Source organism: Myripristis murdjan, chromosome 1, assembly GCF_902150065.1.
Source record: "Myripristis murdjan chromosome 1, fMyrMur1.1, whole genome shotgun sequence".
Classification (NCBI taxonomy): Eukaryota; Metazoa; Chordata; class Actinopteri; order Holocentriformes; family Holocentridae; genus Myripristis; species Myripristis murdjan.
The window spans coordinates 34,119,332-34,263,510 of NC_043980.1; the positions used below are offsets into that span (position 1 = coordinate 34,119,332).

Here is a 144,179-nt window from a genome sequence, read left to right on the forward strand (position 1 = left end):
AGGAATGGTTCAAAATTTGGTGCACAAACCAGAACCAAACCTACTCTTTTTTGGTGTAAAGGAGAGAATGCATAAAGATGATGTATATATTTAGCTTTACTGATGATGTCTTCTTATTCTTGTGTATTTGATTTAACAGAGAAATCTGGGACTAAGACTGTCTTCTGTCCATGTAATTTGATGATGATGACCAGCACTTATGGCATAAATGTTTCCTAGATGATCCTTAGGATTTAATCTACTTTTTAATGACTGAGACTGTGAAATCCATTCAGATCCAGTTGACTGACCCATCTGGCTGTCCACCCTCCCTCTGTCAGGTGCTGTTTTGTCAGCAACTGTTTGGGGTCTTGTAGTCTTTGCATCTGAAGGCCTGCATCAGCTCCAGTCAGAAGGCCTCAGGTACCTGTAGGGGTCTGCTGCCTCCCCTCCTACAGAAGAACACTAGTGTAGCCATTATGTTAAAAGCTAAAATAGCCCGAGCCTATGTTACACCTTAACTGAGACATGTTTCAGCATTTGGGCTGCAGTATGATTTGAGTTTTTTATGACTGGCAAAATGTATTTCGCAGTTCCAGCTTTTATCAGTGTCTGTGGATATGAGGTCAGCCTCCAGGTAATGAAGGGCTCCTGGGGAAATCATGTATCAGCTGGAATCCCAACAATATGTATTAACAATAAGCATACATTAAATTCTAAATGTAAAATTATCCACTGATATGCATTTTCAATCAAGCTCAAAGGCCAGTAGGACCTGATCATCTTATCAATTCACCTACAATGACCTATTCACTTGACTTTTGAATATGCGTTTGGAATAGGGATAATACATTGCTTAGTGTGCACATTATGTATTATCATGAACTTGGCAGATTCATTGGCAGTTTTTTTTTTTTTTATATAAGAATTTGGATAATACATTCTACAAACACCTTTTTTTTTTGGGATATACCTGCATAGCCACGTATTAACTGCAGTCCAAGTCACTTGGAAGACATTAAAAAATTGACATGGCCTTTTCTCTTGAGCTATAGATAATCAGTTCTGTGTGACAAACAGGTCTATACACTGTAATCCAAGAACAACAGAAATTTGGTCTGCGCTCCCTTTTATTGAATGACTTCTGTGAAATGGAATGGAAACCACCCTTCTCCCAGTTGGCATAGGCTGTTTATGTTGTTTTCGTAACTCAGAGAAGATCAGTCAGGTGAACCAGGTACATTACCTTGGAGAGCAAAGTAGTAAACAAGTAATTTGTTTCAGACTGCAAGGTTTGCATTCCTAATATGGACATAGTCCTCCTGGCATTAAAGCTTCACCAGCTCAGTAATACCTAAAATATGTGACATCTGCATAACTGATGACAATGAGGTGTGAGGTGGATTCCTTCAGCATCCACCATGCTTTGATTTGTGTTGATGTTTGGTATTTTTCTGTGCGAGCAGTTTGATTGCAACACAAATCCTGCCTGTCCTCATAAAATTGTCTCATAATCAATCACCTGGTGCCGCCCTAGTTGTGACTACTCATCCTGTGTTTTGTTTTGCCCAAAAGGAGTGCCAGAGCTGCTGGCATGTACTTTTGCTAGTGCCCAGCCAGGTAACAAGCTTCCAAAATTCTACTGTGATGACAGTAACTGCAGAATTTCATGTGATGGTGTAAAATAGGGGTTTCCAACCTGGCAGTCTACTGCTCCCTGGTGGCTAATGAAGGCATTTCAGGTAGTCCCTGACAATATGTTCAATAATTTTGAATGCTGTTTGAATGTTGGAAACAAATTTTATTTTATTTCTTTTCACTAATTTTGATCTATTACTTCTTTTCTGTGAACAATGAAATTCATTCAAATATATAAAGAGTCAAGGTGTCCTCTCTAGGTGACGTTTACAAATAGTACCAATCCAGTCCTTGGCAGCCTTTACTAATGTTGGAATGTGTCATTTATGTACCTTGCATTCCTGGCCTGCCTATAGATACACACATTACCCAAAAATATTAGCCTACTGACCACCATCTAACAATAGCTAATTGATTATGTTAATTTTGCAAGTTTCAGTGAAAAGTAAAAGTGAGTTATTGTCTGTTGAGTGAGTCTGAATTTGGACTGGGGTATTGCTATTGCTAGGCTATATTAGACTAAAACTCAAGCAAACATTGTCATTCATTAACATATTCACTGCCACTAAACTAAAAACAAATACCTTGTGTGTGGGAGTGCTATGCTGGCCTGGTTCCCATCCAGCTCTGCAACGGCCCCAGCAACACCTTGTTCTTTACCCTGCGGCACCCTCCAAAGCAACTCCACCCAGAAGTCCAAAGCCGTGCCACGTACCTTCTCAGTGATTTCATCTGCAGCGGGCTGCTGGGGGCTTTCCTAGGAGCCATGCTCTACCCACTCAACATGATCAAGTCTTAAAGTGCTGCGAGAGCGAGCAGGGGGCAGTGTGGGGCACATAGCATTCCCATTGGTTCATCTCCAACAGTACATATGACAGAATATACACAATTCCTGTGATATAATAAGATTACATCCCTAATCCTTAGAACTCAGAATGCCCTAGGATGTACTTATGACTCATTACATTACTGCCTGCCAAAATTCATTATCTACACAAGAAATAAGGTCATTTCTTTTTGTCAGATGGTTTATTATTTATTAAACATTTCCATATAAATGCACTTTATACCAGGCTGAGGCAAGCCAAATACTACCTAATAAGCACCCAGCCACAGGGGTGAGAATCATTTTCCAACACAAGTGCAAATGCCCATGATGAGCGGAGTTATTACTCTGCAAACAGGTTGCACAGCTGATGATGCCGCAATCTCACCTCTCCAAAATGTTTTTTGCACGCAGGATGGAAACCATCAAAAAAGAGTGACTTCACATTTCTCAGTCACATTTCAGTCACCATTCCAGGCAGATTCTTTGAACCTGTTTGTAGACATTTCCACCACCCCTTCTACCAGACTCAGGGGACCAGGCAGGCAAATCATGAGTATGAGAGTTACTTTCCAGAACTGTGACTTGTTTTGCATCGACTAATAAACAGTGACAAATACAAAAATGACCTCATAAATGAAGAAATGCTAGAAACCAAAGACTAAAGATGTAAAGTTAGTATCATCATGTGATGCCTTAACTTTTCTGTTGTTAGTGTTCTGTTTACAGTGAATGAGATTTTGGTGGACCCGAGCTGGAACGGAGAAGACATTGGCTTGTTTTGTCAATGAGCTCATGTTCACAAAGCTGAATTGGAAAAGACATTTGTTATGTTTTGTAAGTGATGGTGATCACTGATGGTGTTCTACATTACTGTAATGTACTACATTATATCTGTACTACAGTATAGCTTTTCCCTTTCACTCTCTGTTTAAAACACTAACAACAGCCTCTTGCATAATACCAGTCCTCATGAAAAGGCATGCACATCATCATTCTTACACAGGAGGGCATGTGTGCGCCCCATATCAACCACAGAGCTGAGACTATTGATTGTCATTATTAAAAATAACAGTACTTATAAATATAGCAATATGTGGAAATTGACTGTTGTAAATAGTGTTATTCTTGCAAAATACATTGCACCCACTTATCTTGCCCTTGGCCACTGTTGGTGAGCTTAATTGCACGTAAGAGTGAGATGTTGATGAGAATATTATAAACAGGTGGGCAGGTCCATCAGAATTTAATGCTGACAGCGCAAAATGAAAAGGTCATATGCACATTCCTTACAAAGCGAAAGAGTTAATGTAGCTAGCAATAACACCATGAAGACATTAATACACTGTGCTGTGTGACTACAATTGTACAAGTTAAGAACAGTAGGCCTGATTGTTTCAGCTGTAGTGCACAAGTTGAGGAGAGGTCGATGCTGGCCTCCTTTCTGTTATCGCTTTTACCGCCCCACCCCCCTCTTCTGTTATACACCGGATCGTCTATGGTCCAAACAATATTTGAATTATAATAACTGAATATAATTGTACTGTATATGATGTTGTGTTGTAACTGTATTACAAAAGAACACAGCACTACCAGCTGCCCTCTTGTCTTGAAAGAAATTACCTCACCTCAACATCATGCAAACAAGATCTATTGTTCCTCAGTTTAAAAGCATAGTTCAGGCTTTAAATGATTAAGGCACTTTTTAAAGAGCATTCTTGACAATGTTACATATGCACCAAACTCCAACTGATAATTTAAACTAAGGCTCTGCAACACAAGGCAATACAGTGAGAGGACTTCCAGCCGTACATCGCTTTATCTTTCTCTCCAGCCTTACTGCTGCAGGTAAACACCGTGTTCACTCCAGACCTTTTATTTTCTTAGGAGGGAATAGGCCACACCTGACCATGAAACTGCCTTTTCGTCAAGTGTCCAATTACTTTTGAGACTCTGAAAATGGAGTGACAATGTATAAAACTGGCTGTGATTCCTAAAAGGTTAATGCCGTATTTTTGCTCAGCCCCTTAAATTAAAGCTGAAAGTCTGCATTTCAATCATGTCTTGATTACTTTCAAATCCACTGTGGTGGTATACAAGGACAAAATTATGCATATTGTATCACTGTCCAAATACTTATAGATCCAACTGAACATGTAACACAAATGTAAAAAGCAAATTCATTCCACACTTAATGTAATTATAAAACAACACCCAGGTAGGAAGAAAGGTAGATAGATAGATAGATACATAGAACGCTGAGAAGGGACACTGGTCAATATAATTCTTTAAACGTTTGAACATGTCGGTATGACCCTTATCAGTTATCTTGTATATAGTGGTAATGACGATTTCCTCTGTATGTATTAGAGAGGCCAGAACTTTGCCCAGGGGACACCTGACGTAAAAAAAAAAAAAAAAAAAAAAAAAAAAAAAAAAAAAAAAATCCCTTTTCATGCACTACACTGCCAGGGTTTCATACAACTTCATGTCCAAAAATGCAAACTATCCCTTTAATAATTAACCATTAACTGTTAATTAAAATGAATGAAATAAAAATGAATAAATATGCTTTTTTTTTGTTCAGAAAAGTTCTCTTAAGACTATTTATGTACTTAAGTCATTTTTACTGTTAGGCGGCTCCTTTTGTTCAGATTCTTTATCCACTGGAATGGACAGAAAAAAATAACACATTAAATTAAGTATTTTAATGTACTGTTTTTTGATTGCTAATGATTTGTGACTGCATTTAGAGTAGAGATCAACCATTACTATATTGTGTTTGGAAGATAACTGGGTCCTGAACAGGTTAAGAGGTTAAGAGGTGAGCTAAGTTCCTCAGGCAGGATGTTCCACAGTCTAGTGGGAACAAAAACGCTGTCACTTTTGGTTTTGAGTGAAGATGGCAGAAAAGAGGAACAGTCTATTTGTGAAAAACAAAGAAAATGTTGGCATTGGGTATACTTCATGATTTGTCTTTATTTAGGATGACAAATAATGCTACAAGTCAATGAGTTTCTCACAGACCCAGTAATGTGCTGTGGTACAAGCGTCATCATTCCAGCTGTCCAAGACTGTATACCAAAAAGCGTCAGCGCAGTCCTCCTTCACATTCCTTCCATGGGTGCCACTGGGCTCATTTTTTTGCCAGAACCTGTTTGAAGAGCAGACAGGAGTCAAATGTACTGGATGGAAAATAAGATACACAATCCACTGTTATTAAAAAGGACTGAGCGACGGATAACGTCTTACTTTGTACTGTTGAGAAATGTACCATCCACCCATCTCCAGGTCCCCTCCTCATCCCTGTCGCTCAGACCAATCCAGCTGACCTTGTTGAAGGAATTGATGAATTTCTGTTGGATTTATCAAAAGACAAATAAAGACAAAGTGTGAGAATGTGGATGTGGGAATGTGATAGTTTAAAGGACAGTTTGAAGTCAAACAGCAAGTTTTTCCTTCACCTGCTCTTCCTCGCTGTTGATGATGACGAGGTCTGCTCCTTTCGCTAAACAATCCTGTCTGCTGTCCTCCCAGCTTTTTTGTGTTGCAGAAAAGTAGTAAAAACTGCTGTTGAATGATTTACATCCAGCTTCACAGAAATGGTCTGGAACAATCAGTCAATCAAACGTTACTTATATAGCACCTTCCAGACAATGAAATGTGCTTTACAGTTAAGAGAGTAGAGGATATTAAGTGTGTGTGCCAAACTGAAGCACATTTGCATTTGTACACAAATATGCATGCATGTAAATGTAAATGTTGGCAAAGGCAAGGGCGTCACAATACACATCCTGATACACACATCATAATGTGATTTGTGTCACAATGCAAATATAGAATTGACAAAAAATGTCAAAAATAGAGGTTTAAATACAACTTACTATGTAACACCTGGATTGACAAATAAATAAACAGCATATCACATGATAATCTGGGTGACAAACAGACTCAAAACAGTGAAATTCAAAACTCCCGTTCCACAATTAGCTCTAAGTGCTTACTTCACACCACACACTAAAAAGTAGATATCATATATGAAAATGAAGTGCACAAACAATAAACAACAACAAAAAAAAACCTATCCCCTTAATAATTTACCATTAACTGTTAATTAAAATGAATGAAATAATAATAAATAAATATGTTGTTTTTTTTTTGTTAAGAAAAGTTCTCTTAAGACTATTTATTGTCATTTTTCCTATTAGGCGGTTCCTTTTGTTCAGATTCTTTATCCACTGGAATGGACAGAAAAAAATAACATTAAATTAAGTATTTTAAAGTACTGTTTTTTGATTGCTAATGATTTGTGACTGCATTTAGAGTGAAATCAACCATTACTATATTGTGTTTAGAAGATAATTGGGTCCTGAACAGGTTAAGAGGTTAAGAGGTGAGCTAGTTCCTCAGGCAGGAAGTTCCACAGTCTAGTGGGAACAAAAACGCTGTCACTTTTGGTTTTGAGTCAAGATGGCAGAAAAGAGGAACAGTCTATTTGTGAAAAACATTGGGTTTGGGTATACTTCATGATTCATGATTTGTCTCTCTCGTAAAAGTAATATTGTGATACTCAGCTGTATTGAATTTTGGCTAAAATACTCACTGAGCTCAACCAAAGTCTGCTTTCTCTTTTCATCCCAGGTCTTGTTGTGGCTCTGCAGTTTATCTCTGTCTGCAGACAAGGCTAAATGACACATCAGCAGCCTCTCCTCCAAGCTGGCTTCCACATTTTCATCTGCGCAGAAATCAACAAAAGCTGTGGACTTGAAGTAGAAATAAACATGTGAAATGGATGCTCAAAGTGGCACAGTGCACTGTTGCTGAGGGTTGATTTAAGTGAAAACTCTTTCGACCAGGGGCGGGGAAACTCAGCAGCCCACAAGACTGTGCGATCTGGCCTGGGAGACAATTCATAAACACAAAAACTACAATACTAGCGTAGACTAACACATCCTTCCAGGTGCTCCCTTCCAGCAGTGTGCTTGTCATGGAGAAAATAGTTTTTACAGAATTATTTTTGTTGAAGTAAAAGGCAAGCCAGTGTGCCCAGTTTGTGGAGATTTGTTGGAAGTGATGAAAAAGGCCAAGGAGTGCCTTGCTGAAGCTGTGGAGTTGCTAGTGCAGACAAAGCAAAAATTTTTCAAAGTGTCACTTTGTTTAAAAAAAAAAAACATCACATAGCAGATCACTGATACGGCACAAGATGTTGAAAGAAATCTCGCTGGCCTGCGAAGTAACAACGTCCTGAGGATTTTTCCATCCTGAGGAGCACTGAAGTCGATGACTATGGCTCTTGTAATTTGCCTGCTTCACTAAAAAACAACATTCTTACTCCATGTTTTTATCAGTGGAGGTGAAAGGCTCTCATTTAAATCAACCCTTGTAATTTTGCAAATCACAAAGTTCCTCACAGTGGACCACAAGGCCTGTAATGCCAGCCAAGAGGAGAACACACGGCAGCAGCACACACACTGTGACAACCCAGGAGCGACTCTTCACTGGACGGATGTTGCCTAAGAGCATGACAGGCAGTGTTAGCGGTGCATGTGGTTTTGTCCGTGGTGTTGATTTGTTGTGAGAGAGAACAGAGTATTTATGCCATAAATCACTTAGTGAAAAGTCAGACCAACCATATGTGTGTGTATGTGTGTGTGTGTGTGTATGTGTTACTCACCTGGCCACTGATCCGCTGTGTTCTGCAGCTCAGCCTGCTCAGGATTTGAGCTGCAGTGATGGACCCCACAGTTGTCTGCAGTGTCATAAATATCCACTATCCTCTCCTCCAGCTCATCGATGCCCCCGTTTGGGTTTGAGGCACTCTCCTCTGTCCCTCTGTGACGCTCCTCTGTTTCAAGAAGACTGTTGTCGTAGATATGAATGCACTCACTCATCTCCATCGTCTGCTTCAGTCATCTGGATTCAAGGCTACTTCACTTGTTTCTAGACTGGCACTGACTCCTTCATGCTAAAACACATAGCAAACAAGAAAACGGGCTTTCCAAATAAGGACCATGTTTCCTCGCTGCACAGAATGTCATGTATCTCTGTGTCGACGTTACACAGCAGTTTGTCCTCACTTCTCTATTAGGCTTTTTTTTGCCCATTGGTTGATCCTCCCACCCTACTTACAGGAAGATCCTTCCTCAGTAAAGCCATATTGTGGTTGTGGGCTAAAGTGAAAATATATATAAACCAGATAAGTAATTGCTGATTTGGGATTCCTCAACCACCTGTAAATCAGCAGCTGCTGTTTTGTCACAACCTGAGGATAAAGTCATGAGGAAATTTCAATTCTCAAATTGATTAGTCTGAGAGTCCTCATATTTTTTGCACAGTAACATGTGACTTCTTCTGGGGTTGCCCAATCTATGCACTTTTGGCACACTGCACTAAAACCTACTCTGCATCAAAGCATCCGGGCCTATATGCCGCATCATTTTGTGGTAAAAATCCACAAACTGAAAAAAAGAAAAAAGGCTTACATCAGTTTCATCCCAAATCAAACATCCATTTTGAAATGCACATATTTATTACTTCATTTCATATGGATGGTGCAAATTAACATAGTGTTATTTTAACACTGAAAAATGTTTGTGCCTGACAAAAACAGAAACTGTTTTGTTTGAGGAAGTTAGCCAAGTTTCAGGTTGACAGATCTTTGATGACTATGTTTTACAAATCTTTTATTGAGTCTGTTTTAACCTTTTCATTTATTTGTTGGTTTGCATCCCTCACTCTGAAACAGAAAAACTCATTATCCAGGATAACAAAGGTCAGCAGTAAAATTATTGGTTCCCAGCAAAAAACCCTCTCAGAACTGTACAATAATCAGCTTTCAAAGAAGGCCAGATCCATCATGTCCGACAGCACTCACCCCCTGCACTCAGAATTTAAGTTCCTGCCCTCTGGTTCCCGCCTCAGACAACCTTTAGCCAAAACTAACAGACACAAATTCTCCTTCATACCTTCCGCCATTTCACTGCTCAACTCTGTACAGTACAGGTAGCATCACCTTTAGTTCCCATTTTATTCAAGTATGCACTTTTTTATTTATTTTATTTACTTACTACTGATTTTTTTTTTTTTTTAATTTTACTACTGATTTATTTACTACTGTCTGCCTTCTGTGTCTCCTTGTAGTTGTTGTTGTGCTGTGTGTCTGACTCTGTTGTTGTCATTGTGGTTGTTGTCGATGTTGTTGTACTGTTTTTTTTTTTTTTTTACTACTGCGGCAGAATCAATTGCCCCTCAGGGACAAATAAAGGTCAAAAAAAAAAAAAAAAAAAGAAAAAAAAAGAAACAGAAACTAGCAAAGAGGATGTGCCAGTTCTACAGGTGTTTTATCATGACAATGACACCCATAGTATATACTGAGTTAATGATATGAATACTCTATTTTAAAACAAGAGCTGATTCCAATATCTAAGTAAAAAACCATTAAAATGGCAGCCCTGTTTGGACATGAAAATCTTTACATCCTCTGTACTGATCAGTGACCCAAAGACATCCATCAACCTGCATCAGATGTTGTTGCTGAAAATGTTAACTATAATAAATATGTGCCTCTTGTATCTGGGTCATTTTAGTGCTTCCTGGGTGGTTTGGCTCATTTGTCAGATCTTTACCTCTTGAGGAGCTGCTGTCCGTTTCTGCTCAGTGTCTTTGAACTTGTTCAACACTACAGCCTTTTCTTTGTCCCAGGAAACTTGTTGGAGAAGGATCTGAGCGTCCAGGTGTGTGGCCATCACAGCACTACTCTCCATGTATTGTTCTTGCGTCAGTGTGTCCAGGGCCAAGACAAAAGATTACAGAGGAACTGGAAGAGTGGATTAGACTGCAGTTCTCTGCAGTCTAAAAAAAAGCTCCTACAATCACAGCCATCATTTGCACAGGCTGTTGGGAAAACCTCTTCATAACACACTGTCCAAACTCAGGGAGGAACAGACAAGTTCATTCACTGACAGGAATATTATGGACCTGTCAGAGCTCTGTTTCCTTCTCATAGACAAATAAGGCCGAAAGAGTGCACACCGTGTGTATAAACCTGATCCCAAGGTATGGCAGCTGACGTCTTGGTAAAATCACAACATGCTACTTGGCCTCCGCAGACTGTCTCTATGCTCCACATACGGTGCTGCCTGTGCCTGACAAAGCAATCTGCTCTCACGCACACACACATCCACGCAGGTGATTACATACGTCACGTAATTGTGCTATGACGTCACAGCCAAAGAGTATATACTGTATAAGCTAGTCTCGTTCTTCTCTGCGGCGAAAGCTGGGATTCGTAACATGAACCTCGAGAACTGGCTTTGCTCACTCTTTCTCCTCCTGAGGAGTGTTGTGGAAAAATACAGCACATTCGTGATCATAAAGCTGGGGTTAACCTGAGGACACAGAAGATACCAGAGGGCAAACTGAGTGTGCAAACAGGCCGGAGGTCCAGCGTGGGGACACAGAGGTGCCGGCGTGGTCATTTACAACCATGGGTGTCGTTGCGAGATGTCTACAAACAACCAAAAATTTACTAACATGGGGTGTACATTAACTGGACGGGAAGGTCAGCAGGATGGAAAAACACCAGACAATGTGATGTATACTATAGGTGTCCAAACGACATTCCATGACTCTGTATAAAAGCAGGCTGCACCAACCAAACAGGGCGCTCTTGGTCCTCAGACATTGCTTGTCGTTGGCTAAGGCGCCCACTTGCAAGTGTCCCCAATAAAATCCAGAGTGTACTAGACTCTTGCTGCGTGTCCTCTGTTCCCAGAATTCCCACCACAGGAGAAACAACAAGGTCCATCTGGAGGTCCTTCCCAATGTGCCTCCAGCGACCACAACCCCCGAGCCGCAGAGGCTGTGCTCTGCCGGCCCAGACAGCACCCATCCAGGTGAAGACAGGGTGAAACACAAGGATGGCGTAGGAGAGGCCACAGCGGCCCCCAGCCAACCTCTCACCCCCCTGAGCTCATCCACAGCCCAGCTCCCACCACCACCGTGACCGAGGAGGCTGACCCTCTTCATGCATACATCGGAGGCGACGGGGCAGACAGTGACACACAGGTGGATATCCTTGAAGCGCTCATGACTGACATGTCAGGCAGGATATCCCAGATGAAGGCCACCCTCTCCTCTGGAAACACACCGCCCGCTGAGCCCAGCGCGGCGCCGGGCAGAGAGAAAAGAGCTGAAGAGCTTCAGGGTATCATCAGAAGTGTGACGAGACGTTGCTGTGAATTATCACTCCCGATATCACGGCTGCAGAGTGCAAAAAAGTCTCTGGAGCTGATGAGACGTCTGGATGTGATAATGAACATGGCAGCCGGCTGCGGCAGAGAGCTGTGTGAGTGCACATCGCAGGACGGAGACAAGCCCACACACCCTGGCCCCCGCTCCAAGATGGCTACATACTGGAGTCGGGTCAAAAAACACCTCAAGAAATCGCTGTGTTGGCTTGAGAAGAACCTGATATGGCTGGCTGCTTTTAACTTTGTGCTTGGTTTTCCCATTGGCTTTGGCATACCAATTCTGACTACAGTCCTGCTAGTTGTTCTCTCTGTTTCTGTTGACTAACACTTGCATTAGGCATCGTCACCTATGATGCTTATCTGCTGCTCACCTTTAAAGTGTGACATGGTTTGCTGAGGAGGAGAAAAACAACTTGTGAGGGTGCTGAGTTAGAAAGCTGGGCCACAGGCAGTCCACCATCCTGTTATCCTTAACCTTGATAACAGATGAAAACAATAAAATGCACTGCAGCATACTGCAAAGTCTGTTTATTTTTATTGTTTATTGTTTATTGTTGTTTTTATTTGATATGGACATCACAAATACATTGACACTGTCGCAGTGGACAGACCAGATGCTTTGCTTGGGTGATTATAGTACACGTGCTAATTTTCAACACCAGTCCATAGGCGGCTTTTCTAAAACACACAGAGCATATGATCAACAATAATAAAAACAGAATTCATGTTCGCAGCAGTGATATTAGTAACAATAATAAACTAAGTCTAATATTTATACGTGTGAACATTGTTGTTTTGCTTTTAACCATGCTTTTAGTCCTCTGTTAAAAACATTTGTATCAGTCTCCAGTTTCAGGTGAGTGGGTAGAGTGTTCCATAGGTTAACGCCTTTTACTGAGAAGGCAGACTGTCCAAATGATGTTGTACACCTAGAAACAATGCAGTCACCACTATAGGAGGCCTGTGTATTTATTTGGCTTGAGCTCTGACGTCTTTTTATCAGTGCAGAAAATTCTAGAAATGACTTTTATATATTTATTATTATTTTTTACAAAGTTGGTAGTATTTCCCTTTCAGTGCATAGAGACAGTCTGACGGCCAAGTAGCATGTTGTGATTTTACCAAGAGGCTGTCAGCTGCCATACTTTGGAACCAGGTTTATCAGCATTTCAGCGCAAATAAGTGCTGCTTCACAATGTAGGTTTATTAGAAAGAGCACATCTCAAAAATTTTTCTATACAGTTCACATATAGGTTTGCAGTCATTTCATTTGAACTCATGAGCTTCCAAATAGGGCTGGAGCGTGTTTCTCCGGTCTTTCCCTTCACCAGTTTTAGGTTGTATGCTAAATGTTAGCCCCCTGGCGGCGAGTGGCAGTCTAGACATGTCACAGTTTTGTCCACAGGAGGACTGAAGTTTTGTTGTGGGATATACCTCAGTAGTGCAGGAACAAGACAAGCCTGCAGAACTGAATTTGCCATGTCGACTGAAGACAGGTGAGGAAGTGGGTAACATCCTCAGTGGTGGGAGTGTGGGAAAAGGCAAGCTCAGGCCACTTGGAATAGTAATCAGATTGCGGAGGAGCAGGGTGGGTAAAGGCTGTTTTATCATTAGCCTGGCAGAGGATGCATGAAGCTATGCGAAATTGGACTTGTGAGTCCTTTTTTGGCCACCAGTAAAGGTCTCGTAGACGCTGCTTGATGTTAACAATCCCTTGATGACTCTCATGAGCAAGTGTGATCAGTGCGTGGCACAGAGAGCATGGTGCAATGAGTCTTGAGCCTCCAAGGACGTGGTTATCCTTGACTGAGGGTTCATCTCTGATTTTGTAATATGGAGCCAGTGTGTCACTCACTGATTGAATGGATTAAGGCAGGCCATCTTCCATTTGTGAGCATAGGGCTGACAGTTCAGGACAAGAGGAGCAGGCAGAGTCAAAGTCAGCCACTGGCAGGGAGCTCAGGGTAGCAGAGATTTGTGCCACCATTTCAGGTTCAGCATCCAGGGTGGAGTCATGGATGCAGCCAGGGGAAGGTGGGAGAGGCAATCAGCCGTGTAGTTCTGGGAGCCTGGTCAGCAGATGACATTGTAATGCAAACAGAAGGCACGCAGACCAATGGGCTACGTGCATGCAAGCCTGACCCTTTTGTGTTGAGAAGTGTGATCAGTGCCTGGTGGTCTGGTGGTCTGTACGAGGGTAAAGCGACATTCCCACAGGTATGTTTGCCATTTTTCTGCAGCCCACACACAGGCAAGTACTTCTTTTTCAACAGTGGAATATTTTTGCTCAGTCTCAGTCAGTGTGCGGGAAGCAAAAGCCACAGGTTTTTCTGTACTACCAGGCTTTATTTGTGCAAAGACAGCACCAAGTCCATAATCACTTGCATCAGTGGATATCACAGAGCACAGAGCAGGGTCGAATAGAACAAGTGCAGGGCTGTCCACAAGGAGTCGCTTAACGTCCTCAAAGCTGGTTTGTTATATATGCTGGCTGGCTAATGAATCTCTGTGTGACTATCTCTATGGGGTGTCGGTCAGGACACGGTAGGCAGGTCTCTCTTTCTTTTATTGGAGAAAGGCAGGCGTAAGGTAACAGGTGCATCCTTGTTATGTGTGGCTGTAAAACAAGTTGGAACAGTAAATTTACCTCTGAATATTTGCAGTGTAAGACCACTCAAATGTACTGATAATAACTATAGAATAATAATAATGACTATACAATAAGGATACTGAAGTAATGCTAATACTAATTCCACCCATGCCTTGCCAAACCAACACAGCCCTTTGACACCTCCCCGGCCAGGCTGTGTGAAGAAAGAGGAGTAGTCCAGGAGGCAAGATTGGCCTCAGCTCCAGGGCCAAATGTGTCATGGGTGAGAATGAAGACTAAGCCCTCCGCGTCTAGAAGCCTTTCAATCCAAGCCTTTCACCAATGGATAGTTTTTCAGTGTTAAGCGTCAAGGAATTCATTTTAATAACTTTAATGGCACACAGACACACCTCCTCAAGGTTAGCCAATGCACAACGGTCATTTTACTTGATGGGGATGAAGACTAATGTCAACATAACAATGGAAGCTAATGTTAATGCTAATGAATAATATCACCCAGAGGGAGCATGTAGGTAGGGACTAGAACGAGGAACACCATAGTTAAGCTCTTCGTACTCAGTATTGTAGCTGACACACTGTTTTCTCTTTAAGAGATAGGATTTAAGTCCAGAGACTGCCAGTCTATCAATACCAAGTGTTTTAACAATACGGTGTGATTGACCTTTGCCCCTGCACCAACATCCATGGCTAGTAAGAGATCATTGGTCACTCTAGTAAGTGTGGTTTTAGTTGAACGAAACTATCTGACTGAAACGCTTCAAACAGATTGTCGGAAGACATATGATCAAGAAACTGAGCAGCTACAATTTTTTCAAGTATTTCTGAGAGAATCGGCCAATAATTATTTAAGGCTTTAGGGTCAAGGATAGTTTTTAAATAGATCACCAGACACCAGCCATCCTAAAAATGAAGGCTAAAGTGCCAGTTTTAAGTGACATATTCAGAAGTTTGAGCAATGTGTGGTCGAGAATCCAAAGAAGCTCTTTGTAAAGTTTAACAGGTAGGAGGGCAAGGGGCTCATCCAGCAGAGTGCGCCAATTTAGAAAGTGTGTCTAAAGGGATAGCATCAAATTGAGTTGAACAGTACACTGATTAATCTCTGGAGCAATGATGGAAAATGTATGAGTGAGCTGATTTGGCAGGCTATGGGTTGAGTCTATTTTTTGTGTGAAAAAAAAAGTTTCCTGTAGAGCCAAAACAAGTAGATACAGCACCAAAAAGAAACTTGGGGTAATGTTTGTTAAGGTTAATGATTTTTGAATAGTAAGTGGATGTGGCTGTGGAAAGGCTGTGTTTATAATCTGGCTATCATGCCAGGCGAGACAGAAGACAGAGTTTAATGGTGCGCCAGTTATGTTCTAATTATCTACACGCGTGCTTTATAATTAGTGGTGCTACCATATCCACTGCATCAGGTAGGGCAGGCTTTACACTGTCCATGAGGTCATTCAGAGACTGTTGCTGATTTGAGAAAGAGGTGAGAGCAGTAGGAAGAAGCTCAGTAAGCAAAACTGTGCTGGAGGCATTAATGTGCCGACAATGTCTGCCTCCCAGCTTCATGTTTTGTATAGTTTTAACTTCAATTGTTGTCACAAAATTGCACTTAAAAGACAAGAAATTAAAATGAATTCCATCTTTAATCAGAATTCTGGCTTTATTCTCAGAATTCAGATTTTTCCCCCTCAGGATTCTGTCTTTAGTCTCAATTCTGACTTAGCTTTTTTAGATTTCAGCTTTAATCTTATAATTCTCATTTTACTCAGAATTCTAACATGAATCCCAGAACTTAATTTTTGCCCATTTTTCTGGAAAGATAAGGACTTAAATCGGAATTGTGAGGATAAAGTTAGAATTCTGACTTTAATTTCAGAAATCCAAAACAAAAAGTCAGAATTCTGAGATAAAAGTCAGAATTCTTATATTTAAGTTAGAATTCTGACTTCATTCTCAGAACTCTCATTTCTTTGCTCAGAAAGCTGAGGCTAATGTCAGAACTATTTATTTATTTATTTATGTGGCCTAATCCCCTTTGTACATATTCCTCAGCTTTGCTCAAAGATCATGACTTGCTTTATCAGTTTTTTTTTTTTTAATTCCATACATTTCATTTGCAAAATCCTTCCATTTAGAGTTAGTTAGGTTATTATCTTTTACCCAATTCCTTGTAATTTGTTTAATTAGAAACAAGTGAGAATATTTCTGGTGTTTTCCCAAGTTGTCGTACTATTCAGAGAAATAACAAAATTGTTTGACAGTTCTCTAATATTTCCCATGATTAAACTGTATACTGCATCCTATTTATTATTATTATTATTATTATTATTATTATTATTACACATTAATTCAAATTTGCTTTTCTGGATGGTTAGCTTGTATTATGTTTACTATCATAGTTCTGCCCCACAGGCTCATATTATAAGCATATATTTTATTAATGCATTTATATCTTGAATCAGTCTCTTTTTGAAACATCAAAAGAAATGGGACTAGGTAGACCATATTGTCATGATAGGGTGTTAAAACAAAACAAAACAAAACAAAACAAAACAAAACAAAACAAAAAAACTCATTTCTCTGTTCCCAAACATTTGTCCAAGTTTACGGAAACCTTTAGAAGCTCACATTCTAAAGGTTTGATCACCTTTGTTAAAAGAGATCACTTCCGGAGGATCACTTCCAATGTCTTTTAAACAACTTAAATCTTGAGAAAATTAATTGTTACAGTGGTTTAGGGATGTCGGTATGGACTGGGTATGGACTCTCCAGAACTTTGGATCAGGTGAATCCAACTTTGATCGCATAGTTCTTATAGTAATAGTGTAGTAAAAGACACCAGAAACGCAACTCTAACTGTATCCAGCAAAATCACATCAGACAGCGTTCAAACGAGGGCGTAGGTTTCCTTCCCAGCATCGGGGGAGCCAGGGGACAGGTCGTGCAGAGGATTTGTCATATCGTGGTCTTTACTGAGTTAGTACTAGTTAGTAGAAAAACAATCACAGGTAAAACAATCACACGTATTTACGACTTAGGCAGTGGGAAGTTGGAGCTTAGGAAGAGCACTTGAAGGCAACAGATGGTCTGCCCAATGGAGGTGAAGCCACACTTGGACACCCAAGTGTGGGCTTGGCCTGGTCGACTGGCCCATAACGCGGAACACGTGTGGTAGGTCTAACTTTGTCCTCTGTGTTGTGTGCCGGTGGTTGGACAGCAGACATCACCCTGGGTGTGTGTGTATGTGTGTGTATGAAGCCTGCTCTGTGCACGGACATAGTTTGGATGACTTTTCAGGACTGCCTGTCCGGTGTCTCTGCTGGCATGGACGGCTCTGTAACACCACCAGCTCCTACCAACACACTGAATGGACACTCCAAAACAGAAGAAGCGCCCGTTACGCAGGACACCAGTGGCGGCTGCGGCGCCTGCTTGAGGCGCATCCAGGGCTTGATACGTGCAGACTACAGGAATGAGATCGCCTACATCATAAAAATAGCGGGACCAGTGGTAAGCATGACTCTGGACTCCTCACAGGGCCTTGGTGTTTTTTTTTCTTATAATACAGTGCTGTTATCTCTAATAAAACCGCTTTGCCCATAAACTCTCTCTCTCTCTCTCTCTCTCTCTCTCTCTCTCTCTCTCTGCTATTGATCCTTATAAGGTTAAGCTATGCCTCCATATAGATTGCAAAGAGGAAGTAGAAATATAATATAAACGGGTCCGTTTTTTTTTTAAACAGCATCCTATATTGTACACTAGTGTTTTTTTGTTTTTTTCATATTGTCCACCTGTTCTAGGCTGTATAGTCCAAGAGTTTGTAATTTAAGTGAGAGTTGCTGATTTGTGTGAACAGTAATAAAGTGATATACTCAAGAAAAATTAATCCAGACAAAATATCATGATTGAATTCTGTGCTCACAAATATTCTGTGCAGTTTTTGGTCAGTCAGAATCAGAATCAGAAATACTTCACTGATTCCCAAGGGGACAATGGGTCAGTTGCAGTTGCTCAAATTCTCAAGAGAGTCATAAGAGGCAGAAAAAGAAATCAAACAACTGCATTAACAGTTTCCTGATCACAAGCCAGCTTGCCTGCAGGTTTCCACTCTAGTATCCACTCACAGTACTTTGTTGCCCTGAAAACTGCCTATAAAGCGGCGCCTCCTGACCCTCATCTTAACCCCTGCCATGACCAAAACCAAAACCACAGCACTGCCTCACGGTGGGGGCAAAAAACGAGGAAAGCAGCTGCCAGTATCCAGGCTCCTAACTTGTCTTCTGAACGCCATGTGCTCTATGAATAAGAAAATGAGGGAAGATAATTGTGTTTGTTTTTGTGCTGCAGGTCATTTCGCAGTTGATGATCTACATGATCAGTTTCACCAGCACTGTGTTCTGCGGTCACATGGGGAAAACAGAGCTTTCAGGGGTAGCATTAGCAACTGCGGTGAGAAACGTCCATTGATTCCTGTTTGCATTGGCACCCCACCGCATCCCACCCCATAGTGTCTCATGATGTTGTGTTTTTCCACTCTAGGTTATTAATGTCACTGGCATATCCATTGGCATGGGTTTGGCTTCCGCCTGTGATACCCTCATATCTCAGGTAGCGTCCTCAACAAAGGTTCTTGTTTCTTTTTATTTTTCTAACCAGGATCCCAACCATTACTGCTGGGTTCCCAGGTAGTCCTAGGGTGTCTGTGAAAACTCGTCGACTGTGCTTTCAGATCAAGTTTGTTTTCTTGTCCCAATCATACTCTTGGTTAGTCGTGTAACAAGTGTTTTCTAAGTCTCCTTATTTATGCATCTCACTCCCGCTCTCTGCCTGTTCCTTTTAGACGTATGGGAGTGGAAACTTGAAGCGTGTGGGAGTGATTCTCCAGAGAGGGATTCTGATTCTGCTGTTGGCCTGTTTTCCATGCTGGGCCGTCCTCATCAACACTGAGCCAATCCTCCTGGCTGTCAGACAGAGCCCAGAGGTTGCCAGGTCAGCCCCGATCTAGAACACCTACTACACCTTGAGCATGTCATACAGTGCAGGCGGCAGAGCCCTCTCCTATCTAGAGCCCTTCACAGTGCCCATGTTTTACAAAGGCAGGCATTTCTAGTCTTGATCCCATTGCTCAGGTCATCCAGTTTTGTTCTGATACGTGTAAATGTTATCATATGGTTAGAATAATGAACAATGTCTGGCTTATATGTGAACAGCCAAGCTCAGGGGAAAGTAGTTGGACCAATGATCTTTCAGTCATGGGCATATGAACACAATACTTCATTTTTCATTGATGTTCAGAATTAGAATCAGGCAGATACGATAAATACAAGCATGTCTATGGGACATTTGGGAGAGAGACACCCAGACAGTTCAGTGAGCCAGGTCAAGTTGAGAAGTATCATTTTACTGATCACATGGTGGTCTCATAATATTTGAGATGTAACTTCATTCATTATATAGCTATCTTCAGTGCTCTTGTGATTAGATGCCACAAGTTCACATGGTGACTTACAATTTCTGTGTGTTTCTTTCTGTCACAAAGCCTCTCTCAGCTGTATGTGATGATCTTCATGCCTGCTCTGCCAGTGAGTTAGATGGACTGTGTCCTCAAAACACAATTCAGGCCGTTGTGCTATGATCTTTGCATTCCATCATAATGACCAGAACTACAAGCTCAAATTTGCACTGCCTTAGGGTGCGGTGTTGTCACACTTGGCCTTAACCAGCTGCTGCCATTGACATTTTGCTTACTCGTATTCACATTCTTTCTGCAGGCTGCTTTCATGTACCAGCTGCAAGCGAGGTATCTGCAGAATCAGGTGCAGTCTGTTGTGAATATAATAATAGCTGAGGCATAATCGTTAAACATGTTTTTTGAGATGGTAACAGATACCAAGGTGTTGTTTTAGGCAGGAGACAATATTAGATCTTACCTCCACATATGAATTCATATTTTTCTTTGGATGTTTAAGGCACCTACTGCCTATTTTAAAATACTCTGCTAATCTACTAACTTTGTAGGATCTCCGTTCCATTGGACTTTGTGTAATCACAGTGATTTGAATATTTTTAGATTATTGCAGTAAGCAGACTGGAACTGAAACTAGGCTTACTGCCAGTATTATATCAATAGCAATATTATATCATTATTGACACAAATGTGTGCTGTGGCTTACAGGAAGTTATCTGGCCTCAAGTAATAACTGGAGCATTAGGGAATGTTCTCAACGCAGTAATCAACTACATTTTCGTCTTTCATCTGGATCTGGGTGTCGCGTGAGTTTACCCACCACTGCCATTACTTGTTGTAAATTAGTAACCATCACACTTTGACTACAGTGGTCCCTCGTTAATCGCGGGAGTTATGTTCTAAAAATAACCTGCAATAGGCGAAATCCGCGAAGTAGTCAGCTTTATTTTTTACAATTATTATAGATGTTTTAAGGCTGTAAAACCCCTCACTACACACTTTAGGCAAGCTGAACGCATTCTGTACTGTACAGGAGACACGGCACGGAGGAGATTGATTGACAATGGTCTACAGTCCCTTAGCCAATCAGGACACAGAACACAATGCGTTGTTAAAAAAAAAAAAAGCATGCAAAATTGCACTAAAAAAAATCCGCGAAACTGCGAGGCCGCGAAAGGTAAACCGTGTTATAGCGAGGGACCATTGTATTTAGTAACGTGAGTTTACCCACCACCGCCATTACTTGTTGTAAATTAGTAACCATCACACTTTGACTATTTAGTAACAATCTGAATAACCATCTGGATACAAAATGTGTAGACCTAATTTCATATGTGTGGACAGTTGACAGCACATGGAGGTTTATCAGTGAATAAACATGGTTTTCACTGTTTCTGTTTTTCTACCCCTGCTCTGAAACCTGCTTGTTTCTCTTGATACCAAATGAAGAGGATCTGCAGCAGCTAATGCGATCTCACAGTATTCCCTGTCTCTGATCTTATTTACTTACATCAGTTGGAAGGGGCTGTACAAGGCCACATGGGGAGGTCAGTACTTCTCTCCTTTTGAGGAGATTTTGACTGCTGATCATATAAATCATCATCAGATCACAATATGAATTTGATAATATTTTGCTGAATGTATTCTGAGCCTGACTACAGTCATGCTTTTACCGTCCTGTGACTCAGTCCTCTTTCATCATTAAAAATCTCTGGCCTTAACAACGTGTTAATTAGTTGCTCATGCTGAGCATTCCAGTGTGTAATCTGTGACACATTTAGCTCCACTCTACAACTGTTTAATGCGGCGTCGAGGAAAAGTTAAAGGGATGAGACGTTATTCCACGTTTTTCCAACAAAAACTGTGACCAAACTCTTTAGTGCACTTGACTCTGGTCTTTTTCTTCAACTGCAGTACAACAACAAACAAAGTCCACACACTGGAACTCTGCTTTTTGCAGATTTTATTGTACGTCCCTGCGTTGGAGTGAGGCTGACAGTCTTCCTCACATTCAAAAATAAATAGAAAGTCACCATCTTCAATACATGCTGTAGGTCACATGACAGGAGGCTACTGTTTACAATAGTAACAAAATATGAAGGAAAAAATAATAACAGGTGTGAATCTATACAATCCATATTTACATATTTATAAATATGAACACAGATAAATCTCTCTTTGTCTTTCTCTCTTTCTCTCTCTCTCTCTCTCTCTCACACACACACACACATGCACATTACAGACCTGCAAAGATTAGCCAAATAGTTTGCTGACATGTAACACAGCGATGGCTGTTTGCTTGACATTTTTTACAGTGATGAAATGTCAGGCTGTTGTCACGGGTGAAACTCAAACGCACAATGAGATTTTTGCACCCGTGACCGGAGTGAACACAATCACACTAGAATAAAAAAAACAAAAACAAAAAAAAAAACAAGCGAGCAACACACAGCATCTACACTATATGACGAGGAGTGTTTGATTAGTTGTATTGCATTTGCTAAAGAATTTAGTTTGCTTTTTTTGATAAAAACGTTAAAGTGCCAATGGAGTGAAATTGTGACGGTGAATTAAGAGAGAGAGCAGAAGTAGCAAAAGGATTTGAATCACCGCAACCATGAGAGGTTCTTCATGGGACAGGCATAACAGCACCACAAATTTTTAATATAAAATAATTAATTATATAAATAATTTTATATTAGTTTTTACCTGTTTTTTGGGGCCCCTGTCAGGCAAGGGCCCTTGGAATTGTCCTAACTTTTCCCCATACACGGCGCCCCTGGATATTATTTCCACTCCTTTTCCACTCCTAACCCTAAACCAAAAACATCAGGCTCAGAATCTAGCAGATTAGATTGCTGTTCACAGTTCAGCACCTGCCCAGGTGGTTTTGGATGTGTGCAACTACTTTACTTCATGATTTTCGCAGATATATTTTAACATATTTTGTACAGCATGAGCTTCATATCATCAAATGTCCATCCTTAATATTCTTATCCACTTGGTTATAAACCAGCTTGATTCTATTCAGATTAACAATCTCTGTCACGATTAAATAAAATGAAAACGTAAACGTAACATTGTATACATTTGCTTGACTTAAAAACCTCTGACTCCTAGGTTGGTCACTTGACTGCCTGCAGGAGTGGGGTCCCTTCATCAAGGTGGCTGTCCCCAGTATGCTGATGCTCTGTCTGGAGTGGTGGATGTTTGAACTGGGAGGATTCCTGGCCGGTTTGATTGGTGAAGTTGAGCTGGGAGCTCAGTCGGTTGTATACGGGCTGGCCACCATAGCTTACATGGTAATTCCATTTCCTTCCTTGTAATTACAGTTGCTGGCCGTCAGCTAGTATGTTGATGAGTGCACCCAAAAATACTCCAGAACTAAATGTTTGTGAACTATGGACGGGTTGACTGTAGAAATCAATTGCCCTTCTGGGACTAATAAAGTATTTTTAATCTGAATCTGAATCTGAGAATTAAATGTTTGTGTCAATGCGATGTTGAGAGTAAGTTTGTAAAAAAGAAAGATCATTATTTAATTCCAATGAAGATGCAGAATGTACACTGAAACATGTCAATGTTGTATCAAAGAGATCAATCACTTAGATAGTGTGTTTACATAATACACAATAATACACACGACAACAATAATTTTATTTAGTTTAATAATTTTATTTTACATATATGTATATACATATATATATATATATGTGTGTGTGTGTGTATATATATATATTTGTATGTGTGTGTATATATATATATGTATGTGTGTGTGTATATATATATATATATATATATATATATATATATTTTTTTTTATTTATTTTATTTATTAATTTTTTTTAATTTTTTTTTTTTTTTTACCTTATCCTCCTCCACAGTTCCCATTAGGATTCGCTGTTGCAGCCAGTGTGCGGGTCGGGAATGCTCTTGGTTCGGGCAACACAGAGCAGGCCAAGCTCTCGGGGAAGGTCTCTGTCATCTGTGCAAGTATGAGCCAGTGAATAAATGCAGTCAGCATGGTCTCTGCAGAAAAGGGCAACCATTATGTGAATGAAGTCATATGAACAACCAGAGCCAGCTGGAAATGTTTGGACTCAGTCATGATAATAATAGAAACCAAACACGCATGTCTTGTATCCATACCTTACGCTGAATTCATGACACAATTAGAATTATCTTTTAGAAAATCAATAGAAAAGGTGCCACAGTTAGTCAGCTTATTCCAACAATTAGAGCAACATTCAAAAGAACCTTGTTAGTTCCTGGTTCTTCCATTTTCATTGGTGATTTTAGTATGGACTTTGTTCTAAATTACATTTTCAGACACTGTTAAACTTCATTAACATGCTATATTTCTTCCCAACACAGTCACCATGTCATGTTTTGTTGGAGCTTCTCTTGGAATCCCTAAAGACGTCATTGGATACATTTTTACCACCGAGCCGTGAGTGTAGACAAAACATTCAGTTTGTTGTAGACACTTGTTTTCCTGTAATCACGTTCCTGAAGAGACCCGCACGGAACGGAGGGCCATGTGGCCATTTCACAACGTCATCGTGCCTCTCAGTCATTAACCAAGATCATCACCTTCACCCTGAGCCAGAAACACTGAACCATGAACCAAATACTGAACCATGTCAGCAGACTGATATTTTATCTTTGCTTTGGTCACGTGTTACAGGACTGCCAGTTAATTTGTGGCCACAATGACCATGACGACACAGAAATTATGATAGATTTGTGTTTTGTTCCAGTTTTGTAAAAATGTGAAAAATAAATATTAATCTCATTCATAACTTGGCTCGAGACCGTTTTGATGCAGTTACATCATCATAAAAGTAGAAAATAGAGGTCATGCCTTTCCCTTAACCTTGTATTTCAGTTACACTTGACAGTATTTTGTACCTAAGAAGAATCTCTATCTGCATGTCCTCTAGAGAAATTATTCAGAGGGTTGCTGATGTCATGATCTTATACGGCTTCTTCCATATCGCTGATGCCACTGCGGTGAGGGGCATTGCTGCACAAACTAATTTCATGTCATTGCTTAGCAAAACAGTGCAGACTTGATTGTGGCACACGCCGAAGACTTGACCAAGTCTGTGCTTGATCTCCACAGGGTGTGATGGGGGGTGTTATCAGAGGAGCAGGAAAGCAGATGATGGGTGCTCTGGGCAACATGGTGGGATACTACTTCATTGGTTTCCCCATCGGTGTGTCCCTGATGTTCGCAGCCAATATGGGAATTTTAGGTGAGAACAGATACACTATTTTCACCAACTGCAATTCTGTAATCCTGTGTGATGCTAGTCAGATATCATTCAGGCAAGCCAATAACAACCTCCTTCCATCTCTGTTATAGGCCTGTGGTCAGGATTCATCATATGTGTGTCATTACAGTCCATATTCTTTTTAGTTTTCCTGTGTAAACTTAACTGGAAGAAAGCCACTGAAGAGGTGTGTACTTTAATCACTTGTCCAAGCCCAGCAGTTTCTCTTTTGCTTTGCATTTAACATGGCATATAAACAACCATCCCCCATGTCTCTGATCAGGCTCTTCAGAGAGCAGGAGTCCAGAGCACACAACAAAATGAGATGGTCGGGATGGAAAATAGTGGTAAGTGAAGGCACCTTCCTCCTTTTCGATTCCTTCTGTAATTCCATGAAAGATACCTGCTATAGGGACACTCTGTCTGTCAGCTTTTGATACCACAGATGACACAGATCGGAGCAAGACCCGGGTCAGGACTAGACCTGTTCCATCCAGTTGTGTGGGCTCTGAGGACAGCAACGTGAACATGGAGGTGCTTGGTTCAGGCCAGGCTGCATCCACCACGGTGGGAGTCATTCTGTCAGTCAGACAGCTGGTTTTACGGCGTGGCCTGTCTGTGGTGATCATGGTCCTCATCCTTGTTGCTGGCATCTTCATCAGTGACCTGCTCTCCAAGCTGCTAAAATGACTCTCTGTGGCTTAACAGTGGCAAACAGACTGTTGGCTGTTTGCATTAGGTCTGACAGCATCTTAATGTGCATCCTCTCTGTTCTAGCTGTGGGGCAGCAGTGCCTCTGGCCTACACACACATACAGACACTGCCCTGTTTGCATCATTGTATTCTAACACTATGTCCCAATTAACATGTCAACATACCACCTGCATTAACATGCCATCTATATACAGATATGTTATCGAGAGAGGGAAGCATGCATGTTAAAACGAGGTGTGAATGCAAGTCCCAACATCAGATCTAATAATCCCAATAATGTATCTGGATGCAGAGATCATGTGTTAATGCAGGGTGTAAATGAAGCAAACTCCTGCAGCTCCATACTGAGCGCTGACAGCCAGTTTGAGAGCAAACTACAACTTCATGTGTTGTAGTAGAAAATGCTTTAGTAACATAGCACATGTACATGTAAACAGATAAGCATAAAGAGTTAGGAGTCATACAGAATGAATTCCATTTTTTTTTTTTTTTTGGAAAAGTGAAAAATGTGGGATATTTTGGTGGGAGGGATAAGAGTACATGGGAAATTGTAACCCAAACACCACTTTGGTGTTTGACAGATTCAATCAAATAATTTTCACAGAGTTAAATGGAGACACTAAAGATGAACATTTAGTTTCAATTAAAAAATATATAGAGTCAGTCCACATTAGTTTAGTATTTCAGCCTCACTGACATTAATGTAATGAACTACATTATTTTTGAGTCTCTTGCTGTAATTGTATCAACTGTATGTGGTAGAATTAAATCTTTTTAATTTGATGGAAAATTGTTGTTTTAAATGCATTGGCATAAAAAGCACAATCTGCACACATTTAACTGGATATAGTATAGTTTATTTATATTTGAATCAACTTTCCAAACTACAAATCACTGAGGTGCCACTGCACATGAACAAGAGGTTTTATTGCCTATTCTGTGTTGTTCTATCTATCTATAAATTGGAGAAATCTCTGTGTGTGTGTGTGTGTGTGTATGTGTGTGTGTGTGTGTGTGTGTGTGTGTGTGTCTCAATTGTCTGTGGCTCAATTATCTCTGCCACTGTATGTCCAATCGACTTCAAACTTGGCAGGTGTGTTGCTGAGGACCCTCTGCAGTGCAGCATGGAGTATTTATGGCTCAAAAGCAGCAAAAATTGATTTCATATTGTTATTTGTAATGTTATGTTGACAGACCACAAATGGCACGACTCCAGTGTGAGGGCAGTGCAGCACCTGGAACGTCTATGGTGTGCAGACGCTGCAGTTTTCAAATGCTCACAAGACACACAAGTGTATTTCTGCACTGTCACACACACAATACACAAGGCTGTGTGGCTCTTTATACGGTCTACATAATTAATTCAGCACATGGACCGAAACAGTCGATTATATCTTTATGTTTGAAAGATTAGTTTGTAATGTTCATATCTAAACTGACATTACAAGGTGTGTTACAACAAATAAAATAAAAACAATATTAACAACTAAATTAAATGTCACCTGTGACTTGTAAATCAAAAGAATGATACAAAGAAATCACACAAAGGTAATTAATCATTGTTACCAACAATGTGCAACAACTGAGTCAGTGTTGCACACTGGGCTTTCTGCTGTTAGCTGGATGCTGTAGCTAACTAATTGTTACTACCAGCAGTGATAAGGACTTACTTTCTTGAAAAATTTGCATATATCCCTGCTTCAAGTTCTCCTAACGCTGCTCTCAGTTGGCTGTGTGTAGCATGTATGCTGCAGGTACCAGCAGGTAGCGCTGCCGGCGGAGTGTAAGGTAGCAGTGAAAACGAGTGGATTTTCAGTAATCTGGGTGTTGTCTATATAAACAAATGGAACGGATTGGATAACAAAGCACTGACGAGGCTCTCTACCTTACACAATTTGGATGCACAGGCTTCAGCCCCCCTAAAATAGGCCTAACGACGCCACTGATGCTGGCGGGAGAGTGGAAACCTTTAATATGAACTCACTGTCAAAAAAGAAGCAGGATGGACTGCACAAAAAGTGGAGAGAATCCAAGAAAAGATGCAGGGCAAGAGAAAAGGCACTCGGTGCTATTCTAAACACAACCCCCCAGTCTCCTGAAAGCTTACTGGAGGAGGCAGTGGCTGAAGTACCAGCAGAATCTCCGGTGGAGCTTCCTCAAGCAGTGTTATCGCAACAAGTGTTTCAACAAGTGGAAAGGCACCACCATCACCAGAGGCCACACCTACAAGAGCCAAACAAAAAGAATGAAAGAAAAACTAGCAAGACTGCGGAGGGAAAATACAATACTACAAGAACGCATCAAAACTGAAGAACGAAAAACAACGTGAATTAGGAAAAAAATGCAAGTTAGTAAGTTAAAAACAAGTTAGTGAGAAATTCAGTGTGCCAGCAGAGAAAAAAAAACAGCAACTGAGAAGAGACTGGAAGTTGTTTTCTTCTTGTCAAGTGATCAAAACAGTAGACGTCTGGCTGGAAAGAAAGACAATGTTGGGCAGGCAATCAAGAGGCAGTGACGGGTTCTCAGATATAGGCTGTTTTATATCACAGAGGCTAAAGCAACTGACCGCAACACGTGTGCGTGTTATCAGCATGACAAATATGTGACTCCTCATTGATAGCATGGCATACAGGGGCATAATTCAAACACAAAGCTTGTCATTGCTGCTCAAAGGCATTACATGCAATGTTGAAAACAAAAAATGCATGTACAGGGAATGCACAAAGTGTTGTTATGATGAGACTCAGCTGGCTGAACACAACCCTCTTGATGCTGCGAGGTGGGAACACTGGCAAAGAGAGGATGTGACTGTTGGTGATAAAGTGTACAAGAATCAGATCAAGGAAACAAAGTGTGGCACTGCTGAAAAACTGGTTGAGGAGTATAGGCATGAGCTGGAATCAGTTGGAAGCCACCAATACAACTGGCTACACGAGTGGCGAGCGGTGACGTTTTTGTGGTCATGCTGTGGTCCCAATTTCATGCGAGTGCCCACGAGGGCGCGAGCTCTAAAATTTTTGGGCATTTATTTATTAATAAAAACGCACAATATGGATTTTAACTATACTATATCAACTTGACAACTCGATTTTGATAGACACGCGTGCACATTTTGCCCCAATGTTACTAACACAATGTGTTGCAATTTACAGTGTAAATGAAAGCGGAAATTATTAGAACAGACGGATGATGCAGTAATAACCAGTTACAGAGTCAAGCAAATGACACATGAACATGCTCACAATGTTACCAACAAAATGTTGGAATTCACCGTGAGATGGGAACTATTGGGACGTGCCACGGGGTGATGCAAACACACAGCAATGTCACCAGCTAGCCTACATGGTCAGTGAAATGACACACAAACATGCCCAACTGCCCATCAGGCTACGCACCAAAGTGATAAACGTCAGAGAACACCTCTTTTTCATAACACCTACAATAGCCTAAATCGCTGAAACATGCCAGGTTACTCAATTGAAGTTGTATTTTCACCCATTTTGATTGGCACGATGCAGATGAAAGAACAAACTAATGTTAACGTTCCCGTACTAGCTAGCCAGCTCACGACGTTAACGGTAGCTAGCTGTCAAGTGAATGACTTGTAGTTGCTGCTGAAAATTTCAAGCGAGCTTGCTATGTAGCTACTCGTGTTGTGTATGCGTCTTCTGAAAAGCTGGTTCGCAGACAGCTTATTTTCCATTCAAAACGCCCACATACAGAAACACCGGCTACAAAACTACTGTACATACTCTGTATCACAGAGCGCATGCGCGCGTCAAGCTGTCAACTTTCCAGCATTTCGCTAACAAATTGAGATAGATACGTGTATATAGGCAGCAGTTTGCAACCACAATGATAGAAATAAGGTATATTATAAAAGGACACACTAGGAGACCAACATTTTAAAGATTTTGATTGAAGGGCTTGGGCATGCGTTGCATTTATAGCTTATTATGACTGCTCGCCCCTGGGCTACACCACACCAGAAAATTTAGGGAAAGTAAAGAAAAGGTTGCTGAAAATAAAATTGTCTTAGACATAGACTTTTCAGAGAACTAGGGATGCAAGCTTAATTCAGAAATCCAGGCCTCTCATTTTGGGGGAAATCGACAACAAGTTACTATCCATACTGCAGTTGCATACACATCACAAGGGTCCCAGAGCTATGCCACTCTGTCACCATCATTGAAGCATGATGAGAGAGCTGTCTGGGCACACATCAAGCCTTTTATAGAAGATGTAAAATCAGAACATGTCCGAGACATTGACACCCTGCGTGTCATCAGTGAGGGGCCGGTAACTCAATATCAAAATAAAACCAACTGTTACCTGATGAGCACAGTTCCCTTCACAATTCCCTTCACCTGGAATTTCTCAGAAAGGTCACATGGAAAGGGAGCACCGAACGGTGTTGGAGGTGCAGTCAAACGAATGGCCGTCATGCACGTACACAGTGGCAATGATTCGCAATCTCCCAGAGATTTCTACAAGTTTCTGTCCCCCAAAACGCAGACAAGCGTGAAATTCAAATGGACTGAAGAGTCAGACATTGAAACTTTGGACAACGTGCTTCCCCCATCTGTTCAACTGGTCAAAGGAATCCTCAATACACACCAAGTGTTGTCATCATCTCTAGGAGTGATCCTGTACAACAACAAAACAACGGATTTTTGGAAATGCTCCACAGATTGGAGACAATTCTGCTACTCAGCAACAATTTGATTTGGATGAGTCCTCTAAGTAAGAAGATCAGTGCACAGAAGGGAAATCTGTGATTGTGCAATATGATGGGAAGCCATATGTTGGCCAGATCATGGTGATTCATGGAGATGAGATCCAAATCAGTTGCATGATTCAAAAAGGAGAGAAGAATTTTTGGAGGAAAATTATTAGGCCAGGCCAGGCCATCCCAAAGTATGGAGTAAGGTCACAGAGCCTGACTCCCTTATCTAGCATTCTGGTACATAGGCTACAGCAGAGGCGTCAGCTTGGCGTATCTTCCAAGGCTAGGATAGCTGTTTTGACTATTACAAAGATTCACTGTCTCCGGAATGTCTCCATGATAAGTCCCAATCTATGTTCAGTGTCCTTCAGAGACCTCTAACGTTCTTAGCATGTGGAAGAGCCGTCAGAACTGATTGTGGTGCCGCCCGTCCGAGACTGCAATCATTTCTTTTCTCCTTTGTGTTACCAGTAACTTGTTGCTTCCCACCTTTGTTTACTATCGATATTTTGATCCACTCTCAGTCCAAGGGTCATAGTTTTATTTTACCCTGTCAGTGAGCTAGCCCCATAACTGTTGAGTACCATGGCTTTGAACATCCCTGGTCTGGTTGTGGTGGTGCTGTTCTACCTCCTGGTTTTGGGGACGGGGATTTGGGCTTCCAAGAAGTCTAAGAGGGTTGAGAGGGCGAACCAGGGAAACAGGTCAGAAGTGATGCTTCTTGGAGGCAGGAGTATCAACTTGATGGTGGGAGTTTTCACCATGACTGGTAAGTGGCTCAGTGTTGCAGATAGGCTGATCATGGCTCACCTCAGTATGGACAGTGTAGCTAGTTAGAGTAAGCAGCTAACAAATTCTCTCAGTGCTTGGTAAAGTTATTTGATACAATTCAGAACTGCTCCGTGGATTTCAAGACTCTTTTCTGTCTGTGTGTGTATCTGCCTGTGCGTGTGTGTACTTGTGTAAATGTATGTATGTATTTTTCTTCTGCAGCTACGTGGGTTGGAGGTGGTTTCATCCTCGGTGTGGCTGAAGCAGTGTACTCTCCGAAAATGGGCTTAATATGGGCACTTATGCCTGTGCAGTACTCCGTGTCCTTTGTAATTGGTAACACTTCACACAGTACTTGGTAATGTCTTCATAGCATACAAGGCTATGCCAGAAGTTGTTTGCAGCAGTGCTAGTGTATACTTAGAAAACTCTTTAACATCACCCAAGCAGAGATGGATAGTTATAAAAAGAAATAGCACAAAGTAAATGCTGCAGTAGCATTGTGATCACTAACACCTGAACCTTATCTCTTTGAATGTGTCTAGAGTTCAGGTGTATGTATTATCATTTGCTTTCCACTTTTAGGGATACTGTCAAACTGTAAACAGCATAGAGTTATATATTTTTTCTGAATGATGTCAGTGTCAGAGAAAAGCAACATTTCCCACCTACTGACACTTGTATGCATGCATTATCCATACAGCAAGATTACAACATTGTCATGTAATTGTTATGTCATTACCACCATGTTAACTGTAAACAGTCATATTAAGCAATGGAATTGGACTCGATATGCAGAGCAATAGGCAAACCCAACATTTTATGGCCCAATCCCCCATTTGCCCTGCTTCAAAAAAATGCAGTTGCACCTGGAAAGAACCACTGAAGATGACGCAATGAAGTTTAAAAAAAAAAAAAAAAAAAAGTAGTTCCATTGTGGCCCTTGATTAGAGTCTGGCAGTGGCTATGATGAATAATATAGTTATCCAGCAGGCCTAGCAGGCCTTCCTCCTGCGTCACCTGGAAGGTCAAACCACAGAGCTGAGACAGACAACTGACTTCTCCCTCTGCATGATAACATGTCGCACAGGACAGCAGGAAGATTACAGGTTTCTCAGTTGTGACCAAATACCACCTCTGGCTAAGCCTCAGGTCTGTTTGATCCAGTGATACAGGGTGTTGCCAACAAAAGGCAACAAGAGGACTCAGATGCCTTCAAAATTCTTTTTTTTGTGTGTGTGTGTGTGTGTGTGTGTGTGTGTGTGTGTGTGGCAATTTGCATGTGTATCTCCCAGTATACCATAAAGATGGTATACTGTATATCTTTTTTTTTTTTTTTTTTTTTTTTTTTTTTTAATTAACATTTTATGATCATAACAACAAAGACATAGACCATAATAGTACAATACATACAAAACAAAACAAAATAATCAAATACAGAAAAACAAAAACAAAGGCAAGACAAGACCATAAATAATAAAGGGGGTAGGGGGCTGGTACAAAATATTACTGCAGAAAAAAAAAAAAAAAAAAAAAAAAATTCAGAATCTGTTTAAGCTTTCTCAAGACAAGATCTAATAAAATCCCAGGGACCATCAAGTTAATCAGGTATGACATCATCTTGGAGAATTAGAGCAGCTTGTTCCATCGATAGCAAATCTGTAAAGTCCTTATACCAGTTTTCCATTCTAAAACAGTTTGGTTTATGTTGTTTCCAGTTCATCAAAATTATACGCTTGGCTGACAGAAAAGCCAGCATTTTAATGATGTGCACAATTTTTGATTGTACAGTGGGAGGTTTCATCCCCAGAATACAAGACATGGGACATGGTTTAACATCTATTTTAAGAAGACACGATAAATTTTTTGTAACATCTGACCAAAACTGTTTTGCTCCACAACCATGCCAGCACAATTTAGATAAGTTATGGTCTATTTTATTTAATGTGCACGGTGTAATATATGCTCTGTGTATTATTTTTACTTGCATGATTTTATATCTGATGCATTTGGACATTTTAGTGGTATTTTTAAGGGCATGTCCCACTGTGTATTTGTTATAGGTATACCCATCTCACCTTCCCATTGTAGCTTAGTTTGGAAGTTGCTGTCAGGGGCTGCAGAAGATATGGTCTTATATATTGCTGAGACTGCACATCTCCTGGCAGCAATTCTCGTTAGTTTGTCTTCTAAATCTGTCTTACTTCCTATGTCTATGCCTTTAGAAAGCATTAATTTCATGATAGATTGTATTTGCAAATAAGATAAAAATTCCGAGTCTTTTAGACCAAACTCTGTTTTCAGTTCACTGAAAGGAACCACATTTCCATTTTTAAACACTTGCCCCACACTTTTTATATTGCACTGCTGCCACAGATTATTTTTAAGAGTTTTCCCCCCTGCAGTAAACAAAGAGTTGCTCCATAATGGACATAATGGTAAAGATGTTCCACTAAAGGTCAGACGTTTCTGTAACAGTTTTATTATCTCACATGAAAATTGCAACAGCGGATTGTTCATTTTGGGAATGGCTTTCGGATTGTACCATAAAACTGGTAGAGATAGATCTGCATTATATTCTTTTAAGATTTGTTCTTCGAGCCAATCCCAACTGCCAACTTCTCTCACATTGTTATAAGCCCAATGCGGGGGATATCTTGAATTGTAAGCTATATAGTACTGGTGGATATCCGGAAGTTCTATTCCTCCTTTATCTCGTGTGCTTGTTAGTTTTTTATGGCTAATCCTAGGTTTTTTGTCTCTCCATAGGAAGCAGGAGAGTAGTGTATTTACTTCCTTAAACCAGCTAGGGGGAAACTTGAGTGGTGTAGATGACATGAGGTAAGCCAGCCTAGGCAGTATATTCATTTTAATAACTTCAGATCTACACCACAAGGACAAAGGTAACACTGTCCACCTTTTGATGTCCTCCCTTACAGTTTTAAGCAGATCTGGTGCATTTAACTCAAATATCTTTCCAATAGGAAATCGAATTTTAATTCCTAAATATTTCATCTCTTTGAGTTCCACTTGAAAGGGGCCGAGTCCAATTATGACTGAAAAGTAAGATGATTAAGTGGGATGGCCTCACTCTTACTGTAGTTAACTTTGTAACCGGAAAACTGTCCAAATGTATCAATAAGTTTTAAAACTTGTGGGATAGAATGTTTTGGGTTCTCTAATGTTAATAATACGTCATCCGCATACAGGCTGGCTTTAAACTCATAGCCACCAACATTGATACCATTTATGTCTTTTTGAGCTCGTATGGCACAGGCAAGAGGTTCAAGGGCAAGAATAAAAATAATAGGTGAAAATGGGCATCCTTGGCATGTAGACCGATGTAAACAGGCGAGACTTGATACCATTTGTTTTGACTGCTGCTACTGGTTCATGATATAGTGCTTTTACCCAGCTCCCAAATACTGGACCAAATCCATATTTAGAAAGTGCATACAGCAAATATTCCCATCGAAGGCCCTCAGGTAATGCTGAGGGCCTCTGCCCTCAGCATTACCTGCAGCAGCCTTCTCATATTATTTGAGGCCAGGCGGCCTTTTAGAAAGCCTACTTGGTCAACGTGTATCAGAGAGGAAATAACTTTTTCTGTTCTTCTCGCAAGAATCTTTGCAAATATTTTATAATCATTATTTAAAATACTCAAAGGTCTAAAGTTACTCATTTGTCCTTGCCTGGTTTTGGAATCAAGGAAATAGTGGCTTGATGCATGGTTGTTGGCATAGACTGATTGATTATTATATCATTGAACAACAACATCGGTAGTGGAGTAAGAATGTCCTGGAAACATTTATAAAACTCAATTGTGTAACCATCGTCACCTGGTGTTTTACCAGTTGAGAGAGATTTTATTGCTACTTTAATTTCATTTTCCAGGACAGGTGTCTCCAGAGATTCCCTATCATTTTCACTGAGGGTTGACAGAGATATATTACTGAAAAAGTTTTCCAGTTCCTCTTCACTTGAAAATTCTGATGCCTCGCCGCCCCCATAATCAGCCTGAACGGGGCAGAATCTTGGAGCTGTTGCTCTGGTATCTCTTCCCGTTCATGTGAAAGACCACAGCAAGCAGATATCAGACAGTCTACTCAGTCTAACCAACCTCCACCCAGTCAGGGTTGGAGCTGTCATCTATTCTAGCCTCTCTAGCAGCCTGCCATATGGATACAGGGAGCCATGTTTGATTTTTTCAGCTGCTTATCTGCCTAAGAATATAAATGCTAGATTTAGATCAGTGATTGTTGATGTAGCTGCAACTTCTCACCTCCCTTCAATTCAGAGGAGTAGTGCTTGCATAGACTGTGTCCTGTTTGTGCACTCCTGGCCTATTTGGATTTAAACGTTCTTGTAAACAACTGCTCCATTGGATGCTGGAGGCCATAGTGTGGGATCCTTTGTGGCTCCTATTAGGGGTATAAAAGTTCATCCCACTAGAAATGTTTCAACTCTAGTTGTGCAGATTTTGGATATACTATCAGTGATATTACTAAATGCATCATATGCCTTTTGGTAATTTTAGGATAACTTTATGAAATGTAAGAGGAACCCTTACAAATGATTAGGCTTAAACATTTAAAATGTGGAGTTAGGAGCAGTTTTTGTAGCGTGTCAGGGTCTGAGGAAAAATCACATCCCATTTAGCTAAGATGTGACTTGGGTGATGTTAAAGAGTTTTAAATAATAAAATGTATTCAGTAGTGCTACTGGAGAGAGACCGCAGCATGAGGAAGAACTCGAGGTCTTCACTTCTTTCCCTTCATTTGGTGTCTCCAGTATCTGAATCCAGTCACCTCAGTTCCCAGCTGCAACAAATGTACAGAAGGAATTTGTCTTAGTGCCACTGGTGAATAGGCATATTGATAACTTATATATCAAGACAATACACAGTACAACAGGGACAACAAGTGTCGAGAGGACAGGTACTCACTGTACATGAGCACATTATGCAAGATTCATGTTAGAAAATAGAGTATGTGATCAACAAAATATGTAAGAACTAAATAGAAAAGAATGGCTAATATTTCATCTATTGTCTAAGGTGGACTTTTCTTTGCCAAGCCGATGAGGGACAAGAAGTATGTCACCATGATGGACCCATTCCAGATTAAGTATGGAAAAATTCTGAGTGGTGCATTAGCACTGCCCGCCCTGCTGTCGGATGTGCTCTGGGTCACCTGCACTCTAGTTGGCTTAGGTAATCCTAAATATTCACCTAAACTTTAAATTCTTTCAGTTCATGTAGATAAATCATTTAAAATGTGCGCATGTGTATGTTCTGCAACAGGATCAACCATGAGTGTGATACTGGAAATACCCTACTTCTATGCTATTTGGATCTCTTCAGCAGTGGCCATTCTCTACACATTGTTAGGAGGCCTTTATTCTGTGGCCTACACTGATGTCATCCAGCTCTCTCTAGCATTCATCGGTCTGGTGAGTCCAAATTCATTTTAAATACATAGTCTATGCAAGCGCAATTAGGGTGTGTCCAAGTCCACTTTTGCTATTTTAACAGTGAAATAAGGGTCGTTGTGCCACACGCACAGTTCAAAAGGGTTGTACTTAGCCTCATCAGGCTCATCAGCTTCATTAATCATGGGTGTATTTTGGGACGTAACATGAAGTAAATCAACTGGAGTGCCATCTCCCATTCCCTTTAAATACCAGGTATGCTTGCACCTTGGCGGATTGCTATTATAATGGTGCATTTGCCAGGTAAAAAGGAATGCTTCTCTTCAGGGGAAACTGATTTGCTCGTGCACAAAGTGAAAGCTCATGGGCAGATCACCTATGACAACAGCAGGATTCCTCCAATGCTCCCTGAGGTGAAGCAGGCTTCCCTGTGTACATAACAAGCAGAGTGCAGCTGTGTTGGCACACACCAATGTATACACACAGTAGCTAGGCATTTGCTGTGGTGTTCCTAATGGTTGCTAAGGCATTGCTAGGCAGTTGCTATGGTGTTCTTAGGTTGTTGCTGCATTATCTGGGGTGTTGTTAGGCGGCTGCTTTGGTGATCTTGAAATTAACTTTCATGATAGTGCCATTTTGACCTGCCATGGTGGATATGTGATTAATTTGTCTTAACGAAGCCAGGCAATCGCTCCCCTTTCCTTGGCAGCTCTCACTACAGGCTGGAGTTCTTTTTTGAGTGAACTGGAGACTTGTTTTCAAGTCCTGTACCATCCTCATGAGCTCATCCATTCTTTGATTAGTGGTGGTCACGATCATGTTCCTGTTGCAGCATTAGTTTTTTAAAATGTGGTCTTTCTTCCTCAAGCAATTCCCATACCTGCATTAGGGAGATTGTGTCCAATTGCCATTGTTCCTTGGCATGATGGTAGTATAGCCAGTGGCTAGTTGCTCACAGTTACTCACGAAAGTCAACCAGGCCTCCTAACAATGTCCTGGTGCTCTCCTGCTCCACAGTTGGCTGGAAGGTGATGCGGAGGCCAGGAAATGCTCGGGGCGACAGGCCGCTCCACTCCGCATGCTAGCTAGTAGCTTGAACAGACTCCGGTGAGGGAAGGAAAGGCTTATAATCTTCTGTTTCTGCAGCTCACAAAGTTGATGGTCCAAGTCAAATTTTTAACTTACATGAAACTGAGCCCACGCCTAAATTGGCAGGATCACCATTCAGACAGGTGGCAGATACAAGAGTACAAGAGGTTATTGACATAGTTGGACCCATTATTTTATAAATCATTAATAGATCCTTAGCAACAGGAATTTTTCCATCTATTTTTAAACATACTATGGTCCAACCTATTTTAAAGAAACCTAATGTTGATCCCTGTTCTCAACAATTTTTGACCATCTATCTATCTATCTATCTATCTATCTATCTATTTGCTATGTGTATATGTTTTTACCTTAATTTTGTATTGGCTTTCTGCTGTTTTGCTTTCTGATTATTCTGCTTCGCTGTGTGTTTTGAAGCACTTTGTAAACGCTGTTTCTAAAGGCGCTATATACAGATATATCATAAAAATTCCTGCATTGGCATTTTACATCTTCTCTTTTTTTAATAAATATTAGTTCAGTTGACTCAGTGGTGGTCTTACAAACAACAATTTAAATCACCATTATAATTGTTTTAGCCTGTATCTGTGTCTTTGGTATCAATCAGACAACTTTAAGGGGTACTTTAAATGTAAGTCTGGTGACTTTAGTATCCGTCTATGCAGTGGATATGTATCCCCTTCCTTCTACTCAACCCCGCATCCGCAAACATCGCCCACACAGCTTTTAACCACATGTATCAAGACCCCTGGATAGGCACTTTGGAGCTGGACCAAGCTTGGAGGTGGACTGATGACTTCTTAATGCTGGTGAGAAAAAGAATGAATAATTACAATACAGCAAATATAATAATTAAGAATCTAAATTAATAATCATTATTATTTTTTTGAAATGGGTCCCTATGGTGCTTAGCCCCCTAAATGTCCCTTCAGTGAATGGGGTCAAAGCACATTATACTGAATCTTTCCTTTTATAAATCTTACTCAAAGGCACTCTTATTCATATCTTTTCTTGATGTCACTGTCTTCCTGCTCTAACTTGACTCTCTGATGTCTTAGGGTCTGGGTAGTGTGGGATTCCAGTGCTTCCACCAGAGGATACTGTCTGCCTCCTCCTCAGCAAAGGCCCAGTTCACCTGCTTTGCTGCTGCCCTTGTCATTGCCATCCTTGGAATCCCTTCTGTCTTGGTTGGGGCTGTGGCAGCCTCCACAGGTGCGAAATAGGTGAAGAGGGACAGACCTTAAACAGAGATGTTTTAATCAGGGCCAGGATTTGCCCCTTGCCCCGATTGAGGGCATTCATTCTCAATAATGTGAAGGTTTCGCAGTTTTTTAATTGTAAGGCAGTGTTTGCCTCATAGGGCTGTTGAAAAATGTATTGCAGAACCAAGTAGCAGGCATACATCAACTGAAATTTAAGAAATTCATCAGTAACTAATCATCACAGAGAACTTGCCAGAAGCCTTTCTAAGAAGCCTTTCCAAGAATAACCTGCAACTTCTCCTGTTTTCTAGACTGGAACAGGACCATGTACGGTTCTCCATCTCCATATGAACGTGGTGATGTGTTTTTGATTCTTCCCCTGACCTTACAAAACCTCACCCCATCTTATGTCTCTGTTATTGGGGTTGGAGCCATGGCTGCTGCTGTTATGTCATCCACAGACTCTGTCCTGCTGTCAGCAACCTCTGTTTTCTCAACCAACATCTACAAGAACATCTTGCGTAAACAGGTAAATGACTGCAGCATGTGATGGTGGCTCAGGGGCCATCCTGGTGGCCAGTGTGCCTGTGGAGTTGTGGGTTAGGATTCCACTCAAAGCCTATGATCTTTGCCATTCTTTCCTTCTCTCTCCCTTGAGTATTTCCTGTCATTTTATACTGGGAGTAAGCTGTTAAAGTAGAAAATAAAATCAATCTGTTTTGGAAAGTGCACATATGAATGAAGAACATTTGTCTTTGAATGCCCACTTCCTTCCTTGCCTCCCGTGTTTCCAGGCATCAGACCGTGAGATGGAGTGGGTGATTCGGGTCTCAGTGGTGGTGGTGGGCCTGGTCGGCACGGCTCTAACATTCCAGACCAAAAGTGTCCTGATGCTCTGGATCCTTGGAGCAGATGTTGCCTACACCCTTATATTCCCACACCTGGCTTCCATCCTCTTCTTTAAGGTGTCAAATGGTTACGGGGCCTCTGTGGGTTTCATTGTTGGTGTGACAGTAAGAATTTTGTTGGGAGAGGAGTCTGTAGGTCTTCCTGCTATCTTCCCACTTCCCGGCTGCACGGTGGAAGATGGAGTCTGCAGCCAGCGGCTTCCTGTCAGGACAATCTCCATGCTCACCACCTTTATGACCATCTTGTTTTTCTCTGCCCTGGCCTCGTTCATGTTCAGTCATGACCTGTTACCCGAGAGGTGGGACGTGTTCAAGGTAAAATGTGATGTTTCTACATCACCAGTGGATCCAGTCACACAGAGCCTCAAAGAGGATGCTGGATGCAACTCAGTCTCTGATGAAAATGAACATGGATTTGCTTTACAACCAGTGCTGTAGATATATTACAGATTCTACGTTTTTGGGAAGCTGTTGGTTTTTAGAATAATCTTATCAAATTAAGTGATCAAGATACTTGAATTAATTCAGTGTTTATTGTTTATTATCATTGCAATGGATATTTTTGACAAGGAGCCACTACAGTAAAGTCTGCTTCTATACTTGCAAATGGAGTCCCTTGATTTTTTGGGGGAAATTTTGCTTTATCTTATCTAATAATCTGCAGATTGTTGCTTTGGTTGACAAACCTGCTCCCTACTGAACACTTGTTTGCCTTAAAAAAAAAAAAAAAAGATCCATTGATTCTTTCTCAACGTTTAATCTTATGAATTGTTTCTGTTTAGAGCAACTGAAAGGTAATATTGCCTTAATTTCAACACATGGATGGTATCCAGTCTATTCTTTAGTAAATCTTGATCTAAGCTGAAAGGTTCATGTTTCATTAAATGTTTAATGTTTAAAGGTTAATGTTTCACAGGCAACAAACAAAGGGGTGAAACTGAGTTTAATCATCAGCTAGTGCAATGAGTGATTGCTCACTGAATTGTTGATGAAGATTTTGAAACTTACTCTACCCAATTCTACTCTTAATTTGGGTTGGGCATGGTTTGGATTTTATCAATTCTTTATTAATTCCAATTCTGTTTTTCAATTCCGTTTTTTAACGATTCCTGATTCCGGTTCTTTGAGGGGAAGAGTTTCACAAGGAATTTTATAAAAAAAAAATTCAATAAATGAATATATTGTTGCACACAGTGAGTTCAATTTGGTTTCTGCCATGAATGATGAATGATCTGATAATAAATCCATTCCTGTAGGCCACTGAAATGATAAGACTGCAAAACCAACTCACTAACTCACTGCAGAAGAATTTCCCAGCTTTGGGTATTAATCAGCTCAGGAGGGAAAGAAAAGGCTTTGGTGATCAGAAAGGAGAGACTTTGGATACATCCACATTGACTAAACCTGAACTGTTTGATGTGATTGTTGATTTTGTGAGGTGTGAGAAACTCAAGGACATGGAAGATGAAGGCATGTCTTGTCTGATGTTTCTTCTTGCCATGGTTGACGACTTGCTGACAGCTACATACACTGCTTATACTGTGTTGGAAGATGAAGACATTGATCTCCAGGAAGACCCTTGATCACCAGCGTGATACATCTTCACCCATACCTATCAAGACACCAACCAACAGCAGAGATATTGACGACGCACAGTCAAGTCCAGAGGTATTCGTCCCAGTAAGAGACTCTGTGCTAAAGGTGTTAGAGTCCGCACATCCTCATGTGTTTCTGATCAGGTGGTAAGACTTACTGATGTTGCAAGCTTGTTACAATATGAAGAGTTCAAGATCCATGGTGGTCAACTGTCTGGAATTTCTTACATCAGTATCTGCAAACAAATAGATGAGGGTCTTAATAAAGGTTTTAGTGAGTCTGAGGTTATCAGTACAGTGATAAAAGTAACAAAACCAGGTAACATCAGAGAAATGCTAACTAGCAAAGCTGACCTCATAAGTCTCACATCAGAGAGAAAAGTAGCACAGAACTCTTTCATGAGTTGAGTAATGCCAAACAGCAGGATAAAGAGACCCCACAACAATTCATGTATAGGATCAGTGTGTTCAGTGTGTTCTATCAAGCTCACAACAAAAGTGACACTTAACTCAGCTATGACAAAAAGTGGGTATAGGGTATATTCCTTCATACACTTTACCAAGGGTTGAATGAGAAAAATAGTCACATCAGGAGTGATCTTAAACTTTACCTTAGAGACTTACAGGTAACTGATGACTTTTTGTTGGTGCAAATCAGTAGATCAGCTACTGAGGAGGCAAAAAGACACAAAAGCCTTGGTGCTGTGACCAAATCAGTGACTGTTAAGCTCAACTCAGCAGGGTGACAACCGACCAGTTGATGAGGCAAAGGTGACGGAAGTCAACCGTGACATACAGGCAAATCACACTGCTATGATGGAATTGACTGTGCAGATGTCCACACTGACTACACACTTGAACAAACTTACCACAAAAGCAGTGAGACTCCAAGAAATTTCCGATGTCTCCAGATAAGTAACTATACTGGGAGAACTGATAACAAAGGTTGTTGTTCTCAATGTGTACAACAAGAAAATATGTCATGTTCTCATTGTTTCTGTTGTGGCCAGGCTGGACATCGAACTGTTTACTATCTGAAGAGACTGTGGTTGGGAAACAAAGTACAATCACTGGAGACAGGCAGCCAGTGATTGAAGTACACTGCAAAAAGTCAAAATCTTACCAAAATTATTTGTCTTATTTCAAGTAAAAATGTCTTATTTCTAGTCAAAATATCTCATTACACTTAAAATAAGTCATGATCAGCTCAGAAATTACTTGTCTTTAGACAATTTTCACTTGTTTCAAGTGAAAATTTACTTTAAACAAGTGAAAATTAGCTTGAAACAAGAAACAAATTTTGCCAATGGAACAAGCAAATTTTTACTTGTGACACAAGTGAACAAGTAAAAGTTTTATATGTGTATGATTGTGGCCAGGGGTAAGATGGAGTGGGGGGTACATTAGTTTTCCAGTGTTGGTTTTTGTTCTGTTAAATGCTTGAAATCTTATTAGAGACATCTTCTCATGCTTTGCAGTTATTATATTGACTGTCATGTCTGCAAAAAGCTCAATGAAAAGATGGGAAAAAAAAGAAAGTCTGCTTGTATTAAGCAGAAGTGGCCTTGAGTTCCAGACAAAGCACCCATGGGTTCCATTTAGCTCCCCATTTGACTTTATCTCAGTTGATTACCTGCACCTTGAGTGAAGTAGGAGGGTATGAATATATACTTGTTCTGGTTGACCATTTTACCCACTTTGCCCAAGTGCACCCCACCAAGAACATGTCAGGGAAAACAGCGGTGGAGAAAATATTCCAGGATTTCATCCCAAGGTTTGGTTACCCTGAAAAATTGCACTATGATGAGCAGTGGGAATTGAGAATGCACTGTTTCAGAGACTCCAACAACTGTCTGGAATATCTCACTCTCAAACCACTCCATACCACCCGCAGGGGAATCCTGCTGAGAGCCTGAACAGAACACTGCTCCAGATGCTTTGGACTCTGCAGAGAAACGGTCTGATTGGAAAGACCACCTACTTCACATTGTACATGCATATAACTGCACTACCCATGAAGCTATGGGATACTCATTATTTCTCCTGCATGGAAGAGCCCCACGTTGGCCAACTGACTCACTCTTTGACCTGAAACCTGAGCAAGAGACTCCAGATCGACAAATGTTTACACAAAAATGGACAATTAGGATGAGGGCGGCATATAGGATTGCCTCTGAAAATAGTCAAAAATCCTCAGCAAAGGGCAAAAGGCAATGTGATGGTTTAAAAGGTGCCACACTTCAACTAGGTGACAGGGTGCTTGTGTGAAATCTCTCTGAAAAAGATGGCCCTGGCAAACTCCATACCCTTGGGAGGACAAGGTCCACCATGTCATTGAGAGAGTGGGTGAACAGCCTGTGTATAAAGTACAAGCTGAGTTTGTAAACAAATCATCTGTAAAAGTAGTGTAGAGGTAAATGAACCACTACAGAAATTAATCTCTGTCAGACAGTACAGTACAGTATTTGGAGTAAATATTGCTGTTATTTTTTTGTGACAGTAGGTGTCGCTGTAGCACCAGGCCTCTGGTGGACACCTGTGTCAGTCATACAGAAGCATGAATTCTGGGCAGGATAGGCCCACTTAATGCAGTTTAAGGTTATGGCTGGGTGAAGGCTTTCCAGGATATACCCACATGGTTACATTTCGGATTATGATTGGTTGACAGCTTATAGCATGCAAAATGTCCCATTGAAAACATATAGCAACATAAAACCCCTACTTCTACAGTTACAATCCTCACAACACTAAACAAGGTTATTTAGACCGCACTTTGCTGAAACATGTAGCTCACGTTATTAAAAGGGGCCTGTTAAATTTAACCCCCTGTACATTCAGTACTGGATGACGTGTCGATGGAAATATAAGCCCCTCTGTAGAGAAGCATGTTATTTTTGCTTGAATTAAAAGTCCCACCTTTGCATCAAAGACTTCTGTGTGTGGAAGTTTGTGGATTGAAATGTCACAACATCTGCTTTCCCAACAGGACAAATCAAAACATTTTAAAACTTTCTCTTCCATTATCATTATGATGAGCTGTCAAGAAAGGCTTTGCCCATATCTTGCCAGTAGAGGGCAGTGCTAAAGTATTAAAGAGACATGAAAGCCACAACCTAATATGAAAATGATCAAGTCCAAACTGTGTTCAACATTTTAAACAGAAATGATGTCACATGATCAGACCGATAATGTATTTTTGATCAGTGTAATCAGCATTTTAGTCAAATGAACAACTGCAATTCAGAGGGATGATTTCATTGGCATTTATAAACATCATTTGATTGATTTTTTTAATACGTAGGAAAATATTAATGTTTACAAAGCCAAACTGAATTCTATCTGAAAGCTTAATGAAAAGGCTTCAAGAAAAAAGGACATTGAATTTGATAAAGTTTATAATCTATTTTTTTGTAATATGACTGTAGGCCAACGTGATGGTATTTTCTTAAGCTTAGCCTTTATCTGATCTATAGCACTTTCAAACTACACTTAGCCCTGGGTTTTCAGTCGTTGCACACTTACATCTTAGAATGTGAGATTTTATGGAATGGGATATCATATTGCCAGCCAGCGTTAGGGTTAGCATTTAACCCTGTTTTTTGTGGAAATTTCCTTTCCTGGATTGGAATCCTATGGATTCCATTTTACCACTTGGCTCATTTCATTGGCTGTCCCAGGATTCAGCACGCAGTTAATTACACAATGAAAATCAAAGCCTAACAAGAGGCTGATGCACAGGCCGCTGTAACTTATTTTCAACTAGTTCAACTATAGCCATCATAGGATCACCCATGTGACTGTGAGGATTTAGGTGCAATATTTAACAGTCAAGGTGCTGGATAAAACACACAGACACGCAGTCACACAAACACACATCCAACATTCACACACACACACACACACACACACACACATTCACACACACACACACACACACATTCACACACACACACACACACACACACACACACACACACATACAGAGTGTGTGTGTAAGTGAGTCTAGCCTCAACAGCTGGTCTATCCCACATCATTCACACAGAGCAGGACTGACTGTAGCCAATCAGGAAGATGCCAATCCTTGGCAGCTGCACACTCCCATCACTTTTCAGTCCTTTCTTATCATCCCTCCAAGGACACTGATTGATAATCCGCCTGAGCAAGCCTGTCTCTTGTAATGATTCATTTATAGTTCACATTTCTGCAATATATTGTGTTTCCTCTTTTATTGACACGTTTAATCACAGACTAGATATTTCATGAGTCATGCGATAAGAGAGGGTATTTAAACTGGAGGACTTGACCACAAAACAGCCAGTTTTCAGCCAGTGGAGAAGATGCATGTGTTACTGTCTCTGATTGTTTTGCTGCTCCTGTGCTGTCTCTGTAGGTCAACAGGCAACATGGCAGTGCAAAAGTCATAAAAGTGTGCGGTCCCTTACACCAACTCCTGATTTTACAGTCTAGACTGCTGAATAAGTGATGCTATTCTACATTGCTAGCTTGCCAATACATCTAAAAGAGACTGTATTAACAGATTCTTTCTTCATTATTTAAATGATGATGTGTATTAGTCCCTATATGGCAGTAGTATTAGCCAGAATGCCTTTTTCCCCTTAAATCTGACATCAGCCAATGAGAATCATACACCACTGGACTGTGGAGAGGTGTAAACGTGTTCTATGGAGTGACGAATCATGCTACTCTATATGGCAGTCTGATGGACGAGTCTGGGTTTGGTGTATTCTAGGAGAACGTTCCCTGCCTGACTGCATTGTGCCAAATGTAAAGTTTGGTGGAGGAGGGATAATGCTATGGGCTTGTTCTTCTGGGGTTGGCCTCGGCCCCTTAGTTCCAGTGAAGTGAGGCCCTGGCGCTTCAGCATAGGCAAGCCCGTGTATTAAGGCAGCCCTGCTTTGGGATGAACTAGAACAGAGATTGCGAGCCTCTCTTCCAACATCAGTGTCTGACCTCACAAATGCTCTTCTGGATGAACGGGCAAAAATTCCCACAGACACACTCCAAAATCTTGTAGAAAGCCTTCCCAGAAGAGTGGAAAGTGTTCTAGCAGCAAAGGGGGGACCGACTCCATATTAATGCCTATGGATTTCGAATGGGATGTCAGAAAAGCTCCTGTAGGTGTAATGTGTAGGTGGTCCAATACTTTTGTCCATATAGTGTATCAGGATGAAGTAAAGTATTCATTTCATTCCCAAAATTCCCATCAATTTAGTTTAGAATATGCAATGGTTCAGACCACTGAGCAGGATACATTTGTGAATTATTGCAAAACTGGAGTCAGCTTCTATTAAATATATATTTATATACGTAAATATGATTTATGTAGACATAATTTAATTCATGTTTTTCAGTTGGAGGGGACACCCCCGGGATGCCCTCAGGGTGCTGCGTCATGGGAATGTTGTGAGATGGGTTTTATAGAGACCCGAGTAGTTTCAGAACGCAACAGACACCAGAGATGATTTTACCAGGCAAGAAAAGGAAAATAAAGAAAAAAGAGAGGAGAGAGAGGAGAGACACAGGGCTGTGGTAAGTGGAGCATTAAATGACAATTAAGGATATGTTATATTAGCAAAGCCATTACATTCACAAGGCTGCAAGGCCTTGATGTACAAATATAAACATACACTATATTACCAAAAGTATTCGCTCACCTGCCTTTACTCATACTATGAACTGAAGTGCCATCCCATTCCTAACCCATAGAGTTCAATATGATGTCGGTCCACCTTTTGCAGCTATTACAGCTTCAACTCTTCTGGGAAGACTGTCCACAAGGTTGAGGAGAGTGTTTATAGGAATTTTTGACCATTCTTCCAAAAGCGCATTGGTGAGGTCACACACTGATGTTGGTCGAGAAGGCCTGGCTCTCAGTCTCCGCTCTAATTCATCCCAAAGGTGTTCTATCGGGTTCAGGTCAGGACTCTGTGCAGGCCAGTCAAGTTCATCCACACCAGACTCTGTCATCCATGTCTTTATGGACCTTGCTTTGTGCACTGGTGCACAGTCATGTTGGAAGAGGAAGGGGCCCGCTCCAAACTGTTCCCACAAGGTTGGGAGCATGGAATTGTCCAAAATGTTTTGGTATCCTGAAGCATTCAAAGTTCCTTTCACTGGAACTAAGGGGCCAAGCCCAGCTCCTGAAAAACAACCCCACACCATAATTCCTCCTCCACCAAATTTCACAGTCGGCACAATGCAGTCTGAAATGTACCGTTCTCCTGGCAACCTCCAAACCCAGACTCGTCCATCAGATTGCCAGATGGAAAAGCGTGATTCATCACTCCAGAGAACGCGTCTCCACTGCTCTAGAGGCCAGTGGCGGCGTGCTTTACACCATTGCATCCGACGCTTTGCATTGCACTTGGTGATGTGTGGCTTGGCTGCAGCTGCTCAGCCATGGAAACCCATTCCATGAAGCTCTCTGCGTACTGTACTTGGGCTAATCTGAAGGTCACATGAAGTTTGTAGCTCTGTAGCAATTGACTGTGCAGAAAGTCGGCGACCTCTTTGCACTATGCGCTTCAGCATCCGCTGACCCCTCTCCGTCACTTTACGTGGCCTACCACTTCGTGGCTGAGTTGCTGTTGTTCCCAAACGCTTCCATTTTGTTATAATAGAGCTGACAGTTGACTGTGGAATATTTAGGAGCGAGGAAATTTCACGACTGGATTTGTTGCACAGGTGGCATCCTATGACAGTTCCACGCTGGAATTCACTGAGCTCCTGAGAGCGGCCCATTCTTTCACAAATGTCTTGTTTCACAGTCTGCATGCCTGAGTGCTTGATTTTATACACCTGTGGCCAGGCCAAGTGATTAGGACACCTGATTCTGATCATTTGAATGGGTGAGCGAATACTTTTGGTAATATAGTGTAACTATTACAGTCCTACTACAATACAGTTTAAAATACATCTTAATGTGTTGTCTACTGTTACCTCAGGCATCAAGAACTCGGGCGATCAGCAAAAATGTGATTGTTATTGGTGAGACTACTAATTAGTTTTTTTTTTAGTTTTTTTTTTTGGATCACAGAGGTGTGTTCATGTGCATCTTCTGCCCTATAGGCCTCACTGTTCACTGTTTGTGTACATTAGTGTACATTTGCAACAGTGCCTGCAAGAGGTGGTGTTAGGGGCGATGTGCATGTGGGTTTGTGACAGTGGTTATGTTTGGCGCTGTGCTAGTGCTTGTTTTATGGGCCAGTCTGGGTCAAAGTCTGAGGCCACTTTTGTCTTTTTGATCATTTGTGAATATAGGTTTTATTTTGTAAACAACCAGAAGTGTACTTATTTTGCACCATGGATAACTTGAGAGATGTTAGCATCTCTGAAAACATTGGAGCAAATTTCCAATCGGGCGTTATTTGGATAAACCGATCACATATTGATAATCTGATTGGCTACTTTGTTGCCTGAATTGTTTTAAAAACTCACAGTGACAAATTTACAGTGTGTGAATTAAAAGTGCAGCTTCTTTTGGGGCCTGGTGTAGCGTCCCAATTTCACACTGGTCTGCAAAGCATTCTGGGATACTTCAGTGTGAACAGTCTGCTGGTGATAGTGAACTAGTGGTTGGTTGGGTAGGCAGTATGTAGTCCATACTGTTTGAGTACGTAGTAGGGCAGTATGTTAGTAGGCCACTCCAAACACAGCCAGTAATTGTTCTTAAGAAAGGATACACTTACTCATCCAAAAATGTACTTGAGTGTGAGTAAAAAGTTACCCTGTAAGAAAACTGCTCAAGAGTAAAGCCTAATAGAAAAAAATAATAATAATTTGAGTAGTGAATGCTTATTACATTTTTAGTTTGGTCTATTTTCATGCCTTGTGACAGTAGTGATAAGACTGACTTTGTCGTTAGTACTATTATTTATTTATTTATTCATTTATTTATTTATTTTTGAGAAATCCTTAAATTAATTTAATCAGTATTATTTACATAACATGAGCCATCCAACAAACTGTGAGGAGGATATAACATTGATTGAAAGAAATACATTTGAAAAGTATTTTGATTTCACTTGGCATATTTCATTATCATGCCGAGAAGGTACAGAAACACATTTCACATGCATTTGTGAAAAAGTTAAGCTATGACACAAAGAAAAAAAATCCCTTACAACTAAGTTTACCTACATTAAGGTAAAAGAATCAATTAAAATAAAAAAATATAAAACAGTTCTCATTATTATTTATTAGGTTATTATTTGTTTGTTTTTTGAAGACAGAGCAACATTGAATTGAGATACTTCTACACAAGATATAACATCTCCAGTTTATTTTGATATATAATTGAATTTTGTCCAAAACTGTAGTTACGCCAGTTTGATTTTGAACAACACTATTGTTTATGAGTTTTTAAACGCTCAGGTCAACTTCACTGTGACATCATAATGTTCTGTAATAATGTTCACTAGCCGTTATTCAATGCCATAACTCAGCATTTTCACTTCACTTCCAAGCCATTTGCTGTATGTCATCCGCTCTCTCCCCTGCCTTTCCTGTCTGTCTCTATTGTGATTGTCAGATAAAGCAGAGGAAGAAACAACTGTAACACAACCTATTTGGTCAAGTAAGGAAAAGAGTCGATTACCACTTTAAAAAATGACTTCAGTAAGAGTAAAAAGTACAGCCTACAGAAAATAGCAGGAAAAGTAGACCTACTCATTCCTAAAAAATGTTCCCCTTTGTGTTACCAGTAACTTGTTGCTTCCCACCTTTGTTTGCTATCGAAATTTTGATTCACTCTCAGTCCAAGGGTCATAGTTTTATTTTACCCTGTCAGTGAGCTGGCCCCATAACTGTTGAGTACCATGGCTTTGAACATCCCTGGTCTGGTTGTGGTGGTGCTGTTCTACCTCCTGGTTTTGGGGACGGGGATTTGGGCTTCCAAGAAGTCTAAGAGGGTTGAGAGGGCGAACCAGGGAAACAGGTCAGAAGTGATGCTTCTTGGAGGCAGGAGTATCAACTTGATGGTGGGAGTTTTCACCATGACTGGTAAGTGGCTCAGTGTTGCAGATAGGCTGATCATGGCTCACCTCAGTATGGACAGTGTAGCTAGTTAGAGTAAGCAGCTAACAAATTCTCTCAGTGCTTGGTAAAGATATTTGATACAATTCAGAACTGCTCCGTGGATTTCAAGACTCTTTTCTGTCTGTGTGTGTATCTGCCTGTGCGTGTGTGTGCTTGTGTGCATGTATGTATGTATTATTCTTCCGCAGCTACGTGGGTTGGAGGTGGTTTCATCCTCGGTGTGGCTGAAGCAGTGTACTCTCCGAAAATGGGCTTAATATGGGCACTTATGCCTGTGCAATACTCTGTGTCCTTTATAATTGGTAAGACAAGCTTATAAACTAAGTAACTTGTCACACATTATTCACACAACATTACCTTATAATGTCCTCATAACATACAAGGTTATGTCATTTTCAATCTTGATGACCCTGAGAACTTACCCTAGCGTCACCAGCAGGCCACATACTGTAAATCCTGCACACTACTGTCTCTAAAATTACTTTAACAGTGCCATGAAATTTGTTACCCTAACATGAGACCCAGGGACAGACTGGTCATTCGAAGAACTGAGAAAATCCTGGTGGACTGCCAGCTCATGGTGACCCAACAGGGCACTTTTTTTTTTTATTGCAGCCGAAACGGCAGATAAGAATGTTGGTTTAGTTAACAGCTACTGCTAGGCAGATAGCAAACAACAGAAGCTGGTCATTTTTGGATCACAGCCTGGGGCCAGATGTATAAATGCTGCAGAAACATACATGTGCCATTTTCTGCACAGAAATTGGTATTTATAAAAAAGAGGATGTGGTGAGAATGTGCATACCTTCCCACAGACTTCACACCATGCGTACACAGAGATTTGGCTGCAGGCTGGAGGAAAAGTGGCAGAAAATAATAACAAGTGGAAATTTATATGACATTATTATTGTAACTTCATTACTGCAATAAACTGAGTCCTTAATATCCAATTTCATTGTATGTATCATTTTGTACAAGCCTGTTAATGTTTTTTTTTTTTTTTTTTTTTTAATTTTTTTTTAAATTTATTGTTATTAGTATTATTTATGAGTGAGAATGTTGCACTGTGTCACACATAATACAGATGGATTGATGGGTGGATTTATTTGGTGGCACATGTGTCATCAATATATAGTCAATATGATGAGCTACAAATTGGCTAAGCCATGCATAATGGCTATGCATAATGACAGCAATGGCAGCTTTGGCGCTGTTAAAGGAGTGTTAGGGGTTTGTCAGCCTCCATTCATGGCGGATTGTGAGAGGGGAATTAGGCTTGTGCAAAAAAGTTACACTAAGGCTGAGAATTATTAAAACAGAACCATGCTATACACGGCTTTATAAATCTGACAGAAAGAATGAGTATGCATATTTCTGGCTTTGTGCATACACACAATTCTGGTCATGAATCTACAGAGTTTTATACGTCTGGACTGAGGTGTATGTATTATCATTTGCCTGCCATATTTAGGGATACTGTCATACTGTAAACAGCACAGAGTTATAAATATTTTTTGAATGATGTCAGTGCCAGAGAAAACCCCCTAAAAAAAAACCCTAACCCACCTACTGACACTTGTATGCATGCCTTATCTACACAGCAAGATTACAACAATCGTTATTGTTATGTCATTGCCACCATGTTAACTGTAAACAGTCATATTAAGCAATCCAGCAATGGAGATTGGTTTTGTCTGGGCTTGCAGTTTTGTTGTGTGTTAGGTCTGACTGATTCTCAATTTGTTATTTGGCGAACAGTGTACCTTACACTCACATGCCATCATCTTTAGCATTTCCCATTGTAAGCTCATGAAGTGTACCATCTCCTTTTATAACTCTAATCATCTCTGACCCATGTCTTGTCTTGGCCAAACGGCATTTGGTTGGTCCTTGAATCCCAATACCATCTGCACACCTGCCAAGGTCATTCAAGCTTTATTCAGCTATTATTATGTGCTTGCCTTGAAAAGGCAACACATTCTCTTGCATATTTTCCGTATTTCCCCAATTAATAGCCCGGGCGTTTAATATGCAAAATCAACTTGGACCCCAGGCGTTTAAAAGACGCAGGCGGCTATTCGCTGCAGGCCTTTATTTATTTTTACACAGACCTGCACCAGGCCATTAATGTGATGACAGTTACTGTCCAACATATTTACAGTTGGTCGATTTAAGAATACGGTACACCCTTTTTTTTTTCTAACGTTAGCTAGCTCTCTTATTTTGACAGAAAACGGAAGTGCTGCACAGTTATTGTGCGGCTAACTGTTTACTTCTGCAAAAATAAGGTGAATAGCCTTATTTTAGGTTACCTCAATATAGTGCAAATAATCGCCCCGGCGGTTATTCGGGTGGGCGTTTAATACGCAAAATGGGTGCAGACCCCAGGCGATTATAAGAACCAGGCGGCTATTTGCGGCCGGGCGATTAATTGGTGAAATACGGTATTGTTATGTGCTTCCCTTGAAGGCAACGCATCTTATTTATTCTCTTGCATATTTAATATTTTTATTTTTATTATTCAGCACGTTTTGGGCGCGCTACTCCTACCAGAGTTTTCGCATTAGCCCCATACAATAATTTAGAAAAACATGTGGCCCAATTAGGAGAAGTGTGCTATCACTTTTATAAGCAATCCGACTTACCGATTTTTCGCAATTTCTCCTGAACAAAAAATTTGGCCTCTAGGAAATGAATGGCCAAAACTTCTTTGCTCTACGGTGCAAAGATTTTGAGCTACGTCTGCGCACAAAATATGAAAAATGTGCATCTTGTGGAGAAGAAGCGGCTTGTCAATTTTTCGAACCAATTGGACTTTGCGTTTTTTCATCATTTACGATTCAAATCGTGTTTTTGGCCTCACTGGAAAATAATGGGGAACCGACTGACACCCATGCATTTTCAAATCCTCACAGTTCCCTCATTCTTTGGCCAACAAACTCCATTCAAAGTTTAAACGGGTCAGCAGAAGTGCAACTTTATGTGTGTCAACTTCAATTTTTCATGTCTGTTTTAGTTTGGTAGAAAACACAGTTTAAGTTTGGAGGTTTTGTTGGCCCGACTCTGACTTCAGATAACAACTGCCTGGAAAACACCCGGACCACTGTAACTGCCTTTTTGCCAGCAAACAACGCTACACAACCTACAAACAGCATAGGGCTCGTGGTTTACCACATGGCTACGCAGTTGGCAACGGTGGCAAGCACATTTAAAGTTTCTTCAGAAACTTTAGTTAAGTCTAGTTCATCCATATTATTGGTTTACTTGATTTTTGTCTGGACAGCTCTTCTACAGATGGCCTGGTCTTTGTGCATCTCCTCAGGGTTTCCTTCAGCTGTGGTCTGGAGGTGATGTGAGTCAAAAAGCTTGCGAACCATTCTGCCAACCAGATAGTTTCGCAACTGTGTAGCTAGCTGGCTAGTGTCTTTATGGCAAGATGTCGGATGCCCAGAAGAAATGCTGATCCTAGTGTGGGAAGCACATGGCTGCCAAGGACAACCATAAGGTGTGTGTTTTATGACTGCAACAAGAGCATGCAGAGTTGGCACTTGCTAACCCATTTTTCTGCATTTCATGCTCCAGCTTTCCCCTTCCCACTCCCAACCATTGTGCCCATCTCTTCTCTTCCTCTCCATGTAGCCAAGCTCATTCTGAGCCTGCTAGCCTGTAGACAGAGCAGGATCTCCCAGCCCCTTCCTCCTTCCGGAACACCTGCAGGTCAGCTCTCAAACACTGACAGGGATGAAAAAAAAAGTAGTTCCATTGCGGCCGTTGATTTGAGTCTGGCAGTGATCATGATGAACAATTATTATCAAGCAGTTATCCAGCAGGCCTAGCAGGCCTTCCTCCTGCATCACCTGGAAGGTCAAACCACAGAGCTGAGACAGACAACTGACTTCTCCCTCTGCATGATAACATGTCGCACAGGACAGCAGGAGGATTACAGGTTTCTCAGCTGTGACCAAATGCCACCTCTGGCTAAGCCTCAGGTCTGTTTGATCCAGTGATACAGGGTGTTGCCAACAAAAGGCAACAAGAGGACTCAGATGCCTTCAAAATTCTGATGCCTTGCCGCCCCCATAATCAGCCTGAATGGAGCAGAATTTTGGAGCTGTCGCTCTCTTCCCATGAAAGACCACAGCAAGCAGATATCAGACAGTCTACTCAGTCTAAACAGCCTCCACCCAGTCAGGGTTGGAGCTGTCACCCAATAGCCGTCTTTCCACAATTGTCTATCTTGGAACCAGACGGTGTTAATAATGGCCATCGGCCTCAAGCCACAAGAACAAAAACCATTTGTGTTTCCAACTGTTGTGCCGATGCACATGAGTAGGAAGTGAGTGGTTGACGTCTGCACACCCAGCACCAGCTAACTACTGCAGAACTACATACCACTTTAACTGCCTTGTACTGACACCTCAGTTTTTTCAGTGGAAAGCTGGCTATTCTATCCTGTGCAGCAACCTGCTCAGACGGACAGAGAGAGCGGAGAGCGCTAGCAGCATGAGGAAGAACTCATGGTCTTCACTTGTTTCGGTGTCTCCCATCTCCCATCCAGGAGTATCTGAATCCAGTCACCTTGATTACCACCCACAATAAATGTACAGAAACATGCAGGAATTTGTCTTAGTGGCACTGGTGAAGAGGCATATTGATAACTTACATATCAAAACAATACACAGTAGTACAACAGGGACAACAGGTGTCGAGAGGACAGGTACTCACTGTACATGAGCACATTATGCACGATTCATGTTAGAAAATAGAGTATGTGATCAACAAAATATGTAAGAAGTAAATAGAAAAGAATGGCTAATATTTCATCTATTGTCTAAGGTGGTCTTTTTTTTGCCAAGCCAATGAGGGACAAGAAGTATGTCACCATGATGGACCCATTCCAGATTAAGTATGGAAAAATTCTGAGTGGTGCATTAGCACTGCCCGCCCTGCTGACGGATGTGCTCTGGGTCTCCTGCACTCTAGTTGGCTTAGGTAATCCTAAATATTCACCTAAACTTTAAATTCTTTCAGTTCATGTAGATAAATCATTTAAAATGTGTGCATGTGTATGTTCTGCAACAGGATCAACCATGAGTGTGATACTGGAAATACCCTACTTCTATGCTATTTGGATCTCTTCAGCAGTGGCCATTCTCTACACATTGTTAGGAGGCCTTTATTCTGTGGCCTACACTGATGTCATCCAGCTTTCTCTAGCATTCATCGGTCTGGTGAGTCCAAGTTCATTTTAAATACTTAGTCTATATATAGGGCTCTATTTTAATGATCTACGTAAGTGCGTGGTCTGAAGAGCATGGTGCAAGTGCAATTAAGGTGTGTCCATGTCCACTTTTGCTATGACATCAGACCTTGTCCTTGTTGTTCAATCATGCAACAATTTTGAACTGCCCCAAGATAGCAATGCACCAAACATGCCCCTGACCACACCTCATTTTAAGACCAACATGCCAATGGGCACACAGATGGGCACAAGTGTATTTGCTATGTGTACAAGGTGAGTGCTGGACAGGAAAATGACAATGGTGACGGTTGGAAACTAGGAAAGGCCCGTGAATTGCGCTTGGCGCCCCTTTGCACCAGATCCATAGTCTGTATAGTCTGTATTCTGTGTTCTGCCTTCACTGGTCAACCTGAGTACGGCGAAGCAGACAGATAAACTCCTAGACGAGTGACAAGTATATTGTCTTCTTTATTAAGACATTGCTTTCAAATGCCGACAGAGTGAAAGAAGCAAACAAAGATGATGTAAATCCTTAAGCTATAGTCACCATACAGCTATGCTACTCACAAAAACATTATTAACTGTCATCCCTAAAAATCTTGCAATCCCAAAATATTCATCAGTGCTTTCTGACATGTTAGATGATGACATTAAAGATGAATGCAGATTCAGTTATCATAAACTGGACCTCTGTCCCCGTCGGCCATAACTGAACATGTGAGACTCCCAGCCAGGGCAGTTGCTAGGAATTCTGGGCACCCTGAAAGAATATCGGTGTGGGCCCCTCTACCCCATTCATTGCCACTTTTTTAACTGTGTGTGGGCCCTAGTGGGCCGTGGGCCCTTAGAATTGTCATCACCTTTCCCCCCTATACGACGGCACTGCTCCCAGCTCACCTCAGTCATTCCTATAGGCTATTGCAACACACAGAAAATGAAACCAAATAGGCAATAGAACCTCCTGCTGGTGAGAATTCATGTCTGCCAGCACACTCTGCATTGGTGCTGCAGACAATTCAACAAGATGTTTTTATTCTTCAGTGTCATTTGGTTGGAGACAAAACATTTATCGTAGCCAAAAAAGTTTCTGTCTTCATATTTAAAATATTGCATGTATCTAGCTGACATTGCCCTGGCGGTTCTTATAAAGTGCCAGGGTTTGTTTTAATTTGTGCAAGATGAACATTTTGCAAGAGTAGGTGTCAGTTTTTTCAAGTTACATCTTGTAACACTGCATTCTCTTTCATGATACAAGGAGTAAAAGTCCAGTGTTCACAGGATGCAGCAGTGATATCACTTATGCATGTACCAGTGAGAGGGACAGTGTTATGCTGATAAGATTAAAATAATACATTACTCACTTAAAAGGAAATACTGTCACATTAAGTATTATTCCTTGGAAGCAGCAATTATAACAGTAATCATATTTTTTTCATAAAAGAAATCCTAAATTGGCATTTTGTTCTCTTAAAAAATATTAATTATCTGTGTCTTTGGTATCAATTAGACAACTTTAAGGGGTACTTTAAATGTAAGTCTGGTGACTTTAATATCCGTCTGTGCAGTGGATATGTATCCCCTTCCTTCTACTCAACCCCACATCCACAAACATCGCCCACACAGCTTTTAACCACATGTATCAAGACCCCTGGATAGGCACTTTGGAGCTGGCCCAAGCTTGGAGGTGGACTGATGACTTCTTAATGCTGGTGAGAAAAATTATTTATTATTATTATTATTATTATTATTATTATTATTATTATTATTATTATTTTAATTGGTGCCTATGGTGCTTATTAGCCCCCTAAATATCACTGCAATGAACAGGGTCAAAGCACATTATACTGAATCGTTCCTTTTATAAATCTTACTCAGAAGGCACTCTTATTGTTCCAGTTCTGTTTTTAGATTAGTTGGCTTCCATGTGTTTCCCACTGGTCCATTAATTTTTACAACCTTTCAACCCTTTTCCTTCATCAGCTTCTTTTTCAAACATGCTTCTGTTGGAGAGATCAGCAAATTCAAAAAACTGTAGTTTGTTGACACCAACAGTAACAGACTAAAATGTAAACAATTTTATCAGAGCACCCCCATCTGGCTGATTAGAGTAATTATTAAAATCCAAAATATTAACCTAGTTTCGTGAGCCTAGATATGACTTTTTTTTGATTGGCTGATGGAAGTAAGGTTTTCTTACATAAAGACTTGGATCACAGAATTGCAAAAATTCACCCACATGGTTCAAATGTTTCTCAAACCTCCCAACTTTATGCAGGTCAAAAAAAAAGAGTCTTATTAAACAGAAACAGATTCTGCAAATGGAGTTAGATATTTTCAAGATATCTCAGAAAGTTACCAATAAATTTGGCTGAAACCTGGTGGACTGAAAGACTGTTGCCCTATTTCCCCCACCGCTTCCTGCCACCAGGAATCTATTCTCAGAGTAGTTTATGTACAAACTACGATAATCCATGTTGCTATCATTGACTTCTTCAGTCTTTCCCAGCTCTCCATCATTCCTCTTCCTGTCCTCCATCTTTTCTTGATGTCACTGTCTTCCTGCTCTAATTTGACTCTCTGATGTCTTAGGGTCTGGGTAGTGTGGGATTCCAGTGCTTCCACCAGAGGACACTGTCTGCCGCCTCCTCAGCAAAGGCCCAGTTCACCTGCTTTGCTGCTGCCCTTGTCATTGCCATCCTTGGAATCCCTTCTGTCTTGGTTGGGGCTGTGGCAGCCTCCACAGGTGGGAGATAGGTGAAAAGGGACAGATCTTAAACAGAGATGTTTTAATCAGGGCCAGGATTTGTCCCTTGCCCCGAATGAGGGCATTCATTCTCAATAATGTGAAGGTTTCACAGTTTTTGAATTTTAAGGCAGTGTTTGACTCATAGTGCTGTTTATTGCAGAACCAAGTAGCAGGCATACATCAACTGATATTTAAGAAATTCATCATTAACTAATTGTCACGGAGAACTTGCCAGAAGCCTTTCTAAGAAGCCTTTCCAAGAATAACCTGCAACTTCTCCTGTTTTCTAGACTGGAACCGGACCATGTACGGTTCTCCATCTCCATATGAACGTGGTGATGTGTTTTTGATTCTTCCCCTGACCTTACAAAACCTCACCCCGTCTTATATCTCTGTTATTGGGATTGGAGCTGTGGCTGCTGCTGTCATGTCATCCACAGACTCTGGCCTGCTGTCAGCAACCTCTGTTTTCTCCACCAACATCTACAAGAACATCTTGCGTAAACAGGTAAATGACTGCAGCATGTGATGGTGGCTCAGGGGCCATCCTGGTGGCCAGTGTGCCTGTGGAGTTGTGAGTTAGGATTCCACTCAAAGCCTATGATCGTTGCCATTCTTTCTTTCCCTCTCCCTTGAGTATTTCCTGTCATTTTATACTGGGCGTAAGCCTTTAAAGTAGAAAATAAAATCAATCTGTTGTGGAAAGTACACGTATGAATGAAGAACATTTGTCTTTGAATGCCCACTTCCTTCCTTGCCTCCCGTGTTTCCAGGCATCAGACCGTGAGATGGAGTGGGTGATTCGGGTCTCAGTGGTGGTGGTGGGCCTGGTCGGCACGGCTCTAACATTCCAGACCAAAAGTGTCCTGATGCTCTGGATCCTTGGAGCAGATGTTGCCTACACCCTTATATTCCCACACCTGGCTTCCATCCTCTTCTTTAAGGTGTCAAATGGTTACGGGGCCTCTGTGGGTTTCATTGTTGGTGTGACAGTAAGAATTTTGTTGGGAGAGGAGTCTGTAGGTCTTCCTGCTATCTTCCCACTTCCCGGCTGCATGGTGGAAGATGGAGTCTGCAGCCAGCGGCTTCCTGTCAGGACAATCTCCATGCTCACCACCTTTATGACCATCTTGTTTTTTTCTGCCCTGGCCTCGTTCATGTTCAGCCATGACCTGTTACCCGAAAGGTGGGACGTGTTCAAGGTAAAATGTGATGTTTCTACATCACCAGTGGATCCAGTCACACAGAGCCTCAAAGAGGATGCTGGATGCAACTCAGTCTCTGATGAAAATGAACATGGATTTGCTTTACAGCCAGTGCTGTAGATATATTACAGATTCTAAGTTTTTGGGAAGCTGTTGGTTTTTAGAATAATCTTATCAAATTAAGTGATCAAGATACTAGAATTCATTCAGTGTTTATTGTTTATTATCATTGCAATGGATATTTTTGACATGGAGCCACTACAGTAAAGTCTGCTTCTATACTTGCAAATGGAGTCCCTTGGTTTTTTTTTTTTTGGAAATTTTACTTTTTTCCCTACTGGTTATCTAATAATCAGCAGATTATTGCTTTGGTCGTCAAACTTGATCCATAACGAACACTGGATCCAAGATTCAAGTTTTAATCTTATGAATGGTTTCTGTTTGGAATAATTGAAAGGTGATATTGCCTTCATTTCAACCTCAGCTGCAAATTTCCCTGTTAGGTATTTCACTTGAAAGCTCTTCATGGTAGTAGTAGTGAAAAGGGAATGCTATGGATTATTGAACACTTGAAGAGTTTGGGTTTTTTCCCCCTAAAAAATGATATTTGAAAAAAAATGACATCTGCTCTTGTGAAATGATAGATAATTCAAAATAAAATGGTACTTGCTAACAGTTAATAGGCAACATACACCACTTGGGTTTGTTGTTAAAAACTATATACAGGATTGTTGTGTTAAAATGCTATCCAAATGATATGTATATCTATCTATCTGTATCTGTATCTAGATAGATACATAGATAGTGCTAATAGGATTGAGTGCTGGGGGAGGAAGATTTCTCTTTTTCAGAAACAGCTGGCTTAGGCTGTTCATGACCTGTGTCATCTGAATCAGTGTGTACAATGTTTAAAACAATGTCTCTTACAGTACACAGTATATTCTGCAAAACCAACCTATTAATAGCCAGAACATATATATCACTACAAATATACATGTACATGTATATTTGTTACTTAAATGTCTTGTGACGAGGTTATCCATACCCCTATAGTATGACCACCATTTACGATATTGTATGTTTCCAAGAAAGGTTATGCTCATATCTTGCCAGTGGAGGGCAGCAGCAAAGCATTAAAAAGACATGACAGCCACAACCTGATATGAAAACGGATCAAGTCCAAACTGTGTTCAACATTTCAAATAGAAGTGATGTCACATGATCAGACAGATAATGTATTTTAGATCAGTGTAATCAGCATTTTAGCCTCAGGGAAACAGCAAATGAACAACAGTAATTCAGAGGGATGATTTCATTAGTATTTATAAACATCATTTGATGGATTTTTTTTTCATACATAGAAGATATTAAGGTTTACATCACCTTACATAACCAAACTGAATTCTTTCTGAAAGCTTAATGAAGAGGTTTCAAGACAAAATGACACATTGAATTTGATAAAGTTTATAAGTCTATTTGACAGTGTTTTTTGGTGAGCATTGACATTATTGGTGCTCTATGCAGTGAACGTAAATGTTAAAATGGGGTGTGTGGAGGCCTTAGCAACTCCCTAATATAAATATTGCTGCTTTTGAAGACTTGTTAGTATGAATACTATGGTCTCAGGATTTGATTGGATCTGACCTGATTTGGATGAATTGCAATAGCTCCTGCCTGGCTGCCTGTTTAATAATAATAATAGAGTAACAATACGAGTTCCTGGTTGCCTTTGTGCTGTATATGATTAGATGCTTCAATGTCAGGGGTCCTTTTGAACATTTCTTAGTGGTCCGCTGCTCTGTTGATCAAATAAAGATTTTTGTTCAGGTCACAGAGCTGGGGCTGTCTCCACTGGGTTACACACATACATGGAGTCGGTTATATTGGACACTATAATTTGGGTAGGTAGCCTTTTATATTATTTCATTTTCCTTTTATTTTTTATTGTGGTGTTGCCTGACATATAATCTTATTTAGATATTCTTCTAACAGATCCAAATACATATGAAAGAAGGTGTGAAACCTGATTTTTAGGCTATAAAACAGTACTGGACATTAGGCATGGGCGGGGCTAACCGGGTACCCGACTATCCGAGGGGAGAATTTGCAACTCGGTTACAAATTACTACTCGGTTATCCGCGGCATACAAAAGTGCCCAGTCCAGCTTAGGATCAAACTACATAATCATGTCATTGTTCGGGTATTCTTGATGTTAAACATTTTTGGATCAAACAATATGTTTTTTTGTTTTGTAAAAGCATATTTTTTTTTTTTATCAATTTTTAACAAACAGAGCTCATATAACCCACTGCCTTGCACACTGATTTATGCTATTCTCAGTGCAATGTAACGTTAGCTAACTGAGAGACGCAATGCCACACTCACATTTACGCAAAATAAATAAGCATTAATACATGTTTATTTTATTTATTCGGACATGGATAAAACATGAAAGCAGTCTACCACCAAGATAACGATGATTGTGAAAAAAGTTTTCTTCTCGATTAAACAGGGGTATATTGATGCGCTGTATATGAACGATTTTATGTGTCCCCTTTTAACCTAATTACTCGGGTACTCGAGTAGGCCCAGGCTAGGTTACTCAGTTATAAAATTAATCAAAATGTGCATCCCTACTGGACATGTGCTAGTGCATGTTTCTTATGCCGTAGGATACAGGGAACCTCTACCCCTAACCTAAACCTAAATCTGGTGTGTAAATGGTCAAAACATTCGTTGTGACACTACTGATGCAATGTTCCTTGCTAAAAAACGTATTTACAATGGGAGCAACCCAAAAACATAGATAACCAAAACAAGTCAGTAACCACAAAAAGTAGCTTGTGCGGCCTAGAGGATAAAAATTTCAAACCGCCATTGCAAAACAGCAAAGACTGCATTGTTCCTACTGTAAAGTTTGGTGGAGGAGGGATAATGCTATGGACTTGTTTTTCTGGGGCTGGCTTAGGCCCCTTATTGCCCATTTCCACTAGACTCAGCTCGACTCTACTCGGCTCGACATGGTTTGGGTGGTTTTCCATTACAATTGAGTAGCACCTCGCCGTGGGTGGAGTCGTCATAGCAAGGCGGCGCACCGTCCAGCTCCCTCTGGATTCTTTGGGCCGCCACCAAGCACAGAAAAGTCTCCACCTCTTCATTTGACCGCAGTAGCGGTTTGCTTGCCATTTTCCAACTTTGCCAACTTCAGTGATGATCAATGCGCACGGCCGCTGTTGCCGTTCTTTTGTTTTTTTTTTTTAATGCAGGGTTTTGTTTTCGTGCAGGAGGCGCTCTCGTCACTCCCTGTCCAATCAGTTGCCTGCACGGCGTTTACGTCATATTTATTTATTTTTATTTATTTATTTTTTTTCTTTATTCTTTTTTATTTAACTTTATTGTATGTTCTACTGTTGCTGCTGGAACATCAGAATTTCCCTGGTTGGGATCAATAAAGTATATCTATCTATCTATCTATCTATTTTCGGCTCGACTCAGCTCGCTTGGAACCCCGGCTGAGTAGGTCCTAAAATGGGGCCTGCTACCAGGTACCACCTAATGGAAAAGCTCCCAAACCGAGCCGAGTCGAGCCGAGTAGGTACTAGTGGAAAAGGGCCATTAGTTACAGTGAAGGGAAATCTTAATGCTTCAGCTTACCGAGACATAAACCTGCACAGAGCCCTGACCTCAACCCCTTCCAACACCTTTGGGACATAGTTGCCTTAACCTGTTGGCCCTGGGGCTGAGAGTTTTTGTAAGCCCCCCCAACTCGCAATAAAAACAATAAAAAATTTGTTATAAACACATTAATAACTTTCCTGACAGTACCAAACAATAATAGCCAGCATATTAATTTTTCTTGGGAGACACAATGGTGTCTTGTCCCTCTCTGAGCCAGAAAACAAAGTTGAAAAAAAAGGAATTTACAACAATATATACAACAACTTAAAGTGGAATAGTTTCTTCTTTGGCCTCAGTGGGCCCTGTGAATCAAACACACACGCACGCACGCATGCACACACGCACACACACACACTCACTCCCCATTCAGCACCATGGACAGTGACATATGGCCTACATGCCAGGCACCATGTGACACTGATAAACATTTACAGATTAACAGAATAGCACAAACCTAGGTTATATCAGTTCAGTTAAGTATTCCTTATGTAAACAATGCTCAACAACAACAATTTAAAAATGTGCCTAAGCCACTAGAAGCCAATAAATAGTGTACTGTCTTACGTTTTTAGAAGTGCTTTTGTCTGGTCTTCTTTGTAGAAAAATCTTTGATTAAGTCTTGAAAGTCCAACTCATGAGGAATGTCTTCAGTTGACATTATAGTGAGGTTACTGACTCGGTCTTGTTGCATTGTTGATCGCAGTCTATCTTTCACCAGAGCCAGTTTGAAAAAGGAATGCTCCCATAGAGTTATGTCAGTGTTGGAAAAGACTGGATGGAGTTTTGTTTTTCTTAGCATTTTAAGTAACTCCCCTGCCGATGTGCTGCTCACCTTTTCCTTCTGTACAAACTCCCTGAACTATACCACTTCCTCCACAAAGTCAATTTCCAAGTCACTAGGGTTTTTTTTCTGCAGGCTCAACGCTGCTGAATGGAGGTCTTGAGGGGAAATTGAATGGATTCTGTTTAAAAACGCATGACTGGTATTTTCGGGGGGCACATGGATGACTTGTAAGCTGATTCAATCAGCATTAATTTCAAGTGAGGGACACAACATTCGACAAATTAAAAAGTGTAATTACTTTTTATTGGACAATGCTAGGCCCCTGATCTTTGTAGGCCCTGGGGCTTAAGCCTAGGCAAGCTTGTGCATTAAGGCTTTGGGATGAACTAGAAATTGTGAGCCAGGCCCTCTCTTCCAACATCAGTGTCTGACCTCACAAATGCACTTCTGGATGAATGAGCAAAAATTCCCACAAACACAAAATCTTGTAGAAAGCCTCCCCAGAAGAGTGGGAGCTGTTAAAGCTGCAGAGGGGGGGCCAACTCCATATTAATGCATATGGATTTAGACTAGGAGGTCAGAAAAGCTCCTGCAGGTGCAATGTGTAGGTAGCCCAATACTTTTGTCCATACAGTGTACGTGCAATCCTGCTCAGAAATGGTGTTGTTGTTGCTGTGGCCAATGTTTATCTCTCTGATCAATATTCTTGTGTCTGCCGAGAGGTGTCTGTGATGTTAGTGGAGGTTGATGTGATTGATGTTGTAATTCTCCCAAATACAAAGATTTTTGATTATCATAACATGCATAGCACTTTCTGTGGCTTCCTGCTTTGTCCCCTGTGAGATTTCTGCAGCATGGCAAGATTAGGATTAAAGGTACATACTATGTCTTTCTTTACAATGACTATACATCATTTATAAGACTGCACTGTAAACATGTAACAATATAATAGTTAACAAAAGGTTTGCATACATAAATTTGACCATGTCATGAGAATTGAAGTCGAGCATCTGATTACATTAAGTGAACATAAGGCTTCAGTAAAAATACATATTATGTGACCACTCTGTTGTCCTTGGTGAATCAGATTATTATTAGTATCTAAGTTATACTATCAGCTACTGTCAGCCTGTTCTAGTTGCGTCTGGATCTAAAAGATTTCCCAGTGTGCTGACAAAAAAGTGATTGAACGTTAAATTGCCACAATATTAAAAGGCTAAATGAACAATCAAGGCACAATTGAACAACTAATAAAGACATAATAATAATAAAAAAATCTTTACATTGTTTTTAATAGGTGGGAGATGAGCATTACAAAGCAAGAGCAGATCATTCACAGCAGTCATTCACAGATAAAATCCCTGATAAAACAACAATGCATTTTATGGCTTATTATTAACGCATGCTTTGTGAGCACAGATGATGATTAAAAAATTAACAACCAAACAAACAAACAAAACATTTTCCAGCCTTTGGGGCAACATCCTCATGGAGACTCTGTGAGAAGTATTTAATTTCCTTTCTGCAATTTGGGAATGCAACACAGGGAAGTAAATTCTGTGAAACTAAAGGAAGCAAAACATGTAAACATAGTAAAATTTGAAAAATAAAGGTTTTTCGCCACTGTTGCCATTCAAAACATATACTGAAGTATTGTCTGTAATATGAGGTGCTCCCAGTCACTGTAGAATGGTGATTTTCAGTGTTTAATTTCCGTCGGTGAACATGCAGGTCAAATGAGTGTCAATTCTCTCTCTTTTAAAAAACATTCCAAGTGAAACTGGAGCAATACAACCAACGTAAATCTCAGTTATGGTGTGGTTGTGATGAGTTATGAGGAACTCCAATGACTGGCCTTCAACCAGTGACTGGAACAGTTTGAATTGGTGGACGTTTCTCTGAGACCCTCCCACACACTGTGTAGTTCAAGGGCAGACAAAGCATCTGCAGATAAACTCATTATTCTATAGTATATTCCTGAGCTGGCTGGCTACCTGTGTGCAGGCTCAATCACTGGCATACCACTATGTATAAGGCCATGAAGGGAAAGCTAATTCTGTTTTTTTAATTTGGGGGACGGTGTATCCTAAAGTACTAAAAGTCCCTTCTGCTGAAAATGGAGGACAAATCTAGCGGAAACTGTAGAAGGTTTGATTTTTTTTTTTTTTTTTTTTTTTTTTGGATTGTGACACTGTCTCTTCACTCTCTGTACTCCCTTTTCCCTTGATTTGTCTCTCCCTACTATGAAATGTTTATATCATGTTATGCTCTGATTAACTAAATGCCTTGCTGCTTTTCTTCACCAAGTTAATATGAGAACTTAGATTTTTGCTCTTGGTGCAAATAACTAAACAGAAAAAATACATTCAGGAAAACAAAAGACAGCCAGTGATTGACAGCCATACGATCATCCACTGGAGCGTTCACTGGAGGTACGGTATTTGAACTGGGCAATCGTCTATATGAGTGTTGGAGAGCTGGCAAACAAGAGAAAAGCAAGCAAATGTATTGTTTCTCCATAAATTATACCAAATGTCTCTGCAAAATGACAAAAAAAAGTTAATGTGAGAATGACCCCAACCGTAACAGTTGTTTCAAAAAGTCATACAGTGCGCATACATCAGCATTCTGCTACTTGATTTATAAAATGCAAAACTCAGCTTTAGGCTTTCATGATCCTAACACTACATAATCAACTCAAATCATATCATATTATAGCACATCACACTTAAACTGTATTCTTCAGTCCATACCAATAGTGTGAAACAGAAATGGGACCTGACTTGATTTCATCAAATGCGTCATTTCTTGCTCTCTTTTTTTTTTTTGGTTTTGTAAACAATCAAAAACATTCAGAAAGCTCCTCATTGATAGCCTGGCAAATGACTGATGTATGAAAAAGATGAAAGCATCAGTAAACAGGACTGCTTCATATCATGCCAGAAGGTCAGAGGTGCAAACACAAATTTTAGTCATCTTAGAATGACCAGTCAGTCAAACAAAAGGCTTATAAAACTGGATGATCCAGTGATGACTCTGTGTGTGTGTGTGTGTGTGTGTGTGTGTCTGTGTGTCAAGGGTCTACTAATCTGGTACACCTCTTTCCCACAATCTACAACTATGCCTGTAAACATTCCTGAAATTCTTGTTTCCCTGTCTTTACATTCCTCACTTGCACATTAACACACTGCAGTAATCATCAAACAAATAACATATGAATATGATAAATTAATAAAACATAATAAATAACATAGAATACATTCAAGTATATCAGTTCCTCAATACTGGAATGCAGGCAGGTTCTCCTTTTGCAACTTGCAACGTTATTTCAGTCTAAAGTCCAGTGGTTGGCTGATTTGAGTGTTTGTGGACTACAGTATGTGCACAGCATACAGTTGGTAACCACATGCACCTCACCAATCTATGCCCAGCTAAGTTAACTTAAACTGCATAAAAGGGCACTGAGATCTCTCCCTGGTGATTTATGATATCAAGAATTTGCTCTTAAATATCAGAGAGTCGTTGTGATCATGTGAGCTATCATGGAGCTCTGTTGCACGAGCATGTCTCCAAGGTAAAATCACCTCACTGTTTACAGCCCCTCTAACATGTCAGCTATTCCAGGTCAAACTGCCCACACGTACAGTGGCTGCTGTCTTCCTGTTAATCCCATGTAGCTGAAGACAGAGATCAGAGGTGGTTTCAAGGTCATTTTAAAAGCTTTTGATGCCATGGTCCACTCATAGTGCAGTGAGGGTGCGGAACACCTGTGTGAGGCAGAAGACGGATGCAGTGAGCGCCGTGCACTGTTTGGCTAGCAGCTTCGTGCTCAGGTCCTGGCAGCTCCGCTTGCCACTGGCACGCTCTGCTGCCAGACAAAAGTCCCTGAACGAACGTGCAACATCTGCAAGACCTGCAACTGCCTCTGCATTCCTCCGGTCACACCGGTCACAGCCAGAGAACCAGAGGCACACCCCTGCCAGCTCCACCAGGGTCCGGAAACTGTCAGCTAGGAAGAGGAGCATTTCCTCTGGGGTCTGCCCCACTCCCACCACTTTCTGGCAGCTTGCCATTAGCTGCCGCGCCTCTATATGAAGCACCTGCTTGTTCTCTGTAAAGTGTGCAGGGCAGGTGTCTCTGGGGTGGCGGCCACCACGACCTCCCCCAGACCGGTCAGAGCCTCCCCCTTCCAGGATGGAGATGAGTTGATCCACGTCACCACGGAGTATTTGGAAGCCTGCGGGGGGCTCTGGGTATCGCTGCTGGCTTAGCCTGTTGATGGTGTCTTTGTGCGTTTGAGACAGTAAGCAGTCAGAGGCTTCAGACAGCGGAGATAGGAGAGGGCTGAGCTCCGAGGCAGTAGAGGAAAAAAGGACAGATCGTGGAAAGGAGGGAGAGAGGGAGGAGGGGGGAAAGGTTGGGGAGGAGGAGAGAAAAGAAGGACCAGGGGGAGTTGTCATAAGAGGAAGACCTGCTCCAGAAGTTTGGGTCACATCGCTGATCTGTGTGCGGCAAGAGAACTCATAGACTGTCAGCTCATCATCGAAACTGTCCCCTCCACTGAAGCAGTTGGTATAGGCCGCTGGGCAACTACAAGCATCCACTGGTACCTGTATCCCCTCCACTACTGATTCACACCCAGACGCCAGCACAGAACTGCAGCCATAACCAGGCTTCAAGGGTGAGGTAGACCCCATCTGGGCTGCAGTCTTTGTCTGTGACGGTTCCTCACAGATAGCAAACACCCCACAGCCTGAGGAAAGTGCTTTCAGTGAGTCTGACTTCTCTCCTGTAGGCCTACAGAGGCCCATTAGGGGCCTGTCGCTACTGGTCCTTCTTACTTTCTCTGACTGATTATGAAAAGAGACTCCTGGTCCATTTAGATTCTGTGTGGTCACCACTATTGGAGGGGGTGTGTAAGGTGACTGATTATCCATTTTATAACCTGAAATTTCTGTTCTTGGGCCTGTGAGTGTCCTCTTTGATTCTGGAGCCTCTTTTATAGGGCCAGGAGTGTCCATCTTTGGACCTGGGGTATCTCTTTGGAAGTCTAGGTTGCCCACTATGGAGCTTGGAGGCTGTATTATTGGTCCTGGTGTGTCGTTGTTAAGCCCAGGAGACAGAGGCTGACTTTGGTGCGCTGGTTTGGGTTCAGTCTGGACAGGCAATGGTGGTCTTTCAGAGACCATCGCCACCCTCTCCTTCACTTCCTTCACTTCTGATACCGCTGAACGAGCAATCTCAGCTGTGGTCGTTTTCACGACAAGGTCACCCTCCACATCTGAGCCTGTAACTGTTGCATCAGAGTCATCTGATTCTGGTGCTTCTGGATCTGTGACTGTTTCAAGGTCCACTGTTTTTGTGACATCATGAACGTCTGTAATTTTGATGGTGATGTCTGTATCATCCCTGCTGATGTCTTCAGTCGGACACGGGGTTTTACTCTCAACCCCAACTTGGTTGAGGGTTTCCTGGGAGCGAGATAAATAAAGGGGCAGCTTTTGAATCTTGCCTCTAAGTGTGGAGGCTGATAAGCGGCCCATGATGCTGGGAGAGCATGTCTGGAACAGGAAGTGAGTTGGAGAAGGAGGCTGTTTCGAGATATTATGGATTTTGGCCGTGTTTGCCTTTGCTAAACTAACACCAGGAGTGGCAAAACTGTCTTTAGCTGTAGTTTCAACATTAACTTTGGCTGAACTATTCTTAGAGCTAGCCTCAACACCTAGGATAATGGAATCACTCTTGGGTGTATCTACATTTTGACTAGAGCATGGGGCAATTTTACTTGTAGCCTCTTTATTTAACGTAATGCCCGAATTAAATGTAGGAGATGTAACACTTGTTGCAGCTCCAAGCTTTGCTGTGATAGAATTTATAGTATGAGCATAATCAGAATTAACAGAGTGAATTCTTGCACCAGAATGTGAGCTAGTGTGAGCTTCACTGTTAGTGTTTATGATAGTAAGACACTGAGCACCAGTTTGGGTCTCAACATTACCTTCTGTACCTGTATTAGCACTGATGCTATTTGTAACTGTGGTGGAATCACTGCTGCCCTCGGCTCTCTTATCACTCAAACTTGCATTTAAAGAATTACTCGCTTCATCATCATCAAAAACACTGTCAGAATTGATGCTGTCACTAGCTGTCCTGGTACTAACAATACTAATTGTATCATCCTCCTTAACATTGGTTTGGAGTTCAAAGTCTATTCGTGCTTTGTTAGTGTAGATGTGATTACTACTTGGCAGCTCTGGACTTTGGCCTTCACCGCTTTCTTCATGGTTAGGAGAGGACATTTTGGATGAGGTTTCCATGTCCTCACTGTCTCCTTCTCCCCTCACTGTGTCAGGGTTGGATTTGAGAAGAACTGGCAATGGAGGCACAGGGGAGGTGGGTGGAGGGGGTGGTGGTGAGTATGACAGAGGCTTTAAATCGTCATCCACAAGTTCCCCTGACATGTATTCCTGTCCATATAAACTTTGCTCTCGGTTTCTTAGTCGGGATTTGTTACGAACATTGCTTCCCTTGATATTCAACTGTATCAAACACAAAGCCAATGTGTTAGCTTCTAGCTGCTTTTGAGCACCTGTGAGTGGTCTCTTTGAACTGGATGAGTTCTCTCTCACTTCCCTCACCCCCTCATTTCCAGTTTCCTCATCCTTATCTTCCTCCTCAATGATCTCGGGCAAAAACATATGACTGGTGAATGGTCCATTCCCAGACACGCTTGTTAGATCGTCTCTGTCACCTTCCCCTTTTCTCTCTCCTATCTCACCCTGTCCCTCACCTTCCTCCTTTCCATCTCCCCTCCGGTCAGCACTTTCCTTCCCGTCTGGCTCTACCCTGCAACGGACAACGGTGATGGAAGGAGAGGCCGCCTCCACCAGATCTGTGACTGATTTGTATTCCATCGAATCAGGTTCCATCTCCATCTCCTGCTTCTTGGCTCTGGAGGGAGCTCCTAGGTCTCTGTTCTGCTCCTGAGACCCAGCCCCATGGAGACGGGGTTTGGACAGGATGGGCTTTGACTCAAGCTGGGCTGGTTCCCCTTCAGAGTGAGTAAGGGAGGAGACAGTGGGACAGGGGTTTTGGGTTTGTTCTGAAGGTTCTGGATCTGAACTGAGCATCTGGCCATCGTCGGCTTGTGCTAAAAGTTTCCAGTGAAGCCTGTTTGAGACCATATCCTGGTTGGAATCTACATCTGGCTCCGGGTATGACACCCTGGAGGTGAAATCAGTTTCCATGAAGGACCTCCTCTTGCGAGATCTCTTCCTGAGCTGGAACAATGTTTCTCTCCCTCCTCCTTCTTCTTCTCCTTTCTTTATGTCTTCTGTTTCTGTTCCTTCCCCTTCTGCCTCTGCTACAGAGATGGCAATGTCACTAAGGCTAAGCCTACTTAGGAGGTCCAGTTTCATCTCTGTGGAAAAATCTGTAAAACAATAAAGAAAATCTTTCAGCCAAACCTACATTTTACATATGAGCTTATTATCAAAATAAATTTTTCTCTTTTTCAACAATTTAACCCTATAAAGCCTGAACTATGAAACAATTGGCAGAAAATTCCAATTTATTGAAACTGAACCCTTTATTTAGTCCTATAACTGAATGTAAAAAAAAAAATTTAAAAAATGTTATTACACAACCTTTCTGGTGTATGATATATGATATGTACTTGAAGTACCAATATGTATGGTCGAGGGTGAACAGGGGAAGTGTTCAAAGGTATACAACAGTATTTTGGTCAAGTATTGATTAAAGTGAAAACGGAATGTGTGAATTGATAACGTGTATCCTATATGATACAAATGGCTTTATAGGGTTAAAGCATTTGTCCTACATTTTTTTGCAGAGAAATGAGTAACAGGATATAGAGGAGAGAGAAGGAGCGATATAACTTTTAGGTCACAAGACACAATCACACCCAAAACACGTTTTAACATTTCAACATTTTTGAACTTATTACAGTTACTGTTGTATCACTGTGTTTGTGCATAAGATGGCACAAGTATTAGTGCTGACAAAATGCAAAGTGTATACTGTATGTGTGAATAACCAAGGCTTAAGACTGTCTCAAAGGATATATCATGACACAATGAAAACTAAATCACCTCTCGGCACAGCCCCTGAGGTCGGGTCTTCAGGTGAGGTGAGGTGATCTCTGGCATCGAAGAACTCCTCGTCAGAGCTGCTGTCTCCAAAACCAGGCGGTGGGTGAAGGATGGGGAGAGGCTCCACGACTGCAGCTTTGGCCTGACCTCCCTCCTCCTCTGGCTCTGCCTTCACCTCCCCCTCTACCTCTTCTCCCTCAGCGTGAGGCAGGGGCCGGGGAAGGCTGCGAGCACTGTCAGGTGTAACATTGGAGCAGAGTTTGTAGTAGCAGCGCGCATCGCTCTGGTCGAAGTTAAACACAAAATCCACGCGGGAGGAGGGCGAGGACGGGGAAGGGGACAACAGGTGTTGTGCGAAACTACCCTCCCCGCTTGCTCCGCCGCCTTCACCCACTTTTCTCACTGACCCATCCATCTCGTTCAACATCCTCCTCCTCCTCAGTTCCTCCTCTTCATCATCCTCTTCCTCACTGGCCTCTGGAGGACTGGGCAGGTAGTCCACGAGGCGGGAGAGCTCAGCAAAACACAGGGAGTTGTCATCGGGATGGGGGTTGACTGCACATGTTTCCATGTTGTCAAGACTCCCGGTGGAGGAGATGGGAGGTAGGAGGTGGGGGTCAGCTCCGTCGCCTGCCCCCCTGCACCCTCCTCCTCCCTTCCCTTGTCCTTGTCTGTCGCCCAGCCTGTCATCATTTGTGGAGCTACCTGTGAGATGGGTAAAGGGGTGGGAGTGAGCAGGAGGAGGGGCGAGGAGGTGGGGGTTAGGGTGTGTTTGGGGGTAAGGATGAAGCGATGAAGAATGAAGGTGACTGTCAGGGTGAGGATGGATGGCGGAAGAGGAACAGGAAATTAGGTCATCTTCCTCCAGTGCATCAAGGGAGTCGCTGGAAGGGCTGGTGACGACCCGCGAGTCAGTACGACATGAATCTGACGCCTCGGATGCAGACGGCTGCTCATCGGCTGCTTGGCCCTCTTCTCCACCACCCTCGTTGTCGCTTGCCCCCTTCTTTTTTGCACCCCCTTCTTTCGCTCCTTCACATGACTCATTGCCCGTTATCTCAATCTGTATTTCTCCAGAACCGTGTGCTCTCTCAGTTGTTGTTCCTTTCTCCTCCTCTGCTTTGTCCTTGCGCTCTTCATCTTCCTGCTTGTCCTGTCTTTTCTTGAGTAGCAGAGACTTTTCTTTCTCGGTGTCAGCATCCTTTTCTTTTGCGACCCCCCAAGGTTTATCTCCTTTCTCTTTACTATCTTTGTGTCTCTTCCGATCCCTGTCTTTCCGTTTCCTTCCGTCTGGGTCTGATGAGGATCGGATACGAGGGCGGGGTTTGTCATCATGAGACACCACGGTGACCAGAGGGTCCATGTCCAGGTCTGAGGAGTTGTCTGAATCGCTGCCACACCGCGACACATAACCTGTAAGCGTTCAAACACATTCACATAAGCATCACACCTCAGAATTCAAATCTTATACAATTCCACACGCTTTTTGATCCATTTCAGAAATGCTTAGAGCTTAGTGATGCATGAGTGTGCGCACTTGTGGTTGTGCATTTATGTATGTGTTGTTTTGTTTTTTTCTGCACACCTTCCTCAGCAGATACTCTGTGCTTCTTGGAGTCTTCAGCCCAGGGAAAGATGTTGAGGTTGGGCTCAACAAACACACGACAGTACCCTGCTATTAGACAGGACAAATCCTTGGCCGCCACTGACTCCAAAAGTAATGTGATGGGCTTGGTGGGAAAGAAGAGACAAGATGAGACATGAAAGGGGGGATTGGAAAGACAATTTTAGCATTAGCAAATTTAGCATAAGCCTATCCCTTCAAGCTTAGATCTGCATACATGTTAGAGAGTGTGTGTGTATGTATGCTCCTGCTCTTACCTTGATGTCTTGCAGGTATATTTTCACCAGGCTGACCTTGTCTGACTCTGGCAGCAGCTCAATGCGCGTGATGCTGCTGAACTCTGTGAGGGTGGTCATGATACTCAGCTTGTGGTTGACCACCTGGCTCACCCCATAACGTGCCCCCACCAACAAGGTCACCATCGACTCCCTGTCCTGGAGCTGGAGAGTGAGGTGGAGTGGAGTGGTGGGGAGGGGAGGGAAAGAGCAAAATTAGAGAATGGGAACCTAAAGGTTATTATTCTGTTTATTTCTTTGCTCATCTGTAACTTTAAAATTGTTCAACCAACACATACCATTCACAAAACATGCAGAATTATGTGTAGATTTATGCAAATTCAGAGTTTGCATAGTTGCATACATTGCATAATCAATGAGTTACTGATATAAAGGATTTTTAAAAACATTTTGCCCACACTTTTTATGCTATCAAGACATTACATATGTCAAACCATGCCAAATTCTTTGTAGATTTATGCTATTACTTTACTGTTATTGATACTCCTTATAATTTTTGAGTTATTAACATTTAATTATCTAATGATACACTCAGTGGCCACTTTATTAGGTATACCTGTTTTTAATAACTTTCTTAAGAGGTAGAATTTATGTCAGAGCTGTTGCATTGAACTGCACACTCATAATGATGGCAATGAAACCTCATCCACTCATATTGTATTTATAGTACAAGAATTCTATACAATAGAAACTCCATTCAAATTTCTAAATGCACAGTATGGCATACTGATCTAACATGCACAGTCTCATAGTGATGACATATTGAACACAACAATGTTGTGGATTGGTAGGGAGGGAAAGAGAAAAATGAGAGAGTGGGAATGAGACTGATGATGATAACTTCAGTCAAATCGATGTACAGGATCTCTCTTAACTCAAGCATAAGACACACACATGCACACAAACACCCTACCATCATGGTGGCACTGAAGGACTTCCCTCCAAACGACTTCAGGTCGCTCAGCTCCTCCAGGTAGTTTATCCGTGCTTGATTGGCTGACAGGATCTTCTGCTTGGGATCCTGCTGTGATTGGCTCTTCTTCATGTGGTAGCCAATGGCCTTCCTCAGATCTTTCTCCCGCATGTTCCTCAGCAAGGTAGATGACACAAAGTTTTCTATGCCCCAAGTCTTCCTGGAGCAAAGACAGAAAAAAACAGCTTGAGTGAATGTGTTTCTCTGTGTGACTACAAGAGACACACCTGCAAAACAGTACACGTGCCCAGGATAAAAAAGCCCTTCTCTGTATGTGACTGTGTGTAAGTGTAGTGTGGTCAACACATACTTGCCACTGCATGCAGATGCAGTGTACAGCAAGTATAAATAAATAAAACCTAAAGGGAGATGGAGTGCTTCAATAGCAGCGAGATAGAGAAAAGAGGGTATGCGTGTCAGTGGTGGGTTAAATAATAGCTGCAAATTGCATCCATAACTGAAAAAGCGCAAAACAAAGCGCAGAACTCTGTTTTAGGTCTGTAGTCGGGCCATGTGATGGAGCTTTCTCCTCACATGTCCTTATATGCTTGAACCTCTTGAATATTTGATTCCTGTGTGAGTTTTGCTTGAATTTAGTGGTTACAATTCAAGCACTTAATGTGTGTGTGTGTGTGTGTGTGTGTGTGTGTGTGTGTGTGTGTTGTTTTGCTCTACTTGTGAGGAGAAACCACTATTCTTGTAAGGACATTTTGGGTTGTGAGGACATTTTGGGGAGTCCTCACAAAGAAGAAAAGCTGATTATTGGTTAAGATTAGGATTGGGGTTAGGGTAAGGTAAAAGTTGGTTATGGCTAAGATTAGGGAAAGGCTGTAGAGAAGGCAGCAAAACCAATGTGTGCGCGTGTGTGTGTGTGTGTGTGTGTGTGTGTGTGTGTGTGTGTGTGAGTGTCTCACGTGATCATCTTCAGGTTGGTTTTTGGTGACTGCCCACAGCTAGCGAGCCTCTCCTGGATGTGCAGGGCAGCAAGACGCAGGGCAGTGTTACAGCGCATCTCCACGGCAAAACGCTCCTGTAGCACATCGTTCACCCCCTGTTTCACACACACACACACACACACACACACACACACACACACACACACACACACACACACACACAACACATGACAATCAGTAATCGAACTGTTCAAACAGGAGGTAAAACGATAAAAGAAAAATAAAATAAAATATTTTTAGCTATTTCTTCAGGTAAACTGTGTTCAACAGAAAGCAGTAAAAGTGCCTTTTAAGAAAAACTCCTCCAGGCTTTGTCCATATTCCAAAATTGTTCTGCCTAAAACCACATTAAAAAAAAAAAAACTTATCAGCCCCAGGCTCATGGATCCTTTATAGCTCATAACAGTAAAACAATTGTATCTCTTAAGTTCAGCCTATACCTCAACTGTTTCACAACTATTAGGTATGTAAGTAAAACTTAATAAAAAATTTTAGGAAATAATTGAAAAACTCCTTCTAATTGGTACATGTCAGTACAAAACAGTACAAAATCTAGCTGGCACTTTCCACTAATTCATCAGACAGATAATATCTGATAATACATTTTTATTATATATATATATATATATATAAAGCTGAATCTAATTTGTGATTCAAACAGCTAATACAGACGGCAAGACAAGGCAAGTCTAATCAGGGAAAAGGTATGTACTGTACTAGTTTCATACTCCTGTTTTCACCCTCATTATTGTATTTTAAAATTAATAGTGACCCAAATCTAATCATCATTTTACATTCAAAGCTTTTATTACAACATGTGGCAAGTTATTAGAAAATTATTTATTTATTATAAAGTGTTGCTGACTTACAAACATTATTATTTCACTGTCTCTGTGGTCAAGAGCTGTTAAAATAGTAAGAATTCATAAATTTACAACAAGTTAACTGTCTTCTGCAAGTACCCAGATGCCCTATGTGTGGCTATAAATTGGATTATCCCTGCAATATGTCACAAATCCAAACACATAACACATAAAAAAAACACAAAACATTAGACCTGATAACCTTTGAATGCTCAGACTTGCAGCATTGCAAGTGAATTAGCTGTAACCTGCAGATTCCCATTGGTCTGTGTTTACCAGTGGGCTGGAGGTACAACAAGCTACCTGCAGGTAGAGGTACTCGAAGGCGGTGGGGTCCTCCAGCAGCAGGTCCTGGGGGGCTTTGGGCATGAAGCAGACACGGAACAGACACCTGTAGTCATGGGCCTCTCTCTTCTGCACCACCTGGAGAGGGGAGAGCAGATCCCTGTTTACCGACTGCACTAACACTTTTGAACATGTATTTTGTTCAGTGAAACAGACTGACTGTGAATGCAGGGGAAAGCTGGGTCACAGACTGAGCCTTCTTCAATTATGAAGCAGAGACAAAAAATTTGGAGGAAACCAAAAAAGAATTAAACGAATACACAAATATTTGGGGCAAAATACTTTCTCCCAAAACGTTTGAGTATTCCTTTGAGCCTTGAAGTGAGATGTGGATTATGTAAAAAAGGGGTTGGGTCAAATCATAAAGGTGGTCCTCATGTTTTGTATGGCAGTTTACAAATGTGTTGATCTGCATGCAAGGTGCAGGTGTGTGAGTGCATGTACATGTGTGTGTGTGTGTGTGTGTGTGTGTGTGTGTGTACCTGCTGTATCCTTTCCTCATCATGTAGCAGCAGCAGTTTGGTGACACTGTGCTGCTGCTCCAGCACCAAGGAGAAGTGTTCGATACGGCACAGAGAAAGCTTCTCCTTCAGCGTCATCACAATGTCCTGACACACACACACACAATTATATCTTGAGAGACGTGACATTTGATAACCCCCAAAAACATGTTTGTCCAGAGGGGGTTGAGGACAAAGTCTCAGCAAAGCAAGGGAAAGTCCCAGTAATGCCAAGACCCTTCAGCCACCAATGCAAAACCAAAGTCTTTTTGAGTATTTATTATTTTTGATGTAATTTTTAATATCAGACCATATAGATTTGATCCTACAGGGTTTTTTTTTATGTTTGCATGTCCCAGTCAAAAGGTTTGGTTCCAAAAATAAGCCACTACTTTATGCTGGCATGCTGCCATCTTACACCAGCCAGCTGATATCTGGAGCTGATATCGACTTCTTGTTAATATATGACTTGAACTATTGATGGCAGAGCTGATTACCAGTGTTAAATTACTTCTGCACCCCAGGCCCTTTGACTTGACTCACACACCAGGAGCGCCACAACAGAAAAGCTGTGAGGTGATATTTGGCTTCAGGGGTGGGCATTACTAAGAGAGGATGCTTCCGTTTCCTAAACATATTCTCAACCAGGCTACCCCCATTTTCCAAAATGAATTTGTTCCTGCAACCAACTTAAGTGCAAAAAGTTCAACAGACTACAGCTCAAAGTGTCAGTATCAGTCAGTATGAGTGCAGTGTGAAAATGAGCTGCCAGGTACCTTAACTGTGGTGCTGGGCTCAAACTTGAAGGCCTTGGTCTGTCCGTTCTCCAGATACACCTTCAGCACGTTGGGCAGGAAGAGCAACGCGTTGCCCTGGAAACACAAGGGGTCAGAGGTCAGGTACTGTCAGATGAAAATATGAGCATTGTAAAACCTGCTGGCTGAAGTGAATTATAACTATATGATGGGCTGACAGAGAAGGACATGAGATAAATAAAGAGAGAGAGAGAGAGATACAGATATTAGACATGTTTTATTATTCAAGGGAATATTTATCTTGGATTCACAAGCACTGCTGCTTCATCCTTCATGTTCACACACACACACACACACATACACACACAAAACTGTTTTTGCTTCGAAATATTTTCAAGTTTGCTGCTTTGTTCATGGCACAAAGGAAAAAAAAAATACAAAACAAAAACAAGCCTACTCTTCACAAAGTGGCCTAGATATCTGGATAGATAGATAAATAGACAGACAGACAGAGAGATAGATCAGCCTTCACTCTCACTTTTCAGTAGCTCTGCAAAGCACCTCCTCCCATCATCTTTTCTTCTCCTCCTCCCAGGTCCTGTCTCTTGTCTGCCACTCTCTCTCTCTCTCCCTCTCTCTCTCTCTTTCTCTCTCTCTCTCTGTCTGTCTGCCAGACTCACTGGCTGTTGTGAGTCAGCCTAACCCTACTTCATCCTCTCTCTCTCATGGTTTTAGAGAGTGTTTTGTTGTATTGACGTCGCCATGTAATGCAACATTGATGTCTATACATTTTGAAGTGCAAATAGAGAGCTTTCAGATTTTAGATAAGTCCTCCCTTGTCACCTTCCTTCTTGCATTTGTCTCTTCTTCTTTCCCTTTTAAAAATGGGTAACACAGTCGCTCCACTTCTCTCTCTCCCTCTCTCTCAATCTCTCAGTCTCTCTTCTGTCTGTCTGTCTCTGTCTCCCCCTCCTTGCATTTCTCTCCTCCTTTCACTCGCTCTCCGCCCCCCCTCCCCCGCCTTCATTTCCTGTCCCTCCTCTCTTCCCCTCCATCCCCCCATCATTTGTGTCAGCCTATCACTCATTTCAATGGGGAAGTCGTTTTTGAGTTTGTTTTTCTCTTGATCACTCTTAATCTGCATCCGTTTCTCCTCATCTTCTCCTCTCGTCATTCCTCTCCTCTCCTCCTCACTCCTCTCTCCACTTCTCTCTCTCCCTCTCTGTGATCTCCCTCTCTCTCTCCCTCCCTTCCTAATCTTATGCTTACTGCTCTGTAATTACAGACATCAGCATTGGAGGATGGGGTGGATATTGATCCATGCTTTGTCTGCCTGTGATTAGTAATGGGCACTCCCGCTGTGCTTTTCGTTATCCAGCTCCTTTGACGTCTGTTGGTAAGATGGCAGCTCGAAACCAAACAGGACTAGCTTCCAAAAGGAAAACTACATATGAGAGAAAGCTGAGCAATTATAAACCATCACACCTGGTCAGATTACAAAGTTACATAGAGCAAAATATAAATACCAGCTTAAAGAACAATCTCCTATATGAAACACCAACACTAAATCCTGTTTGGTTTATCAAAAACTAAGAGACCTTCCAGATCATCACATGATCAATCAGTGACTCTAGTCAACTGTGTTGAAGTCATAACATACTGGCATTTTGAGAGGCTCTTGCTTCTTTAAGTTGATGTCCTATGCTGCAACAGGCTGTTAGACTGGGGCTAACATGGAGAGCTCATTTTTCAAAAGTGTAAAAAAAATCTACCTTGTGAGACAGTTGGATTCACTGAGGATCCATCTTGCCAGGCTTCAAGTCATGTGCTTGTGGCTGAACCACAGCAGTTTGGATCAATCAATGTTTGTCAGTGAAAGGGGACAACAATGGCGGCTCCTAAAGAGGTTAGCCAGGCGCTGCTATTGCTTTGGTTATATTAGAACTGGATGCACAACTTTTCCTTACAAAGCTGACAAGAATTATCTTCGGATTTAGGATCATCTTTCGGTTAAGGTTCATCTTTTGTATTTGTTTTGGCAAAATAATTCAGATTTGTATTGGGGGAAAAAGGTGGGCTTGGTTAAAACCAGAAGTGATCTTTTTTTTCTTAATTGTTGGATTTTTAACCACTAAGAAAAATAAAATGACCGCAACTCCTGCTTATTAAAACTACATAGGTTTAGGAGACACACTCTAACGACTTTCCACTCTGCAAATCAAAAGAAATCTGGCTGTGAAAAATGTGGCGCACCTCTATCTCTGTGACCCTCACAAGTAAACCCAAGTTGTGAAGATATTATATGAATTATCTTAAGCTGAACTCTTAGAAAAATGCTCGGAAGGGTAGTTAATTACTCAGAAAGCCATTATTTGTTGCTCGCCAAATATGGATTTGGTTTCGGGTGCATCCCGCATGGCTGTGCTCGCTAGCTGTCAAAGTTCCTCCGACTGTGGCTTGCTGCTCCCTCTTTCTTGTTCTCCTGCTGTGTCTTATGGTTGGTTGATCTGATTGGTCGAAGTTAGCCCATGACAGACAGTAACAGACAGATGGTTCATCCAGTCACCTGCCACATATTTATTGAAAGTACCTGCATTTCCCACACAGTTACCAGCGACGACCTCTGAGATGGTTCTGTGTGACAAACCATCTGGCAAAATGGCGAAGGACAAATGAGCAAACCTGCACATGTTGTTGAAGACCCCAGGTTTGCACAACCTGGGTAAAATGTTCTCACACTCACCTGAGAGTGTCCATTGACTTCCACTTCTTCAGCGAAACGGACTTTGACAGGGTTGGACCTGAGCTTGGCCCTCTTCTCTGGTGTGATGAAAGAAGATTTTGGGCCCTGAGAGAAATATAAATCAGGAAAATGAGAATGAGAATCATAACACTTTGATACTGTTATCAGTTTTTAATATTTTCAGTGGAATGTAAAGTGGCACACTGGAGAGGGCTGGGTGTATTCTCAATTTGAAATGATCTGTCATCACTGTGCTTATAGTCTATGGCCTAGGTCGGCAATTAGCGGCCCCCGGGCCACATGTGGCCTGCAAGCAAAAACATCTGGCCCATGAGATTGTTTGAACTAGAGAATGAAAATACAAATAATAAATTATACTTTTTAAAAATCAGACTGACAGTCTCAAAAAAGCTCTTTATTTGGAAACTTCATTTTTCACAACAGAAACATTTCAATCGATCTAAATTCTTATTTGTTATATCTGGATACGAGGGTGAATAAGCGCATCAGCGAGGTGCAGCGTGGACGCTTAACATGCAAAAACAAATGACGTTAGCGGACAGCGCCTGGTGCTGAAATTCCAATAGTCTCTAAAACACAAGTTGTCACTCAAACAACGGACATAGGCGTCATATTATTGTGAAAATTAAAACACTTCTTTCAAACAGGCAAGACATCAAATATAGGTATATACATTTTCATCCTCCCCTATTAATTCAATAAATTAGCCATTGTTTTGGTTGTGGCCCGCCATGTAATGGCTTGGAAAAAATCTGTCCCGAGGCCAAACTTAATTGCCGACCCCTGGTCTATGGGCTGATAGACTTAAGCTATAATGGACTAAAATTATCCCAAACACCTGACAACAGAATGATAATTAATCCATTGAAATTGAGCCTGAAATGAGACATGCACCAGCACCAAAATCCAATTCAGTGCACAGGGTGGTTAACCTCATAACCAGGAAACTCTGAAAAATCTACCACTTAGTAAAGTTTATCATACTAAAATATCATCTACAGACATGTGTCCTTTCCAAAATTTTCCCTCGACTTTACCACTTTGAGTGATAACAAAACCTGGTCTGGTCCAAGGACTATTAGCGACTGCTGCTTCCTGCACCTCTGTGTCCTACTGCACAACAACCAATCGCAGATATGTCACCTCCACAATCAATGGTAGTCTGTCATGAGATGAGACATGACGACATGAAGACCCGAAAGCTAACAACATACAATTAAATTCTGAAATGAATGTGCTATAACCAGAAATCAGAACTGGTCTTGGCCCGGGATATTTGCATGTATAAGGAATGTTAGTTGGTGTTGTGCCAATGAATGTGTACAGTTTAATAAACTAAAATATATAAAAAGGGCATGTTAGCGAAGAGCAGTAAGTTTACCACACAGTGTGCTAGGTTCAATGTGCAATTTAAGTGCAACATCACTGTAGTGCAGCAGCTGTTCATCAGGGTAGACTTGCATTCCAGGAGAAGCTGCATATTATATCAAGGAATATGTTCTTTTGAAATTAAATCCCAAAAATATAGGCCAAGATACAGTAAAATGTGTATAATGGGTAGAAGATATAATATATTCCAGTCAGATTAGAAGTGGAATAAAGACAAGCATTCTGATATGCATGCATTTTTATAATGTACCCGATAAAATCCTCCCACCAAAGACATGTCATATTCAATTTGATGTAATGCCTTAATGGAATAATAGCCAGGAGTTTCAACTCAGCCAATAAAACACAAACATCCAAACACACCACTTAGGCATTTTGCAATTAGCCATTTTGCAGCTCTCGCAAGGGATTTCCCAAATAAATAATGACACTGCAAAAACATTCAGGCCATATCCATTATGCATTCATATTCCTATTAAGTACATCGGCTTAGTAACAGAGCTGAGAATAGTGCTGTGCTCATGACTCTGTGTCCAGTTACAGCTGCTGGGCTGAAAGCACCACATGAAATTGACAGAAAAACCGGCACTCCATCCTGCCACCACCTGATTAAGCTCAGGTTTTTAATAATTTGGGATGAGTGTCAGTTCATAACTCCTCTGATGGTGTCTTAATACCGACAAGCATGAAGGAGCTGCATATTTTCTGGGAAATTCCTCCGTGAAGCTTGATGATTTCCGGGAGCAGCTGGATCCCTGCTTGCTGTGAATTATGAATCAGAAAGTAACACTGCTGCTGATGAGACTCACCGAGGAGCAGCCATTCATCAACCTATCTACTTCAGCCTAGCACAAACACATAAGTCACTTTTACAGACACAGATTGAGGTGTGCGACCCTGTGCACTGACCTTGTGTCAGGCACAGTACGGACACACACACATGTACAGGCATGCACATACACACACACGTGCAGAGTGAAAGATCATGATAGAGTGTGTGTCTATAGGGAGGGCTGTCTCTCCAGCTCTCTGAGGGGGGGGATTTTTAGCAGGTGTCGTATATTTTCACCATTAACTGTGATGTAGTGCCAAGACCTTGTTAGAAATGATGCTTGACCCTAAGCTTCGCTCACATGCCGGAGATAGGGCTTTGGAATTCCATGTGTGTACCGTGTAAATGGCATGTATGCAAATGTGTCTGCATGCAGCTTGTGTGTGTGTGTTGCTGCTGTTCAGTAGACTCACCATCATTGTCCTGAGGACTGTCATCGTCACTGTGTCTTGGCATTCCCTGGAAAGGAAAGGAACGGAAATGCTTAGAAAGGCTTGATGCATCTCATTTCAGTTTTACAGTGTATGTGCACTGTGTTTTATTTTGTGAGTGTCTGTATTTGTACCCATGAGTGTGTGTGTGTGTGTGTGTTATGTGTGTAGACCTGATTATTTCAGCAGCTTGTTCTGGGGTCAGGTCATCGACAGCGACGTTATTGATCTTCACAAGCTGGTCGCCAGGGACGAGCCGGCCATCTGCAGGACCACCTGGACACACAATGTCCTTGTGTTGTTATACCTGAGGGCATTCAGTTGACCTGCGTTCACACCCTAACATCAGTTCATTTGCTCCGTTTGCTCCGCACAGATGCATCTCCTCCCGTGAGGAAAACTGGCCACATTCAATTTCCACTAATCCCATCACTGTGCCTCCTGTTTGGCTAAATCAAGCAGCTATGCACCTGAGTTTGTTCACCACCTCCCCCGAGTCCTCTCCAAATTACATTGTCATCATTCTCTCATCAACTTCCCTATGAATCATACCACTGATTCTGCATGTTTAGGCTATTATCTACAAAATGTATAAACTTCACATTCCTGCTAATCTAATCTCAAAGCAGGCAGTCATATTTCCAAAATCACATCAACGATAAGAAAATGAACTTTCAGAGACTTAAAACTTTCATCGTAATAAAGTCGTCCACATTTGTGCAGCGCTTCATGACTAACCTTTGAGCGACACTTTGAAAGAAGGTTTTGGCTTTGTAACACATGCACACACACACACACACACACACACACACTCCTGTAAAAGTTCAAGAACAGTCGACTTCCAGCATGAACTGCCCTGGGAATCTGCTGTCTCCAAACAGCAGTGAGGATTTTCCATCAGTTATCAGCATCAAATACAAATGCTCCTCAGCGCTGTTTAAGTTCTCATGCATGCTGTGTCTAGACAGATGTGCACTTGAGTATTGATATTCACATTACCATACATGGATGCTGACTGTCCAAGAGTGTAAGAATGGACAATGAAATTATAACCTTCAATTTTGTTTCATATTTTTTTTGCTACCAATTTCATAGTGTAGTTTTTTTCAAAGAAGTATGTTACTGTAACATTACTCAAATTATCTTATCTGTCAGCACTGTGGAAATTAGACTGATGCTTTGACAAATGACTCTGAGATGTCAACAGATTCAAACTCATGTCTTAACCTAATCTTGATGTAAAATGCTGTACAATGATTTCTTAGAAACAGAAACACAAATACAAGATCCAGTAGTATATTCTTCTTCTTCTTTTCCTTTTTCTTATTATTGTTATTACTATTATCCAGTGGTCGTAAGAGTAGTAGTAATAAGGCAAGTGTGAAATTCAGTCCTTTTGAACTGTCATCCTCAGAAAAACTAAATTGGAGGCACACTTATATTAAAAGTATAAAGACATGAAAAGGGAAAAGTTCTTGGCCTGATTTTCTACTTTTACACACCCACACTCCTCTGTGCGTACATCAGACAGTGACTTCAAGCAACCTGGATCAGTCCCCATGTGAGGATTTCAACATGAAATCATGAATATGGCGCTGACCAAGGATGTCCACAACACACAATTTTGGCAAATGACAGCAAATTAAATGTTTAGTAGAGGTATGTGTGCGAAAAATGTAATATCAAGTCTGTTCATGTTCTGTGGATGCTGCAAACATAGATAACACACACACACACACATACACACGCACACACACACACACACACACACACACACACACACTCACACACACAATTGTCGTCATGATCATCACCGTCATCATCACTGCCATCAGCATTTAAACTAACTCAGTTTTCCAGGAGACCAAAGCGTAATGTTGCTACAGTAACAGAACATAGACACATGAAGGTGACAATGATTGCTCTGATTATGTGACAGTGACAAATTGTTCCTAAATACAGGATTTAAATGTGTGAAGAAGCAGCAGCGAGAGAGAGAGAGAGAGAGAGAGAGAGAGAGAGAGAGAGAGAGAGAGAGAGAGAGAGAGGGAGAGAGAGAGAGAGGGAGAGAGAGAGAAGAGAGAAAGAGAAAAATTGAGCCGAGGCTTAGCGACGATATGAGCAACAGTGTGTGCATGTGTTTGTGCACGAGTCTGTGTGTTTGTGCATGAGTCTGTTTGTGTATGTGTGTGTGTGTGTGTGTGTTGGGCAGGACAGGCAGAAACAGATGGTGACAAAGCAGACTTGAGCCAGAGAGGAGAAAGAGAGGCACTCGGCCCCAGGACCTCAGGGGAAAACAGATCCTCTGCAGCCAGACGCTGCTTCATAGCTGCACATGGAGACACAGAGCAAAGAGAGGAACTGCCCTGTGCAGCATACACACACAGGAGGCATGTCGGCATTCTGGCATCTCAAAATGACTGTAGTATTATCTAGAGTGCATGGGGATTTCTTTTTAACTTTGCTATATTCAGATTTCATGCATATTATCTTGGCTATAATGTTGGGTGCACTGTCACTGTCATCAGCTGTAGAACATGAATGGATGTGAAAGTGCAGACCCTGAAGGCATCATCTGGTTGGATCAACACATTGTCCACGATCAGACACAGGTTTACCTCTGGTGAGGTTTCAGCCTCTCCAATAGGTGTCATGATCCCTGTCTGGCCTAATGTTTTCCACTGTGTGTGGTGTGGGTGTGTCCCTGTCGTTTTCTCTCTCCCTGCACACCTGTCAGTCACCCCAAATCAGCACCCGTGTCAGTCATCATGCCATCACCACCCTGACTCTTTGAAACCCTGCGTCACACCAGCCAGCCTTGCCAACCTGCCACTCCGCCTCACCCGTGCCTGCCATCTCCTCACCTTCACAGTCTGTTCTTTAATAAACCCATGAGTTTCACCATGCCTGCCCGCCTGCCTTGTCTGCATTTGGGTTCAGCTAATTTCAGCCTTCTGATTGGCCCATAAAGTCAGTCTAACAAATTAAGCAGCAAGCCATGACCAGCCATGATTTACACTGACTTCAGAACAGCTAATATGTTGAGTCACGCAATTTGGCCTTGACAGATTTCCTAGATAAAGTGTTGTGATAACATTCACAGCAACCACTTACTGGAGAGTGACTTGTGCACGTTCTGAGCTAAGGCTTTAAATTCATGATTTTTAAATCACGTGGCATGTGTCCCGGGTACAGTCATGAGCTCTTGTTCCTGCAATTGTTCTAATCACCACGGTCACGTCAGAGACATGTATCTTCTCTCTCTCTGTCTCCAGTACTAGATAACTTTAATGGATCAGATAAAATACACATAAATGAGCAAACACTCCGCTGAGCAACAGCCACTTTCTTTCCCACCATCTCCGCCTGCCATGCATCATGTCACATGGTAAAAATGTTCTACGACTTGGAGTCAGGAGGGGAGAGAGGACGCCGCTGCTTGTCTCATTTCAACCTCATGTCATTCAAGTGCCTGCCTGTATTGTATGTGTCGCACTGTGACCAGCAGGACGTGCCGTGTCATGCCAGGTAGCGACAGTGGAGGCGACTAAGTCCATCGGCTGGTGCTGACACACCTCAGCGTCCTGCTGGATTTAGCAGAGAAAGCTCCCTCCTCTCTCCACACTGAGAATGCTGCGCACACTGACACACCATCAGCGCCATACTGGGTTGTCTAATTGTGTTTGCACGTATTGCATGCAGTGTGAGCTCATTAACAACATGGCGAGGCTATCAGCTTAAGTTCAAATTATAAGTCAAGATGCCCCTTATGTATCAGTACAAGACACTTGGTCGAGCTAGAGGCCTGCAGTGATCTGACCCTGCAGTGGTGTTTGTATTGAGACTGTCCCCATGCAAAAGAATGGGGGCAATAGCCTCTACTATTCTACTGCAATGACCAGAGGGACTGTGATGTTACCTGCTTTATCAGGTGTTGTACAGTCAAGCTCTTGGCTGGAGCTTCCATTATAAAATGTCTATCAATAATGTATTGATGTAAAGTAAACAGATTCTGAAATCAATAAAAATAGAAACTACAGTTTTCAATCAATCTATCTTTCCTGTCATATGAAAGTGCTGTAAATATTTGTTTACATCAAGGAGGTTTGCAAATATGTTCTTACATTTCCAACTCATTCCACATTACAGTGAACAATCTCAGCATTCCCACAGTGAGAAACATCACAAAACACGGCTTTGGACACACCGCCAGCTGTCTGAGGGCTGACTCAGTGTTTCAGATCATGTGAACAGATTTGAATTTGCTCAGGTAAGCCGCAGCACATGGACATTTTCACCAGACCTGAGTTATCTATATCTGTCTATGAATCTATATTTGCAAATCACACCCATCATTCCACTCCGCTTGGAGAAGTTTGACAAATGTAAAGACAAGTTGTCCTTCACAGGAACTGATGTGATTTTCAAATGCTTTCCTGTGTAAACCATCTGGTGTTCAGTGGCTTTTTCTTACTGTGTATGACAAGAATGGGCCATCTGCCTTCCAGTAGAGTACAAATAATGGCTTGCTGTACTCAAAGCCTTTTTTTTTTTTTTTTTTAACCATTCAGACAGACTGCATATGTTTAGAGCTGATAAACCTTGTCCTACCTGAGGTGACGTCCTGCACCAGGATGGGGGTCTGGGAGGAGAGAGTGAGGCCATGAGAGTTGAGATTTGGGTCCCGATGGATCTGGACATTGAAACGGAAGGGGTAATTCCTCTGCTCAGAGCTGCTGCACTCTGCCGTCTTCCCATCCAACAACCCCCTCTCCCTAAAGAGGAGCAGGTGATCAGTCAGTCAGTCAGTGGCACTTCACTATTTGCAATTCTGCTATGACAGGACTAGAGTGCATTAGTGCATATTTGTGTGTAAAGAGAAAAAGAGAGAAAGACAGATAATACAAGGTATGAAAATAAAACTTATTAGTTGTTATTAATATCTCATTCTGAAAATGGGAGACAGACAGAGACAGAGAGACAGACAAAAAGAGAGCTCTACCTGGTCAGAGAGTGGGATCTGCTGCCCAAATCTCGGGAGCGCCGCAGCCATCGCCCCACCACCTGCTCCACCCGGCTGGTCTTGCGGGACGGGGAGCGGCTTCTGTCCCGCTCCTCCATTTACCTGTGAGGGGGAACAGGTCAAAGGAGTCACACAGGTATCCACTAATAAGAGGTTAAATGGCTGATGATGATCAATTAATGTTTACCACAGAATTTACATGTAATTCTGTTTTGTATATGGATCTAAAAAACACTTTACGCCTGAGATTAGACGAGACATTGGGCCACATTTAATACAAAATCCAGGCAGAGATTTTCCAGATGAATCGAAATGAAACAGGAGGTAGGACATTGCAGGGGGTGGAAACATCCTTGTCAAAAACAGATTGTCAGGATAGTTGCGGATGGGGAACAAGCGAGTGTGAATTTTAAAGGACATAAAGATTGAGAGTGGAGGTGATGCAAGACGATCAGTTTTTCAAAAAGTGAGCAAATAAAACCCCACTACATCACATCAAGAAACCATAGTCATCCATATAAGCCAAAGCACACACGTTGCAAACAAGCACACACACACACACACACACACACAGTCGTGTTTCCATCACTTCAGGGGACATTACATGGACTTACATTCATTTCCTGGAGATTTATTCTAACCTTAACCCTAACCACTACCTGCCTAACCCTAACCCTAACCCTAACCTTAACCTAACCCTAAAGTTATCTTACCTTTAAATCAAGTCTTCACCCTAAAATTAATGATTTTCACTAAGGGGACTTGCTTTTTGTCCCCATAAGGGAGGTGAGTCCCCACAACAGATTTATGTCCCCACAAAATTAGCAATACCTAGACCACACACACACACACACACACGCACACACAAAGACATGTAGACACACACACATTAAGCCTAGCAGCGGGCTTTCCTGGTATTAGGGGTGGGCTGAGGCCAACGATGATGTCACTTGTGGCTGCAGCCTAATAGTCTCTCAGCCAGAGTCATGAGCCAATTGCTTGCATATGTGGTGTCCAAGCTAAATGGGGCCTCATCTGCTGATGATCATAACATCAGTATCAATAGTTTCTACTTGTCTGTAACACTGACTTCTCCCTGAAATGTGCCCTCTGAGGCAGGCCTCTCGGGCTCTGACAGACTGCGGTGGCTGCTGGGCTGGTAGTAATGGACACGGTTTGCCTGTGGTGTCTGTCAGGGTTAAGCAGGCTAATTTATGGGCCTTGTTGTGAGTATTTTAAGTCATGCCACATCCCATTAGACACACAAACACATGCACACACACCGGCCAAAAGACAGGAAAATACACTGACATAAGTTGGCCTTCAAGGGACAGTTTGTAATTTTTGTCATTTTGCTCTAGTGTGCAGTAATTCTTGCATTCTTCAACAAACAAAATAGTATTGCTAACATAATCAACAAAAATAACCAAAATAGTTTGTTGTGGATACTGAGACAGTGTTATTATCCTTATTATTAGTAGTATAGTTATTATAATATTCAGTGTTTTTGATTTAAGTTGGTTTAAAACTTTTTTTTTTTTTCTTTTTTTTTTTTAATCAGTTGACCCTGTTTGCTGCTGCTGTGATTGTCCATATCACTGTTGGACAGTAATTGGTACAACCATATGTCAAAAACTGCACATCTGTCTCTTTAATTCACATGATGCCAGCAATCATTTTTATATTTTGTAATTTCCGAAAAAAATGGAAGAATGTGACAATTTCAACATGCAAAAAAACATTTAGCATTTGAGGCTTACTTCTTTCTTTTTTTTTTAGTGATCACTATGAAAATTCAGGGTAACTTTTTTTTTTTTTTTAATTGTCTTAAGCAAACTAGTATAATAGAAAGTCCTACTTGTCAGTACGTAATATGAACATTTTCATTCTCTCTACTTTCTTTCTCTCGCCCTCCACATGCACACGCTTCCACATTGCAGCCTGAAGAGTGAGGCAGTCAGATAAAGAGGTGGTCATTAGCTGTAACCCAATAGCCCCTTCACATCGCCAGCGGCCGAACCAACAAGACTGTGACAGGGAAATGGATACTCTACTCGCGGGCATTCACGGCGCATCGCCTAACCATGAATGAGGCAAATGAAAGATGGATGAGTGAATGAATGAATGAAGAAATGGGTGGAGGGATGGATGGATGAATGGAGAGATGGGCATGATCAGTGAATAAATGAATAAATGCATGAATGAATGAATGAATGCATGAACAAAGTCCTGGATGGGTGGATGGATGCCAAGCTGAGTGAGTGAATGATTTCATCAGGCCGGCGTCCCCAGCGTTCCTCCCATGGGGAGCAGCTGCAGGAAGGAAGCTCCCCCAGACGGACGTTACTGATGATAGGCATTAGCACTGTCCATTAGAGGAAATAGGAGGGAGGGAGAAGAGGTGAGGAGGCGGTGGTGGGGTAAACAGGGTCAAGAGGAGATGAAGGTGGAGCTGTGGGTGACGGCAAACGCACGAGGTACGAGGTGAACAAGAGGGACGGAAACCGGTGAAGACTGAGGGGAGGAAAGTGAAAAAGCAGAAAAAGGCGAGACAAGGACAGAAGGTGAGAGAGGAGGAGGGCTTAGTGGGAGCAGTGGTGAGTGACACAGCCAGACAGTAATGTCTCATGGGGGATCTTGAGTCATAAGCACATTATCCATCCATCTGTCTGCATATTCCCCCTCTCCTGCTTCTCTCTCTTTCTCCTGCCATCTATTCATGCCAGCTCTCTCTCTCTTTCTCTCTCTGTCTCTCTCTCTCTCTCTCTCTCTCTCTCTCACTCCTCCAAATTTCACTCCTCCTTTTTGCCATCCTTGCCTTTCTCCTGATCTCATGTTACACAGACATAAAGAGACACAGGCTTTGTTGGGGTTAGAATAGCTCTGCTAGTGCTCCTAAGATAGCAATAAGATATGTTCACACACACACACACACACACACACACACACACACACACACATTATGGTAGAAAAAAAAAACATCATAATGTAACATGAGGTCCTGAATATTAGCCATAATAACGCTTACAAGGATTTCCACAGGAGTTAGTTCCATTTCAAAGTGGATTATCAGGCATGGATTATGAACAAATATGCCAGTGCGTTTCAAATGTCAAACACACACAGACACCGTCTCACAAAAAGGAAAATGTATACAGATCCGATCCCCTCAAATCCCATGTTTCCCTTTCTAAGTCGGAATGTATTGAAAAGCTGCTGTAATGCTTTCTGGTGGATTGCAGTATCTTTCCACGAGTCCTGTTCAAAGTTGTGTTACGGCTGTGGGACAATCCCTGTTCTGCCAGCAAAGGATTCCAGATGAAAGATGGGGGAAATGTCAACAGTTTTTTTTTGTTTTTTTGTTTTTTTTCGAATTTTATTTTATTTTATTTTTTCAAAGGTTCTATGGTAGAGACTGCTGGCATCAGTGGAGGATGTTATACTTCCCTCATATTTCTCTCATTTCAACACTTTACTTTTTTTTTCAATGCCTACTATTACTACTATTGTTTTTTTTGTTTTGTTTTGTTTTGTTTTTTTGGAAAACATAGGGAGTTATCGCTTATATATAAATATACTGTTGTAGCAGAAGGCCTACAATGTAAATAAAACAGCACAGAAACGTGGAAACGTGGGTTCCCAAAAAGACCAAAAGCAACCGCAAAAGGGAGTGGGGGGAGGGAGACCACCGCAGAAAACGTAAGAATAAAATACAAAAAAACGAAGGCTTAAATCTACTGTACATGCCGCTTGTACAGCAACATGTTTTGTGTACAGTACTGTCAGGTATTAAAGGTTTGCATCCTGTCATGGGCAGGAGTGGAAGGGCGTGCTCTGTAACCTGTAACCTAAAAAAAAAAATTACTAAATCTACTCAGTATATAGAACAAAGTCATCACTAAACCAAACACATTAAGGGGGGTGGAAGTACACCATAATATTCACTAATCCAGGAACTGATCAATATCCTTTCCAAATATATAACAGGAAAAATGATAGTGGTCTACATTGCAAAAGCACCTCTCCTTCAAACTACTGAAGGTAGTGAGATTCAAGATTTCCATACTATTGATTCCATCTCTGTGCATTGATCAGTGGTCTACTGTCAATATAATACTCTCTGCTATTTTTGCATCAGAGACATCATATTGTTGTGTTCAGGTAATTGTAACTTTGTTGGCCCACAGGTCCTAGACCTTCTTTTGCACTATGCAGACTACTGTTTTATCATTTTATTTTCCTATGATACATATTTTTGTATATTGATTAATACCTGGATTAGTGAATAATATGATGTAAACCCAACCTGGCCCTCATGCAATTTTTTTTTTTTTTTTTTTTTTTGTGGACAGAGTTTCCAGTTGTTTTTGTGCTAACTTTGCTCTATATTCAAGTAGATGCATTTCTTGATTATGCTTAATTATTTTTGCAGCCTTCCATTCTGTCTTGCTTGCCTGAAGAAGAGTGCAAGCTGTACAAGAGGTCTACATGCAGGCTACAGAGCTGTGAATGATAAGTATTTCAAAGCTGTAATGAAATTTTCTCTGCGCATTGCGGTTGTTTCCCTCCCCATCACTTCCACGGCTAAAATGTAAATAAACCATAAATATCAGGCTCAGTGGCGTCCTAGAGGTTACAGTCAATACATCCCTGCTTGCACCTCTGGTTCTCTCTCTAGTCATTCAATCTGAGTTCATGTTTTGTCCTCATATTAAGTTTTTGCCTGCATCCCACGTTTCACCGTGCCTCTCTCGCTGCCCCCGTCTGCCTCTCCCTCCATTAGATTACCATTTTAACTGTGGAAGGAATCAGATTTCTGTTTCTCTGGGCCTCTGATACGACTACGTAAAGCTCACTCAAGGTTTAAAGAGGAAAAAAATCCACCCTCTGACACTCTTACCTTGTCATAAATCATCAACACAAAATTGAAAATGTTTTCTGATGAAGTGCAACCCGCCTCACCTACTTTTACTTTAGTTAGTGGTTTGAAACTTTTCCAAGAATGACTTTCACCAGTCTCCATGGAATTGGTGTGAACCTTACACTAAATATTCAGTCTGTATTGTCTTCTCAAATATTGGAAATTGTCATCTCTTCCAGAGATGATATATACAGTAGATAGCAATAATATTTATTTTTGCTTAACAAGTTATTGAAGATGGAAATAACCACTACCTGTTGACTAGCCAGCTCTTCAGTTTTTATTATTTATTTATTTTTATTTTTACCACTGTATACTTTAAATGAAGTTAACTGTAGCGTCTCTGCCGGTTTAGAAAATCCATCAGAAACTTGCCTTGTATCTGAATTGTATTACGGTGCACTGATGCTACTGCTGGTGGACAAATTAGCATCATTTCCTCCTCTGTAATGTATTTCTGCCCGACTGTCACTCTGTGCAAAATGAAAAGTCCAGCAAGAAGCTGATTCTTTTTGATTCCGGATTGCTCACATTCAAACCTCATGGTTACTGTCGGACCTAGCTGAACATTTCTGAACATTAATTCCACTTAAGCTGTGCTGCAAGTCTTTTATAGCAACGTGACACTCCATCCTCTGCGTCTGCACATTCATTCATGGGAGAGAAAAATCCACCACCAGCCAACAAAAGAAGTGCAAGGTACATCGCCAGTCGCTTTTCATACCCCAGCAGTGGTTTGGCGTTTGGTGTTGGTGATAAAGGGAGGATTTTTTTACTTGAGTGCTGAGACAGGCTGGGCAGGGCAACAAATGGTGCAGACAAACACATACTCACACACTCACACACACACACACACACACACAGAAGCTGGTGTAATGGGGCTGCAGCAGCACTTATAGATTACCCCCCACTTAAGCTCTCTCTTGTGCACTCACTCCTCCATTCACTCTGTCACTTTTTCATCCAGGCACCGTTTTCCCCTCTCCTCCTTCTTGTCTTTATGGGGATTTTTTATTACAGACACACTCAAAAAGTGCAGTTCACGGGACACATTAGGCTACATTGTATACAATAGCACACGCTGCAATATGCACCACTTACAACTTCTGCACAGTGTGTGGAAACAGGTACACGCATACAAACACTCACCGAGCAAATGGGATTAGGGAGTGTGTCTGTAGGCAGTGGCAGGGAGTTAGTGCGTCATTCCCGCTGAGCCAGATTAGACTGAGCTTCACCTCTGCCTCACAAGTCTGTTTCGAGAGGCAGGCTGGCTGGAGAACTAAAACCCAGACACCTTCTACCTCTGCTTCATTACTCACTTCTCTCTCTATCTCCCTCTCTCTCCCTCCGTTTCGCTATCTCGCTTACTCCTCAACCCACACCCTCTTAATCTCTTAATCTTGTAATCTCTTTGTATGCACATATTCAAACATAGAAATTGGCAGGCAGGCAGAACGCCTGAATGAAGGCACAAACACACACACACACACACACTCGCACCTGCTCTCTGCCCTGTGTATCAGGGCTCCATGCAGGCGCCAGTTACACCCCGGCTCTGCTCTCTCTCCGTCCATCGCTCTGCTGAGGAAGACAAGGGTGATGCCTCTTCATCTCCTGACAACAAACACAAGTTAGAAACAGTTAGGACAGGCGGTATGACGCTATATTTTCAGAGTATGCTTCATGCTTCCAGAGTCAGAAACACTTGACTTCCTACAGACAATGACTCCAAATGAATTTGTCTTAATAACACATAGTTATATTTTGATTTACATTACATAGGGAAATAGATAGACAGACAGATAGAGAGAGAGAGAGAGATAGGGTACAGGTGCAGGGGTAATAGTAGCTGTTACACCAATGATTATTTCATTAGCCGCTCCATGCACTGCACATCATTTTCATCTGAAAGGAGGGGACAGCTACGAAAAAGGCAGCGAATGAGGGAGGCGAGCTTTCTTCTCTTTCACATGCCGTAATCAAACGTCTCGGTTGTGATCACAGAGAGAGGGAGAGAAAACCGAGAGGGCGGGGCAGAGGTAGAGAGAGGAGTGCGGGTGAGAACAGAGGAGAGGAATGATGCGAGGAGAAATGGATACAGATTGAGAGTGATCGGGAAAAAACAAACCTATTGAAGTGAGTGATTGACTGACACAGATGATGGGGGGAAGGAGGGGAGGAGAGGAGAGACAGGAGGGCGGAAAATGTGGAGAGCGAGGAGAGAGGAGAGGAATGCAAGAGGGGAGAGAGAGAGAGAGAGAGAGAGAGAGAGAGAGAGTGCAGGCCTCCATCACAGCTGAATCACAGGGCCTGCCTGGCTGCCCGCGCTGTGTGCTGTTTGTGGAGTCCCACTTGCCCCGCCGCTCTGCTCCAAACACCATGCATATTTAATGAGGGCTTCACAAAGCCCAAGGAGAGGAGATGCTGGGAACTCTCCTGTCCTCCACCTTGCCGTCGCCTGCCCACCGCTCAAATTCTCACTCCTGCTGCCCTTCATTTTCATAGCTCTCTCTCTGTCGGCATCCATCACCCTCTCTCTTTCATCCTCCTCTCAGTCTCTGCTCATCACACACCCTCTGTTGTAGTCTCTCTCTCTCTTTATTTTTTAAAGACTGATTGTGCCCCTCTCTTCTCCAAAAGTGCTACACTGTGCTAAACGGGCATACGATGCTAGCCTACATGCTCTAAATCCAGTGATGCAAGCACATCTTGCTTAATTTGCTTAATTTTAATCCTGTAGTAGTCGAGCCTGATGGTTGTCTCATCTTTTCTTAAAAACGGAGAGAGCGTGAGGCAGGATGAGCCGGCTTCTCTCACCCACAAAGGAGCGACATGCACGTGTGCCTCCGTTCCCTGCCTCTCTCGTACACGCTCATATTCAAAAACAAATTGAGGCACATGCTCCTCCTGATCGTGCGTGCATCTCTATGTGCAGGGATGTGTTTGGATTTATGAGCATGTGTATGTTTTTATTATATGAGTGAGTTTGTGTGTGCTGTGTGTGTGTGTGTGGCTGTGTGTGCGTTAGTCAGAGTGCTGTGGGCATCAATAATGTATCCAGATAATGCAGCCGCTTCACTCTACCAACAACTACTTCCTAACAGTAGTGCACACAGAGAGAGAGAGAGAAAGAGAAAGAGAGGGAGAGGGACATAGAGAATGCAGAGAGAGAGAGAGAGAGAGTGCATGAGCGAGGAGAGAGAGGAAAGATGAGAAAGGGAAACAAGAGTGATGCAAAGGGGAGGAAGATGGCGAGTGGAGGGAGACCCCAGAGGATGTGTGCACATGTCAAACATGGGTCAAATATTATTTTGGAAGAAGCATTGCCATCTGCTTTAGGAGCAGGTGTGTGGAGGTTATGCAGCAAGGCAAATAAGATGTTGTCACATACGTTGCATTAGGTACAGAAAATATCCAGATTATCAGCAGATTAAAGTAGCACAAGGCAGATTTACATGTCAGCAGCCCAAAATGGCGGCAAGACTGCTTGAAAATTGTTTCAACTTCAGCACCCAGAAATCACGTCCTGTGCTGGTCGTGCTTACTAACACACTGATTTACACCAAAAAAAAAAAAAAAAAAATGGAAGGAAAAAGGTCTCACAATCTCACTCAGTGGAGTTCAAGGGAGAGTTGTTTTTTTTTGTAATTTATGCAGAATTTTACAGAAACTTTGCCACTTCCAGTGAGCGGACAATATTTCCTGCCTGTAATCATACCCGGCACATTGAGGAAAATGAGTCGACAGCTTCTTAACTGGGGGCAACAGGATACCACTGCAGCCTCAATTCATGATTCAGGCTGATGAGCTGGCTCTGCTCGTCGCGATGGTTTTCACTTCACTACACTTCCTGGAGCTCGCTGTCAATATTGTTTTCCCTGGATTTTCTATTTGAGATGTTTGAGTTTCAGCCATGGTGCCTTTCTCATGATAACTACCATCTTGTATTTAATCCAACCAAACTGCTGCTGCGTCTGCTGTAACATCCACCATTTTCTGTACGATTTTCCTGGGAAAGAACTACAAGTCATCAAGGGTATTTACTACATGCTGTGAGCCATTGCAGTCCCTATTTTGTTGTTAAAGTGACTGTTGGAGTTTACTATAAGGGCACAACAGGCATTTAGCACTCGTAAACACACAGAGGGGTGGTGGCTACTTTTTTGCACCTCTGTCTCATTGCACATACATTTATGGGAGTTTCCTCTTCAAGTGCAAAATGCTGGGAGGGGACTATGGAAGTGAAGCATCTCTTCTAATTTATCAAAAATGACTATAAGTACCAACTCTAATATTTAACACCTGTAGGCTACCGTGTTTACATATATGTAAGAAACATGATTACTGTGAGTAAGCAGTGCGAGGCAGGAAATCTAACAACTCAAAAACCCCAGTTTACATGTGGTCAATGTGATCGGGCTCCCTTTGACTTCTCCTGTACTGTTTAGCACTGCTGACCACAGTGTTGTTACCTGAAAGGTGCCCACTCTGGCCTGCTGGCTGCTTGTTGTGGAGATTTCCCTTGCACCTCCACACCAAAAGGGTCAAAGCAAAATTACTGAACTTTCCTCAACAACCATGTAGAGCAGACACTTATGTTACTCTTGACATGAAACAGGTATTTTACAGTATAGCACGCAATGTGGTGTAAAATTCATGGCAAATAGTACCTTTTTTTGGGAGTCTGGCGCCAAGTGTTTTCAACAGCAAATGTAAAATGAACTGGGCAAGGACTGAATCAGTTTTGTGTTATATTAATATCTAACAGTGATTTATATGAAAGTGTTGGACACCAGGGACCCCAAGCAGGCAAAAGTGACTGAAGAGATCGAATGAATGAATGAATGAAGGTTTGCGTTTTACTCTTTTTATCCAATCATCCTCCCTATTCAGGCGCACACACCTCCCCTTCATCACCGTCTTTATGTCTGCCTCCCATTCCCTCCCTCTCCAGCTGCATCACTTCATGCTGTTCCTCCCGCTGTTAATCGTGTTTCTCTTTCTTCTTGCTCTCTCCTCTTCATTTTCTCCTTGATGTAAGTGTAGGAGAGAGGGGCCCCACACATGGCTTCTAACTTAATGGCCAAAGCAGAAAAAAATGCCTATTTTTCAGACTCTTGCTAGATCAGTTTATTCTGTCTGTCTGTGTTTGGTGACAAATGGCAAGTAGCCCTTAACAGTACAGAGAAAAAGAAACCATATTACGATTAATTTCACAGATACTGTGATTGTGATATAATTCACGCTTTTAGTAAAAATTATAATCTTTGCATTACAATTTTCATTTTCACCGAAAAAAGCTTTTAAAATGATGATTTTTTTTTCTGGAGTCCGTACCAAAACAAAATGTTTTCTTCTATATCTGGAAAATACAATTTCTAGGCCAGGGCATCTCTGTAGCCCCATAAGATGTTGTTTACAACAAGTTTTTTGTCACACATTTTACTTTAATCAGAAAATTGCAGCTCGAGTGTTTTGCACATTGCACTTGAACATATTGTGATTTTGATCATATTTTGATTAATTGTTCAGTGCTACTGGTACTTTGTAGCATTAATAAGTTATACGTTGTATTGGGATAAGTATTATCTACTAACGAGCTCAGAGGTCTTTCTGTGTGTGCGTGTGTGTGTGTGTGTGTGTGTGTGTGTGTGTGTGAGTCACTGTCACCCATGCTGAAAGCTGAAGTGTATTATCCAACGTTAACTATTTGACAACAATCATTTGCTGTAACTGATTTGCAGCTGAAAACGTCTTCAGGTTTTGTATGTTGTGCCAAACATCATGAATACTTATTCATAAACACCAAGCCACACACATTTGTCATATTTATTCTAAGGCTCAGATGTGGTATTTCTCTTACTTTTCTCTCACTTTATTCATTTTTTTATTACGGTTTTTAATGAGTGTGGCGTCTCAGGGAGCAGAATGTCGGTCTTGGAGGAAGGATTGCATTTAATTTCTTTCATTCAGTTAATAATAGAAATGGCTGATTATGGTGGTGAAATGGAAAATGAGGTAAAACCAGTGCTCTCACGGTGTATTTTTCTCGGCTGTCTCTTCCTGCGGTTGCACACCTTGCTTCTGTTTCTTGAATTTGCAGATCCTTTCCTGAACTGATTAACGACTGCTCTTTTAGATCACGGCTCACCCTTTTAGTTACCTCCTCTTAATGAGATACTGAAATATTTTCAATTAATAATTTAGATATTCAACATGGGTAGAATTAATCCATTCAAGACAATGTGGCTGCTTTATTTCTACTTCAGACAATACCTATAGTTTTACCAAGGTATTCTTTTTTAAGTAAATAAAAATCACTTATTACCTCATTTATTTGTGAGTGAATATTCGGGCTAATAAAGCACACCAGACAAGCAGGAAAGTTCTGCAGTGCCCAAAGGAGAGAGGAAATCTCACTCTAACCAGACTTGGAGCTCTATTACTGTGCAGTGCAAATGTGTTATATTGACTGCATAATTAATGACTCAAATGAGGAACAATGAACAGATACTGAAGACTGGCGGTTAAATACTTGTCATTTATTATTTACTAGCGTAAGGTTACATCCTCTACTTTGATTATTAACTGTAATTTTTAAAAAGTTGACACTGAAAAGTTGGAAATGCACAGAATTACCCGCACTCGGAAAGTGGAACAGTTTAGTTAAATATTTCAACACAGAGATGCCAGCGTCAGAGGATCTTAATCAAGAGAGACAATTTGACAAGATATGGGGGACAGTTCATGATGCATGATAATATATAATCATGAGGAACTGGGGAGCTTTTCCTAATATTCTATACACTCAGGTATCTTCAGAATACAAGTCATTCAAATTGAATTCATTTATTATGGAATTTAGGTGTTTCAAAGTGTCACACTGGGGCGACACACACAGTTTACTTTTTATCAGTTCTTGCTGCACCTACAAAATTCTGTCTCACTATATGTCTATCTTCTTACATACATGTGTACAAATGATTTGTAGCTGATGTAGATTTACATTTGGATGCTGGAACTGGATGCAAACATGATGAAAAGAGTAGTTTTGATGAAGATGTCCAAACATACAGTGATGGGTGGAAATTTCCAAGATCTTAAACTCAAGGCAGTAACCCAGCATAGATAGGTGCATCCTCATTTTTGTCAGGAAAAATGGGAAAAGTGTACAGAAATAGAGAAGTCGCACAAGATGCATCGTTCTGGGTTCCTGTTTTTGAGCCTATGACGCTGCAACATCCTGTCAGGACACGGGAGAAGCTGTTACATCTCGGCCCTATGCTCATGATGGGCTGGGAGAAAATGTTGTAAAATGTAACAAAATGTTGTAAAATGTAACAAAATGGGGATCTGGTGCACTATAGCGCCACCACTGGTCACACACTACACTGAGTCAGTGAGTGAGCTTTATAAGAATGCTTTAAGATGCCGTGTGTTATAGCAGATAACATCGTGGTAGTGATTTGGTTGAAGATCATCACTATAACACACAGGCCTCTAGTGTTCTGTTGCTTTTACACAAGTTACAATTTTGTAGCAACAGTTTTGCTTTTATCTCAAATAAATTATTGACATGCAAATATAAAACTAAGGCTAACCTGCAGCCACCTGAGTCTGAATCTGGCACACACCCTTCGCTGCATGCCTTCCCCTCTCTCTGCCCTGTCTTTCCCATCTCTCTCCTGTCAATAAATGATCTTCATCTCTTCTCCTGTTTGTTCAGATCATCTTCTGTGGTGCTACATGACAAGGAGTTTAATCTATAAACTTGAGAACAATAACCTTTGCTTTGTTTTTGATGTCTTCCTCATGCTCTGCTGTACCTCTGCTGTACAATTAAGAAATATCACAGCAGAGGGAGTGCTGTTATACTGAATATCAGCACAACTGTGATTCGGTCAGAGATAATCTCAGCCTTGAAGATAATCTCAGTTTGGTGATATTCAGCATAATGGCACAACCTCAAGTACATCATTATTCATGCTTCAACAAATGATTTCTCGACCACAAATTAGCTTGCCTGGAGGTTTCCCCCACAGCGTCTGCTCGTGGAGTGCTGTTATGCTGAATATCAGCACTAATGGAATGCTTCTTGTCCAATCAAATCACTTGCTCATATCCATAACATAATATAACATGATAATATTTGAATAGCAAAGATACAGTAACAACAACTTTCCTAGAGCTTTCCTAGAGTGTGTTTGTGTGTGTGTTGGGGAATACACACAGGACAGGAACTCTGGTTTGGATAAGGGCTGCAGAGAGGGGCTAAGTGGAGTCAAAACAGATGGGTTTTCAGTCTGCGACACAAACTGGGGAGTGACTCTGCAGTTCTGACTGAGGTGGGAAGATCACTCCACCACTGGGCAGCCAGGAGAGAGAGAAGCTGAAAAAGGCAGAGCGATGCCAAAGCAGGGAGAGCCGACCAGTCGTCTCCAAGTGTATGATGTGGGCTAACAGGGTTGTGTTGACAGTTGAATTGTGGTCTGGAGGTTTGCGGATGCTGTTTGTATTTATCTACCAATTATGAGAGAGAGGGAAACACAGAGAGAAAAGGGGGCAGCATCATCAGAGGAAGCAAGCAACGTGCATGCCTTTAGCTTCACTAATGTATACCTGCGGGTTTTCTCAGCGAGACCCAGATAAATATCTAACCACTGAAAGCTTGACCATTTAGCAGGATGAATAATGCACTGGCAGGAAGGCAAGGAGAAGGCACCTGACAGCTTAAATCCATTAATATAAGCACTACTTGCTAGGTCTTTGCCAATTATGTAATGCCAATAAAGTAACGTGAAAAAGTGTCCTCATAAGCAATTTAGCAACTTACCACCCAGAGTCCCTTGAGCATGTGACTGGGACTCTTACAGCTTTTGTTTGCACTAAAGCGTCACAAGGAATATAATTAGATTTTTGACTTGGGAAAATCCTCTGCCAGTGAGCTACACATTTGAAAGATGCTTAACCCTCCTATTCTGTTCATTTTGGGCTAACACTCATGAGGTTCCCGGTCACATGTGACCGGTAACATTGTATTTCATTATAAATCCACTATGATACATATTATCACCTAATGTTGTGTTAGATCTTTTTATCAACTTCTGCTCTTGTGAAAATGACAAGTTTTGAACTTCTATTTGCTATGTATGTGCTGTAGGCCTAATTTACCTGAGATCATACCATTCGTTTTTTAGGGAAAAAAAACATTATATAGATATTATTTTGACTATAACAAATACTCAGATGAAACATATTGTAGTATTTATCACAGAGTACTTCATTTCAATGTTTTCCAAGGACACTGTGTTGAAAACATTTCAATTTTCTAAATAGTGGCAAAAAAAAAGCATCTTTTGTGTTCCCGTCAGCATTGACCACTATGATTTAGCTAGTCATCCTCATGACATTTTCACATGGAAGCTGACCGTTCCTCTCAGGTGGGGATGAGGTCCAGGAAAAATGACCATTTTTGGACCGAAAGGTGACCACAACTTCAGCTGGGTCTTCTTCCGGACACCTGACACCTGACACCTGTCAGGTGTCAGGTGACAGGTGACAGGTGACAGGTGTTGGCAGTTCCCGTGGTAGGTTCCCGTGAGGGTTGCCATGGAAGCCAAAAAGGGGCAAAGTTGTGTGTGTCTGTGTGTGTCTGTGTCCGTGTGTGTGTGTGTGTGTGTGTGTGTGTGTGTGTGTGTGTGTGTGTGTGTTTGTGTGTGTGTGTGTGTGTGTGCCTGCTCAAAGACACCTACATGTTGGGGTGTGGGAAAGAAGTCAGAGAGATACTTTCCTGTGGGGGTTGCCATGGAAGCCAGAAAGGGGTATAAGGTGTGTGTGTGTGTGTGTGTGTGTGTGTTCACACACATCTGTGTCTGCTCAAAGACACCTGCATGTTGGGGTGTGGGAAAGGAGTGTGGGAATGTGTTTAACTCTATTTTATACACTAATTGTAGTCTTACCCATTCATTTCTAATGACCGGTCATTTCTGACCGGGAACACGATGGGTGTATACAAGTTAAATAAAACATTCAAAAATTAATAAAAATTCTCCAAATTTATTTTATGTGTTCAGATGCCATGTGTGAACAAAGTCATGGAACCTCAGGACAAACAGATGAAATTAACTGCATTTTTTGGAGAGAAAACTTGTGCACCGGTCAGATTTGACCGCGAACACGACAGGAGGGTTAAGATAGCTGACTCAAACCAAGAGTTGCTTCTCTCTGTTGACAAGAACTGAGGATCCTTTCATGGGAGAGACTGAACTGACATAGCTGACCTGTCCCGCCCTAACCGCTTCTGACTGAATAGTAATCTTTGGCCACCTTGGTTAGGTTGGTTAAGGTCAGGGTTAGGGTAAGGTTTCGGTTAGAAAGTCAAAGAAAAAGCAGGGTCTCCCAGCCAGTATGCTGGGTATGCATGTCCAATATGTCAATTCAGTCTCTCCCATCCTTCCATCACTGATGGAGAATGTGGACCTGATAGTAATTGTGTCATGTTCACACTCAGGATGATTCTTAACAAGAGCAACAACTGGTAGCACAGAGCCCTGCTCAAAACAGGCATCAACAACAACAATATAACTACATAACACTCCCCAAATGCTCCAAAAAGAGAAACAGATAAGCCTATCCAGATACCAAAACAAAATTATTTTGGTAGTTCCGGGCAGATGACAAACTCCCCCCGAAAAAAGAATAAAGAAAAAGAATTAAGGGTAAGAATAAGAATAAAGAAAAGAAAATAATAAATAATAATAATAATAATAATAAAGAAAACAATTAATGAAGCAATCTAATGTTTGTACTCTTTCTGAAAAAATGAGGACTTGAAAGCACTGCATTCTACATGACAGTGCAAAAATACAAAAGTGAGTCCTATTATTGACTCATACACACAAGTGTGATCAATCTGCTTGTGTGTACAGACACAGAACATAAGCAAGTCCAGTTAATGACTTTGGTTGTCACGCCCCAAGATGCCAACATCAATGTCGCTACAGAGCCTCTCAGTCCAACAGGGGTACAGCTAGGCCTGATGCGCTACCATTCCCTGTCGATATAACATAGTTTTTCTTTTCTTTTTCAGTTTAATCCCACCTCTCATTATATACATATCAGACATGGGAGGTGGGGTTGTAAAATGATGTAAACACCAACCAGAAAAGGTAGACAAAAATAGCAGTAAGGTCTCAGTTTATCTTCTGTCTCCATTCAAAGCAAACTGATGGATTGGCTCTGATGCACTTAGTACACTAAACATGGTTCAGGACCTATTTTTGCTCCCGTTTGAAAATGCTCTAATGAGGAATTTTGCATTGAAGCCAAACTAGCTGAAAGTGCTGTCTGTATGGAAAAAGAGATTAGGCTTGACCTAAAACCTTTTAAACATCATTAGAGCCGTACTTCCTAGCCTCTTTACCTTCTAATTCACCGACATGCAGTAAGAAGTCAGCGAGAGACGAATTTAATGCTTCTTGCTTCAGTTATTTTACTTGAGGAAGCAGTTTTGTTCTCTCTCTCTGGAAGGACTCCTTTGAATCTAATGTTCATGTGCAACGCCTGACGTTTTGAGAACCTGTTTTGAAGGGATCCAGCTGACAAAAATAGCTAAGTATGGCACAGTGTGCTGCGTGAAAACACGCTGACAAGAGTCTTGGAGACAACACGAGTTCATCATGTCACTGCTTTGCTTTTGGAAATAAGGACGTTCTGACGTTCAGATTTTTGCTTCTCATTTTACTGCTGGCAGCAAAGTCTGAGATCATCCTCAAGTCTCTGACTGTGAAGCTGCTGAGGAGCAGGTTTGGTTGCATCACGAGACCAGAATGCATGCAGTCAGAGCTTGACAGCGTGTGTGTGTTTGTGTGAGCAAACATACTGCGTGCAGTACCAAGGGACATACAAGCAAGTATCTACAGACTTCAACTGCATGTGTGTGTGTATGTGTGTGTGTATATGCGGGGGTGTGTCTCCACAAGCATATATGCGTGCATGTCTGTGTGTGTGGCCGTTCACATGTGTGTACATGTAGGTGTGTGTGTGTGTACAAGCAGTTACGTCTACAGGTCGACAGACACGCCCTGAGTTTTCGCCCAGTATTAAACTTGACAAATACGCGGCATCAAAAATGTAGCCGAGCCTAAAAATAACATCATGAATTAGTAAAGGCCGGGAGGGCCTTTATAACGCAGCCAGCCTCATATTCTTCTTCTGCTCTTTCAATTCTGCACTGGCTGCTGGTGCTCGCTTCATACCCACATCTGTTCATGACATGTACACCCACCCACCCACACACACACAACATATATAACAAAAGCACACATGCATGCACACAGATAGACATATCGTACACAAACACATGTACAACAGGCACACACACAAACATGGTCACAGACGCAAATCCATACTTATGTCAGGCATTGAGAGATGTAGTCAAATATAATGGCACCATTATTTAGACTGTGTCTCATTAGCATGTTAAAGTTGTGTCTGCACAGGTTTCTATGAGGCAGGCTGAAGCATGATGCAGCAAAATGCAAAATAATTTGAACAATATTTTGAGATGACTGCACCTGTACATGCATTTTTATGGCAAAATACAGACCATAACTCCCCTGTTGGGTTAGAATCCAGCTCAAGGAAAATGGCCATCATCATTTTCTTTCCTCTTTTTTTTTTTTTTTTTTTTTGAAATTCCCTCTAAACTGTGCTGTCATGACAGAGCAAACACAACAGAGCCGGACTTTATCAGACTGAATCAGATGTGCATGTGTGTGGTTTTTAGCAGTTATATCGGTATCAGTGGCTATAAGTAAACATATTCATGAGTGTGTGTGTGTGTGTGTGTGTGTGTGTGTGTGTTCCTAGCCTGCCATGGTCCGTTAGAGAGAATCATTTTGATTTCACACAAAGACTACGCGCTATTAGTCTATTCATCAATTCTTTATCAGTAGTTTTATATAGAAAATGACTGAGTCAGCTGGGAATGCCTCGCTCTGTTTATATCTGCTGTCCAGTGGAGGCTCAACTGAAACATCTAGCATACAGCATATTAATTTGCACTCCTATTAGCGGAATAAAAATCCCTGCTCCTCCCCTCCAGTTATAGTCTCTACTTCATCATCTGACTTAAGTGGCTATGAAAGGTGAAATCATGAAGAGTTTATAAGCTTCCATTATATTTAATGGAAAGGGCAAATGCTCATATTTGTGCACTATATTGTACATAGACTCAGTATTTACATCTGGGCTGAGATGAATGATAGGGAATATGATGATCCCGGTCATGTGGGGAGCTAAGCAGGAAGATGGGCTACTTTGCTTGAGTTTTAAATGTATCCATGAGATGTATTTGGCTGAAGGTGGGGACTTGGAGAGCATGTGCAGCTATTCTGATTTTTCTTTTCTTTTTTCTTTTTTCTTTAAGCAGCACCCCTGATGTTCTGCAAATGTCTAAAAAGCAGCAGCCAAAGCAGTTTTCATTCACTGGCTCGCTTGTTGTGAGGCCAAGAGGGAAAGCAAACACAATTTCGATTGGCCAATATCTATTTTTGGCTCGTTATGTGCGTTATTCAGTCCAATAAGCTGGCGCCTAGAAGGTTAGGAGACCTTACCGAGGAGCTGGTGACTCTTCTCTAATCCCCTCCTGCGCTCCAGGCAGGCCGTCCCGACCGTCTTGGATGTGGAACTTCGTTAACGACGGAAACGCCGTGAAACAAACAAGGCGCACACACTTCCCTCAGACGGCGACGGGACAGGAGACGCTATCAGTAATCCATATGAGGTGCCAAAGGTGCGGGGCTCGACCAATGAGATTCCCGTTAAAAACAAACAAGTGGCGCGTTTGACAGAGTCCCGGGGCAGGTGAGCGCGCGGGATGCTGACGGCAGGGACGCACGATAATCTCCTCTCACCCAGCACCCGCACCTCTCTCTCTCTCTCTCTCTCTCTCTCTCTCTCTCTCTCGCTCTCTCTCGCTCTCTCGCTCTTTAAAATCCATTCGCTTTATTGGCATGAATGGTAAACAACCGTTGCCAAAGCAGTTCAATCAACAATAATAACAATAATATACAATATAATATGTAAAGGAGGATATAAAATAGATAATTATATTAGATCCTGTATTTAAAAGATAAATGAAATAAAATAACATAAAATTAAATGCATAAATGTAAAAAGAAGAAGAAGAAGATGAAGAAGAAGAAGAAGAAGAAGAAGAAGAAGAAGAAGAAGAAGAAGAAGAAGAACTAATGAGTAAATAAGCTAATCTAAAATTGCAAGCAATGGAATTAAGGGTGAAATAAATCAGAATAGGTTCAATTCGCTTTTTTTTTTTTTTTTTTTTTCAAAGATCATGGCATTGGGGAGATATTTAGAGTTACTTAAACACATTTGCTCCTGTTGTACATTTTAGGATATATAAAACGTATAAGGCAACCTATAATGAACCTATAGCTCATTACAGCAACATTATAGGAATATATAAGGAGTAGAATAACAAGCTCATTGAGCTCACTGTAGAGATTTTGCGCAGCAGTCGTGGCATGAATAGCAGGTAAACACAGTTGTTGTTAACGCCATTAATTAAGGTTGTGTTGCACTGAGGTCTGCCAGAAGCAGGCTCCTGCTCCTGTGCTTTGTAGTTCATGGAAAAAGACTCTGGTCCACTTGAATTGAGCATGAGCCTTAATTAACGTCATTAGTGACACCAGTGTTTAGCTGCTATTTCATGTCAAAACTGCTGCTGTGACAAAGGTGTATTGAGCGCCAAAGACACACTCTAACTTCCTGTGGGGATGATACTGGTTTCCTTAGAGGCAACCTGTGATTTGATTAAACCAACAGTTTTAATCAAACTTGGAAAGTCTGTGTTTATCGAGGCGTCATGATTGCATGTAGCCCTATTGTCAATCAATGTTTGGCTGTCGTCTGTTGCCCCCTGCTGGATATAATTTGTTACTGCAGGCTGCATTTCAGGGTTATCACAGCTGAATAACTTGACTTAACTAAAACTAAAGCTAAAACCAAGCATGAAAAACACTTACTGATCTGATATAACATAAAATAAAAAATACGTAAACTGTTGATCAAGGTATTATTATTTTGTCTAAACCTTAAGGTTAAGCCAAATTGAGATTGGTATATAAAATTAGTAAATAGCACATCTAGGTTATAGTCTTACTACTGAAGATCTACTCATGGACATGCACAGAACATCAAGATGTACAGCCATGCACTGAAAACACACTTCCCTTTATCAGTATATTCAGTTTACACATGTATCCCATGCATTGTACATGCAGGTTTGGATAAATGCATTAGCTACCCCCCCTTATCAAAACCATGCTCTGGCAATTTTGCACTGCCATTAGGCTTGCTGTGCAGTAATGAGGCTTGTGTCAATACATTCCACCATCATCCTCCACTGCTACTTCACTCTGGGAAGGAGTTAGAGATTTGTGGTCAGAAACAACAGCAATAAAAGAAGCATCTTGTGAAGCAACATAAAAGAGCAGTCAGTGGAATGAAAAGCCACCAGCTGGCAGCCAACATGTATCTATCTATCCCATGGGGAAATCATGTGATCGTATAGCTATGGCAGCAGTAGTGGGTACCGACATATCATATTCTTGGTATAACTGTGCTATATAACTGACCATACCTTTTACTTATGCAGTTTGGTCTCTGAGCCGCTCACTGAAGGGTTTAAAGGCCGCAGAGTCAGGCGTCATTTTACCTTGTTGTTTCTCAGACCTTTAGTGGATTTGTAAATAGAGCATTCAGAGGAACGTGGATCTCCTGCGTTCTGCTCTTTCTCTGGTAAAGGCTCCGTTTACACATCTGGTCACAAGATGTCAGTGTTGCACAGCTGTACCTCTGTCTGTCTCTGTCTCTCTCATCCACACACATATACACACACACACACAGACCACTCTCACATGCAGCTTTAATGCTTGTCTTTATTGTAGTCTGAGCTTCCCACCCTCCATGCCGTCTTTATTAATAATATCATAACCACACAGTCCACTTCCAGTCACTACTCGAGCCCCCTTATCCCATCCAGGAAGCCTGCATTGCCATGCACATCGATTCTAATTTACCAGAGATTAAGAGAGGAAACCCTTTTTGTTGCTCTTACCCCCTCCCTCCCCAGCCGACACACACACACACACACACACACACATGCTTTGTGGTTGGTTTGATCTCTGTCCTTGGCTGTCAGCTGGTGGCCAGAATTATTTTGAGTGGGTGAGAGGGGATTTTTTGGCCTGTTGATTGTACTGACTCATAAGAATTGGCTCTACTTTTCAACCTGGCAGAGGAAATGCAAGACATCAGGCTGCAGCAGGAGTAAATAAGCATTTTAGTGCTTATGGAATGAGAGAAATATTACAATCTGAGTATTTTAGCGTCATGAGTCAGCAATGCTAAGATGGTCATAAATGCGTAACACACACACACACACACACACACACACACACACAGCATATTTCTTGCAAAGAGACCCATTGACATAATTTTGATGTAGTTACGTGCAGAATGCAAAACAAGCATATGAATAGAGGGTGTGTGAGAGCAAAGAGTGCATGAGAAGCAGCGTGTCCTTGCCTCTGTGTGCGATGACAGCAGGTTGGGGATGCAGGTTCAGGACGTAGGATGCAGGATGTAGCTTTGGAGGCTAAGACAGCGAGCAGTGGAGCGCTGTGTGAAAACCAGTTTGTGCTGCACATGAAATAATGGTGTGCAGATGAGGAGACAGCAAGTGAGCGCCACAGATCATTACTGCATATTGCTCATGGCCCCAGCTTTTTGAAAACATGCAATATCACTTCATTTTTAGACTCTGCTTTAATTGAGCACAGCCACGAGAGTGTAAATCTGAAATCCATTTCTCATCCTGACCAAATGTTCCAAAGTTTCAAAAGGAAGTCCAGCAAACTATTGTATTGACTACAGAGCAGAGCGTTTTTTTTTTTTTTTTTTCATTCTCATTGCTTCCTTTCCCTTTCCCTCTCTATCTGGAGATGAAAAGATCTTTCATGTTGTTTCCTCTTGTTGCATTATTTATTGGCGTGTGGCGCTTTATTAGCTGGTTTCATCTCAGATTTCGCAGGCTGTTTTTGGGGAAGCCTTTGAAATGTGTTTCTGACTCCAAACAATCCTTTTCCCACTTTCTCTCACTCGCTCCAGTCGCCTCCTCTCTCATGATAGAAAATAAAAAACAACAACTGGATTTTCAAAGCGAATTGAAGTACCCTCTGAAGCCAAAATCCATAGCTTTGTGTGTCCTAAGGAGGGGAGATGTTGTTCTTGTTTCGCGGCTGACATAAAAGGAGAACAGAGGATCCTCTTTGTCATTAGCCTTATTAGCATCATTAGCGCTGTATGGATGAACTTCAAATGATTGGCTCGGAGTTATTTGTGTTACCATAGAAGCAACATGAGTATTATTTCATGTTCTGTATTGGAGACTGTTGCATTGCGAATGAGGATTCGTTTCTGAGAAGGCTCATGTGTTTCAGGTGTAACCACTAGATGGTGGGACTGCTCCTGGTTGTGAGCTCGGACCTATTAGAATAACATCTGGAAGGTGGTGAGAGGAAATGAGATTAGCTGAGCAGAGCAGAGGAGAGGAGAGGAGATGGATAAAATACTTATGTAAATGTAAAGTCCAGAATTAAGTTGTCCATTTAAATTTTGGGGGAGCTCACATAACCTTTTTGGAGCATTCTTAACCAAACATATCTCATAAAGATGAAATGCAGATTTTGCTCTGGTGTTTCCAGTGATTACAAAGGTAGACAAACATTTTAACATGTAGAAGTTTAGCCATCACATCCTAAAAGCTCGGATATTTTCAGTGAAAAATGTTTAACATCCAATAATGATACACAACCTGATGTACAAATATGATTTTGACTATCAAAAAGAGGCCACCAGTATCATTCTATCTAATAGTGCAGTAACATTAACTACTAGTGCTGTATTCTCTTCAGCCTCACTTGTGAAATAATTAGAGTGGCACACATCTTATCAACTCAGCACTTTTGAGTGGTTATAATTGGTACATCTCAGTGTGAATGCCACCAAATGTTTGATAATGTGGTCATGGTTATCAGCATTGGTCTGGTGCATCAGACTCCAGGACCAGCTTGTGTTACCATAGCCATGGGATCATCTAGCCCAGGGATGGGCAGGCATGTTTGATGGAGCGCCAAGAGACTGCAGGTTTGGCCCGCCATGGCCCAGAATGTTTGCTTGTCCCTGATTTAGCCAAATATTCTGGGCATTCCAGCTTTCTGTGACTCATGCACCGTCCACAGTGCTCATTTCCATGGCTACACCATCAAAATTCAATGGTACAACCTCTTCTGTGTTGCCTGCATGCTTCTTTTTCTGTGATGATATTTTTATTGTCTGGATGAGAACAGGATAAACACTGGTCAGTCATGTGGGTTGGCTGGACACACACACACTCAGCACACTACATAAGACTGACAAGTAATTTTAGCCCACTGGCTAGCTAGCCGTTTACCCATGATTATTCCATGCTGTATGACAAATTTAGCACTTTGAGAATCATTAATATGCTTGATTTAAACATTTTCACACCAATAACTTATCCTTATAGTGATTATAATGATATAAACCCAATACATGTGATGTGCCGAATGTCTCAACCTGCCAGTGTGTTTCCACTGAATGTATCTACCACCTGTTCAAAAAGTCGCTTGAAGGCGCTAAATAATGCCATGTGTTGATTTGCATATTAATGACATCATCACCCGATCATTTGCATATCTGGAGGGAGATTTTCTGAACAGATGCCAATGAAAGCCATATCAAAGGTGAAGTAGTCTTTGGTCATGTAGCCTAATTACAACAAAATATTTACATGTTCATGACAGAATCACATTTAAAGATAGACTGTCAGACCACTGGTATCATAACTAGAAATATATTTACAAAACTGTTTGTGTATTGACAAGACTCAAGAGATTTCCAAATGCTGCTAGTGGCAGGACTTTAATGATTTTTAACTACTGCTGCATTCAGTTTTGAGGTTCACTCAAGCTGTGCTGGCTTCCTTAAGGCGACTGTCGGCTAACCAGGCCTCTCCCACTCACTTGACAGCAACTGTCATGTGAGCTGGAGAGCTGAGGTGGGCACAGGGAGGACTACACACCCACAGAAAAGCCTTCTCTCTCTCTCTCCACACACACCTGCCACACCAATGACAACCAAATGCATTGTAATTCTCAAAAATATTTTACCCAATGGTCCAAAAGGTTGCCAAATTTGGCATGAAGGGCTTTTAAAAAGTATCACTTTACAGTAAGAGTAGCCTTATAAGGGTCTTATGAATGGTTTATAATCAGGCTATTAAATAGGTTATAAACATGCTATAAAAAATAGTAAATGATTATAAACAAGTTATACCACACTTACTATAAAGTGGTACCAATAAGCTGAGCACCTGGCAAGATCTGAAGTTTAACAGAATTCCTGCAGTGCAACAGTAACTTGATCTTGCCAAATAGTGAGCCCGCATCAGTGTATGAAAACTGTTTTATAACTTCTTTATAACTGTTAATTAATGATAAAAAAAAAAAAAAAAAAAAAAACTTTCTAAGGGTTATAAGGGTTATTGTAAAGTGGTACCAAAACAAAGTCTAGGGAGTCACTAAATCCACAAACAAAGATGTTTAGTTGTCATCTTGCTGGCAACATTCTAAAACTAACGCTAACATTTACCCACTTTACATAAAAAATGAATGTAACTTATTGCAAGTAAAATCAGAGTCAAACTCTGTTACAATAGCAGCCATCTTGAAGTGTACCAAAAGAAATAACTTTGATCCCTCAGGAAGTGGCTGCTCTAGGGATTATATTTCTGTGGTTTATGCAGTTTGTTTTGCACAGCAGTATGAGTGTATGAACCACACTTCATACCCCAGTGTGGTTAATCCTTACTGGTCAACAGCACTGTGGGTATATGTTCATATGATGTCTGTTTGAATTTCCCTATAGAGCCCTCACTCTCATGCTGAGTACTGCCCACTGGTGGTGACCATGGGGAGGTACATGATTCTTAGCCTTAATTGACAGCAGAAAGGCAGAATTGACATAATATAACAGACATTTTGAGCATATCCTATTTATGATCTCAGATACAGTAGAAGGTGTTTCAGAGCAAAAGGTTACTGAAACTGAATAGCCTGTTGGCTGAGTGTGTCAGCCAGTTTTCTCACATCAATGAATGAATGAAGATGGAGAAATACAGTAACAAATTACTGTAAGGAGAGAGGATTCTCCATTTGCTGATTAAGAGCTTAGTGCACCAGCATGATTCTGGAATCAAAGGGTCCGTCCCATAGGATGAGGGATGAGATGAGAAAAGTGAGCTGATTTTTGATAACATGTGAGCAGCTGGTGGTGAGGGTGGAGACTTATGTAAACTTAATGGTTCAGCGGGATTTTTTTTCTTTTTTTTTCTCTTCCTCTTCTTCTCGATGTGGTTCCTTGCATCTTTATCAGGAAGCTCCAACAGCTCTGCGGTTGACGGTGGATAAGCCCAGCAGGTCTGATTTGGTTTGAACTCGTCTTTTATTCATTCCATCTCTCCCGGTACCCACACCTCCACCATGGCCCGGTTTCTCCTGGCAGGCCTAATCTCTTTCCCTAATCGGCTGCAGACGTGAGGCTTTGCCATTCTCTGCAGGGCTGTGCATGGGATATGGCCAAGTTTTTCAAGTGAGTGTGGAGGTGCTTGGTGCAGCTATGGCAGACGCGTCGTCATTTTGAAGTATAGAAGAGCACTTAGCGTTTCACCTTACCCTTACCCTTGGTGTTTACTCAGAACCTGGAGAGAGAGAGAGAGCTTGAGTCTCATGCATGCTACTGATGGGGAAGCTGAGCTGGAGGTCATGGTACATCAAGTCTAAATATCAGCAGAATTAATGAACTCTCTTATGGGATCAGCTGATCTCATAAGAGACTTTGCCATGCCACCATCTTGAGTCTACTTTTGGTCGAGCATCAAACGCACATCAGCACTTTGATTCTCTGAAGCAGCCTTCCTTAAGGTTTCTATTGCAAACACAACTCACAATAAACATGCATAAACAGCTCAGTCTTTCATGTCAGCCTTATAAAAGAGGAATAAATAAGTGGAATCCACTTCAATGAGGGCCTTTGTTGAGAGGAAGCAGCTGGAGATGGCACTGGGCCCTAGCATTGTTTGCCAGCAGCTCCCTAATCGGACCATGGTGCCTAGCTGGCGTCTAGGACACATCACCCACATGAAAGAGGCAAGCTTGAGTCACAAAATGCTGTGATGGTCACTATGGGTCATTTTGTTGTCAATGTTCTGCCCGAACAATTTCATTCCACATTTGGTGACTGCATGTTGTGCATGCTTTATGTCAGTGATTAATCTCGTCATAAGCCCCAGAGTGAACGAATGACGTTTGACAATTCCTCCAGAGAAACAGAGATCAAACAACTTCTTGTCAAGCGAGGAAGGAAATTGTGCATGGCTCCGAAGTTTACTTTCTTCTATCCCCCTTCAAAAATTCACTTTGCTGTCTTCCATTGCCTCTTGTATGTGACTTGTGTGGAGGATTCAACTTCTGGGCCTCAATGGTGAACAATATGGTATTTTTCTCTCTCTCTCTCCCTTCCTCTGCCCTGAGTTGGTGTTTTCTCGCTAATTCTGTCTCTCCCTTAGATGTGGTTCAGGCTATTTACAAATCCAACTTTTGGAATGACTGTCCAAGTCCCTTTCGTCTGGGATTAGATGGAAAGGGAGAGGGATGAGGGATAGCGAGAGAGGGAGAGGGAGACAGAGACGGATCACAGCACATACAGTTCTTTGCTGCTGCTGAGGACAAACTTGAAAGGATTAGGGAAAAATGTAAAAACTCTACCAAGTAATAGGAGTGCATGTTATTTGTTGTCAGCTACAAAGTGGGATCAGTGGAGCTTCAAAGGACATCTGATCAGTCTTGTGAAGTCACCAGATACTGTCAGATATAAGTGCGGCCAAAGAGCGGTATGGAATATTTACAGAAACATGAAGAACACGCAGCAAAGCACGGCTTGCGTTTGCCGCCAACTGGCAGAGGATATAGAGAAGGAGAGAAAGAGTGTAGAGAAGGCCAGCAATAACGCTACATCTAATAGAAAGGGAGAGGTATGTTTGACGTGAGAGTACAACCATAAATGTGCAGGGGGAATGAGGTACTCATTACTCTAAACAGTTCAGAGAGAGTATGTGTAAAGAGTTCATTTACCTCAGACGACTGCTGGGGCGAATGCAAAAACTATTGCATGGCAAACTAATCATCATTATCATTAATACTGAACACTTTTTTAGTTCCTACGGACACCTGCTTTGACCATTATCACAGCACTGAATGGACGTTATCAGTCATAATCACCCCCACAGAGTATGGGTTAGCAGGTTCCTACTGCACCTTCTAGTGCCAGGGTGTCAAACTGGTGCCATGGAGGGCCAAGAGGCTGCAGGTTTTCATTCCAGCCAAAACCTCCACCAGGTGAGTTCACTGATCACCCCACCTTAAAACAGAGAGAAGGGACCTATCAGTGAAAACACCTGGTCGGCCCTCCATGGCACCAGTTTGACACCCCTTTTCTAGTGGTCAGAAGGCTGTTAACATCTAATCCTATCATCAGTCTGTCTTAACCAATCAAATGTTAGCTAAAGCTTATCTTTCGTTAGCTACTTGGTTACAGTTAGGAAAGGGTTCATTGTTAGCGTTAAGGGTGGGAAACTTAATGCGACATTAGCTAACTCAAATACTCAAACATGGCTCTTGCTTGAGTCGAGACCCAATCTCAGGTCTCTGGAGTGCAGGTCTGTGCGATTTGCTCATTTACCACGGCAACCATCTCCTTAGGCAACTGACTACATTGGTCTTTATACGATGTCATGCTACGTCTGGCTCCAGGGCCCCATTTGACTGGTAAAGACAGACTGACTTTAGGAATAGACGACAACAGACCCACCAGAGGGTGCAGCAGAGCCCAACTAACCCACACCTGTGGGAGTGATCGTGACTGACAAAGTCTATCCGATGGTGTGATAACAGGTGAATCAGGTGCTGGAGAGAAATTCTCTATTTGCCTAACCCCCTCTAGGGATGTCATTGCCAGTGGTCTCTAGTAGTCATAGCTACTGGAGCTGAAAGGGATTCAGTGTCTTGAATGCCTCTGTGCATAGCAGCAGGACTCAAGGTGGACAAAAAGCACCTCAGCAGCAGCATGGCAACACATGCTGACCTTATGTTTAGTATGGTATCTATCTGTCTTCAACGCATGTTCTCCCACCCCTTCTCACTCACACATCGAGAGAGAGAGAGAGAGAGAGAGAGGGAGAGAGAGAGAGAGCTTAATTTTCTTTCCATCTGGTCAAGATCTAGCTGGCGTGGAGGCAGATACCCTAAACCAGAGACATGGCTTTAAGTAAAACAATTCATTTTCCCATCAAACAGCCTGGGCTGCGGAGACATACGAGTACCTTGAGAAGGATTAATTACCTGGCTGTTACTCTTGCTCTTTCCATACCATTTTGAATGATTTGCCATTTGTAAACAATTGCCATTTTGTGGGCGATTTCATCCAAAGTGCCGTACACTACCGTGAAAATATCTTGCGTGGACCCAGCAGGAGCTGAATTCTCGAAGTGTGACAGCATTAGTGCCGTGCACTCTCCGAAACTTCAAAATGTGATTATTTGCATCCATGAGTTCATTTGCATTTATATCCAACTTTATTGCCAGCTATTTGAACATGAAACAAACGTCCAAATGTGTGCCCTGCAGAGCCATGAATACATTACTCAGCGACAGGAAATTGATAGTAATAGCTTCCAAGTTGTGGTTTGCAAGGACACATGTCGTGACAATTAACCAGGGGCTAGAGGAAGTGGGTTACTGGCAACACAATGCCCTGAAGTGGTCTGATATATGCCTGTCTGATAAACACTTTGGTCGGAGGAAAACCAAGTGTCAGCCGGATATGCTTTTGAAGTCTGTTTGTATTGTTTTTTTGCAGATAAAAGAGACAGGTGCTTTTGTTGTCAGAGGTTGGAGGCATGTGAGAAAAGAAGCTGCCATTTTGTGTCATTATATCCTCTTTCATATTGGTTCCCACTGAAAAGGCACGTACAGTATTTACAGGAAAGGCAAAGCTCCTCCATTACCTGGGAGTTTTATGTTACCTTGAGGTAGTGGGGGTTAAAAAGACTCCTGGCCTTTGATGAAACAGAGCAACACTTAAGCCCTAAGAAACCATGGGTCTTTGATCGCTTAACCTGATCTTCTTATATTTAATAGCAGGACCCTAGGAACAAGCATGGGAACGGGCTGCACCTCCTTTGATGATCTGAACTGGGTTCACATGTGCACCTCTAGCAGAGGAAGCATCACAATGTAATGGTATAAATCACACAGCTACAGCCAAGGCAGGACTGCAAGAAAAACCTAGGCACTGGCCTGCCATGGCCTAACTGGCACACATGCATGTCTACATGCTCACCTGTGCATGCATACAACGCATACAAATATTCATTTTAATAAGGCCTTTACTTGTATTGTGTCTTAGATATTTTGGTCAAGAGAAAAGCTATTGTGTGTGACAGTTCCACCTATTTCCAGTCCCAATCGGCTTGTTTCAAATTTCTTGAGGTGAAGGACATTTTTAGCTTACCTGTGAAGTGATCTCTCTTGTTCTGCCTTGTTTGAAAATAGTGCAAATTTTTTACTAGAAAATCCTAAAACTGCATTGGGAATGATTGTCACAAGTCGTACCCCTTGGAGGAATTGTATCTGTTATTTTGTATGACAAATAGGATTTTAAGGACTTAATATGAGACTAAATGACTTGTTAAGATGTTGTATGCTATTACATGACACAAATTTTAGGGATTACATTTTGAAATTGTACCACAAACTAATGCAAAAGGCACTGAAAGAAGATGACTTCCAGTGTCATTTTTCTACTGAACAATTTCTAATCCTTTTTTTTTTTCCAGGCTTGCTTTTACACATTAACTGTTGCGCATGTGAGAGTTTGGTGTGAGTTTTGACAGCTAACCTGTCAAAGGAATGAGCCTCTGTAATTATCCCCTGAAATGTTTCAGTCTCAGTAAATGGTCTGGTCTGAGTACACTCCCCAAAGTGATTTGATACAACAAAAGGGATGAAATGGTGTTGAGGTGCTCAGTGGAGCAACCCGTCACATTCAAATTATTTTTCATTAAATGGTTTTCTGTAAGTAATGGCTCAAAAGTGGACTGTGTGTTCGGGCAGGTGCCAAAATTGCCAGATGGCCAGTCTGGGCCTGGCTGCTGCTCAGCAATTTTTTTCCCTAATATATGTTACATCTGATTCATTGACACTGACCTACATGGCAGTGGGAGGAATGGAGGATAAATAAACCTTTTTTCTTTATCCAAAACAGAAAAAAAACACAATCTATGGCCAAGCTTAACGATAATGACAGTTAGTCTTTTATTTAAGTGAAAAAATCCCCTGTTTAAAGAGGCCTTTGATGTAATGCCGCCTTTCTGACTTGTACCGTTAAATTTAACACTGAGCACAACTTGGCGTAACATTCGTTTTCTTGTTCTCTTTTTCCTGCTAGCAGTGTGCTATGTTCAGTTTGATAAACATCCATCAAAGGGCCAGTGCTAACCCATCGGTCTCATATAATCTGTGTTGCTCATCATTACAGTAATTTAGTTATACCAAAAAGATCAGCCCCTGCTCATGGTCTTTATTATTCCATTGGAGTTAAATGGACTCCTAAGTGTCATGGATGGCTGTTTGGGTGGGAACAAAAGATGAAAGGGTTTGCCTTGAGCAAAGAGCGGCAGACGGAGTCAGAGAGAGAGGCTGATCTTTGTATGAAACAGGCTTTGACTTCTCCGAGTTTTTGTTTCTTCTTCTCCGACTTCTAACAGCTGTAGCTGCACAACAAGCAGAGGACTTTATTTTCTGATCATGCCACGGACCGTGTCATGCACTGAAGCTGCCCCTTCAAACCCACGTGTAATTTCCCAAAAGTTTCCCATGACAAAGCACTTAGCCTCTGTCACAAGATAAGTCATATCACATGCATATAATGTGAGTATTTTTCTTCATAGCACGCACATGATTCGAGTTAAGGGCCAAAGAATTGACAAATTATCCTTTTAAATCTTTGATAAACAAGCTTTCTAGTCCAAAAACCTTTAATACTGAGCCAGTGAATTAATTAGTAAATCAAGTCAGTCATAGATGCAAGGTAAAAGATACGCTGTGCTTCTAATAAGAAGATAAATATATAAAATGCATATTTTATATTGCATTTATTCCCGAGGTGACAGGATTTATTTGGCCACATTATTACTATGATGTTTGGACAGATAGTATTTCATTACTTGTAATAGTCCTGCTTTTTCCTCCTCAGGTGCAGAGCACAAAAGAGTGTAGTTTGATACTCTAAAAGATCATATTTTAACACCACAAAACCATGATTCACCTGTTTTAACCAAAGCACATTGCGATATTTCTCTCTTTTGTTGTATTTCTCCATGTTCACAGAAATGTCTCCACAGGGTATATCCCCCCTCAGATTAATTTTGAGAGACACAGACAGAAAATCTCCTCTTCCTAGCCCTGTCTGGGCAGCTGGGTGCTTTCAGAAATTTAAACTCTGCATTACTTTGCAGTTAAAGGGAAGTCGCAGCACAGTGTGGTGTGGTTTTGCAAGTAGCCTCCATGCTAAACTGGGCACTCTTACAAAGTGCCATTGTGGGATCTTTAAAGAGTTGCCCAACATTAAAGGCGAGGTAGTGGTAGCAGGTGGTGTGCTGGAGGAAGAGGATCTCCCTGTGGTCTCATTCAGGCCTGAGAGAGAGGACTGAGACAGGTGGTCAACCCCTTTAATGTTCCTAGGCTTTTAATCTGTGCGTGTGGCTGGAAAACAGGGCACACGGTAGAATGACCAAGAAGTCTTTACTGGCAGACCTGTGATACAGCTTCTGCTGGTGCTGCTGGGCGTTTCAAGTGGTCACACCCCATTTACATCTCCAATCAGAGGACTTTGCGCGAGGCATGGCTACTTAATCCACCAATGACATATGAGTTGTGTTTGGTGCTCCTGACACTTAATGGTGTCCAAGCATGCAGAAATTCTGGGTCTTCTGTCCATGACAGCTGGCAGCTGACTTTTGATATATTGTACTTTCTGTGCTCTGTGGTTATACTTGGACAGGCTTCACATGTTTATGGGAAGATGAAAGAATCCTTCATTTAATCCTGGATATCAGAAACTATTCCAACAATATTAAGAATGCTCAAGGACAAAAAAGACAAAAGCAGAACCTCACTAACCCTAATGCCTCCTGAGCAGCTACAATTTGGACAGGCGGTGTGTAGATTTTGTTTATTTATTTATCTGTTTTTTTAGGCATTTCTGCTTTACTGGACAGTCACAGCAGAGAGGGACAGGGAAGAGAGCAGGGATGACATGCAGCAAAGGGTCTGGGCTGGATTTGAACACAGGCTGCTGCGGTTTAATGTCAGTATCGCGTGGCACACGGTCTACATGGTGAGACGACAGGGCCACTCAAGATTTGTGGATTTTTGATGTACATTAAATTATTGGTCAATTTGAATACAACCATATTGGACGCCATTAAGTCAAAATGTAAAAGGAGCCATTGGCTCACAAATGTGTGCCTCGCCATGTTGTGGAAACAAGCAGGTGCATTATAGAGGCTTCAAAGCACAGCGGTATCACTTTGCATAGGGGCTGCCCCTTGTTACTGTTGGTACTTGATGGATTGCATCATTATCCTAACTTTGTTTTTCTGTGTGCATTAACAAGAGGAACTGTCAATACGGCAGGTTCGGGTTTCATGTTTCCAGGTCCCACGTTCCACAAAGAGCAAGAGAAGAATTTTGTTTTGGTTGTGAGCTGTTAAGAGAACTGAAAGTTGGGGCTCATTTGTAATGGGCCCTCTGGTTTGTTTGATGTTGGCAGGATTGAGCCTGCGCCTCGGCTAGTGATGAATTTGACAATAGTGGCAGGTTCCCAAGAGCAAATGGCTTATCCCTGTTAGAGTGCTAAAGGGCACACATGCCTGAGTGCATGAGAGGACCTCTGATGTAAAATATGAGCACACAGTATGTCAGACATAGCTTCTGATACTGCTGTGTTCAAGTGTGATTCATCATGGCAGATTATGGTAATGAACACCAGTGTCAGATCATTTTGTGTATGTATGTTCCTGGACTGTCTTATGTGCTCTTGTGTCACAGAAATTGTACTTTTTTTCCTTAATTGCAAGTGATGAATTAATCTGTAAAGACTGTGACCATATCAACAAACAGCAATGCAATTTATTAATTTTTCCAGAGTATGGATATAGCCTTCTATATTCACACATTCTTCACATTACTCACACTTCTTGAAAACTTCTCTACTAGGCCTAGATGGAAATCAAGCTATTTGGAGGCATTTTTACAATAAATGTAAAAATTCAAAGCTTTTGCATCAATAAATACATGTAAAACTCATATTTAGTGTAAATTTATGCTTTAATTCTAGATATTGTACATAGTGCAAGATCTAGTGTCTATATCTAGAGGGGCTAATGCTGCAAAAGGTTATTTGAATACTATTCATTAAGTATTGCTATTACAGTAATGTTTCACATTACTTCACATACTGATACATCTGTTACTACTATTACTTTCATCTACTAAACAAAGATAAAAAAAAAAAAAAAAAAACACCAACAACAACAACAAAACACAAGATTATTTCCATGTACGCCTGGCTCTAATAAGCAGGATTCTGGCATTGTGATCAATTAAAATACAATCGCTTGCATCGTCCCAAAAAGTGACTGAAATCAGATTCCACGGTATTTTCACAGCTCCACTAACTTCAGTCCAGAAAGTTAGTTTAAAAGTCATTCAGCGAGCCTTTATAACCCCTCGGCGTCGGGACAGCAAGAAATCACCTCCTTCAAAACTCTTGAATCTGCGACTGCAGCTCCGATTCCAACTTTCCTCTTGTTTTCCCTTCTCCTTCATACGAGGAAAGTGCTTCTCATTAGTGCCTGTTTGTTCATCCTTGGTAATGATCTCATAAGGGGCTTTTTAGTAGAACATGGTGCTCTGTGATTGAATGGTTTTATGTGGAGTCAAAGCACTCAGGTTTGCACAGTGGGGCGCCACTTCAGATCATTCAGCACAAATCCCCGTGGAGCTATGGGGGAAAAACCATCGATTGCTGCTCAGCCTCTCTCTGCCTTTTTTCTTTCTCTCCCCCCATTTTTTTCTCCCTCTTGCAAAATAATCCACTTTAACCGTCCCACTCCATTTCCTCTCTCCCTTCCCCTGAAACTGGTGATTAAGTGCTTAACTAGTTTATACACAAAGAGGGATGTGTTTAAAATGCAAACAAGGTTGCGTATGTATTTATGAGGTGTTGTGCCAGTGCTGAGTTGTGATTTATTTCATCATTATGGAAATGTAGGGATGTGGTCAGTGATTATTTGTGTCCAGTCGAGTGGCAACCCATGCGTAGCATTGTCTCATAGACCCGATAATTTATTGACAGCCTGCATACAGTAAATTATGAATTACAGGCCTATGAAAAAAATATGAATATGTTTAAATATATAGGTCTATCAACTATATTTTTTTCAGAATTTCATGTAATAGAGTGCTTCTTGACTTCCTATTACAATATCTGATGTTAATATTTAATATTCACTTTGTATCATATTTAAAAACTCAAAAATGAGTGTTGGCTGTGAGGCGATGTGTTAGCTCACACTGTACTGTACTGAGCAAAAACACTTGATGTAGTTATTATTAAAACGGTTCAACACACAGCTCAAGCTTTCCACAGTTAATCCCAAATCTAAACAATATGTAAGAAAAGATGACCAAAAAAAATCTCAGCAGGGTAGCACTGTTCTGGAAATAAAACAATCGATCTACTATTTGTCGACATGTCTCATTAACAAGTCGCGCGCGCGCACACACACACACACACACACACATACACAGAGCGCACACACTTGTAGATAGTATCTTCCATGGTCTATCAGAATGGCATCTGGTGGGCTCAGACTGAGCCTGTGACATCACTTCCTCTCACACATGCAGGCGCTGGTGGGAAATTGTACCACCATGACATCATGTAATGGTTTCAACATGTGGTGAGACCACTTCTGACCAACCGCCAGTTGGCTTCGCTGCCAGAGGAATGCAAGGTAAACTTTACAACAAAGCCAGCTCCAGTGTCCACTCTAACCGCCTCGGCCTTGATTTTGATTGAGGTCCCACTCAGCTGGACTTAAATTTCATGTTTCCAGCATAATTGGCCTTGAAATTAAGCCTTTCCAGCCTACTTCAGTAACAGCGGGCCAGACACAGATTAGAGTCCGTTTCCACCTTAACTTTTAAGGTGAAACTGCGCTTTAATCCCCTCTTTGATGATGTCACAGTGACCTCTGCTCTTTCATTCTCTTCTGTTATTATCATATTGCTCAAAGTCTTAGTCCAATAACTCAATGTGACTCCCCAAACTCTTTCATCCTGCTTAAGGATCTCCTCTCTGTTCACACATCTTGTATCCATCATCGGTCCCTCCCACACATGATACACTCCTCCTGTGTTCTCACGTTAATCTGCCCCGTCTTCCTTCGCTCCTTTCCACTCGTCTTCCAACCACTTGCTCCGTGTAAGGTCCCTCTCTTCTTCCTCCAGTGTGGTAACAGGACCCATTGAGAGCAGCCAATTGTATGTGCGAGCTGCATTTGTCTTGGCTCTGACTCAGGGTTCTAATATTGCCACTTCAGATTAAGTGTACTAAATGACTGGAGAAAGGGGCTTCCTTCTCATGAGACTGCAGTAAAAGATCAGAGGATGTGGGAGGAGATGACCGCTAATCCATCTACTTGATGCTTGCCGTTTTGTTCCACTAACTTAAACCACCAGTCACGGAAAAATGACTTGTGAAAGCTATTTACACGACACATTGGTGGCAGCGTTTGCGAACAAAACATTTTTACGTACAGCGGCTCAGCTCGCTCTCGAAATCCACAAGTAGGAAAGCGAAAGGGGGAGAAAGAAAACGCTCTTGAAATCACCACTGATAAAGCAGGCGCTGTTCCAAAGCTTCCCAACTTTTGGCTAAGTTGAACTGTTTGTGAGCTGAACATCTCTCCTCCTTGTAGTTGACTCACACACACGCTGTCAAAAGGGGTAATAGTTCTGCCAGTCGTAATGAACTTCAGAGAAAGCAACCCCAAATATGTAAGCCGGTGTTTGTGTATGTGTGGGTGTGTGTAAGCTTCTGTGCAAATGGGCTGGCCTTTGATGTAGCGCTGCTCGGATTCTCTAGTTGTTAGCCGTTCCCAGGCTGTCTGAGCCTGTCCTTTTTCCTTTTCAAGGGCAGGATGGAGAGAGAGAGAGACAGAGATAGGGAGGGAGGGAGCGAGAGAGGGCGGTAGGGAAAGAAACAGAGGGAGAGGCAGACTTTCTTAGCTTTACTATCTTTGGTTGATGCTGTAAAGTGAAAACAAGCAAAAGGGAGCAATTTCTTCCCAAATACCTAACCTGTAATTGCTTGTGTGTGTGTGTGTGTGTGTGTGTGTGGTGTGGGAGCATATTTAAGTGTGTATGTGTTTGTCCATGCACAGGTGTGTGCCCAGCGAATCAAATTACATCTCAGACAGCTGAAGATTTGTGGTAGCAACATAGAAACTTGACATCATCAGCCTACATCTCAGGACGTTAAATTGCAGGTTTTGTTTCACAGGTCGGAGTGCAGCGGGCTCCCTCGCTACAAGAATCACAGGGCACCGCTCCAACTCACTCCGACAGTCACACAGCTCGGCGTCAAGTTCACCACCGGCAAGGTTTGTCTCTCGGTCAAACCTCTCTAGAGCCACTGCACTAATCATCTCTTTGTACCGGAGACAGAAATGAGTGGCCCTTTAGCTGATTATATGAATATATACCCATGAAGACGAATGAGGAATCTCATCCATTCACTAACACAGGAGTGTTGACCTGCACCAGTCAACCCAATACTCTCTTCCCTCCATCCAAATTCACCTGTACCCTCAGATTTCAGATTGAGCCACATAGAACGTCCAGGAGATGGGAGAACAGTATTCACCATTTCATATCAAACAAAAAGGTTTCCAAAAATAATGACTAAAAAGGGATGTCAACTAGTGGTTGATCAGTATGGGTTTTTCAGTGTTCAATGGTGATGCCGATATTTGGAGAGCAGAGCAGCCAATATAATACCAATGTGTTTTTTTTTTGTTTTTTTTTTCATCTGATAAAATACTGCAATTTAATAATAATAACCAAGGAGACACAAAAATGCTGAAGTTAAGTCAACAATTATTTAACATTAACGTTATGGTGTGCCTTGTTTCTGTTTTCTGCTTAAGTAGATCTGCACTTTTTTAAATATAAGTGCACTTGCTGTACACTTATATTAAAAAAAAAAACATGTAAATAAATGTAATGTAAAATAAACTTTGTAAAGCAAACAAAATATTACAAATGAAAAATAAATAAGCAGCAGCAATAAGCTACAGCAGCTCCCCAGCAGCCACACTGACAGGCTGCTGTCAGTGTGACGTTTCTGGTTTATTGGCCTCGTGAGCGCCGATATCGGCTGATGTTGATTATCTCAAAATGCCAGATATCGGAACAATTAATTAGCTGGCAAATTAATCAGTCTATCCCCAGTGTCAGCTCATTGAATTGTTCTTACTTGCTTGCTCTGTGCTGGGTTATTTTTGTGTCCATCTCAGGACTGTTAGGACAGTGTCCCTGGGACGTCCTGAGGACATGTCCAAGCCATCGGAGGCATCAGTGCACCACACTGCAAGAGCCTGGGCTTTGGTGCAGGTCCTCACTGGAGACTCTCTCTGGCCAGAAGACAACAGACCCGACACAGGAATCCTTAATGAAACACACTGATCTTTGTCATGTCACTCTCGACCACGCTGAATTGCTCAGCTGGATCTATTGCTATTTTGTGGCAGCATAATATTGAAGGAGCAAAGGCCACACTGCTGTTCTGGGCTAATATAATAAATATTATGGGCGGCGTCTGCCTGCCTGCATCATTTATTACATTTCCATAACAATTAGCCAACAGCCTCTTGCCTCCAGTCAGTGGTTGCATCAAAGCAGCCAGAGAAAGCCACAATAAGTGCAGAGTGTGAGGGACTTTGCCTTAAAATTAAAGTCTTTGTCATTTAAAAAAAAAAAAAAAAAAAATAGAACATAGATCATATAATTACATGTAGTATAATTGTCGTGGTGTTCGGAGCATTTTTGAATAAAATATAAGCTGTGTTTTGCTTTGCTTCAGATCTGCGACTTGGCAAACTTCATCCTAACACGTGAAGCAGAAAATAGCCAAACATTTCAACCTTCAGCTTTTATCAGTGATAAACAGACTCCTGTCGTTCCTTTGACCACTGACCACCTTTGTCTCAGGATTCAATAATTCTTAGGCATGTTATTTTTTATGTTCATCGCGGTACTTCATTCAAGTCTCAAAGCAACACACAGTCATGAATAAGCGCTTTATATTTTCAAAATGCTAAATGGAAGGCCCATCCATCATCCTAGGCCTTGCTGCTATAACAAAAGAAAAGGTAATGTGTTCTTTTAACCCTCCTTTTCTGTGCAGCTCTCCATGAATTGCTTCCTGTGAGGTGAAAGGGCACACAATATTTCCTCCTCACACCTTTCCTCTCGCCTCTCTGAAATACTCCCTGTGGAAATATCCAAGCTGTTCATCCAGTGACAAGGATGTGCTGTTAATGTACCACATAAACTCCCTTTACGGGTGTGACCAAAGCAAGCTGCAGGTGGAGGAGCATCCAGTGATCTACTGTATCTTTATGTTCCAGCACCAACACTCCCCAGATGTGGACAAAAATGGAAGATATTAGTGGGAAACTGAGGCAACGAGCCGGAGGGAATTGTGTCAGAACGCTGATGTGGCAGGATGGCTTATGATATCACTGTATGTTTTGTTTCTCTCTCTCTCTCTCTCTCTCTCTCTCTCTCTCCTCATGCAGGCATGATGATTCTGTTATTGAAATTTTCCACAACTCCGTTCCACTTCCTGTGAATGAGGAGCTGAGAGGAAAACAATGCTTAAATCTAACCCTAACCCACTGAACATCACTGTCCCCCTCTATTCCATTCATTTCTTACACAATGTATTGCTATATCTTAATATTATGTCACTTTGCTGCTGAGGAGCCCCCCTTAAAGATATCACTCTCTATATGAATGTCTAAATGTCTATAATAACGTCTTCCTCTTCCCAGTTTTTGGACAGTTTGAGGATCTGAACCTGGGACTGTTCACTTTGTAAAATTTTAGCGCAAATTTAACTTCTGACCTCCTCCTGATCCAAACCTACAATAAAACCTAACTGTGTTCCAGTGCACAGTCAGTCCAGCTCAGACGCCCTCTAGGGGCGGTTAGCAGGAACGACACAAGGCATCACCAGAGTGGAGAGAGGCGAGGAGCTCCACACCGTTCAAGATCAGTTCTCCAGCTCAGATTTTTCACCCTCCATGCTTTTGGTATGGGATTTGGACAAAGTCATCTTAGATGCTATCTTATCTTAGAGGCAACACATCTCTGAGATAAAAAGAACATTTATACAGCAGATGGGCAAAGACGCGCTCACACACTATCATCAGGTTTAGTCAAAGACATGTTAGAGCGATCCAGCCTCACAAGCGCAACACATTAAGGCTAAACGAAGGTGTTAGTTCAGCATGAAAGCCGCTGTCTATCAGTCATTCACATTTCAAAGCTTGTAATTTTAAAGGTATGAAATACTTCCTCCCAAGCTTTTCTGCCTGAAGGATGAATCTCTCAAGAAGAGTGCTCCCTCAGGGATCCTCTATATCTGTTATCTCACACACAAACACAGACATGCACACACACATGCTCAAACGCATGCTTATATAGATACATGTGCACACACACACACACACACACACACACACACATATACACACACCTCACTTGTCTTTGTATGGAACATCTGCTAAACTATACTCCTCACCCCTCCACCTGAGCATGAGTAATCTTCCCTCTATTGATCCTCTATTAAGGCTGCACAACTTTCCCCAGAACAGATGTCAGAGGCAGGCATCACACAGATTGATGTTTTTAATAAAAATGCAATAAGGAGAAAGAGGGGGAGGAGGAGGAGGAGGAAAAAAGGACAGTCTACTTATGGAAGAGAAACCTAGAGGTAGGTGTGTTGATGTGTGCATGCGCATGTGTGTGTGTGTACATGCAAGTGTTTGTGTCTTACTTGGCAGCCCTTTTCACAAGTTTCGCTTCCACTGATGTGGTTGGCAAGAAACTTTTTTTAAAAGCGCATTTGAAGAATCTTAGATGTTACAAGACGAAACACCCACATGTGTTTGTGTGTGTGCGTGCGTGCAAGCGAGCGAGCTCAGATTGACTTGACTCTCTCACTTCAATCGCATCTTTGTAGGTCTGCTTGTGGATCCTATAAGCAAAGCACAGGGGGAGAGGTTGCATAGCAGAACTTCAATGGTTTCTTTGGCTGAGCCATAAGGGATCTATAGCACTGGCAACCTGACTGGCAGGCAGGTAGGTAAAGATGAGATGGTAAAAAATCAGATAAAAATCTGTCAAAATTCAAAAAAATGCACCGGTCAATAATCCATGTTTCTGCTCGAGCACTTGAACACATTCTCTGAGATTGAGAGACAGACAGACAGACAGACAGAAACACAGGCAGCGATCGAGAGAAAGAGAAAAGAGAATGGGAGACAGAGAAAAAGAGGGAGGGAGGGAGGGAAGGTGAGAATAATGACAGGAAGGGACATAAAAACATAAAGAGAGAAATATTTTTAAAGGATAGATGTGAGAGAGCTTCTTCTCTGTAAGGTTAGAAAGCAAGAGAAGGGAGAGTGGAACAATCACACACACTCACACACACACATTCACAAGCACATACATATACACACATTTATAATATTAAAATCTGAAACCTTGAAATCTCAAATTTGCTAACACTTTGCCAGCATGCGCCCAGCTACTTTCCCCTCCTCCTTTAGTAATGTATTTATCCGACTGACACATACATGTGTCGGCCCGTCGATGAATTGAAGAAGATGTGCGTATGAATAATAAATCTATCGCAGCTGTACATTTTTAATTGATTCTTCCCAAGTACAAACGGCATGGAGATTGTGAGGCTTCACAGGCTCCCTTCGGGAACTGGTTTGATTTTCTTTTATCCACTAATGTATTTATTACCATTGAAGCTGGAATGAAACGGCGAGGGAAAGGGATGTGATGAATATTTGACAACGAGCGTTTGTGGCGTGCAATATGTCAGCGAGGTTCCCTGACAGTAAGTTTTATCCTGGCGAGCTTGTTTGAGCCGTCCCTTCAGGAGCTGTTCCGAGGCCTCAGTGTTGTTCAAAAAAAAAAAAAAAAAAAAAAAAAAAAACTGGCCTCTTGTCAAATCAGCGCAGTTCGAACCGAGTTTGATTTACATTTATGTTTTAAGACAGCTGGGGCACTTGAGAGGCTTCGTTACGTAGATGGGATATTCTTTAAACACCAGAGTCATGTAATATCATCATTATCATCATCAACATCATCATTCATTCCTTCTTCTTCTGCCCCTTCTCCTCCCTCTTCTGCTTCTTGTCCTTCTTACTCTTTGTCTTCTTCTTCTTCTTCTGTTTTATGTTGCCTTGCTGTCTCCACCGCTCTCTTAACAGCTGCCATATTCTGTGTGTATAGTTTGCGTCACAGTGTGCATACACGCTGTTTTGCCTTGCATTCCTATCTGCTTATTAAACGTCTTTGTGTTGTTTTTATTGAATGTGTTGATTTTGCCTTGCCTCGTTTTAGTGTGTCCTCTTCCATGTCTTCTTGAAACACTTTGCTTTCAGTGCTCCTTGCCTGTGCACCAGCATGTCTTGATAATTTAAGCCTGATCTAACCTTCAGCTGCTGTAAATGATGCTACTTTGCTGACTACCTGGTGTTTAAAGTCCCTCTCCACTCAAAAATGTGTTTTTTGTATGTTTGTATGTTTGTTTTTCTATGTTCCTAAAATGTCTGACCTCGACTACTGACTGTGCAAAGTTTGCCTCTCGAGAGCTGTTTTCACAGTCCTCTGCTGAAGGTGGAGGTGTGTGTGTGTGTGTGTGCACACCCCCAGAACTCTGAGATTCAGACGTACCCCGGGCCAGCTGGATTTAGTACATGATAAATCCAACAGCCAATCCCGTCAACTGAGGGAGCAGTGTTTTTGCATATCATTAGCATAAGCAACAGCGGTCATTTGGGTGTTTTATTTTCACAAAATCAACAAGATCAACTCGAAATGGCTGCTATGAACAATAATATTGCAGCTCAGAGATTCACTGAATTTTTGTTTTTCTTCCATGGTTAGATTCTGAAATACGACACAGTGTTCATGCCTGTCATGGGACGGGACTTCCTCATCTTGTGAACAGAGCTCTGGTTACAAGCCGGTGTGCCAGCAGGCAGCGGGGTGGGCGAGGACTATTTGACTATTCAAAGATCTGCATGTTTTTAATGAGGGCAGTGAGTTAAATTTAAGGCATTAAGGGATGCTTTTTCATGGAAGAAATGTTTAAAAATGTAATACTCATGAACAGAGATGATTTAAGGGCTTCATAAATGGCTGGAGGGGGAATTTGTGTCCACTGCCTTTAGTATATCCTGCTCATGTGTGCAGTTGTACCACCCTGTGTTGAATCCATGTTGTTGTGATTTTCTGTGTTGTAGTACTTACGTTATTTTTGCTTATTCTCGGCCTCCATTACATGTTATTGTACTTTGTAGGATCCCTTTTAACATCTGGCAAGGGACAACCCATTACAAATTGGGCTATGGTTACCTCTCATTTACGTTTTTTTTTTTTTTTTTTTTTAACTGTTGATCAATGTAGACTGCCCCTGGCAAATAAAACAATAAATAAATAAATAAATAAATAAATAGGTGTCACCTTCTTCTCAGTTTTTATCTTATTTAGGAATCAAACCTTTAGCCATTAGGAAGGAACAGACAAGAGGATAAAACCTGGGCTGAGAGATGGCACTGATCCAGTGGATATCTTCATTCTCAGACTGTCTCCAACTTTCATCTTTCTGTGCACGATGACATGCAACACACACTAAGTGATATCTAATATTAATGAATTTAGACTCACTCGCCGTGGGTTTATCGTTTACATACAGTTAATTTCCTCGATATTGCTGAACAGATGGCTACCGCACTTTTGGTAATTGCCTTCGGGGAATCTGTGTTAATTCCAGTCAACTCAATATGTTGGTCTCCCCGTGGTGATGCATCAGCCTGATAACACTGACAAGGGGTCAGTCTCACCCTCCCCTCCCATCCATAATGTACTAATTACCGTAAGTCAATGGGAGACTGGCAATTCCTTCATCTCTTTGATGTTGCGTGAGTGAAAGTTGTGGCTGCTTGTCTTCCTCTGTACAAATATGGCATAAAATGACACCATACAAGACTGCTCATCATCCATCATGTAGCCTATACTTTTTTTTTTTTTTTTTTTTTTTTTTTACCTTAAGCACTAGTCTGTTGTAAATCATAGTGAATGTACAAAATATTAGAAGCCCTGACTCTTTCTATGCAGCAACAACATGAATTTTGTTCTCTGTAAGGTGGGATGTAAATGAAGGATGATTTTTTTATGTGCTGTAGTAAATTTGGAGATGCAGCCCAGCACAGTGTGTCAACTATTAAATCTTCAATGAACATTGTTTTTTAGGCACCTATTCAAACTTTGAAAGTTTATAGTGCATATAGGTTTAGAAAACTATGATGCAGGGATAGGATGGGCACTCCAATGGCTATTTATGTCTCAAAAGTTGTTGCAGCAATTTTTGGTTCAATAGCATTTGCTATCACACAGACTTTTTTTTTTTTTTTTACTATTTTAGAACTGATAAAATGGTGAAATCCATCCCAAATACCACATTTGGACACTGAGACCTTAAGGAACACCACAGAAAATTCCATGCCTCAATTTGGTATCAAAAACTTTTGACTTTATTTGGAGATTTCTGCACTTCTGTCTGGAAAAGAAACTCTCCCCTATTGTCAATATACCATGGAAAACCATAAATCCTTTGAATGCCCTCGGTCTCTAGGTTGTGTTTACTTTGTGAAGTTGTGATTGTCATGGAGGTCACAACAGGTCATTTTATACAGTGGTGTCAAGTTTCAAAAAAATGGTTTTGCTACAATGAAATGACCACTATGGGGGCTAACATCATCACACATGAATCAAATGTGGCTGATTGAATCCACAAGTTGAACCCAGTTGAACCCAATTTATGCAACTCCAAGACTGTTTAGGCCGCAGTCTGCACAAATACACCATTTTACAACAAGAGCACATGTGGACTGCATCGCTTTTGCACCAAACTGTATGGGATTAGCATGAGGTGGGCATGTCTGCAAAGGGGGAAACATCGGTGCCCACAGAACCCATTTTCACTCTGGAGGTCAAAGGTCAAGGTATTATTTTGAAAATGGACATGCCATTTTCCCCTTGCCAAAATTTAGCCTAACTTTGGAGCACCACTTAGCCCTCTTGCCCACTTAGCATGACATACTTGGTACCAAAGGATTGCTTAGGTCATGTGAAAATAGTTGATCTTTACTCTAGCTTTAAAACTGAGCCTGCTGTAGTCTCTAAAAGACAGCATGCTGACCAAGGATGCCATTGTCCCCATCACAGTTTAAGAGGTTAGTTTGTGCTGAGTGCAGTAGGAGATATTTTTAGGCTTTAGACCTCTGACTCCACAGTGATACCTTCTTAGACTCCACATAAAGACGTGGGTAAGTATGGTAGAAATTCCCATAAACTCCCAGTGGTCTTGTTAAAGAGAATACTTGATTAGGAAGTGGTTTGTACTCATTGCTGCATAGGTATACTTGCATGCATTCTCATCAGTGAACGTATAGGGAAACACATACACATCATTGATTCAAATAAAATAGTAAAATAAAAACAGAAAAATGTATAAATTTTAAGAAAGTGGAGAACTTGGAACTTGGAGGACAAGCTCAACAATTACCCTGAAATGATAGATATTTTCATCTGTGACATGGCGAATAATTCTGTCAGTTTATCACTGATGAAGCCAATATAGCACAGATTAACCTCCAGAATGTAAGCCCTGGATATTTTCCTACGACTTTAACGCTGAGAAAGTGATGACTAGAACAAACATGGACGACAATGTGGGGGAAAGACAGCTCCTGGGCTTCAGTGATAAGAACAGGTGATCAATATTATATAATTCAACAATCCTGTTTGATTTGGCTCGGCGTCGTTATCATCATTCACAGGCAATACAGCAAATGCCATCAAAGGGTGACATTTCCTTCTGCACATGTCCTTGGACCAATGCTGAGTTTTAAAGATAGACAAGTCATTCTTGAAGACTTTTCCACCATTTCCACACTGATGTTGAACCGACACTGCAGAGCATTAATGGATTTTCAGCCGAGAGAATTCGGTAAAAGTTTGGTGTGTATAACTGGGCTACAAACTGCTAAAAGATGATTTGCAAAACTGGTAACCTGAAAACTGAACAAAGTATGAACCAGTTTCACCTCTATAGTGATGGATAGTTAATTGGAGCACTGGACCAAACATCCAAATCTAAGATGCATGTGTGTTTGCATTTCAAATAACTCAAAAAAATAATTCATTTTTTTATTGATCTTTTCCTACTAATTCCTAATGCAATATTATTTTGTTGATGAAATACATAAGGGATACTAGGCTTCAACTTGCAGATATTCAGATTATTTTTGGGGGGCACCTTGTTTTGGCATTGTTAGCACCACGCTACTTTTAACATTTCATTTTGAAGCTAAGTTTGCCTTTCAGTAACACAACAGACTGAATAAACTGGAATGCTCAGAGGACTGCTGCTGTAAGTTGTTGCAAAGATGTACTGTACTAGTAATCCATCCATAGCTTCCTGGGATCATAAAATATGGACATCTGTGTTCGAGCGGGCCCTGTTTACATGTGCTCTGCCAGCAGCAGTCCTGCAGGTCCTCAACAGGCTGCGTATTGTCAGCGAGCGGGGTTGCGAAACACTTCAGTCTCTCAGTCAGATTGTTCCACAGATGTGGGGCTGACCGGTCTCCAGCCCCTTTGATGTGACGCTGGAATTCCTAGATTCCACGTCCGTTTATCTGTGTTGGCTGACGATGGAGGCTACCGAGGGTTAGATCTTATTTGCAGAACTCAGCGTAAACAAGCCGGTCGTGGCAAGCCAAGGCGACCTGACATGTAGCGCGACGGGAGTGGAAGCAAAGCTTGAGAGATGGGGCTCGGGCTTTCTGTAAGCCACTGTAATCAGCGATAGCAAGATGGAATCAGTGGAGATGTGAGATGCAGGTCTCGCGCCGTAAACAAGGGGTTGCGGACAGCTATATCTAATCTTGCCACTGTGTTCTTATTTGCAACATAGTTGGGTAAACAGCCATCATTTCAGTGTGTGTGTGTGTGTGTGTGGGGGGGGGTGGTGGGGGCTACTTTTGAGAGTCTCAAAATGGCTGGCGTCTCTTTCTGAGCGGTATTGGCCAGCAGAAGTTCAAAGGCAATGCAGGGGTCATGGGATGGAAGAGGCAGGAGGTAAGAGGGGATTTGGTTGGGGACAGGGCTCCTGTTGTCCCCAGCTGTCCTGTCCATGTCCCCCCTGACCACAGGGCAGTCCCGGGTCACCGGGCCACCAAGAAGAAAGGAGAGAAGAGAGATGAGAGGGGGTTCATATGTAGGCTATGGACCAGAGGGGTCAGGGGGAGGGGTGGGGTCTGCATGTGTGTGTGTGTGAGAGAGACAGAGAGAGAGAAATTGTGAGTGTTGTGTGACAGCATGCACTATCATCCACTCCCCTCCCCGGTTCTCATACACACACACACACACACGCGCACACACACACACAGGGACAGCGTGACCAGACGTCCCTTTGGCCTCTGATATATTTATATGCTCTGAGCAGTCTCAGCCCAGAGAGGGAGACCCACAAGATGCACCTGAGCAAATATTAACATCCTCCATAAGGAGCCTTTGATGTGTGGGGGCCAAAGCCCGGGGTCAGCACCCCTCAGCAGGCTCGACTCGGAGCGCAGGGTCTGAAGAGTCAATAGAGAAGTGGGAAGATACTGAGGAGCAGACGGGTCAGCCTCTCCGCCAGACATGAAGGGTACGAGTCCTATTTGGGGTCAGGAAATTTGCATCCAAATGTGCAGGTTTATTCAATCGAGTTTATTTTGAAGTGTGATTCGCGCAGAAAAAGTCAGTGACCCATTAACCAATTTTAAATGTCAAAGAAGTCAAATTTGAGTTGGGTTTTTTTGGGTTTTTTTGGAGTTGTACTTCAGATAGATACAGTATTTCTGAGAAAACCGTGCTTTCATGACAGCTTTAAAGTGACGCTTTACTTTTTTTTTTTTTTTATTATTTCACAACATCATTTGTGAAGGGAATTCTGTCTCTCAGCCCTCCCTGAACTACTGTCGAAAGTTCATAAAACTGAACCGCATACAAAAAAATCCACAACTTATTTTAAGGAGGAAAAAAGATTAACTTCCAGAGACTTAAGTGTCTTCAGTGCTAAATCCCTTTTCAAACGTTGGGGAGAGACTTGAGGGAAATAAATATATAAAGTCATTCAAGAACCAGGCTAAGTGGTTTATCTCCTTTCATCTTGCCACCGCTATATGGGGACTAATCCTGCCTTGTGTCTTCAGTGAAGAGCTGGGGCCCTTCTGAACTACATTAAATAGAATAGATTAGCTCCTCCAAAAGTCACGAGGTGGCATTTCAGAATCTATCTTGTTCTTGGTGCCATAGATAGAGGATGGCATGAGTCGGTATCTGTGCTTGGCTTTGTCTTTGAGTATGTAGCTGACATCTGAACTCTCACCAGAGTGAGGAGAGTTTTGTAGGATTGCTGACGATAAGGGGGCCATTGATTGTCTTTGGTAACAAGGCTTATTTGAAGTGTGACATGCACAGTGTGAAGAATCTGCTTGCAAGACGTTTTTTTTTTTTTGTGTGTGTGTTTGTGTGCGTGATGTGAATGTGCTTCTATCTGAGTGAGCAGAGAGCTAGACAGATAAAAACCACGCGAGCCATTCAACAAACCACTGCATCCAAGAGCATTGTTCTCTATCTAATCATCACAATGCCCATTCCCACAAACGGAGAGAGAGGAGAGTTTACCGCAGCTGAACAAAACTGACCCAGCTGTCACTCTGGTGACAAAAGGAGTGTGGGTGTGTAATGCAATTAAATGACTCCTTCATCTTTGTTTGATCTGCTTCATTTCATTTGGTCTTACTAATTTGGGAGAGAAATCAGATAAGACCAAGCCATCATGTGTTTTCACATCAAAAGTGATGAATGACAATGTTTCCTCTATGTTTCCTCTTCATCTCTTCACTTAGACTTCTAAGGGCAACAGTGATTAGATCATCTCCAGCTCACAGTGAGCTATTGTAGACAGAAGCAGCCATAAATTGGACTCTTCGAAATGATCTAGTTAAGGCTGGATCAAAGGCTTGACTGAATACTACTACCTCTCATCCTAAGAACCCTTGTTTATATCTCTTAATTTCTCTTTTCTTCCCAACAAGTGGGAGTTAGGCGCAGAAGAGAACTTGTAAGCAGAGGCCATCCTCAGGGAATCTAAATAAGCTGAGAGGCTTGTAACGGGGGCTGCCCAGATTGTCTGAAGACAAACCTGGCAACAGTGCGATGGTTTAAACCTGACAGAACCGAGGCATATTCGAGAGTTAACGCTGTGTGTGAGAGAGTTTGTATATGCATTTCATAAAGCGGCGCATGCATGTGTATACTGCATGCGCGAGGTGTCTGAGACAACTAAGGAGGAGCGCGGGAGGTTCTCCAGATGCGCTGAGTTGGAGAAAGCATTAACGAGACCGCAGCTATGCCAGATATGCCCAAACCAAACAAGAGGAGCTGAAAAGACGCAGGCCACACTCCGAGGACTCCTAGTTCAAAGGCACAGGCAGAGAAAAAGGAAAGGTAGACACCCCTCCGTCCATTATTATTCCCCTCATCTTGTCTCAGGTCAGGGCCAAGACCATGAATTTCAGTGCATAAAGAAGAGCATGACCATTTCAAGGAAAATCATAAGGTTCTGATTTGCTCAGCGATGTGCTGGGATATTGTTTCCCATGTCTGATTGATTTTCAGGGAACGCTGGCATGTAAAAAAGTGCAGCACAGTCTGCTGTTATTTAGATTTTCGCCGGCTCTGCCTCCCCACATGTGCAGCAGAGTTGTCCATAAACACACTGGATAACTTCATGGCTGGTGAGACGTGGAGCATCATTCTCTGCATTTGAAGCGAGGCGTAGATATGTGGCGTCATTAGCAGCCTCTTCTGGCATTGTAGGGATCTCTGTGGAATAAGGGTGCAGATTAAGGGCTGAGGGAACTGGCACTACACTTGGTTGATGTCTTTTCATTAATCCGTAATCAGCCTCCAGTGATCTGTGTAGTAGGAGTGCAGCAGTTATACGATCACTGGCAGTAAATGTGAAAGAGAGAGAGAACAAATGTTAAAACAGATAAGCAAACGGGGTGAAATATGTCGATTGCACCTGACATCACTAACCAATCGTGACCTAGCATTGTTATGTGTGCCACCCAGCAACACCCTGGATGCTCCAATAAGCAACTGAGAAGTCAACCATCAGCCGGTAGCTCAGAAATGTGTTTTTTCTCAGTATGAACGATTAAGATCACACGACTTATGATTAACATTCTTTAGCACCTCATGAAAATATAGTGTCAAAGCAAATTATGGAGCAATGGAAAAGTTTATCAATTTCAGATCTACCCTGTATATGCACAAACAAATTAATAAATGAACACAGTGAATGATGGCAATGATGGATATCTATGTGTAAGGTTGAAACTGGATAGTGAAAACCTCCCCAAGGCTGCTGTAACACCATCAAAGTCATAATCACGCCGTATAACACAGCACTGCCCGCTGTTCTATTTTGGTGTGTGTAAACAGGGGCCAATAGTGGACCTCTATCTGTCAGCAGAAACACATTTGCAGGGAGCATCAAATGAGGGCCAGAGCTGAAGAGCAGGCCGCCTTATTTAATAATTAATCAAGGTGGAGTTCAAGGCACACAATCTGATGAAAGCGCTGTCTGTCAGGCGAAATTAAGCCCTTCTATCATTCCATTATTGTTGTTAGTTTAAGCTGATCTCTCTTTCATTCCACCCCCCCCCCCTCCTTTCCCCCCCTCCTTCCTTCCATCTTTCTTGCCCCCACTCTCTCCTTCTTATCGTAAGTCTGAGGTTGTCAATGTGTCAATTAAAGCGAGCTGCGGCATGTTGTTTCATCGCTTGGGACGTTTGATGTCTTGATATAAAAGTGCTTTGAAATCTGTTTATTTTGCCTTTGCGCCGCTCTTTCCTCAACACTCTTCTCTGCGTTCGCCGGTATGCTGTGGGTTCTTATCTTTTGTGGCTGTGAATTAAAGTGGGGAGGAAACGCATCAAAGGTATGCAAGAGTGCCAATGATGTCATACTGACTTGAAAGTTCACATGAAGAAAGGGCCTAAAGGGCATGCAGACAAATTAGTTACTGCTGTACAGGCTATGACAACCCATGCTTCCCAGCTCTATCTCTTGATTAACTCCACCTTTCACCAAAAAATGTATTTCTGGACACGATGTGCTCTTGGCCAATAATTTAGTATGGATCATAGTGAAGCAACCTGAGCACCATGCAGCCAGGGCAAAATAGTTGCAATAAATTAGCTCACATGGTGGGAAGAATGCAAGAATGGGTTTATTCAATGGTTTAAAAAAAAAGAATATCAACATTTTTATCATATTTTTGCCTGCTCAAATGTCTGAATCAAACCATTTCTGCATTTAAGCAATAACACGCAACTTTTCACCTTGAGGCAAGTGTGAGTCCTGCCCAACTGCGGCAAACTCACACCCCAGCACTTGTCATTCATCCTGATGAGCTGTCTGCTTTGAAACAACATCTCGCCTGGCCCTGAGCTAACCTCTAAGGCCAACGCCGGCACTGAAGAGGCAAATGACGAGCACTGGCAATCTGTAATAAAAAAAAATAGGAAAGTGAAGGTGCAGCTGAACAGGTCTTGTTGGATGCACGTTTGGCTTTGCTTTGCTCTTCTTACAGCTTCCCACCACTGCTGCTGCTGGGACTGTGTAAAAGAAGGGAAGGGCGTCATAGTGGCAGCGCTCCAACAGATCAAATGTGAGCTGCTTAACAATATAACAAATTACCAATAATTCCGACACCTGGGCGGGAGTAATAAACCTGTTCAACTAGCTTATAAATTCAGGGGTGGCGCACCCACTCACCACGATGTCAACCATGCCGAAAGTTTCCACACATGGCACCAATTTGAGCTCACGCGCCGCGGAGTGACATAATGTCCTTTCCTTCGTTTATTGCATTTCTTGGCACTTGATAACCGCAGCCCGGCTCAGCACTGGCAACACCCACAGCAAATGGTGCACACCCCGAAATGTCCCCGACATCAATGAAAAACCAATGGCAAACAGAGGGATTTAGAGATGTGCAGCACACACGAGGTCACAGACAGACAGACTAATACTATAGTGTATAATATAACTTATATATGTGTTATTTTAATATGGAAAAAATGCATATAGTAGTTTTAATGCCATTATATATACTGACTTATTGAGACTGTTTTGCCCTGACTGCATGGTGTGTGGCTGTTGCCCCTAATCATTGCTCTGTTTTCAACTGATTAACTGATTAATTGGCCATTAGGGGTAATATTGTCTTATGCTGAATATATGACTGTGTTTTTGCACCTTTTAGATGCTTGAGGTGTATTTGGAGGAGGACATGCCTGATATGTTCAAATTCATGTTCATGTTCAAGCTCAGGTTTATGTAAAGCCCAATATCACCGTTCACAGTCTCAAAGGGCTTTTCATGCCCACATGTTTACAACAAACAGGTCGACACCCCGTGACTTAATCCGCATAACGGGTCAAATCATGAGATCGACCTGCCAGTCCACCCGAGGAAACTGTGTCAGTGTCACATTTTGTGTCGCCAAGGCGTTACAACTACACGCTGGAGCATAAACTGCCAGGTATCAGGTCGAGCGTGACATTCACACATGTGCCAGCATCTGCGCGTGTGCAAATGTTGGCGTGTTGGCTAATCATTAGCTGTCCACTTATTTCCTCCAGCAGCCTCCTGCTTGCTGATGCTTGACTGCACTGCCTTATATACACTGATGCTCCCATATGATCTACGCTGCTCATACTGCTATCCCCCTAACAACTGTGCATGGCAAAAAAGCTCTATACATTACCATATAAACAAAAAAATGAATGAATGAACAAATGAATTAATGAACATATACGCACACACATACTCATACTCCCAAGCAACTTATAAAGCCTTTATTGTCAACAGTAAAAAGCTGGGGAGTCCTAAGATAACAGCTGCAGTGGGTGAAGGGTGTAACTTTGACAGTTTACTTTAGGGAACGGACGGCCTGCACTTTCCATCACCGACCTCCATTAACATCAAGTCAAGGCGCTGGATTTAAAAGTCTTCATCAAAAATCTTTCATCGTCAGGTATATAAACCTGCACCTTCTGCATTCCAAAAGTGTGTATGACTGTGTGTGTGTGCGTGTGTGTGTCCATGTGCATGTCTTTCTATGAACCCATATGATGCATTCCTGCAATGGCACACACAAAGCGCTCCCAGACATATTTGGCTCCAGCAACACAAAACACAGCCCTGACTGACCTGACAGGAGCAACATGTGGGATAGCAAATCTGGTATTCATGTCTGTCCAGCAAGTGTGTCTTCTGTGTTTATTCCACAGTGATGGACACCACAGGAGGGAAATTACCACCTCAACTGAAAGAAGCACAAAAATCCATTTTAGTATCTACTGATAATTATAAAGATGCACAATAACATAATATTGTTGCTGAAGCTTTCACACTGTATATATCTGGACTTCTCTTTTCACTGTGACTTTTTTAAACCCACTCTTTGGATCATGTAACATTTGATTATGTAATTAGCATTTTTGCTGTTCATATTCTTTGCATGTCTAATAAAACATGCACAAAGAACAAAATAATAGTAGAGGAAGTTTAAAGGTCGTGTAGCAGACATTAAGGGATCAATTACAAGCATTCAGGAGGAGAGATGATGAAGGAAGATGATGAGCAGGTTTATTGATTCCCAGTTGTGTCATTCTATGTCAAAGTGTTATTTATTATTCTACAAACACGTACATTCACCAGGCCTACAAGGACGTAAATCACAGGAAGAGGAAGGGCAAGGGGGACAGAACAACTCCTCCAATAACCATATGATCATGACAAATGAATATATTAGCTGTTATTAAACATCATCAAGTTGCTGGTTTTCTCAGTAGACCTTTGTTACAGCAGCTACATGAAAACCAATTAATTAATTACGCTTTGAGACTTTTTTTTTTTTTAATGGATACACAATGTTGCAAAGGAGCGGTCATTGTGAAATCTGCCAGGGCCTTGACATCGATTAATACTGCAGTTATTATCATAAGATAAAAGGGATAAGTACTGTTACACTGTGGTATGTTTGGTACATGGCTATTCAGAATGATGAAAAATATTTATTTTGCTTGTTTCATAACCAAACCATAGCCTAGTTGATGATCCAGTGCTCTAGATGGGATGTGTAGATGATGGTGTTTTTTTCCCCCCTAAAATAAACGACAAACAGCCATTTGTCTGCCATTTTTTATTTTTATTTTTATTTTTTTGTTAAATTCTGCTTGGAGGAATATGCCCCTGATCTAACGAAGATGACTTTTGCTGTCTGGGTGTCACCACTGTCCCTCAAGAGCTCATACCCGGTAACTTGAAGACTAACACTAACAGTAGGTGGATGGCGCATCTCTTGCAGCTTTTTGCAACTGGCTGAACAAACATCGAACTCTGGGGATTTCCAAGGGTGATTTTTCAGCTTTTTTGGATTTACTTGAGTTCACAGCAATGCCTTCAAACTTGCCTCTGTAGCTTGATTCCACACTGGCTCTTCCATTCCTGTCTTCAGAAACTCAGGTTGTCAGAGGTTCACAGGAATGTGGGCGATTTCTGTTGGGTAGACAATGTGGGCACGACCGTGTGACTGTGCTCCTTCTTTTCATGTACCCTCATGATGTTTTGTGAGAATTTGCCAAGCCAATTGTACTTTTCAGAGACATCAAAGGCGCCATGTTTAAAAAAAGAACATCAGATTAGATCTAAAAGGTCTTCAGAGCGTGCCTGTGATCTCTGAACAAGATTCATGATTCACACATGTGTAGGTTTCAACTAAGAGGTCATGACTACTTATTATAGCTTCAACCACACCATGTTGCAACGCTCCCTGCAAAAGCAAGGCAGTGCAACCATCTATTTTAGACTGACACTGTAAACTGTTCCTTTAAAATAAATCCTGTTATCCGTCTTAAGAAAGAAAGCTGACATGCTGCATTGAGGAAGATGAAAGTTGATATGCTCATTGATTTTAACAGCATGGTGTGTATATGGGCAAAAAATGAAAACAGGCTTCTTTCCACAATTATTGACATGTTGCTAGCTGTCCATTCTCCAATAACTTTACATCTGAGGAACGCACTTTATTAGCTCTCCATTTTCATGAGTCTTAAAGAAATACAATTATTCCTGAGGGTGAAACGGTATGATTGCTAATATGGAAATTCCCAAACGGCTTCATTATGGACAGCCCAGAGGGAATTTACATTTCAATGGAATCGTAGTATGATGCTGCACACACACATTCACATAAATTATACATTATGTATGTCAGGGATGGGAAAAGAACGGTCTCTGAATGAAACACTGTAATAGCTCAAAACACAGCAGACTCTCAGCAGAAAGCTACATGCAAGATCTCTTGTTCCAGGGAGTCCCGGGAGCAG

General features: G+C 41.7%; 5 protein-coding genes across 9 annotated transcripts; 3 read left to right on the forward strand and 2 right to left on the reverse strand.

The window, feature by feature from the left end:
* Positions 1-5,443: 5,443 nt before the first annotated feature.
* On the reverse strand, positions 5,444-8,394 carry LOC115362448 (CD209 antigen-like protein A). The gene is made up of 6 exons (XM_030056378.1): positions 8,118-8,394; positions 7,855-7,956; positions 7,047-7,178; positions 5,908-6,050; positions 5,696-5,799; positions 5,444-5,597 (listed from the first exon to the last, which is right to left on the reverse strand). Exons 1-6 carry the CDS (start codon positions 8,338-8,340, stop codon positions 5,444-5,446), a joined length of 858 nt encoding a protein of 285 aa, XP_029912238.1. The 5' UTR covers positions 8,341-8,394.
* A 9,035-nt stretch (positions 8,395-17,429) lies between these two features.
* LOC115363099 (multidrug and toxin extrusion protein 1-like) lies at positions 17,430-27,032 on the forward strand. Of its 2 annotated transcripts, XM_030057182.1 has the most exons (17): positions 17,430-17,470; positions 17,597-17,809; positions 18,647-18,748; positions 18,839-18,907; positions 19,140-19,288; positions 19,839-19,881; positions 20,071-20,115; positions 20,475-20,572; positions 21,216-21,313; positions 22,887-23,068; positions 23,651-23,759; positions 24,141-24,216; positions 24,710-24,779; positions 24,892-25,024; positions 25,135-25,229; positions 25,326-25,389; positions 25,473-27,032. In XM_030057182.1, the coding sequence occupies exons 2-17, from the start codon at positions 17,624-17,626 to the stop codon at positions 25,730-25,732; spliced, it is 1,779 nt and encodes a 592-aa protein (XP_029913042.1). In that variant the 5' UTR covers positions 17,430-17,470; positions 17,597-17,623; the 3' UTR covers positions 25,733-27,032. The 2 variants fall into 2 exon arrangements, with proteins under 2 accessions (XP_029913042.1, XP_029913035.1); XM_030057175.1 differs by lacking the exon at positions 17,430-17,470 and having other exon boundaries at positions 17,509-17,809.
* A 3,907-nt stretch (positions 27,033-30,939) lies between these two features.
* Positions 30,940-41,012, forward strand: LOC115363619 (high affinity choline transporter 1-like). The gene is made up of 8 exons (XM_030057865.1): positions 30,940-31,251; positions 31,476-31,589; positions 36,310-36,465; positions 36,556-36,704; positions 38,459-38,602; positions 38,852-39,005; positions 39,307-39,524; positions 39,790-41,012. Exons 1-8 carry the CDS (start codon positions 31,068-31,070, stop codon positions 40,339-40,341), a joined length of 1,671 nt encoding a protein of 556 aa, XP_029913725.1. The 5' UTR covers positions 30,940-31,067; the 3' UTR covers positions 40,342-41,012.
* Positions 41,013-50,335: 9,323 nt separating this feature from the next.
* On the forward strand, positions 50,336-59,868 carry LOC115362456 (high affinity choline transporter 1-like). Its single transcript, XM_030056389.1, has 8 exons — positions 50,336-50,519; positions 50,744-50,857; positions 55,392-55,547; positions 55,638-55,786; positions 57,363-57,506; positions 58,387-58,540; positions 58,834-59,051; positions 59,317-59,868. The coding sequence occupies exons 1-8, from the start codon at positions 50,336-50,338 to the stop codon at positions 59,866-59,868; spliced, it is 1,671 nt and encodes a 556-aa protein (XP_029912249.1).
* Positions 57,146-107,892, reverse strand: frmpd1a (FERM and PDZ domain containing 1a). Of its 4 annotated transcripts, none has more exons than XR_003929084.1 (17): positions 107,614-107,892; positions 95,498-95,611; positions 89,053-89,175; positions 88,662-88,825; positions 84,224-84,326; positions 84,033-84,078; positions 81,378-81,482; positions 78,656-78,751; positions 77,862-77,987; positions 77,338-77,457; positions 76,130-76,266; positions 75,156-75,375; positions 74,204-74,386; positions 73,908-74,052; positions 72,323-73,735; positions 66,787-71,643; positions 57,146-57,157 (listed from the first exon to the last, which is right to left on the reverse strand). XR_003929084.1 is itself a non-coding variant. In XM_030065236.1 (17 exons), the coding sequence occupies exons 3-17, from the start codon at positions 89,169-89,171 to the stop codon at positions 67,952-67,954; spliced, it is 6,495 nt and encodes a 2,164-aa protein (XP_029921096.1). In that variant the 5' UTR covers positions 89,172-89,175; positions 95,498-95,611; positions 107,614-107,892; the 3' UTR covers positions 65,485-67,951. The 4 variants fall into 4 exon arrangements, 3 of the variants coding, with proteins under 3 accessions (XP_029921096.1, XP_029921082.1, XP_029921106.1); XM_030065236.1 differs by lacking the exon at positions 57,146-57,157 and having other exon boundaries at positions 65,485-71,643; positions 72,323-72,555; positions 72,730-73,735; XM_030065222.1 differs by lacking the exon at positions 57,146-57,157 and having other exon boundaries at positions 65,485-71,643.
* Between the last annotated feature and the right edge of the window lie 36,287 nt (positions 107,893-144,179).

What these genes read in the sequence shown, in the direction of transcription:
- LOC115363619 (XM_030057865.1), top strand. Translation starts at nt 31,068, where the DNA reads ATGGCTTTGAACATCCCTGGTCTGGTTGTGGTGGTGCTGTTCTACCTC. An exon ending in CTGCACTCTAGTTGGCTTAG is followed by an intron (nt 36,466 to 36,555) that starts GTAATCCTAAAT and finishes GTTCTGCAACAG; the next exon opens with GATCAACCATGAGTGTGATA. An exon ending in AGAACATCTTGCGTAAACAG is followed by an intron (nt 39,525 to 39,789) that starts GTAAATGACTGC and finishes CCGTGTTTCCAG; the next exon opens with GCATCAGACCGTGAGATGGA.
- LOC115362456 (XM_030056389.1), top strand. Translation starts at nt 50,336, where the DNA reads ATGGCTTTGAACATCCCTGGTCTGGTTGTGGTGGTGCTGTTCTACCTC. An exon ending in CTCTAGCATTCATCGGTCTG is followed by an intron (nt 55,787 to 57,362) that starts GTGAGTCCAAGT and finishes CCGTCTGTGCAG; the next exon opens with TGGATATGTATCCCCTTCCT. An exon ending in AGAACATCTTGCGTAAACAG is followed by an intron (nt 59,052 to 59,316) that starts GTAAATGACTGC and finishes CCGTGTTTCCAG; the next exon opens with GCATCAGACCGTGAGATGGA.
- frmpd1a (XM_030065222.1), bottom strand. Translation starts at nt 89,171, where the DNA reads ATGGAGGAGCGGGACAGAAGCCGCTCCCCGTCCCGCAAGACCAGCCGG. An exon ending in AGCCCAGCACCACAGTTAAG is followed by an intron (nt 77,988 to 78,655) that starts GTACCTGGCAGC and finishes TGTGTGTGTCAG; the next exon opens with GACATTGTGATGACGCTGAA. An exon ending in TCGAGTACCTCTACCTGCAG is followed by an intron (nt 76,267 to 77,337) that starts GTAGCTTGTTGT and finishes TGTGTGAAACAG; the next exon opens with GGGGTGAACGATGTGCTACA.
- LOC115363099 (XM_030057175.1), top strand. Translation starts at nt 17,552, where the DNA reads ATGAAGCCTGCTCTGTGCACGGACATAGTTTGGATGACTTTTCAGGAC. An exon ending in CGAGGTATCTGCAGAATCAG is followed by an intron (nt 20,116 to 20,474) that starts GTGCAGTCTGTT and finishes TGTGGCTTACAG; the next exon opens with GAAGTTATCTGGCCTCAAGT. An exon ending in GTACAAGGCCACATGGGGAG is followed by an intron (nt 21,314 to 22,886) that starts GTCAGTACTTCT and finishes TCTGACTCCTAG; the next exon opens with GTTGGTCACTTGACTGCCTG.
- LOC115362448 (XM_030056378.1), bottom strand. Translation starts at nt 8,340, where the DNA reads ATGGAGATGAGTGAGTGCATTCATATCTACGACAACAGTCTTCTTGAA. An exon ending in TACAGGCCTTGTGGTCCACT is followed by an intron (nt 7,179 to 7,854) that starts GTGAGGAACTTT and finishes ATTTCTGCGCAG; the next exon opens with ATGAAAATGTGGAAGCCAGC. An exon ending in TCAACAGCGAGGAAGAGCAG is followed by an intron (nt 5,800 to 5,907) that starts GTGAAGGAAAAA and finishes TAAATCCAACAG; the next exon opens with AAATTCATCAATTCCTTCAA.